The sequence below is a fragment of the Kogia breviceps genome, chromosome 4, assembly GCF_026419965.1.
Source record: "Kogia breviceps isolate mKogBre1 chromosome 4, mKogBre1 haplotype 1, whole genome shotgun sequence".
Lineage (NCBI taxonomy): Eukaryota > Metazoa > Chordata > Mammalia > Artiodactyla > Physeteridae > Kogia > Kogia breviceps.
The window spans coordinates 98203666-98347844 of NC_081313.1; the positions used below are offsets into that span (position 1 = coordinate 98203666).

Below are 144179 nucleotides of genomic sequence, written 5' to 3' on the forward strand. Positions count from 1 at the left end.
GAACCCCTCCTCTCCCCCAGCCGCCCCTCAGGAGCACCAGTCCCATCCTGCCTCCACTTTTGCTTCCCTCTTCCCAACCCCCCACATCCTACCTAGTTGTGCAGGGGTTCCTTCTGTCCCCTTAGGTGTCCAAGGTGCCCCACCAGTGCCTGGTAGGTGCCCTAGTTGTGAGGAGATGTGAACTCTGCATCCTCCTACTCTGCTGTCTTGACTTCACCCCCCCCCACCACATCCCCGGAATAAAGTTCCTTGACATGGGTCTTAGTAGTAATTTTTTGAATGTGATACTTAAAGCACAAGCAACAAAATAAAAAATAAACAAGTGAGACTGCATCAAGCTAAAATGCTTCTGCACAGCAAAAGAAACCATCAACAAAGTGAAAAGACAACCTATGGAACGGGAAAAATATATGAAACCCTATAACTGATTAGAGATTAATATCCAAAATATAAAAAGAACTTACACAAATCAGCAGCAAAATAACCAAACAATAAAAAAATGGACAAAGAACCTGCATAGACATTCCTTCAAAGATGACATAAGAAAGACCAACAGGCATATGGAAAAAATGCTCAACATTACTAGTAACTAAGGAAATGCATTAAAACTGCAATGAGACATCACCTTGCACTTGTTAGAATGGGCATTATAAAAAAGACAAGAGATAACATGCTGGTATGGATGAGGAGAAAGGGTTTGGTGGGATTGTAAGTTGGTACAGCCACTGCAAAACAATATGGAGGATCCTCAAAAAATTAAAAATAGATTACCATATTACCCAGCAATTCTAAAACTTCTGGGAATATATACAAAGAAAATGAAAACTCTAACTCAAAAGATATCTGTCTCCCATATTCATAGCAGCATTATTTACAATAGCCAAGAGATGGAAACAACATAAGTGTACATTGATAGATAAAATGAGTAAAGAAGTTGTGGTATCTATACATAAAAAGGAATATTATTCAGTCAGAAAAATGAAGAAATTCTACTATTTCTGGCAATGTATGGACCTTAAAGGCATTATGCTAAGTGAAATAAATCAGACAGAGAATGACAAATACTGTGTCATCTCACTTATATGTGGAGTCTAAAAAAAAGTCAAACTCATAGAAAAAGAGATCAGACTTGTAGTTACCAGAGGCTGAGGCTGGGGGGAAGGGCAATTGGAGGAAGGTGGTTAAAAGGTACAAACTTCTAGTTATTAGATAAATAAATATTAGGGATGTAATGTACAACATGATGACTATAACTAGCACTGCTGTGTGTTGTATAGGAAAGTTGTTAAGAGAGTAAACCCTGAGAGTTCTCGTAACAAGGAGAAACTATTTTTCCTTTTTGCTTATATTTTCTTTTTATTGTATCTATATGTGAGCTGAGCCTATTGTGGTAATTGCTTCACAGTATATGCAAATCAAAAAATCAAACCATCCTGCTGTAGACCATAAAGTTATACTATGATGTATGTCAATTATTTCTCAATAATTGGAAAAGTGGAAAAAATAAAGAAATAAAAAACCAAACATAAATTAAACTTTTGTTCATTTGAACATTTTCTTTCTGGCTACCTAGAAGATTTCATCTTTTCTTCAATATTCTGTAATTTTACCATTATGTAGTCAGGTTTAGTTTTGTTTGTATTTATCTTGCCTGAATATTCTAAAATATTTTTATAATATTTTAGAATGCTTTATATATTTTTCATCAGTTTTAGTTAATTGTTAGTCATTATTTGCTCAAATATTGCTTTTTATTCATGTTCTCTGTTCTGTACTTTGGAATTCTTACACCTCTTTGACCTTTAAGTTTTTTCCAGTATTTCATGTTTTTATTTTTTCCATGTGCTTATTTCACGTATTTTATCTGACCTATCTCAAGTCACTAATTCTATCATGTGTAATTTGATAGTAAATACATTTTTGAAATTCTTAATTTAGTCATTATATTTTTATTATTATTTTTAAAAATCCATTAGATCATTTAAAATTTTCCATTCATGGCTTAAATTTTCAATCATTTTTTATTACCTTGAATGCAATAAGAATAATTATTTTGAAATCTATGGTCAGTAACTCTATTATGGGGAAGCCCTTGGTGTCTGTTTTATAACCTTTGATTTCAGATGGATTTTGTTCACATTGTCTTGTTTCTTCAAATGCCTGGCCATTTAAAGCTATATGCTGGAATGTATATGTGTGTATATATATATATATATACACACACACACACACACATACACATGCACATATATGAATGTATATATATTCATATGTATATATGTAATATTTTATATATAATATATTCTAGAATATATTTAAATATGTATATTCCAGCATATGTTAAATATATATGGATATGTGAAAGATAATTTAAAGTTTTTAATATAGTATAATATGCATAATATTCATATTATCTAGCATTATATATAACATGCTAGACTTTATGTAACACCAGCTGACATTTTTAAACAATTTTTAAAAATTGAAGTATAGTTAATTTACAATGTTGTGTTAGTTCCAGATGTACAGCAAAATGATTCAGTTATACGTGTGTATATATATCTATTCTTTTTCAGACTCTTTTCCATTATAGGTTGTTACAAGATATTGAATATAGTTCCCTGTGCTATACAGTAGGTCCTCATTGTGTATCTATTTATATATAGTATTGTTCATATGTTAATCCTAACCTCCTAATTTATCTTCCCCCCACACCCCCTGCTATCCTGTTTGATAACCATAAGTTTGCTTTCTATGTCTGTGAGTCTATTTCTGTTTTGTAAATAAGTTCATTTGTATCATTTTTTTAGATTCCACATATAAGTCATATCATATGATAATTGTCTTTCTCTGACTGACTTACTTCACTTAATATGATATTCTCTAGGTCCATACATGTTGCTGCAAATGGCATTATTTCATTCCTTTTTTGGTTGAGTAATATTCCATTGTGTGTGTGTATATATATATATATATGTATATATATATACCATACCTTCTTTATCCAGTCATCCGTTGATGGACATTTGGGTTGTTTCCATGTCTTAGCTATTGTAAATAGTCCTGCTGTGAACATTGGGGTACATGTATATTTTTGAATTAGAGTTTTCTTCAGATATATGCCCAGGAGTAGGATTGCAGGATTACTGTTTTCCACAGTGGCTGCACCAGTTTACATTCCCACCAACAGTGTAGGAGGGTTCCTTTTTCTCCACACCCACTCCAGTATTTATTATTTGTAGACTTTTTAATGATGGCCATTCTGACCAGTGTAAGGTGATACCTCATTGTAGTTTTGATTTGCATTTCCCTAATGATTATCAATATTGAGCATCTTTTCATGTGCCTGTTGGCCATCTGTATGTCATCTTTGGAGAAATATCTATTTGTATCTTCTTCCCATTTTTTGTTTGGGTTGTTTGTTTTTTTGATATTGAGCTGTATGAGCTGCTTATATATTTTGGAAATGAATCCCATGTCAGTAGTATCCTTTGCAAATGTTTTCTCCCAGTCTGTAGGCTGTCTTTTCGTTTAGTTTATGGTTTCCTTTGTTGTGCAAAAACTTTTAAGTTTAATTTGTTTATTTCTGTTTTTGTTTCCATTACTCTAGGAGACAGATCCAAAAAAGTATTGCTGCGATTTATGTCAAAGAGTGTTTTGCCTATGTTTTCCTCCAGGAGTTTCATAGTATCCAGTCTTTCATTTAGGTCTTTGATCCATTTTGAGTTTATTTTTGTATATGGTGTCAGAGAATGTTCTAATTTCATTCTTTTACATGACCAGTTTTCCAAGTACCACTTACTGAAGAGACTGTCTTTTCTCCAATGTGTATTCTTGCCTCCTTTGTCATAGATTAATTGACCATAAATACATGGGTTTATTTCTGGGTTTCTATCCTGTTCCATTGATCTGTATGTCTGTTTTTGTGCCAGTACCTTGTTGTTTTGATTACTGTAGCTTTGTAGTGTGGTCTGAGGTCAGGGAGGATGATTCCTTCAAGCTCCATTCTTTCTCAGGATTGTTTTGGCTATTCGGGGTCTTTTGTGTCTTTTGTGTACAAATTGTGAAATCTTTTGTTCTAGTTCTGTGAAAAAATGCCATTGGTAATTTGATAGGGATTGCATTGAACCTATAGATTGTCTTGGGTAGTATGGTCATTTTAACAATATTGATTCTTCCAATCCAAGAACAGGGTATATCTTTCCATCTGTTTGTGGGGTCTTTAATTTCTTTCATCAGCATCTTATAGTTTTCAGAGTACAGGTCTTTTGTCTCCTTAGGTTTATTCCTCTGTATTTCTTTTTGATGTGATGGTAAATCGGATTGTTTCCTTAATTTCTCTTTCTGATATTTTGTTATCAGTGTATAGAAATGCAACAGATTTCAGTGTATTTGTTTTGTGTCCAGCAACTTTACCAAATTCATTGATGAGCTCTAGTAGTTTTCTGGCGGTGTCTTTAGGATGTTCTACGTATAGCATCATCCCATCTGCAAACAGTGACAGTTTTACTTCTTCTTTTCCAACTTGGATTCCTTTTATTTTTTTCTTCTCTGATTGCTGTGTCTAGGACTTCCAAAACTATGTTCAACAAAAGTGTTGAGAATGGTCATCCTTGTCTCATTCCTGATCTTAGAGGAAATGCTTTCAGCTTTTCACCATTGAGTATGATGTTAGCTGTGGGTTTGTCATATATGACTTTTATTATGTTGAGGTATGTTCCCTTTTTTCTCCCTTTCTGAAGTGTTTTTTATCATGAATGGATGTTGAATTTTATCAAAAGATTTTTCTGCTTTTCTGAGATGATCATATGGTTTTTATTCTCCAATTTGTTAATGTGTTGTATCACATTGATTGATTTGAGGATATTGAAAAATCCTTGCATCCCTGGAATAAATCCCACTTGATCGTAGTTTATGATTGACAGTTTTATATCCAACTGAATTATCATTTAATACTGAGGGTGAAATGAAGATATTTTCAAGTAAAATAGTAAGAGTTTATCAACAGTAATCCCTGTTGGTGCTGCATTGTGTTCCCTCAAAATTCTTCTGTTGAAACCCTGACCCCTAGGACCAGAAAATGTGAGTGTATTTAGAGATAGGGACTTTAAAATGAAGATTAAGTTAAAATGAGGCTGTTAGAGTGGGCCCTAATCCAATCTAACTGGTGTCATGTAAGAAGAGGAAATTTGGACCTACAAAGGGACACCAGGGTATCTGCTGCAAGAAAAGACCATGTGAAGACACAGTGAAAGGCAGCCATCTGCAGCCATTAGGAGAGGCCTCAAAAGAAACCAAACCGATCAACACCTTGATCTTAAACTTCTAACCTCTCCAACTGTGAGAACATAAATTTTGGTTTTTTAAGCAACTAGTCTGTGGTATTTGTTATGGCAGCCCTAGCAAGCTAATGAAGATTCTTATAAGAAGTCCTAATACTTTAACTTCTAAATATTTTCAAATCGCAGCACACATATAAAATATTCCTGCAGTATTCTGACAGAAGTACCTAGGGGTTGGGGCGCTGAACAACACAGGGGTTGAACAACCCCTTGAACAGCACAGGGGTTGGGGCGCTGACCCTCTGTGCAGTTGAAAGTCCTCATATAATTTATAGTTGGTCCTTCATATCCATGGTGCCACACCATGGATTCAACCAACCTCAGATCTCGTAGTACTGCAGCATTTACTATTGAAAAAAAATTCACCCTTAGGTGGTCCTGCACAGTTCAAACTCATGTTGTTCAAGGGTCAACTCTAGATTAGAATGGTCACAGGCCAGAGATCAGCCAGGGGGTACTAGCCATTCTGTTCTCCACAGCCACACTAAGGGTTGAGGATATCAATATTTCATGCACATCTGTAACCCATTCATGACACCTCATCTGGGAAGCTCTTTTCTAAAGGATAAACTCGAGGAAGAAGTAAAATGATCTCATAAGGAATGTCCAACATTCACAGAGGAAGTTTCTTTCTATATATATCAACTGAACCCCATGCAGAGTTTCAGGATGGCTATTAAAAATTTTTTTTTTAAAACAGGACACTAACTGATGACTTCTCAGCAAGCTGAGCCCCAATCTCCTTTATCACTTTTACCTTCCAGATATATTTTCCTGCTTCTGCACTTGGATTCCAGTAAGTTGTGAGGATACATCTGTGAGTATAGCCCCATTCTCTGCTTTGGGTTTCTCTCTGGAAATACAAAGATTTTTGTTTGATCCTAGCTTTATAATTCTCTTTTTGTATTTTATTTATCATCACTATGTCTTTTTACAATTTGTTATTATTTTAAAATTTATTTTATTTTTATTTATTTTTGACTGCGTTGGGTCTTTGTTGCTGCACGCAGGCTCTCTCCAGTTGCAGTGAGCAGGCTCTAGGCACGTGGGCTTCAGTAGTTATGGCTCACAGGCTCTAGAGTTCAGGCTCAGTAGTTGTGGCGCACGGGCTTAGTTGCTCCATGGCATGTGGGATCTTCCTGGACTGGGGCTCGAACTCATGTCCCCTGCATTGGCAGGCAGATTCTGAACCTCTGCACTACCAGGGAAGCCCTTTTAAATTATTTTTTAAAATTTATTTTATTTTTGGCTGCGTTGGGTCTTCGTTGCTGCACGTGGGCTTTCTCTAGTCGCGGCCAGTGGGGGCTACTCCTTGTTGCAATGCACGGGCTTCTCATTGTGGCGGCTTCTCTTGTTGTGGAACACGGGCTCTAGGTGCAGGGGCTTCAGTGGTTGCAGCACATGGGCTCAGTAGTTGTGGCTCATGGGCTCTAGAGTGCAGGCTCAGTAGTTGTGGCTCACAGGCTCTAGAGCGCAGGATCAGTATTTGTGGCACATGGGCCTAGTTGCTCCACATCCTGTGGGATCTTCCTGGACCAGGACTTGAACCCATGTCCCCTGCATTGGCATGCAGATTCTTAACCACTGTGCCACTAGGGAAGCCCATATCATCACTATGTCTTTTGGACAGAGATAGTATATTGAGAGTGTGAACAAATGGAGACTTAATCAGAAACCAAACATAGCCATTATTCAAAAAGTTTCAGATTCCTCTTTGCCTAAGATATTGACTTATGAGACACCACATGAGGATTCATATGTTCAATTCAGTTGTGTTAAAGTGCATGACAATACCCAAAATGAAATCTCACGCTTGAAAATTGGACACCACTGAAGCTATTTAGTAACTATTTAGAAAGCATTATTTTCATCTTGGAAAATAAACATTAAAGTTAATTTTTTCTAGTAAAATTATGTTTCCAGAAATGTTACTTCTGAGGCTTAGTTTATCTTAGTATAAACTAGTTGTTCTCATTCAGGGGTTATCCCCACCCCACCCCAACTGAGGACATTTGGCAATGTCTGGAGGCAATTTTGATTTTTGTGACTTGGGGGGGGGCAGTGCAACTGGCATCTAGTGGGTAGAGGTCAGGTATGTTTCTAGACATCTTACAATGCACTGAACAACCCCACATAACAAAAAAATTATTGACCCCAAATTTCAATAGTGTCAAAATTGAGAACACCTACATCATTTGACTGTACTCACCATCCAAAAGCAAAAATCATTTAGGAGCACCTGTTGACATTTTTTTGTCCCCTGAGATTCTGTTACCAAGGCTATTGCCCCAGAATCATACCCCTGCTCCTCCCTCGAATGGAAACCAATTATTCTTATCTAAGTTCAGGAGGAAGCTGCAAAGAGAAAAACAAGGACTGCTTAGAACAACTAGACCCAAGATGACGGAAGATTTGACTTCCAGTAGACCCTGATCCTCATTATACGCTCATTGTAATACGTTAGCATGCTAAAGGGCCCATCCACCAGCACCATGACAGGTGACGATGCCTTGACAACATCTGGAAAAGCCCATACAAGGACTGAAAAAGAGTGTTGCATCAGTTCTGTGTCCAAACCACAACGCTGTTCTCAGATAAGACGTGAGTATGCCTCCCACTCTTTCCAGTTCCCTCCCTTTTACCTCGGCCCTCCTAAACATATGGTGTCTGTCCCAATTGGCTTGTGAAGTTGATTCGCGAACTCAATTTGCGCTTCTCCATTCTTTGGCCATTAATTAAAGCTTGTGCTGTTCCTGTCTCAGCATAGGTTTCATTATTGGCTGTGTGAATCTGAGCGGAAAAAGAACATCCCTGGGTGTCCTAGCGCCTGGCTAGAACTTCAGTGAGGGTCCAGTTGACCAGTTGGGTAACAGTTCCATTTGGGAGGTCAGCCTGGGGTCCCAGGACTCTGCATTTTTCCAAATGGTTTCCATCCAAGAGGTCCAAGGATTACATTCTAAGAAATCTTTTTTACCCCTTGCTATTTCTGAAAGCTACTTAAGGATAGGGGCTGCATCCTCGCCTAAATCCAGAAAACGCTTGTTGAGTGAATGACAAAACCATGGATGAAAGTATGAATGAAGTTAGAGGAGTCAATCATTTTACTACACAGGTCCCAGCGCTCCCATTACTTCCGGCCGCAGAACTGGCCCTTTCAAGCCAAGTCTCTTGGGCAGGCTCCAGCCGCGACTGGAGGCATGCTGGACTACATTTCCCAGAGTTCCAAGGGATCGCTGCGCAGGCGCACTTGGAAAACTACGGCGTCTCTCTCCTCCGCAGAAACTGGCAGGTCATTGCTGTCCTGCCCCAGCCTTTCCTTCTGTCCTTCTTGTCCCTCAGTCTCAACTCCAGTAGTTCTGCTAGTGTATGTGTGTCGCTGCAGACTGGACTTATGGCCTCGCCGTTGAGGTTTGACGGGCGGGTGGTACTGGTCACCGGCGCGGGGGGAGGTGAGTACGCGAAGGCTAGAGGGCCGGTGTCCTCCAGCTCGCTCTCGTGCTAGGAGTCCCCCTTTTTGGTCTGGGATCCGCACGCAGCTGTAGCTGCGATCTCAGCATCTGGGCTGCGGGCAGCGGTGGCGGAGCGGCTTGGGGAGCGAGTGACTGGATTCGGTGGGGTAGAGGGTGGGAGGACGGACAACGATTGTTCTGGAGAGGAGGGGCTGGCCAGCCTTGAGTGGGGAGCCAGAAACTCGTGGTGCAGCCCACTTCTCCCCCACCCCAACCCTGTGGGAGCTTCTCAAGTCTTCAGGTCTTGAGAGGAGAGAGGCGGGCTCTGCTGCGGGTTGCAAAACTAGGTAAAATTCATCCCGACGCCCGTCTGTGCGTATCGATTGCGACTCTTCCTGTTAATAGACTCCCTAGGCCTCTGTCAAGTGTTTTAAACGTGGCGGAAAAGCCGTCTGGGAACTGGAATCACCCCCGCAGGAGTAGAGATGTCAGCCCCTTGCCTTTGAAAAGTCAGTCATCTTTCCCTCTGTCGGATGATTTTAAGTTCTTGAGAGGGCCTTCTTTAAAAAAAGGCATCTGACAAGAGTCCTCCGTTTTGGACTTTGCATGTTTATCAAGCGGATTGCAAACTCCAATGCCTGCAGGACTTAGGCAGGCGATAGAGGAATAAAATGAGAGTGGGGTGGGGGCAGTAGGAACTGGAGAGCAGAGGCCTTTCTGAAGTGGGCCAGATCTTCCTGTATTTCAGAAGCCAAGTGGAGATTGGTTATGTGAAATAACCCTATTTTTATTTCTATTTATTTATTTATTTATGGCTGCATCAGGTCTTTGTTGCGGTGCGCGGGCCTCATTGCGGTGGCTTCTCTTGTCGCAGAGCCGGGCTCTCGGCGCGCAGGCTTAGTTGCTCCACGGCGTGTGGGATCTTCCCGGACCAGGGCTCGAACCCGTGTCCCCTGCATTGGCAGGCGGATTCTTAACCACTGCATCACCAGGGAAGTCCCAAAATAACTCTATTTTTAAAGGACAAAATTTAAGACAAACCACTCATACCCACACGGATGCTTTGCAGTGAGGTTTTCCACTATTTCCCACGAGTCCATGATCTCTGTAATCTCCAGGTGCAGGGATCTTGACGTTATGGGCCTTTGATTACCCACTAGTAGTGCCTTATACCTAGAATGGATCTAATGCAGAATTAATTTGAATTATATATTAAAAGTCACAAACAGTGGAATTCTGACAGTTAATTCACACATATTTTCACGTCTCCATTTATAAAGTGGATTTGCATGCTTCTTTTCAGAAAATATCTTTAGTATTAATTGGTGGCCAAATGTTTTATATCCATAACTATATTCTAAAATGATTATGTTTATGGGAAAACATTTTGTTTATACTTTGCTTTTGATGAAAATAATTAAGTAATGCACTCATGTTTTAAACCTCTTTTGACAGTGAATGATTCACAGTATGAAATACATTTTATTCCAGGACCTGGTACACACACACACACACACACACAGAGACACACACACACACTATATTTGAAACAAGCTCATGACACGGTACATAGTAAATGCAGTACACTTTGAACTTTTCTATTCTGTTTCATTAAGTGAATGCAGATTATAGCCCACTAAATTGATTTTGTGAAGTATTAATGGGTTGTGACTAGACAGTTCTGAATTTAGCACCTCCTGTTCATGAACTGATTCATATTTTAAAGAGCCTGGTTTATGATACAATTACTAGCCATTAGATTTGAATACTGATCTGGGGCGGATATAATTTTGTGGTAAAGTTGAGACTGTCATTAGGTCTACACTGGGCCATCATTATGAAAGAGAGATTGAGATCTAATTCCAGTCCTGTCATGAAGACTGTTGTCCTTGAGGTCTTGGGGTTCTCATTTAAGGATACATATCTGTAGAATTGAGGCACTGCTAAACCTCCCAGGAGGGTGTCTGTGAATGTCTGTAAGGCCGGTGTCTGGGAATTAGTCTGACTCCAACACACGCATGTTCTAGAGATGAATAGAAATATCTTTGCGCTATTCAGGTGCTGTTGTTTAACTTGCAATATTGAATAGTTTAATGGGAGACCTGGAAGGACAGGTTTAGAATTGTCTAGGATTAAGGTAAACAATTTTGCCATGATGGGTGGTATAATGGGAATTCGTATTTATTAGCTGATTGTAGTAGTTGCTCAGGATGTAGTTGTGAGAGTGGTGGAGGTGGGCTGTGGAAGAAGGTAGTCTGGCCATTGTGAATTTGAGATGGTTATAAAATAGCAAGCTGTAGATCTGGAGATAGTGAGAAGTGTGTGAGTAGTTGGAGATTCTGGAGTCGAGAGAGGTTTCGAAGTCATTTGACTTCCTTTGATTGGTAAAGCTAGAAGGTGAAATAGTCCAGGAAGCTAATCTCAGAGTCTCTGTCAACTTGAAGCAGAGAGAAGTCTAACCCATTGAAGAGAGCACTGAACAAGCACTGTGAGAAAAGAATCAACTGATATTTGACAGTGCTAAAGAGGTTAAGGTCAGAAGAGAAATGGGGAAGAGAGGACTGTTGACAATGAACTTAGGTGTGGGGGAAAGTTAAGACAGGATTTAAAAGAGGATTAAAAGAAAATAGAGGCTCTTGGCTTTAACTTTTTGTGCATTTTGACTGTAAAGATGTGCTGGGCATTGTGGGAAATGTAAAAGAACGACATAATCTCAACCTACAAGGACCTACTTTAGTTGGGGAGACAGACTAAGACACATAAAGTATTTAATTAATGTTTATGTAAGCACAGATATAAAAACATGGGAGGACACTTAACGAACCTGTTAATGGGCGAGTGGTGTTACAGGGAAACAGGGAGGAGAATGTCACTTTTAACTTCATATACAGATTTGTGTACAGTTTGCATGGGCCTTTATGGTAAAAGTAGATTACTTACATGTCTTTTCAGAGAATTGTATAGCTTGGTTTTGAGATAATTCTTTGATTAATTTAGATCAATCTGTACTAGAGACATACTCCGTTCCTTTCATCTGATGATTTTCTACTTTGTTTCCTTTTTTTTTTTTTTTTTTTTTTTTGCGTTCTGGTTATGAGTATTTGATTTCTCTGAAAACCTCATGTTTAGAGCAAGTGCTTCAGCCTAGATCTGATAAAATATGAGGAGACTTGAGTTATTATATTAAGTGGGTTCTCTCTCATCCATTCAGAGTGGATTAAATTTTAAAATAAATTATTTGGTGATCTTTTAGTTTTGGAAAACTTTATAGTTTGGGTTCTTTTTAGAAGAGCCTGATAATTTAGCCATCTCAATATTTGTTTACTTGTTTATCAATTCAAATTAAGTTTAAACTACCAATTAAATGTATCAATTACATTTTAAAAAACATGTGCATGTTAAAATGATTTAAACAATACAGAAGTAAACTTTCCACCCCTTGTTGCTAGTTACACAATTCTGTTCCCCAGAGGTAACCACTGATTGCCAGTCTCTTATATAGTCTTCCTGAGATATTCTCTGCCTATAAAATTTATATGGGCACGTATCCATTTTTGGTTGTATAAATTTATACCTCATACCTTTTGAGTCTGAATTAAATATTTCCTGTGTTTGGTGGTTATGTAGTCAAGGTTCAGAGCAGGATATAGAAACCACTAGATATTTGAAACAGGAACGGACTTAATTTAGGCAGTTGGGTTATAGGCAGTTCCTCTTGGAATTCCTTATGGAACAGTATAAAACTGGTCCTTTAGTGGAGCCACTACCTCTGAGGCTACCAATGGAACTGCCACAGCCCAAATAGCCACTGGCCCCAGGGACCTAGAAAATGGAAGCTGCCATCCAGAAATTAGGGAGCTAGATCTAGAAGTTGCCACTATATCTGCTTAATACCTAGGAAGCCTCAAGAAATCAGCTTCTTAACCAACAGTAACATCCAAAAGTCACAGTAAGGTGGCTTCTGCCTCATTCCCTCCTTCCACATTTCATGCAAATGCATTTAATGGTGGAACCCAATTCACATCTAGCATCCATCCTAGAAGCTAGGTAGAATGATAGGAAGTGGTAGGTAGAATAGCTGGAAAATACAGTTTTAAGCTTTCCAACCCCTGAAAGTAGAAGTAGGTGAAGTAGAGGCTGAGAGTACCAATGAAGGCTCTACCCTTGTAATGTAATTAATTGTTCATCAGTTACTTTGCAATAAGGATTGAATTGAGTGTACCAGAAAAATTATGCTAACATTTGCTCAACCTTCTGATTTTTATCTTTTTTTTTCAATAGGATTGGGCCGAGCCTATGCCCTGGCATTTGCAGAAAGAGGTGCATCAGTTGTTGGTAAGTTGATATATTTTTCTTTTCATTCAGTAGCTAGGAACTAAAATACAGTCTTCACAAGCCAGAGGCCTTTGTATTCACATCAAATAATTTGTCTAGGTCAAATTTCATCACTTATTTTTTCTTTTGCCAGCAAAAATTTTTTCCCCATTGAGGCTAACTTTGTAACTTACTTTTTAAAGTAAACTAGTTTCATAGAGTTTGCAACTTAATAGAATTGAGAAAGATGAGCCGACATTCATTATATAAAAGGAAATTCTTGAATTTGGTATATTGTGGGCTGTAATTTTTCGATGTAGAAGACTGGTGCAAGATGAATCCTTGTAAGTGTGAATATATTGGTAAGGTAAGAAATAAGTGCATTTTCATAACTAAATGTTTGGAATCGAGGAATCCAAAGTATTTTTTTTTAATCTCTTTCATAAAAGTTTTTCAAATGGAAACTTTTATAACAGTTTAAATTTTTTTTAATTAAAGGGGCACTTGCATGAGTTTTATTATGGGGGGATCAGTTGGAAGATGGTGTATACCAAAAGTGGGGGGTTTTAATAATCTTAGTGGTTTGCCTGATGTACTTGGCAGTTGGTATGGACATAGAAGTGGATTTGTCTACAGCTAAGTCTTTGTGGGGAATATCTAAATGAGTGCTGGGTAGGTACGTAGGGCAGATGTATGGCCCAATATTTATTAATATCTTTCCTGTGCTAAAATTGTTGGCCCACATTGACCTCCCAATCCCAGTTTTCCTACATCTTATCAGGGAATACAGAGAGACAAATTTCTCTCAATTTGTTTACAGAGATGTGTAATAAAAGACTGAACAAGCAGCCAGGTTTTCTAAACAAAGAAGCCCTAAGCAGGATATTGAATATACTTTTCTTCCTCAACATATATCTTTTTTTTTTTCATTCATGAATGAGATATTTATTAAAATAACACATTTAGGGAAAAAACTCAATACAATTATATACATCATTACTGAAAACTGTATACCATCATACACAAAAGGATTTTATTCTGGGAAATCAGTTCCTAATTTATGGCAAGTTTTACTTTCAGAACTAAAACCACAAAACAACACAATCTAATTCAATCTTAAAGGCTGGCATGCTGAGCAAGGAGTGTTCTTATTCTTTGTAGGAGTTCCTTCTTTACACTGTCAGGTACCAGGGTTCTGCCTTTTGGTGTGATTTCAGCCACCAAGTCGTCAACAGTAATGTGTTCTAGTCCTTTTTCTTTAATTACCTTTACAGTGTGCCTTCAACTTATCCTTCCAGCCACATTCAATTAATTTAGCTCTCAGCAACTCTTTGAGGCGTTCTCTTTCTCCAGTTTATATCAATTTTTGGTTAATTGCTGCTCTCATCTGCGCATCTTTGTTCATCTTGCTAACCACACTCTTTGGCTGCCTGGACCTAGCATGTATCTTTTTGGAAGGGACACAGAGACTTTGGATGTTCCTTGTTTAAGGTCATAGCCACTGTCTGTTAATCCAGTCTACTTCTTGGGGCAAGGACAAATTTTGATATTGTGGTATTTGGTCAGGGGGTGTATAGTTCAGGCCTTTTTTGCCAGATTTCCCCCAAAATATTTCATGTCAGGGCCTAAAGGCACACGTTGTTACTTTTTTTTTTTTTCTTAAAAAAATTGCTATTTATTTATTAATACTTAACAACTTTTTATTTATTTACATCTTTTCCACTCAATTCCGTAAGTGCAAGTATCTCATTTTATCTTTTGTATCTCCTAAGGGACCTAGAATACTGCCTTTTGTAAAGAAGGGATTTGTTCATTCATTCCTTTATTGTTTGATGTAGCCCTTTTTGCGGGGTGGGTGGGCTGGGGAGTGGTTGGTGTGTCTTTGAGATTGGTTGAATAAATGTCTGCTTTTTTGTTGTGACTGTTATAATTTTAGTTTATAAACTTGTTTTGTAAAACCTTTTGCAGCAATATGTGTTTATGTGGATCAGTTTTCCTGTATTTATTTATTACCTTTGAATTTGTTGAACTCATATTGGAATTTTTCAGTTCTAAGGAAAAGGTAAACAGGGACAGAGTATCTGTTTATTTAGTCATTGCCTCAGGGATGGTATTGCAGCAAGTGCTTGTGAAAGTCCAAAAGGCAGAAACTTAGTGTTTTGGGAAAAATATTTGCCAAACTTGGCTGGAGAACCAGATTTAGTTTAGTTTAGTTTATGTGAAAATATAGAACTTTCCACTTATATTTTCTACCACTTTTTAGCCTGTGACCTAGCTGTGAACTTTCTAGGCTACCAATGGGTTTTGTTCTTCTGTAACCACCACTACCCTCTGCTTTAACTTTTTTAAAACACAGATGCCCTGAGTCCAGGTTTTATCATGTGCACTAACATTTCTCCTGTGTTAATTTTGTTCTGCCCAGCATATTTTTACCTGAGTAAGCAAAAAATAGTAAAGAGGAGTAAGCAAACCTAGGATTTATGACATCAGAGTATCTTGTTTGTGGAAAAATTACTAATAAGTTAATCCTATGACTAGCTCAGAGGCCAGTAAGAAGTAAGACCTTAAGAAATGGAGTACCTTGTTTCTTATATAAGTCAACTTTTGCTAGGTTATGTGAGTTAACAGACAAATCTCAATGGTTTATAATAATAAAGGATAATTTCAGGACTTCCCTGGTGGTGCAGAGGTTAAGAATCCACCTGCCAATGCAGGGGTCACAGGTTCGAGCCCTGGTCTGGGAAGATCCCACATGCTGTGGAGCAACTGAGCCCATGCACCACAACTACTGAGCCTATGCTCTAGAGCCCACGAACCACAACTCCTGAGCCCGTGTGCCACAACTACTGAAGCCCACGTGCCTAGAGCCCATGCTCCGCAACAAGCAAAGCCACTGCAATGAGAAGACCACGCAGCTCAACGAAGAGTAGCCCCGCTCGCCACAACTAGAGAAAGACCATGCACAGAAAGGAAGACCCAACACAGCCAAAAATAAAAATAAATAAATAAAATAAATAAATTTATTTTAAAAAAAGGGTAATTTCATACCTACGTGACCTTTCAGCTTCTGGTCAGCTGTGTCTCTGCTTTATGTGTCTTACTAATTTCAGGATCCCAGCTTATGGAGCAACTTTCATCATGGCTGTTCTTCCAACAGAGGGAAAATAAAAATGGATCCCCTTGGTGTCTCATAAAGCTTCTGTTTAGTAGTGACATGTCACTTCTACTCACCTTTCATTGGCCAAAGGAAATCACCTGGCCAAGCCCAAAGTTAAGGGTATCACTTAAGATATTCTCTTCATATAAATATGATTGCTATGTTTTATATTCTATAATATAAAGCATTATGGGAGATTTAAATCTGGGTATAAGAACTGCTAAGCCTTTGGCTGATAATTACAACAAGGGTCATCTAGTTTCGTACACATTACATCTTTCAAGAAATGTTCGCACATATCTGAAGGAAATGTTGGGAATGGAATAGGTTTGAGGTTTCCTCAGAAGGTGAGCTGTATCGAGTTCTCTGAATATTAAGTTTTCTCTTGAGGGTGTGAACACAAAGAAGATCGAAGTGTTCCAGCAAGGAGAACCTCTTTTTGGACAGTAAGAAAGGCAGAATGCTTTCTATTCTCGAACTGGAGGAGTAGCACTTTTGGGTAATTGAAACTGCAATCTTTTGAAGTAAGATCGACATGATTTCTTTTCTGTACTGCAGTTGTATAATAGCTGGTAAAGATGAGTTACAAGTTCTGTGGTCTGATGCCAGAGCCTGTGTTTTTAACCACTGTGTGATCCTGACAGCCAGAAGGTGAACTGCAGTGGGGAAAGTGAATTGTCTTTGATGTTAGGTCAGGCTATAAATCCTGTTTCTGCTGTCTAATTACATGACCTCTCTGAATATTAGTAGCCACCTTACCTAATAGCTTCCAGGATTATTATGGGGATTAAATGACATCAAGAATTAAAACCTTTTGTAAAGGGGGTAAAAAGCCAATAATAGTGACTGCCTACCGTGTGCTGGGCACTGTGCGCAAGATTATGTCAAAGTGAGCTTAGGGGGCATCCCAGGCTGGAGTGAAGTCATCTAGGGGAACAAAGTGAGAGATGAGAGATCACAGGAGGTCAGGTCATATAGGACGATTTAGTTCAGAGTAAGGACTGGCTTTTACCCTGATTGAGATGGGAAGCCATTGGAGAGTGTGGGGGAGCAACATGACCTCATTTAAGGTTTAAATGGATCATTCTGAGTGCTGTGTGAGGAATAGGTTCTAGGGGAGCAAGAGTGGAAGTGGAGAAGTATGTTGGGCATATTGGGGTTTATTATCCTATTAACTCTTCTTGTCCACACTTGTAATTTTTCATTAAAAAAAAGAAGTGGAAGCAGAGAGATCTGTCAAGTTACCACAATAATCTACATAAGAGATGGGGGTGATTCAGACAGGTGGTAGGGATGGAGGTGGTGCAAAGAAGTTAAATTCTGGAAATATTTTGAAGGTAGGTATGGCAGGATTTGCTTATTTGCTGATGATGGTTGAAAGGGAGAGAGAAGGATAAAGTGGTGGTTTACCGAGATAGGAAAGACTGGAGGAGGGCCGGATTCGCAGAGAGGGGACATTCCCAGTAGACTTTCAGATGGGGATAGTAGGTAGGCACTGGGACATAGGACTCTGTAGTTGGGGGGACAGGTTGAAGCTATATAAATCTATTTTGAGTTTCTAGGTGGTATTCAAAGCCAGGAGACTGGATTAGATTACCTGGGTGGTGAGTGCACATAAACAGGAGATGGGGTTCCAGGACTGAACTCTGGAGGGGGACTCAGTCTCTCATTTTCAGTTTCTTCTCCCTCTAAGGAGACCTTTGATGCCTTCTTGTTGTTGAGACAGATTAAGTCCCTTAAATTAAAGGGACCTAATTTAAGACTTTGCTTTCTAAACGATCACAACATTTTGGAGGCCTTCAAATATTTAGATACATTTATGGCCATTCTGGAAAAGACTCTGATGAACTAGGGTGATTGTGTCTTTCTGCCAAACAGTGAAATAGTACAGCAGCTCTGTGTTTTCCGCCTTTTCTTTGGCTGTCAAGAAGCTTAAGGGTAAACCTGACGCTGTCCCCAAATAGAGTAACTACCATTAGCATATGCTTTGAGTAGGCTTCTCTTTCTCTGATGTAACGTTTTCTTAATTTTTCCATTTTTTAATAGTCCTTGCACATTTAAGGCACCTTAAATGCTTTTTAGTAGCAGTCAGGACATGAACAGAATACAGGAAGAAATCCCCATTGGGCCCACAGCTCTAAAATCAATGAAATGATTCTTAATGCTATTGTTTGCTATCAGAAACTTTATCAAAATAGGAGGAAAGGCATCAAGCATAGAAAACAGGAATGCCTGGAAGAACATCCAAGAGATGGTTAATAGCAGTTACCTCTGGGATAAGACAAGCATTAAAAAGACTTTGAATCTGCAGGGTTTGAATTTCTTGAAAGCATTAAAAAAAAAAAAAAAGTAAATAACCTCTCCAAAAAATAAGTACACTTGTAGTACAATGTTGCCCGTGTCATCTTTTTATGTGCTTCTCAGATTACTCATTGTAAAGGATGTCACTCACAGAATCAATACATATGAAAGTTATTTTGATTTTGTAGATTTGGAAGCACCATTTACTTTGGAAATAAAAGTCATTTATAGATATGTCATTGGTAGTGGATATGACTCAGCTGGTGTCAAACCCTTGGATTGAATAAATATATGAACATGAATATGTGTAAGCACAGTTATAAAGCACTCTTCAAATACAAAGCATTATAACATTATTACTCTTGATAATTAGGTGGCAAGTTAGAAATTGCTATATAAGCAATTTCCCACACTGAGCTACAGCAAAAAGGACAAACTACTTATAGTAAAGTGAAGCAGTAGAGTGAGGGCAGACTTTAAGGAATCTTGAAAGTTAGGCAGTGAATAATAGGGTTCCACTGAAGATTATGAGCAAGGGGATGACAGTATAAAGGCTGCCTTTGGGCCATTACCCAGCAACAGTCTGCTGATTGCCTGGAAAGATTAAAATTGGAGGCAGAAGACCACTGGGAAGGCAACTGTAGTAATCTGGGCATGAAATTATAGAATAGGAAAGAAATGGCAGTATATGATTCCTCGAAAGAATTGGAAACTCCTCAGTGCACAAATTATCTACCTTGCGAGCTCAAAGCACCTAGCACAGTGCTGGATACAGAGTGGGAACAGAGCGAACATTTGAAGAATCATAATGAAATTGATGTCAAGCCTTGATGGCTAGTGATGTGCTGTTCAGAAATGGGAGAAAGGAAAGAGTACCTGGGAAATAACTCACTCAGCAAAGTGATGTTGAGAAGGTGGGACAGTTTGAGGAAGAGGATAATCAGTTTGATTTGCATTTTTTTTTCTGTCAAACTAAAAGTGACATATATTCCCTCAGCTGATTTAGCAGCCCTGATATCAGGAGACCCAAAGCATGTTTCTTGCTCAATCTGGTTTATGTAACAAAACGCTGAAAAACAATGTATGTAATGCTCATCAAATAATATTAATGCTCCAATGTTACCTCTGTTTCTCTTTAAACATTTCAATAAAGGAACTTATGATTTGCAACACATATGATAAAGAATTAAAATCTTTGGGCTTCCCTGGTGGCGCAGTGGTTGAGAGTCCGCCTGCCGATGCAGGGGACACGGGTTCGTTCCCCAGTCCGGGAAGATCCCACATGCCGCAGAGCGGCTGGGCCTGTGAGCCATGGCCGCCGAGCCTGCGCGTCCGGAGCCTGTGCTCCGCACCGGGAGAGGCCACAACAGTCAGAGGCCCGCGTACCGCAAAAAAAAAAAAAAAAAAAAAAAAAAATCTTTTATAAGTAAGGGACACGTACACATCTGTAAGAAAGAAAAGCACCCCAAATGAAATGTGATTTAAGCAAGCAAAACAATAAGAAGTATAAATGACCAATAAGCCCATGAAAATAATGTTACCTTACTAGTGCTCAAAGAAATGTAAATTAAAATAATGATCTACAACTTGTAATCATTTAATTGTTATACTGAAAAGAATGATGATGTCCAGTGTTGGGAGGATATGGGGAAACAGGCATTGTCACAAACCTGGTTCTGTTTTCAGGCTTCGATAGCTGATAACTTGGTACTTTGTATTTAGGTATCCATTTACCTATTAATAGAGTACTTTTACAGGCTCCAAGTGTGTTTTAGATTTCTCTGGGTTCTTATATCCCTGCTCTAGTGGTTAGCATATTGCAGGTATTTAGTAAAATCTTAGGGTGGATTTTTAGTAAAAAAACCTTATGTAGTCTTTAATAGACTATCCAAGTCATTGATTTATTTAAAATGACAGAAATAGGAAAAAGATTTTACATCTAAAAAAACCCCCAAACTCTTCAGCACTATAAACTGGATTTTATATGGAGGATTTACAAATATATCACTTTTGGGGGTATTTTGATGGTTTTAGCTGAAAAGACTCTGTCCTTAACTATCATAATCTTAACCATTTTTACTCCCTATCTTAAAGCTATTTGTTTGACTGGGGTGGCTGATTTAGTGTTCCTTCTATATTCTCTCCAAGCACATGTGATTATTATTATTATTATTATTTTTTTAGTGGAAATAATTAGGATAAAAGAAACTTGTTTACAGCATTAGTGGAGCAGAGTGGTATTGTGGTAGGTCCAGGTTCTAGTCTGAATTTTGCCATTTCATACTGCCTTGGAGCCTGGACAAGCTTTGGAGCCTGGAACAAGTTACATAGCCTTTCCTAAACTTTCCTCTTCTGTGAAAATAGGAACATCTGTTCCTGCCAAACTCCTAAAAAGCTGTATGGAGATCAAATGCAGCAATGTACATAGATGGGTCTTTGAAAATGCAAAGTATATACATACCAGTATAAGGCGGTAATGGTATTTTAAAATATTATTGTGATTAGAATTTTAGTCGTATATTTAAGCGGAACAGTGTCACATAGTGTGGATACATTTCTCTTTGTATACAATCTGTTAACATTGTTGCTATCCAAGCCCTTCAGTGTGTAACCAGTGCTTTTCTAGTTAAGCCTGTAATCCCTGTGATTTAGCTCTGGTGATAGCGGGATAACTGAGTGGGGTCAGTGTTAAGTTTGTACTCTCTAAGGTAGAGACTTGTCTTGAATAGATCTATTCTGAAACTGTTTCACTGCACATCATTGATCTCAATAATTATTTTTCCAGTCTTCAGTTCTAACCTTTGATTGCACTTGGTTGCACTTTGAACAGTTTCCACTTGTGGGTAGTGTTTCATTTCACAATTGAACAATTCTTTCTTTACTTAAGTATGGCCTTTGCCAGTTTGCTTTTGAACTTTCCCTTGCTTAGTTAAAAAGGGTCTTAAAAGACTGTTAGCAGCATGTTTTAAAATCTTGATTTTTAAAAACTGTTTCCTGTCATTTGAGTAATTGTACAGAAATGAATAATTAATAGGAATTTAGTCTTGAGAATCTTAACACTTTTTAAAAAAATCTCTGAGGGATAAGCCTTTTCCCCATTATTGTCTTTGCGGCATTTTTCATTTACAGTAAGGCTGTTAAGACTATATTGTTAGAAAAAATATATCCCAGTCCACATTTTGAAAAACTCATTTCCTTTAAGCGTAAAAGCACATTAGGCTAGCTTTGCTCGGTATCATCCCTGTATCTCCCTTTACCACCCAACCCCACTTGAAGCCCTCACCCCAGCCCCTCCAAAAGAGAACCACTCTTGAAAAGAAAAAAAAATCTTGTGTGTTTTCTTTTTTCCCCAGGTATGGTAATTATCAATTTGGTAATATTAAGAGAGTTTAAATTTTAGTATATCTCTATGCCATTTATTAATTAGTAATTTTTAAATTGTTATATTCCACAAGTATGTGCAATAACCCTATGAAAATGATCACTTTGCAATGCAAATTAATTCTTTGTCCCAGGTATTTGTTTTGAATTCTGTTTTTTCCAAGTTATTTGGCATTGATCTATATATCTTTTCATTCATTTTTGCATGTTATTTTGTAAATAATTAAATTATTGTATAAATTACCTTTGTTATCATATTATTTAGTTATGTTGGCTTTTATAAACTTCATGATGCAATTAGTGCATTAGTGTAGTTACCACATACTTAACTTTCAGTAGATTATAAACTCTGAGGATAGGCACCATTCTTATACATCTGTAGATTTCTGTAGATTTCCTTGCAAAGAGTAAATGTGCAATTAATGTTTGTATCTATATAATTGGATATAGGGAGATGTTATGTGGTAAGTGTGGTCAGTTGTTAAACATATAAATTACATATATGGTATAAATTAGTGACTGAACACATATTAGTTGTGTATGTAATTTTTGAACTCTTTCAATAAATAGTTTTCATTTCTTTTTTTGGTAGACCATGACACACTATGTTTTATAAAAATTCACGTGTGCTTCTCCAAGAGTTTAATACTGTGCTTGTTCTTTATCACCATTCCTGTAAACAAAGTCTTTCTTGACATGGAGAAGATATTTCACATTGTGTATTTAACCTTTCTTTGTTTCTTTTTTTTTTTTTTTAATTATGGTAAGAACATTTAACAAAGTTTTAAGTGTTCAATACAGTATTATGAACTACAGGCACTATGTTGTATGGCAGATAAGATCTCTAGAACTTATTCATCTTGCATTATTGAAACTTTATGCCCACCGATTAGCAACTCCCCATTTTCTCGTCGCCCTAATCTCTGCAACCACCATTCTACTCTGATTCTATGAGTTTGACTGTTTTAGGTACTTTGATGTAAGTGGAATCATGCAGCATTTGGCCTTCTGTGACTGGGTTACCATATTATCTGCAAGGCTCATCCATGTCGTTACATATTGCAAAATTTCCTTCTTTTTTTTTTTTTTTTTTTTTTTTGTGGTATTCGGGCCTCTCACTGTTGTGGCCTCTCCCATTGCGGAGCGCAGGCTCCGGACGCGCAGGCTCAGCGGCCATGGCTCACGGGCCCAGCCGCTCCGCGGCACGTGGGATCTTCCTGTACCGGGGCACGAACCCGTATCCCCTGCATCGGCAGGCGGACTCCCAACCACTGCGCCACCAGGGAAGCCCTCCTTCTTTTTTTAAAGGCTGAATAATAGTACATTGTATTTATGTACCACATTTTCTTTATCCATTTTTATCTGTCATTTGATATTTAGATTATTTCTACATCTTGGCTGTTGTGAATAGTGCTGCATTGAACATTTTGAGCGCTGTTATCTCTTTGGTTCCTGATTTCAGTTCTTTTGAATAAATACCTGGAAGTGGGATTGCTGAATCGTGTGGCAGTTCTATTTTTAATTTTTTGAAGAATGTCCATACTGTCTTCCTGTGTATTTAATCTTAAACGTGATCTTTAGGTTTTTTTCTTTTCTTTCTTTTTGCTAAAAGTGGGTTGAATCATGGTCTTTTTCTTTCCAAAAAAGGAGAAGCATCTCACAGTTTAAAATTTCATGACATGAACCTGTGTTTAAATATTTTTGCTGCTTCATATCTGTATTTAAAAACAAAGAGGCATGTTTTGAAAGTACATATCTCATGGTGTGTTCAGTAAGATGGGAATATGGTAATAGGGAATTAGGAAGATGACTGAAGAAATACACTAATAATATAATTTCATTTCCAACTCATATTTTTAAGGTCTAGAACTGAATTCTTATTTGTTTATTTTTGCATTTCAGTGAATGATCTAGGAGGGGACTTCATGGGAGTTGGTAAAGGCTCCTTAGCTGCTGATAAGGTTGTTGAAGAAATAAGAAGGAAAGGCGGAAAAGCAGTGGCCAACTATGGTACAATATTTGAGAGAACTGTACTGCTTCTTTTATATTTCCTCAACTAATGCTGTTTCTCATGTTAATAATTATTGAGCAAATATCTTGGCATTTCAGTATAATTATGAAATTAGATTTTGTCTAAGCCTGCCAAAGATGTTTAGTGACATATTTTTTAAACTTTTGATGTAGATTATTTCATGAGTGTAACTTTTATTCAGTTGTTTATTTAATATTTTTAATAATGAGCACATGATATAATCAGTACATTACTGTAGATGTGAATATGAATATGCTCTTTTCTTAAAAGACCTGTCTTAGCTAAAAGGTCTTATGTATTTCTACAGCGTTCTTCTTTTTAAAATTGCTTTTAAAAAAAATTTCTTAAAGTAATATAGTGTAAAAAGTGAAGTGCCCCCTTTCTGTACCCAGCCTTCATATTCCATTCTGCACAGGTAATCATTGCTGTATGTAACTTTCTTATCTTTATGAAAATGTAAGAGTCAAAGTTAGGCATTAAAAATAAAGAAAAAATAACGACAGCAAATACAACCTTTATGTTTGATGTATTGATTCTAATAGTATTTGTAAGGAATCTTCTTGAGTAGATTTACTTTAAAAAGCTAGTGCTTACTGACTTTTCTGCAAATTAGATTGTTTTTATGGACCAGGGAGAAAATTAGATTGCCAGTGACTTTATTCTGAAATTTTACAGGAAAGGAAATAAGATATGATTTGTTTTGAGAGTTCAAGGGAATAATGAGACAGACATTTTAGTATCTTATTTCCACATTGAGAGCCTAGAAAAATGTTTTCAACTTAAAAAAAATTTCTGGGATTTTAAAACCTATTTTGTAAAGATAAAGATTTCAGATTCTCTTCCCTGCCCCTCAGTTTTGATACTCAACCTGTATCAATCAGGATTCAGTCAAGAAAACAGAAGCCCCTCTTGGTTTTCCAAGTGTGAAGGGTTTTATACAACGAATTAGAGACTTACCATTGGAAGGTCTGGGCAGGTGCATGTCAGGGAAACTGTCGATGACCATCTCAGCCTGTGGCAGGTGGTTTTCAAGAGTTCACCTAGATGTGCTGTCAGTCTCACGTCTGCAGCCTGCTCACAAGATTGCCTGCATTTACAGTCTCCTCCTACTTTTCCTCCCTTTAAGCGAGTATCTCTTTTTAGCAGATCTAACTCAGGACCTTATGGGTCTCAGGGAAGGGACCTGGCTCCCCCTGTGATTTCAGAGGAAGTAGAAAGAGGCAATGGTGATGTTGAGTTGACAGCTGACCATTTGACACACAGCTCTGGGGATATGAGCCCTTCTCCTGGGCTGAATAGCAGAAAATAACAAATCCATGATGTTTCATTGAGCTTTACTTTTTGTAGTTAGTATTACAAAAACAGTAGGTTTGTTTTCCAAATTTTCCAATTCTGTAGTGATACAGAATTGAACATGCTTTTTCAAATTAAACACGCTCCTCCTTCCCTCCCTCTCAGTCTCATTTCCATCCTTAATGGGAAGTGCTTGTGTGGCTATTTAAAATTCAATAGAAATGAAGTAAAATAGAATATTCCATTTGTAGTACTAGCCCCATTTCAGGCCACATTTCAGTAGCCACATATGGTTGTGGTTACCGTGTTAGTGCAGAAATAGAGCATTTCCATCTTCACAGAAAGTTCTATTGGACTGTGGTATCTTGGATATTATTTGTCAAATACTTCTCATTTACCCCCTCTTCTTTTTTTTGTAGGTTACAGGATTGTCTTAGGGACTGAATTTCTTTTGTAACATGTATCATTTATAGTTTAGTTTGTTACATGCCTGCAATATGAATGTATTTTCCTTGGAAATAGGTTCTGTTGAATGAATAGTATCTGTCATGTGCTCTGAGCCACAGAATTTAGAAGTCATTTGTAAGGGATATTACTGAAGTTTTGTCCTAATTTTCCTTTCCCTCAGATTCAGTGGAAGCAGGAGAGAAGGTTGTGAAGACAGCACTGGATGCTTTTGGAAGAATAGGTAATGTTTCTTTGCATTTATGGTACTAACAGAGCAGCTTCTACCTTTCTAATGAAATATTTTTTATTTCACTTTTGTTTATTAAAAACTCTTTTTTGGTAATCAAATTTTTAGATTTGTTTTAAATTTTAATTTTTTTACATACCCTAATCTTATTCCACAAAGGGCTTAAGGTGACAGTTTTTATGCATTTATGTGTTGAGTTTGTTTTATATTTTTTTGTACTTTAAGAGCCTTTAATAAAACTTGAAAGTATTCTCTAAGTTTCCTTTTTATAATAATTTAATCATACTCCAAGTATATTTAGAAAATAAAAAATAAAACAGTATTTTGGCAATAGAGGACCCAGTGGAATATTTTAGATAATTATAATGATTCAGATTAAAATGATTCAGTATCTTGCAAATTAATTAAGATGAATTATATAAAATAAAAATCTTCATTTTTAAGAAGCATTTCAAGCATTTCAAATATATTGTTTAATTTTCCTGACTTAGTCCCATACATTGCTAGTAAAAGGTTATTGAATTGCTAGAGGGAAACTACTGCAGATAAGCCCAACATGTTTATAATCTGAAAAATGTTAATTTTTGTAGTTTGAATGTGTGCCCCCCCCCTTTTTGGTCTAGCGTATATATGTTTCTAGCTATATTTGGTTGAGCTTATGAGAGATGTGTTCACATAATGTCTGACACAGGGATAGAGACCACAAAGTCATAAGGTGAAAATAGCCACAAGATGGTGGTTGAACCTTAGGAAACAATCCCTTTTTTTTTTATAGTGAGAATGCAATTATGTATTAAGATAGGCCATCAGTTTCTATCTCTAATGGTTTCCTTTCTGGGCTTTTGACTTTTGAGTGGCAAGGAAAAATCTTTTAAACTTTTAACTTTCCCAGTGAATTTTGAAGGTAATTGAGGGATGCCTTACGACTACCACTGAGTTCTAAGAACCTAAGAGTTGTGTGACTGCTAATTCTGTAAATAAGCTCACAGAATTTTGGCAGAAGGTAGAGGTGGAAACATTTAGGTATGTAGACTTGAGAGGAAAGCACTGATATAATGGGGTACTTATTGTGCTTTTGTGAATCAGATTTTTTTTTGCTATAGGTATAAAATTTTGTTCTGCTAGCACTTGTTACCTATTATATCTACTTTTCCATGGGCGGCGGGGAGGCAGGGAACACTTGAAAGAAATGTGGGTTGTAAGCAAAGGCAAATTAATATGCTTGCTTTTATATTTGTGACTTGAATATTTTTATATTGTAGATGTTGTGATCAACAATGCTGGGTGAGTATTTTTAAATTTCCAATAAAGTAATGTACATGAAAACTTTTTTTTTTTAAGTGTTGACTTTCTCTTCTCAACATATATAATATCAATTTTTTAGAATTTTGAGGGACCGTTCCTTTGGTAGAATAAGTGATGAAGACTGGGGTAAGTTATTTAAAATATATGTTCTCTGGAACATACTTAATCCATTTAGCCTTCTAATATATGATACATTTATACACTTAAGGAAAAACTCGCTTCTACCTATTTTTGCCTCTGCTAATAATATAAGTGATGAATAAGCTTTACAACTGAAAATGAACAGTTGGAAGAAAAGGCTTTTGTGACTTTCGTTCATTTCCCTTTTTCTCTTTGAGAGGTTGTCAGCATTTTCTTGCAGTATTAGTTGTTTCTAACAGCCTTTTGCGTGCTTGTCTGGATGTATGATTCTTATTTCAAGAGCAAGAGCAGGCTATGGAAGAGAGTCTGAGGCCCTAAAAATGATGGAGATAGGAGAACTGGGTGGGAAAAACCTAGATATAATTTTGAAACTTCTAATAAGTAGGAACAATTTCCAGTAGGAATGTCATGTTGGAAAGATTGAGTTTAGATGATGAACAATCACAGTTATAAAATTTTTTTATCCGGTTTGCTCTTTTTTGCCCTTACTTTCATTGGCTATCAGAACTAAAACAAGCATTGGTGGCTGAGATGGTGGCAGGCATGGTAACTGAGATGAATTCCATCATTGTTTTAGAGTGTGTTTCTGGGAAATATTGCCAGAAGTTCTTTTGAAAGAAGCAAGATATCTTTCTGACTTAGAAGTAAGCAAAGATAGGCTTTTAGTTTCCAATTCCCTTGTAATAACTGGAGAAAAAAAGGAGCTGAGAAAGATAGAATTTGTTGGCAGAGGGGACTTAAGCCGGTGCTTTGCTTTGAGCTCTCATGGGGCTGGAGTGTATCCTGTTCTGGTTTCATCAGAGTAAGATTAAAGCTAGAGTTGTTTGTTTATCTGAATCATCCTCCAAGTTGTCTGTTCATTAGATTGACATTTCAGAAAGCAGGCTTCTCTGTCTCTCTTTTTCCCTCTTTCCCTCCCCCTCTTTCCTACACCTCCATACCCCGACCCCCAGCTCTCTCTAACTCATTTGCAAATCCTGTTAAAAATAGGGATTTAGGAATGTGCTGAACATTTTATAAACATTTCTTGATGAAGAACTGAGTGGTTTTTGATTATGCTTTAACTAATGTTTGTGTTGAGTCCGAATTATATATGTAAAATTCTTGGTTATTTATATTAATGAATTTTTATATAAAATAGGCAAAAATTAAAGATGGCATTGTACTTAGATGTGCATAGGCATCGTATTTAGGTGGCATTGTATTTCTGATAAAGTTAGATATATTAGATAATCTAATCATAAATTATAGGCAAAATGGGTATGAATTATTGATTGGTTATGTAACTGGAAGTAAAGCAAGAATGATTACTCGGAGTGCAATGTGACAATAGTTGATTTTGAATGCTAGGTATAAAATGAACATCTTTGTATAAGTAAGTCATTGCTTATGTTGATTCTGAGATAGGTCTGTCTAAATTTGACAATATTCATGATAAAAATTTCTTGTTTTAGATATCATTCAGAGAGTTCATTTGCGGGGCTCATTCCTGGTGACCCGGGCAGCATGGGATCACATGAAGAAACAGAAATTTGGAAGGTAGAGTTGTATGTGGCTGTTAAGGGGGATTGGAGATGCCGTGCATGGGTTCTTATGTACAGAGGAAAAGAATTGCTTTGATGTTGAAAAATACACCTTCAGATATGCACAGGCTTTTTAAATGTAGTTTTGGCAGATGCCTCCCCGTTACATTGGTGTCACTCATAGATTAGCGAGCTGGACAACTTAGTATTTCTTTTCACCTCCTACTTTTCATTATTAATGATTCTCCTGCTATTCTCTGATATTTTGGCAGTACAAACATTGAGGCTTCAGCAGTACTTTATTCTCTAACCAAAATATCATTTTCTGTGTCCAGTGACCAACTGGGGAGAGATGAGTGGCTGTTTTCTACTGTCTGGCACTGGTCAGACACGAGTTAGTCTTTGTAAACTAGGAACGGTAAGACTCTTATAGTTGCGTCTATGTGACTCAGACGTGGCAGACCTAGTAAGTGGCCCCATGTGCTCTAATGTAAAAGTTATTCCTGTTAACTTAAGGTTCACACACATCTACTAGAGGTAAATTGCGTGTGATATCTGTTCTTATTGGAGAGTTCTAGTATATCCTGATACTAGCAGTTTCTGAAAGTAAATGATAGGATTTAGTTGTTCTACTAAGTAGGGTAAGTGAGATTAGGTCAGATTATGCGATGGTATTGTTTTAACATGAGGCATTTAATATTATCCAGAAAGGGAAAGGAGCAAAGTAATGAGGACTAAAGAATTAGAACTTCATGATCTAATATTTCTTACTAAAATTTTAACTTGTAAATTGGCAGTTTATTTTATGTTTATAAATACTTATTGTTTTCAGTAGATAATGAATATACATTCTTATGCTTGAATTCATTTGATCCTGACCAGGGATTCTTTCTAAAACAATAAAATCTCGCAGTTGAATTTTGAAAGATTACTTTTATTATTTATATTAATTTAGATATATGAATCATGACTTTAAGAACCTAACGGGGGGGCTTCCCTAGTGGTGCAGTTGTTGAGAGTCTGCCTGCCGATGCAGGGGACATGGGTTCGTGCCCCTGTCCGGGAAGATCCCACATGCCGCAGAGCAGCTGGGCCCGTGAGCCATGGCCGCTGAACCTGCGCGTCCGGAGCCTGTGCTCCGCAACGGGAGAGAAAAATAACCTAATGGCATTATACAGAGTTGCTTTTGACAGGTATAATAGTAATGAAAAAGAAAAAAAAAATGCTTAGAGTTGCAACATTATCCAAATATAGAAAAGATGATGTTGAGAGATTGATTTTCCTTTTAGGATCATCATGACTTCATCGGCTTCAGGAATATATGGCAACTTTGGCCAGGCAAATTATTGTGCTGCAAAGCTGGGTCTTCTGGGCCTTTCAAATTGTCTTGCAGTTGAAGGCGAGAAAAGCAACATTCATTGTAACACTATTGCCCCTACTGCTGGATCACGGTTGACTCAGAACATTTTGCCTGATGGTAAGTAGTTTAGAATTTTTTAATGCTGTTCCTCACATACCTGTGTGGTATGAGCTTTGTAAAAGTATTTAATTTTTTGAGTAGCTAAAAAAATTTCCTTACAATTTAAAAAAGCATTATGTGTAGTTTATGTTCATTATAGAAAATTTAGGAAAGCACAAACAAAATATGACCCATAATTCTACCACAATGAGATAAACTTTCTCTTTGTGTAGGTAGACATACATACATTTTTTCTTTACAGAATGAGGTAATAGCATTCTTACTGTTTTATAATAGTAATTATTTAAAACAATTAATAGATTATGTTTTTTAGGGCAGTTTTAGGTTTATAGAAGAATTGAGCAGGTAGTAAAGAGAGTGCCCATATACTCCTCCTCCCACACAGTTTTACATCAGTGTGCTACATTTATTACAATTGATGAACCAGTATTGATCAATTTTTATTTATTTATTTATTTATCTGGCTGCATCGGGTCGTTGAGGCATGTGGGATCTTTCGTTGTGGTGCGTGGGCTTTTCTCAAGTTGTGGCATGTGGGTTTTCTCTCTCTAGTTGCAGCGCATGGGCTCCAGGGTGCGTGGGCTCTATATTTTGTGGCATGCTGTCTCTTGTTGTGGCATGTGAGCTAGGTAGTTGTGGCACCTGGGCTTAGTTGACTCTCGGCATGTGGGCTTGTAGTTCCCTGACCAGGGATTGAACCCGCATCCCTGCATTGGAAGACAGATTCTTTACCACTGGACCGCCAGAGAAGTCTCTGATTGATTATTATTAACTATAGTTAGTGGTTTACTTTAGGGCTCACTTTTTAAGTTGTATGATTATATGCATTTTCACAAATGCATGATGTTATGTACCCATGATTATAGATCATACGGCATGGTTTCACTCTAAAAATCCCCTGTGTTCTATCTCTTCATCCTCTCCTCTTTTTCCCAAATGTCTGGGAGGATTGAAGCTCATTTCTTTTTATCACTGCATAATATTACATGGTATGTAGGTGCCACAATTTGTTTTTTCATTCACCTATCGTGGAACATTTTGATTGTTTCCAGTTTTTGACAGTTGTGAGTGAAGCTGCTATAAACATTCATGTGCAGGTTTTTGTGTGGACGTAAGTTTTCACCTCATTTGGGTAAATATTAAAGAGGATAATTGCTGGATTGTATGGTAAGACTATCTTTAGCTTTGTAAAAATTTCCAAACTGTCTTCCAAAATGGCTGTATCGTTTTTTCATTCCCACTAGCAGTGAGTGAGAGTTCTTGTGGCTCCACATCTTTGCCAGCATTTATTATTGTTAGTCTTTTGCATTTTAGTTCTTTAATAGGTGTATAGGGTATTTCATTGTTTTAATTTGCAGTTCCCTAATGACTTATGATGTTGTGCATCTTTTTCCTGTGCTTATTTGCCATTTATTTGTCTTCCTTGGTGATGTTTCTGTTCTTATTTTTTGCTCATTTTTAAATTGGGTTCTTTGCTTTCTTCTTCTTTTTTGTGGGGTGGGGTTCTTTGTTTTCTTGTTGTTGAGTTTTAAGAGTTCCATGAATATTTTGGAAACAAATTCTTTATCACATATGTGTTTTACAAATATTTTCTTCCCAGTCTTTAGCTTGTTTTTTTATTCTCTTTAGTCTCTTTCACTTTTGAAGGATAATTTCACTGGGTACAGAATTCTGGGTTGGTAATTTTTTCTTTCAGCACCTGAAATCTTTCACTCCACTCTTCTTTTGCTTACATGGTTTCTGAAGGAGAGTCTGACATAATTCTTTCCTTGTTTCTTTATGTATAAGGTATTTTTTTCCCTCTGTGTTCCTCCAAGATTTTCTCCTTGTTTTTCCTGCAGTTTGAATATAGTATGCATAATAATAGGTATAGATTTTTGGCAATATTCTACTTGATGTCTTCTGAGCTTCCTGGATCTGTGGTTGGTATCTGTGATTAACTTTGGAAAATTCTCAGCAATCACTACTTAAAATATTTGTTCTGTTGTTTTCTTTTTTTCTTCTACTTCTGGTATTACCATTATGTGCATGTTCTTTTTATTTTATTTAATTAATTGATTAATTTATTTGGTTGGGCCGGGTCTTAGTGGCAGCAGGTGGGCTCCTTTAGTTGCAGCTCGTGGGCTCCTTAGTTGTGGCTTGCAGGCTCCTTAGTTGCAGCACATGGGCTCCTTAGTTGTGGCATGCAAACTCTTAGTTTCGAGATCTAGTTCCCTGGCCAGGGATTGAACCCGGGCCCCCTGCATTGAGAGCGTGGAGTCTTAACCACTGTGCCACCAGGGAAGTCCCAATATATCTTTTGTAATTATACCACAGTTCTTGGATATTCTATTCCCTTTTATTTTTTTGTCCTTTTTTCTCTTTGCATTTCCTTTCAGTTTGGGAAGTTTCTATTGACATATATTCAAATCAAGCTTACTGATTTTTCTTTTTTCATTTCAAAATGTTATATTGTTTTTGTTTTTTAGCATTTCCTTTTGATTTTTTTAGCACTTCCTTCTGTCTGCTTACAGTAGTCATCTATTCTTGTAAGTTGTCCACTTTTCTCCATTTGGTCTGTGAAATAGTACAAAACAATTGATGAGTGAAATTACTTTAGAATTAGCTGCTTCATGGCATACAAGTACTTTTTCACAGTACCATTTTATTTTACACATTTGAACTAACATTCATTTTAGAACTTGGGATTTGTAGTACCAAGTATGTACTTGCTAGCTTTTCCTAAGAGCTGTGCCTAACCAGTTTGCTTTAGTGTAGAATAGCTATTTGTACCTGAGATCTAATTTTTTTTTCCTTTTCTTTTGTCAACAGGGCCATTTAAAAAAGTCCCTTATTTTAAAAACTCTTTATACTCTCATATCTTATTGAAGGAATTCTTGTTAAAGAACTGGATTATTTAAGTATAATACTACATATATATGCACAACAGTGTAGGTTACTGGCAAGAAGTAAAGCATCAAAATGTAATGCATAGTCATGAACTCACTGTTAACACAAGAATTGGAACATTACTTGCATCTAACTTAATACCTTCTATTCTATTCCTCTGCTTCATGCCAAGAGACAACCACTGTTTAGAATTTTATGCTTATCATTTCTGTGCTAGACTCCTACGTTAGTCACTTTTTGCTATTGGCTATAGACTTTCTTGGGGAAGCAGCAAGTTTTCAAGAAAATATTGAAAACTTTAGCTTTTAAATTTGCTTTCCTTTGAGAATGTAGCTTCCATTAATTTTGACCTCTAGAGATGTTAGTTCACTGTTTAATGTAGTATCTTTTATGCCCACCAAAACCTAGTGAAAGATGTTTAGAGAATAAGATCTACTTTAGACAAATAATTTAATCTTTCTGGGCCTGTTTTCTCTTCTGTAAAAGAAGAGAGTTGTTACAGATCATTTTTAAAAGCCCCTCAGATTCTGAATTTCTGTTATTTTAAATTTTGGTATTTATTACTTTTTTATAGTTTAGAAAAAGCTGAAAATTTATTTTGCCTCAGCGTTTTTCCTCTTTTCCTCTGAAATATTAACTTACAGGCTGTCAAAAGAATTATTTGTTAAAGAACCAGTTGTTATGATTAATGTGTGGAGACATTTGCAATTTCATTTCCCCCTTTGAAATATATTTGAAAAATGGAAAGTTGTATATGTGACTTACATGCTTCTTTCACAAAATGAAACATAATCTTAGGATGAATACTCATGAACTAACTTACCAAGCTGTATTAGTTATTTACTGCTGTGTAATAAATTACTTCAAATTTTGTGGATTAAAACAACAAGTATATATTATCTCACAGTTTCTGGGGTCAGGTATACTGTAAAGTGAAAGGTTTTTAGAGCTGCTCTTTAATTTACAGGGACTGTAAATGTCATCTTTGTCACTTTAAAATATAAAACTATATTTTGTCCCTTCACAGTTAAAATTTACATTTATTTGATTCTTTAAAGATTATAAGATGTATTTACAAATCATGTCTCATTTGAGCCTTGCAACAACGTAGCAGAATAGGCAGGTAATGCATTTTAATTAATTAATTTAATTAAATTAATTAAATTAATTTAATCCATCTTACAGATGCAGACTACACATCCAAGAGAGTTGAGTGCTGTGCTCAATGCCTTAAATTTCCTACATGGCAGGGCCAGCAGTAAAATCTAGGTGTTCATGCTCCTTGTGTAGTACCTTTCTGCTCTGTTAAGTTGCTCACAGAAGGTATGCAACAGGAAAATATTTCTTACACTTTGTGACTCATCAGTAACGGTTGCAAGGTCCATTTTACATCATCTTACTGTCATTACAGTTGTCAAGGCTGTTTTGTAGTTTTCTAGCTTCTGGGAGAGCAAAATAGTTTTGGGAATGAATGGTACCTAAGTTCATTATGTTATGTATGCCTTTGCTCACCAGTCTTGGCCAAGGCAGCTTTAACTTGCTTCTAAACAGTACGTTACCCCTCTTGGAAAGGTATATCTGATGCCTTCTATGTTAGAAGCCTGAATGTCTCCATTGGGATGAAAAGATTATTCTAAAAGCCTTGGATGTTAATATTAATTAATTATGTATATCTAATTTTTTTCTTGTTTATTTAAAAAGTCTCTGAACCTATAATTTTATACGTGAGGAATTTTCAGAAAGTAAAATGATTGATTGAATATGTATATATATATATATATATACTTTTTTGCGGTACACGGGCCTCTCACCGCTGTGGCCTCTCCCGTTGCGGAGCACAGGCTCCGGACCGCGCAGGCCCAGCGGGCATGGCTCACGGGCCCAGCCGCTCTGCGGCATGTGGGATCTTCCCAGACCAGGGCACGAACCCATGTCCCCTGCATCGGCAGGCGGACTCTCAACGACTGCGCCACCAGGGAAGCCCATATGTATATATTCTTGTTGATAGATTTTTTTTTCTTTGGCTATTTATTTCAGATCTTCTGGAAGCTCTGAAGCCGGATTACGTGGCACCACTGGTCCTTTGGCTTTGCCATGAGAGTTGTGAGGAAAATGGTGGCTTGTTTGAGGTATTCTACACCTTTGCACTTTCTCCCAAAGCAATATTTGTGTAATTAAATATAAAAAATGATTCAAAAATTAGTATTTTCCAATTGTTCACATTTGTAAAAATCTGCATCAGTTGGTATCACTTGTATATTTTTAAATATTATATATATAATTAAGGAACAAGTATGACTAATGTCCTTTTTTGAGAAAGTAACAGCAGCTTTGTAAATTGTTCTTCCCTAGTTCTTCACTTCTGATATTCTTGTCAAATAAAAATGTGACTGACTGGTTTGATGTGTTTAGTCAGATACAGAAAGTCTCATTTGGTTAGAGATGCTGAGTAGTAAAGTGAAAGGACAGAGGTGATGGTTTAAAGTCAGCCAGGCCAGGTTTTGATTTCTTGCTCTGGTAATTGCTGGCTCTCTGGAATATTGTACAAATTAACCTCCCTGAGTTTTAGTTTTCTTGGGATTTTGTTGTAAGAACTGGAGATCATATTTTTAAACTCTTAGCATACAGAGCAGTCACCCCTCAATTTTAACTATTATATCAGTATAGCAGGAATTCAGTCTGGGTATGATAGATCAGTAAACACAACTTATTATCTGTATTAACTTTAAAAATAAACTTTGCTATGTTTCCCTGTTGCAAAGCTTTATATGTTTGCTATAAAAATAAAAACCACACATAATCCTACCATCCAGTGAGGTTCAGTTTTCACTCTATAATCAAAGTCCCTTTAGATTTCCTTATGCTGATTTATATATTTTTTAGTTCTCATTTGAGTTTGATCTTTTTTTTCTTTTCTAGCATGAACTGTTATATTTTAGACCACCCCCCTTTATTTGATTCTCTGTGGTAATATAATAATAAACCTGTTGCATGTGGAATACATGAAATCCACAGATATTTCTTGGTAGCAAAATTACCTGGCTCAGTTTGAAGTGAATGATATATATTAGCCTGATTTATTTGAATAAAAAGCTGTTTAGTAAATGAAAAACAGTCTACACATGTCTATGCAGAGATAGACACCTCTGCTTTCTTAATCACAGTCGTTGATAGTGAATTGTGGAAAATTAGAGGTGGAAAGAACTTTACAACTCTAGATTTACAGAAGAGAAATTTAATAATATCAAGCCATGTGGAGCTCAAAATTTGGTCTGCCTGTCTTTTTATCTCAGTAAGGATTTTTAAAAAAATTCTTTGCCTTTTACATTTATATTTGTTATTAATTCTGTGAACAAAAATAATATATGCTTTTTGTAGAAAACTTCAAATATATAGGGGAGTATATAGAGGAAAATAAAAATCACCCACATTACCACTATCAAGAGATAGCTCCTTTTAATATTTTTGTGGATATACTTTTCCAGTCTTTTATTAGATGTGCATTTTACACAAATAGTCTTTTTTTTTAGGTATATAGTTTACACACACACTCAAACATACACAGATAACTAGGATAATGTTGTAGATGAAGTTTTGTATGTTTTTCTTTTATTTTACTATATTGTGAACATTTTTAGTAAGGGACATTTGCTGTGTGAGATTGAGTACAAAATACAGTAAGAGAGGTGTGTAATATCCTGACTTAAACCTTGAATGTAAATTGACACTTTGTTTGCCAAGTTTTGATAGATATCTAGAGTGGCAGATAGAGATTTTTTGGATCGACTGGAGCTGTTGTTTCTAGCACCTGTAAGGAGTTTGCAGCTTGTTGCTTCACTCCTCAAATATGGTAAAAGATGATATTTTTCTTGCCTGTTATTAGTACCACTGCCACTTTAACTACTCTGACAGCATCAAGGCCGATTGTCCTGTTAATATACATAAAGGAATGAGTGATTAAAAAGCCATACCCTTGAGCGTAGAGCCACTGAGAAGTGTGCTGTCTGCTGGTACAGTTTCTTCTGTTATATGCACGTGGAACACTGTAGTTGTGGTGTTTGAAGATATGACAAACAGATTTTCTTACATCAGACATTTTCTTCTGAGGATTTGCTTGAATGGCTTCTAGAAAAAATATCTTTCTGTACGGTGATTAATGTATTTGGTCATTTGCCTTATTTCTATATAAGGGTGTTTCATTAAAATGAGTATGTGTAGTTCATTAAGTCAAATCCTGGCTTTACTTTTCTTGCTTTTTTTTTTTTTTTATTCATTAAGTCTTTCTAGAAGGACATGTATTTCAAGTGATGTGCTGGGCAAATTTGGTACTTATATTGTTTAACCTTCATGGTTACTTCATGAAGAGTGTATTATTATCCTGATTTTACATAAAGGGAATCTTGTTAGGGAAGTCAAATTATTTAACCAGGATCAGACAGCTAGTCTGTAGAAGAACTGGTATCACACCTTGGTTTCTGTGCAAAGTCATGCTTTTCTGCTACATGCATTTTTGCTATATTGTGTTGCTTTATTTTTCTACTCTGATAACATGAATAGTGCAAAGTTATGTGGGCCAACGGGCTTTTGTAGAGCTGCATTATTTTCATCCATTGTCATCTAGCATTCTGATACTTGTAAAAAGATAGCTGCCTGTTTTGTTAATTTCATAAAAATTCTATTATAATTTCACATTAGACGGTATAACTTCTTCTTCCTCTTTTTGGTAGGTTGGAGCAGGATGGATTGGAAAATGTAAGTCTCTTTTGGTTTTTCGTTTGCCATACATTATTTCCCTATCTTTAAACCTTCATATCCAGGTAGAGCTGGGTAAAGACCTTGTCAAATGCTGAACCATTGGATTTAGTGCACGCATAATCAAACTCAAACATTGTTATAGCAACAGGTCTTCTAAAACATGGAAGTTGCCCTGCAGGCCTGTGGTATTTTCAAGGATCTTTTCAGTTTTTCTCCTATTAGCAGTGCTTATTCAATATTTGTCCTGTCCTATTCAGAACTGGCTGTTTCTTCAGACAGCACAGTCTCTCTTTATATCGATGTTTGTCTTCCCATGTCTCCAACACCCTTCATGCTCAGCAGAGTAGTGAGTGGGAGGGAGCGTGTTTTTTGAAGATGGGAAGAGCTCTGTCCTAGGCAAGTTCTCCAGTTCTCTCAGTGATTCTTTTCTTCCTTGGAGCATGAGACATCAGGAGGAGACAGTGGGGAATCACACTGGACGGCTTTCTAGAAGAGAAATTGCAGCTGATCTATAGAAATTATTCTCCTTCAGCCCAATAGTAAATTCATCTGGCTTAAATCCTCTCTTCCCCCAGTTCCTAAACCTTGTGAGCTCCAGATTGGATAATTACTTTATGGTATTTAAAAAAAATTGTGAACATTCCAATATCGCAATTCAAGTTTTCATTTGTATGCTGGTATCAAAATTAATTGAATTATTTAAAAGGCTGCCATTACTGGATGACACTGTTACAACACATTGTAGAGTATTATTAATGACTGTTCTCTAAGTTAAGAAGTAACTTATTCAAACATTTTTAAGTGTCTTATGACATCTTTTAAGAAAGGAAGATCAGCTGTTGCAATAAAAGCTTTATATGGGGCCTTATCAGTAGGAAACCTCTAGAAGCTTCTGTCATTCCCCAGGACAAATCTTCAATTTAGTAATCATTAAAGTCTGACCATTCTGTTTAAATAAGGTTCTATTTATTCCTCAGGGTTTTTAAAAAAGAAACAGTGTTAAAATTATTTTCATGGAACTTATGCAGCAATGATGATTTTTCTGAATCTGGGCAATCTAGTTGACTTCCCATGGAAAAGGAGGAAGAGCAAAGGGAGAATTATGTGGGGTTGTCTGATATATTAATTTGATTATCTGGAGTCTTTGACCTGTTATCATCACTAGTTTTCAGTTTGCTATTCAACAGAGCTCTATTCTGTTCTGTTACCTTGAAGTGTATTATCTAAGTGATCTGTGGTGATGAAGACAGTCTTTTGGTGTGATTATATATAATTTAACTTTCTGATTCAGCATTTCATCCTACCTTTAGTAGTATCTGGCATAGTCAGAGGAGGGAGAGGTTTACCCTTCATCTTCAAATATTAGAAAAAGAAATTTGACATCCTAATGGGTTTGTTATTTTTTAAAAAACAATTTGTAGTAAAAATCTTTAGAAGTTAGAATCTTTTTTCCAAATTCCATTTTTCTTGAAGTAAAAAGAAAAAATTCAGGGGACTCCTGAATTCTACTTTCTGTCTCCCTCTTAAACTATGTGTTCAGTATCTTAGTTTTGTTTCTATAACCAGTACGATGGGAGCGGACCCTTGGAGCCATTGTAAGACAGAGGACTCAGCCAATGACTCCTGAGGCGGTGAAGGCTAACTGGACGAAGATCTGTGACTTTGATAATGCCACCAAGCCTCAGAGAATTCAAGGTAAAGAGTCCCAAGTCAGTTTAGTCCTGGTTGGGTAATCAGAGGCAACGAAGCATTCTCTTCTCTTATGGAATTGTCTTCTTAATTGTGATAACTTAGGTGCTCAAATCTTCTAGAGCACATTTTCTGCTCCAGTAGGTATTAGAACTCTCCAATTTAAGGTATGTATGTTACTCCCACTGTCAGTTTTTCAGTTTTCTTATGATCCTGATCTTTTGGTATATGTGTGATTGAGGGGATGGTAGGAGGTATTTACCCACTTGGCTCAATGCATCTATTCCCCATCTGGTGGTTGGTTTCAAAGTCTTGCCTTATCTAATCACATGCTCCTTATCTGACCTGATTTTTCTTTATTTCCCTCCAAATTTATTTAAGTCTTATATTATTTACGCTTAGGTCTTTTCTCTCTAGTGAATAGATTTTGCTTTGTTTTAGCACTTTGTCTTTGCTACTGTTTCTCTGCCTTTCTAAGATGCCTCTTATTCCTTTTATCATCCCTGCTAATCTCGGTGCTTCTTTAGAAAAACTCAAGCCCCAGATGTTCAACAAAACCTTGCCAGATATTCTGGCCTTCATATTCTGGACTTCAGCTCTTTCTTAGCTGAACTCTTACCACTTGAGCATCTAATCATGACTGCTTTCCACTGCTTTTGTTTCATTAAGTGTGTGGTTTCTTCACTGTATAATAAGTTCCTTTGGAGGCAGAGAATGTATCTTGTATGTCCTTTGTATTTGGTGCTAGCGTAATGCTGAACTCATAGAAAGGATTTAGTAAATGCTTGTTACCTTGAATTATTGAATCATCTATGATATTCCACAGGAAGAGATGGCCAATAAAAGTCACATTATTTTTTCTAGTATAACTCACATATGTATATAGTATATGAAATTTAAGGGACCTTTCTGGGAAGGATCATGAATTAGGATTATTTTACAGAAAAATCTTTTTTTCCCTTCCTAGTATTATATTTAATGTTTGATAGAAGAATATATCTGAAAAATGACTGTTCTTTTTTTTTTTTTTTATCCCTATGTTACTTTCCTGTCTGCTGGTACACTCACTGAAATTTTCATTATACTTTTCTCAATCAGAGGATAACATGATTGTTATGTCATTAGCAGTAGCATTTTCTGTATTTTTTTTTTTTTTAATATTTGAGGTAAATTTAGTCTACGAATAGCAGTCACCTATCAATGAAAATTAGGGAAAGGAAAAAGGAAGAATTATCTTAAAAACTCTTCTCTGAGGTCAGAATTCCATTTTATTGCCTTAAAAATATTAGACTAACATAAAGGAAAAGCTAAAAATGAATTATATAGTTATAAATGAAAAGATATCCCTAGTATTTGAGGTACAGTTAGAAGAAAAATCTTACACTTTCTGTAGAATCACGACTTTCCAAGCACTCATTTCATCATTCTCATTTTACAGATGATGGAATTAAATCCCAGAAAAGCTGAGTAAGTGGCCCAAGCTTTCTCAGTTTTTGAGCCAAAAGTTAATTCAGGTGGTCTGCCTTTGAGTGCAGTACCGCCAGCCTGTACTGAAGCTACTTTCAGTTAAATAGCCTCCCATCTAGGCAGCAGCCTAAATGGGGTGGTAAGAGGAGGCTTGGTAGGCAAGAAACCTACCTAGTGTTGCCAGGAATGGCAGAGAGCCCTGGTCATCTCACATTCTGTAGTTTAGTTATAGTTTTCGTCTGAGTTTAAAAGGAGGCCCATATATCCAAGGTTTGTTAGAAAGGTCTCAGAGCTTTTGGAACCTTATGGCATATGTGGATACTCTGTGAATCTCCTTTATTAACCTTTTAGACCCCAGAATAGCAGCTTCTGAATTCTGTCCGTAGTCACTGGTCATAACGGTGGTTTTCTCTGGAAGAATTTTCAGTAATATTTTCTGAGCAGGTACCTGTACAGAGACCTGGGGGGTAATCTTGACATTGTTGCATCCTGGAGGAGGGGTGATGGTGGGGAGAGAAGGAAAATTAGTTGTCCCTCCACCAGATGGAAATTGCACATCTGTGGACGAGGATCCGACTTTACAGAGTTGTAAAATCACTCAAAGACTTTGCAAAGCTCAGAGCCTCTTTGGAATCATAACGTGGGGAGAGTATGTTGGAAACACCCAGTTATCTTTGGTCTATTCAGAGCCTTTCACGATTTTTTCCTGCAATAGCCTGACATCATGCAGTCAGTTCATGAATGCCATTGAAGGTTCTGCAGCAGGCTTGCTGGATGGTATAGGAATGATTGTCTAAAGCATTGTAGCTTTTCTTAGTCACGTCTGTAACAAAAGCTTTTTTTTTTGGGAAATAGCTTACATGTTTTTGGATTTCACCAGGGGAATATTAGCTCTTTAGGATATTTGAAAGATGATGCTTTTATGATCTTTATGTAACAGGTTTACCAAAGCACTCTGTCTTATCTAAATTCCAGTGATCCTAAAGAGACTATTCCATTTGTTCATCCTTATTTATCCTGAAGTTGATTGACTTGAATCATTCATGATTAAAAATTTTTTTCAGTACAAATGAAATATAGTTCAACTATATAGGAAAAATCTGGAAGTTTGTCCTGTAGGTCACTATTTAAATAGCACTGTAAAATAACTGGGTAGATATTTCACATATGCAAATGCTCTTCCCACACCATAGTGGGACTGATTTTTTTAAAATTAATTTTTATTGGAGTATAGTTGATTTACAATGTTGTGTTAGTTCCTGCTGTATAGCAAAGTGAATCAGTTATAGGTATACATATATCCACAGTTTTTTAGATTCTTTTCCCATATAGGTCATTATAGAGTATTGAGTAGAGTTCCCTGTGCTATACAGTAGGTTCTTATTAGTTATCTATTTTATGGTATAGTAGTGTGTATAAGTCAATCCCAGTCTCCCAATTTATCCCTCCCTGTCTCCCTCCCCACTTGGTAACCATAAGTTTGTTTTCTACATCTATAACTCTGTTTCTGTTATGTAAATAAGTTCATTTGTACCATTTTTTTAGATTCCACATATAAGTGATATCATAGATATTTGTCTTTCTCCTTCTGACTTAACTTCACTAAGTATGACAATCTCTGGGTCCATCCATGTCACTGCAAATGGCATTATTTCATTCTTTTATTATGGCTGAGTAATATTCTGTTGTATATATGTACAACATCTTTATCCATTCATCTGTTGATGGAAAAAAGCATTATTATTGTTATTTATTCCTTTTTTTTAGAATCAATTGGCGGTATAATTGAAGCTCTAAATAAAATAGATTCAGATGGAGGAGTTTCGGTGAATCACACCAGTAATGCGACATCAACAGCTACATCAGGATTTGTAAGTGGAACAGAAAGCCTAACGCTTTGCCTTCTCTGGAGACTTTTTTCTTTTCTTTTATGCAAAAAATGCTTTTGCAAGCTATTAATTTATTGTTAACTAGGAATGGTGAGTGACCATAAAACTTTATAGAGCATGTACTGAATGTTTATAAAATTTGAATGAACATAAGGCTAAAATATTAAATGTAACTTTTATTTTCTCTTCTTCAGTATAATAAACAAGTGTCTTTTTTGTTTTTTGGAACATTTTTGATAATCGTCCTTCAGTCACTTTCTAACTCTTTAGAAAAGGATATTTAAATCAGTGCCTCTTTTGAGTCATTTCTTTTAAGGAAAAGCACTGATAGATTGTATTTTGGAAATATTTCAACATGGCTGCAAGTAAAAAGTCTCCCATTGTGTCAGAAATTCTAATAGAGCTGTGGTTATAGCTCTTGTGAAGTTTGCTGATTAACTACCTCCAGTACTTCTTTTTTAAAAAAAAAATTCTAGTGCATAAATAATAAGAAATAAGTCATTTGACACATTCCGTTGTGGTGTTTTGTGACTCAGGGGAGACATAGTGATGAAATAAATAATCTAATTGTAACCCTGAGAATATGATCAGTTTATAAATGTGATTTTACTTTAGAGTAGGGGTTGGGAAACTTTTTTGGTAAAGGGCCAGATGGTAAATATTTCAGGCTTTATGGACCACCTACTGTTTCTGACACGTAATCTTCTTTTTCTTTTTTTAGACCACTCTTAAAAAAACGTAAAAACCATTCTTAATTCTCAACTGTTGTTTGCTGACTCTTGCTTTAGAATGAAAGTGATCAAAAATTGGACATGATTCTTTTATAACCTAACATATGCTTCACAAATTAGCTAGGCATGTCATCACTAAATAGAAAAATACAATATCCAATTAGATAAAGGACAGTCCTAGGTAGGAGCTTATGGTAAATTCTAATTATAACCAAAACCATTATGAGGGAGTCTGATTTACAAGCATTAAGAAGTGTTTTGCTCATCTGTTTATACTGACTTTTATAAAATAGATCTTATAGAGCCATTCATTATCTCTGTTTATAATAAATTTTTTATTTTTTGTAATTTTGAGTAGCTAACAGTCACTGTATTAATAGGCTTTTCCATCATCAGAGACAGGAAAGTTGAAAATGAGATATACTATCTGTTAGCAAGAAGCGGGCAAGAAAAAAGTACTTATTTGTAAATGAAGTCTTTTTCCATAATTATAATTGATTTTATTTAAAAAAAATAGTGAAACAATTATGATACCCTATCATATTCACTAAAATGACATTCTATTCACAAAGCTAAGTATGTAGCAGTTAAAAGTTTTGAAAAGTCAGAAATTTACAGATTCGACGAGAATATCAGTGAAAAAATAATTTTCTACAATTGTTCTATAGGCTGGAGCTATTGGCCATAAACTTCCTCCATTTTCTTCTTCTTATACGGAACTGGACACTATTATGTATGCCCTTGGAGTGGGAGCATCAATCAAGGAACCGAAAGATTTGAAATTTATTTATGAAGGGAGTTCTGATTTCTCCTGTTTGCCTACCTTCGGAGTTATTCTAGCTCAGAAATCTATAATGGGTGGAGGATTAGCAGAGATTCCTGGGCTTTCAGTCAACTTGGCAAAGGTATGCATAATAAGAAACCTTTATTTTGCTCTTCTTCTCTTTCTTTAAATATGATTGGTAAATGTCACCTGCTGTTTGTGTGTGTGTGTGTATGTATGTGTGTGTGTGTGGTGTCTTAATACAGTAGTTTATAGTGGTTGATTCAAGAATAAAGATTTAGCATGTCTCTTAATTTTTCTTAAAAAGAAAAAAAGGGTAGAGAGTTAGTTGAAAAGGCAAGCAAAACGAAGACAACAATAATTGTGTACAGTCCATAACCCTGGCATAATGTTATTAATTCTCTCTCTGCCATTACATGCTATTTGACCAAGGGTAAATAACTTCTCTAAGCTTCAGTTTCCTTATCTATAAAATGGGTATGATAATCCTTACCTGACGATAGTGATGAAGGAGAAAGAGTGAAGAATATTTGAAGCAGAGAGAACAGGTGTAAAAGGCCCCGAGGCAGGTGCATACTTACCTTGCTTTGGGAACAGCAAGGGGGTTGATACAGCTATAGAATGAGCAAGGGGGCAGTGGTAGGAGAAGAGGGCCTTGTAGTCATCGTAAGAATTTCAGCTTATACTCTGATTAACATGGGAGGCCATTTGTAGTGCTTTGAACTGAGGAGTGGTCTGATCTGGCTGTGTTCACTCACAGGCTCATTTGTGCTCCTCTGTGGAGAATAGATTTATGGGAGCCAAGCATGGAAGCAGGGAGACCAGTTTGGAGTTTATTATGGTAATTCCAGCATTAGTCTGGATATGCATGGAAAGAAAGAGGAGTCAAGGATGAAGGTTTTTGGTCTGGTTAACTGGGATGATATATATGCATATATACCCGTATATTTATAATTAATTATGTACAATGTATTTAATATGTATAGTAGTTACATATGACATATTACTGTGTATAATAAAATAGATATATACAGTTACTTTAAGGTGGGGATGATCAGGAGTTGGTTTTGGACAGATTTGAGATGCCTATTATACATTCAAGTGGAGATATAAAGTGGGCAGTCAAATATGTGAGTTTAGAGTTTGCGGGGGAGGCCCTACTGGGATTCGTAGCATTTAAGTGAGATTTAAAGACATGAGACTGGGTGAAGTCACCAATGTGTGAATGTAAGTAGAGAAAAGCCTGAGTTTGGTGAGAGGTGAGAGGTTGAAGAGATGAGGAGGAGTTAGCAAGAGAGACCAGGAAGGAGTGGATGGTGAGGTATGAGGAATATCAGGAGAATGTGGTATTTGGGAAGCAAAGTGAATAAATTGTTTCAAGAAGGAAGGAGCAAACAACTGTGAGAAGGCTTTGGGGTTATTTTACTTCTTGAAGTAAGGGTCAGGCCATGAGTCCAGTTGATAACTATTGAATTGTAGACTTTTGAACTGATTTCTGTGATTTTGACTGATTGGAGAACCCATTTACTGGAGGATCGATTAGCTCATTGCTGCTCTGAATCTATGATAATCTACGGTTATTTTATTAAAGTATTCGATGAAGTAGGGAGGGCGGCAAGAAATAGATGCCAGGCAGTTTGTTGTTTTAGTCACTCTCCCATGGTATTTGTTGCATACAGTTCTTCTGTTTGGGTAATGTCAGTGCAAACAATTAAACTAAATGTTTCAGAATTCTTCCTCAGAGTTGGAAATCATCAAAATCTGTCACTGGGACTGGTAGCCCTCTTGGGATTTGAATCCCAGTCTTCCTAACCTTGAGCTTCCAGGTCATATGATAGTGAGGCAGTCCTTCATTTGTCCTCCCATCACTACCCTCACCCCTTTTCTTTTTCCCTCCTGGGTTCTGAGGACGTCTGGGAATTAAACTGTCCCATAGCAGTTGAGTGTGGTCATTCGGATATGTGGGTCAGGTTTTGTTTTTACTGTCCTATTGTATTCCTACATATATTTTTATATTCTTGCTTTGATACATTGAGGTTAAGTGGCTATGAAGTTGCACAGGGTCTTTAGTATTTACTCTTACACTAAGGAAATGTTGGCATTGCTTTTACTTGAATGTGGTTGTAAGATTTATATTAATGTTTTGGTTGTGTCATTTGTATTTGGCAGGTGTGACCTGAAATTACTTTACTAGTACTGGCCTATTTGTTCATTTTTATTCAATAGATATTTATTGGATACCTGCTATGTTCCAGGCACAGTGATGAGCACTAGAAATACGCCTAGTTTAGTGTCTCCATTGGCAAATAATCCACAGTTAACAGTCAACAAAAATTTATGAATGTCAAGAAAGAACACAAATGTATCTTTTCTTTTCTAGAGAGCTGACAGTCTTTAGATTGGGGGACTGATTATTTCTGAATCATATAATTAAGAAGTGGGAGCCAAATTGAGACAGATAATTTGGGGGAAGTAGTCACGTGAACATGTGGACAGTGAAATGCCACTTGTGATTAGTGGTATCCACAGAAGAAGCTGTGGAAAAAGAAAGTCTACTAATAAAATTTTGCTTACCCTAACGTAGGTTCTTCATGGGGAGCAGTACTTGGAGTTATATAAACCACTTCCCAGAGCAGGTGAGTTCTTGATCGTTTTATTGTCTGACTAACCTTCCAAACTGTGTCAATGTGTTAAACTGGCATAGAGCAACCTAAATAAACTATATTGTAAGTTATTTATGTGCATGTCAGCCGTTAGAGTAGATTGATGTTAACTAGTACCTATTTTGGTTCCCTTAAACTTTGTCCTATTTGAATAGTCTTATTTAATAAATTACTTCAAAATACTAAACATCTGGTCAGCAATTGAAAGGAGCATTTTCTGTGTGTGTCCTAAACTTAATGATTATGTATAATCAGTTATGATTGCCATGAATATGATTCTTCATTCTTTTCTCAGGTATTTGTGTTGGTACTGATTTTTCATAAAGCAAACAATATTAAAAGATACAGAATGTCTTGTAATTAACTTTTTTCTATTTTCTTTTAGAGTAAGTAAAACCAAGACTATCTTAATAATCAATTTATTTTTCTCAGTAATATCTTACTTGTTCAGTAAATCTCATTATTTTTTCACTTTACTTTGATATGTTTGTTTTGTGTTGCTACTCTGATGTCAGAATATTAATTATATACTGACCATGTTAGGCGGTAAAATTAAAAAAAAAGTCTTTCTCATTTCACATTATATAATGTAGAGGTCAGCAAGTAGCAAGAATTGTACTTTAATTTTTTTTGAGATTTTAATTAAAAAAAATTCCTATTGCTTAAAGCTGAATAGTTCTGTTTCAGTGTTAGTGTTACTTGTTTCTGGTTGTTTTTGTAGTTCTTCCCTGTTTTTTTTCTTCTTCTTTTAGTTTTTTCCTTTGTGGTTTCATGCTTTTTTTTTGCTTGTGTTCCTTTCTCTTTTGTTTTTGGGTATCTGTTGTAGATTTTTGATTTGTGGTTACCATGGGGCTCATAGATGTTGATCTATGACTCTATTTATTTGTTTTAAACCAGGTAGTCCCTTAAGTTCAAACACATTTTAAAAGCTCTACATTTGTTTACTTGCTTCCCCCATCTGTGTTTTTGATGTCATAGTTTACATCTTCGTGTTTATCCCTTTACTGATTATTGTAGTTATACTTGATTTTACAATTTTTTTATTTTTTAATCTTTGTACTAACTTATTTAAGTGGTTGAGCCTCAACATTCCCTATATATTTGCCTTTACTAATGGGATTTTTCCTTTTCTATAGATACTTAATTCTTGTTATAGCTTTTTCTTTTCCACTTAGAGAAGACCCTTTAACATTTCTTTTAGGGTTGGTTTAGTATTGATGCTTATCCAAGAAGTTCTTTATCTCCCCTTCAATTCTGAAGGATAATCTTGCTGGGTAGAGTATCCTAAGTTGTAGGTTTTTCCCTTTCAGCACTTTAAATATGCCATGCCACCCCCTTCTGGCCTGCAAAGTTTCTGCAGAACAATCAACTGATAGCCTTATGGGCATTCCCTTGTATATGCTCTTTGTTTTTCTTTTGCTGCCTCTAGAATTCTCTCTTTAAGTTTTGCCATTTTTATTATGATATGTCTTGGTGTGGGTCTGTTTGGATTCATCTTGTTTGGGACACTCTGTGTTTCCTGTACCTGGATATCTGTTTCCTTCTTCAGACTTGGGAAATTTTCAGCCATAATTTCATTAAATATATTTTTACCCCCTTCTCCCTTTCTTCTCCTTCTGGGACCCCTATAATGGTTTGTTGGTATGCATGATGTTACCCCAAAGATCCCTTAAAATGTTCTCATCTTTTTTCTTTTTGCTGCTCTGATTGGGTGATTTCTATTTTCTATATTCCAGATCACTTATGTGTTCTTCTGTATCACCTAGTGTGCTGTTAATTCCTTTTAGTGTGTTTTTCTTTTCAATTGTTGTATTCTTCAGTTCTGATTGGTTCTTTTTAGAATTTTCTAGTTCCTTGTTAAAACTCTCACTGTATTCAGCTATTCTTTTCCCTAATTCAGTTAGCTTTTTTTTTTTTTTTTTTTTTTTTTTGCGGTACATGGGCCTCTCACTGTTGTGGCCTCTCCCATTGCGGAGCACAGGCTCCGGATGCACAGGCTCAGCGGCCATGGCTCACGGGCCCAGCCGCTCCGCGGCATGTGGGATCTTCCCAGACTGGGGCACGAACCCGTGTCCCCTGCATCGGCAGGCGGATTCTCAACCACTGCGCCACCAGGGAAGCCCCACACAGCCCTTTTTTATCTGAGGCAGTGTGCAGTGTGTGGTCAGGTGAAGAAGTTTGGCTTTTATTTTAAAGACGATAGATAACCACCGAAGGACTGAAAGGAGAGAATTATATGATCAAATGTGGATTTTAGACAGCATCAACTCTGGCTCATGTTTGTAATGCTTGGATTCTAAGGGAATGAGATAGAGAGAAGGAGATTTTGTAAAAGAGACTGTTGTAATAATCTAGGTTAGAGACCGTGGTTGATTGAATAGGATTGTGGGCATGAGGATGGATATAAGTTGAGAAATTATAGAGATATGTAGGGAGTGGGCTTGGTGTTTGATTGGATGTGGAGTTGATCACCTGAAGAGATCATTAGCAATTTGACAATTATTTATTGATTACTTCCTAACTTCTAGGCTTTCTGCTAGGGTTGTGAACAAATGGAGAATGGAAGCAAATCTGGACTCTGTCCTCATGGAGCATATAACCTAGTTGGTGGGGAGGGCAGCCAATAATCAAAAAGCCACACAAATAAATGTACACTTGCAACTATATGTGATAAACATTACAGATGAAACATACATGATACCATTAGAACTTAAAATAGAAGGATTTGGCATAATCAGGTTGGTAATCAGGTTGACTTTGGGAAAAAAATAACTTCAGACATAATAGGAGAGCATGTTTTAAAGTTGGTCAGAGTGGACATGCAGGTACCTAGTTAGAAGTCTGTTGTGGTAGTTCAAATGAAATGATGGTAGCTTAGGCTAAGGTGGTGGTGGAGACAAGTGGGAGAAGCAGAGAGAGATTTAGGAGGTGAAAGTGACAGCAATATAGTTATCCTTAGCGTTTCTTTTACCATCTTTCACACCCAGGCAGGTACCAAGTTCTTTGATTCTCTCCCTTCAATAATTTAGAATCCTATTTCTGTCCACCTCACTTCAACCACCATCATCTCTCACTTTCTAAGTGTTCTCTCTGCCTCCATTCTTGCTCCCTTCAGGTCTGCTCATCTCACTGTAGCCAGAATATTATTTCCAAAATGCAAGTGTATTTGTCACTTCTCTATTAAAAACCCCAGATGGCTGTTCATAGACTTCAGGATGAAATCAGAAACTTTTCATATAATCTAGCTTCTCCTAGTCTCTTCATACTCAAGTCTTGCCACATACTTAGACACTATTTTATGAGGCAGGGGTCATGCTGAAGTTTCTGGCTTGAAGTTGGGTGGATAGTACTGTTCATCCGTATAGGGAACAAAAGAGAAAAACAGGTAGGAGAAATAGATTATGAGTTCACTCCCAAATAATTGTTAATCCATCAAGACATTACTGGTTAAATAATGGAACAGTCCCTAAAAGAACAGAGTAGTTAGAAAGAAACACTGTCTAATTGAAGCCGGTAGAGTAGAGATTTGAGAAGGAATGGGGTAGATGGTGTTGGCTGTATGCTTAACAAGTGTTCATTGAATGATTGAAAATTGTTACTTTTTACAACCTAATTTATCAGAATTATTGATGTTTCAAATTTGGTGACTCAGGTATTCTGATTGCTTTTAATGTTTATGATTCAACATTATATTGAAAATTATTCTAAATCACGATTTTTTAGTTTTGCTGAACTTACAGTGGAAGTTATGTTAATTTCTCTCATGTCTTCTTCATATAACTTATGGTCTTTAAAACAGTCTCCTTATTTATTTATTTATTATTTTACTTTCCATTTCAGGAAAATTAAAATGTGAAGCAATTGTTGCTGATGTCCTGGATAAAGGATCCGGTTTAATAATTCTTATGGATGGTAACTCATTTCTAGTTCTTATAATAATATTGTTAGATTCATAGGCTTTGTATGTAACACAATACTTTATCATAGAAGTTGATGAATAAGTTTCTATTTCTCTTCCAATTGTGAGAAAGCAAGATTAGTGTTCAAAAATTCACAAGCTTTTTTAGAAAATAAGCGAGGAGGGGGTGGAGTAGATTGGGGTAGAGGTCCAGAGAGTGGGACATTTCAGGGGATTTGTAACAACATAACCAAAGCACAGAGGTGAGAAATGTGGCTGGTATAGCAAACATAGAGGAGAATTATGCTTCCTAGATTATGTTTTTGGCAGGAATGAATACATAGACTACCCTCAATTGATAATTAGGCTATGTTGTAGATACTCTTTTCTATGTTAGCTCTTTGGAATTTGGAATGTATTTGACCACTGAATCATTCTTATAAATGGTAGTTAGGTTCTTAACCTTACACATTCAAACCTATTGAACTTATAATGTGGTTTAAACACCATAGCCACATTTTATTTGCGATGGAAAAAAAGATTATAGTAGTTTAATGAATGTTGAAATACTAGTAATTAAACATAAGCTAAAGATACATTGCTTAGAATTTATTTGTTTTAAAGTTTAAGAACAAGAGAAATAGGTAAACATTATAAAAAATTTTGGAAATAGTAGTGGAAAGTTTAATATTGTCTGGTATTTGGAATATAGGCTTTATCATTTTTGTTCTAAATACATAGGAGGTTATACTGAATATGTTGTTTGGAACTTGCCTTGTTTTTACTTAATAATATATTGAGAATATTTTTAATGCTTTTAAATATTTTTCTACTACATTGTTTTTGTTGACTCATAGTTTACAAAGTAAACTGTGTATTTCATCATAGACACATAGAACATGTGTCTGTTCTCTCTCTTTCCCTCTTCCTCCTTATCCCTCTTCTTTCTTTTTTTTTTTTGCGGTACGTGGGCCTCTCACTGTTGTGGCCTCTCCCGTTGAGGAGCACAGGCTCCAGATGCGCAGGCTCAGCGGCCATGACTCACAGGCCTAGCCGCTCCACGGCATGTGGGATCTTCCAGTATTGGGGCACGAACCCGTGTCCTCTGCATTGGCAGGTGGACTCTCAACCACTGCGCCACCAGGGAAACCCCCTCTTCTTTCTTTTTTAAGATTTTAATATTTTCTTACCATTCCAAATATTGGCTAACATTTGGCTGCAACTCTCCCAGTTTTCTTTTAGTCTTCTCACCATTCTACCACATGTCTACCACGAAAAAGTTTTGAAGTAACCTTAGCTTTAATTTTTACTCTTCTTTCTTGATCTACTCCATTTATTTAGCTATAGCTTGGTAATGGGTAATAATGTATTAGAATTTGTAGATAAAATATAGATGGAATTAGATATCCAATTTTCTGTGTAATAAGGATAAAAGTCTTATTTTAAATACAAATCACCATGACTTCCCTTATTTTTTGTTATAATTATATTTTTCCTTATTATACAATTCAAAATCATATTCCTAGTTTTATAGTGCTGGTGATTTAGGTGATGCTCAAACTGTCACCAGGAAAGTAGTCAGTAGAAAGAGGGACAGCTGTCTTTCATTCATTACTTGCTGACTTAATCACTAACTTGCTCAATCACATCGTTTGTTCATTGATTTACTAATTAATTTAATACACATTTATTAGGTGCCTTTTCTGTCCCAGTTACTATTATAATTGCTGGGAATATGATGGTGAGCAAAAAGCCATGATCCTGCCCTCCTGAAGTTTATACCTTCATTCTCACTTATTTCTTCTTTTACATTCTAGGCTCTATTGAGGACTTCAACAGAATGTTTGAAAATTTGGGAGTGTGGTTATCTGTATTTTATTTTAATTTTTAAATTTTATTGAATTATTGAATTTTAGTGGATTTACAATGTTGTATTAAATTCTGCTGTACAGCAAAGTGATTTAGTTATACATATATACATTCTTTTTCATGTTCTTTTCCATTATGGCTATCACAAGATATTGAATATAGTTCCCTGTGCAATACAGTAGGACCTTGTTGTTTATCCATCCTATATATAATAGTTTCCATCTGCTAATCCCAAACTCCCGATCCATCCCTCCACCACCCCCTTCCCCTAGGCAACCACAAGTCTGTTCTCTATATCTCTGAGTCTATTTCTGTTTTATAGATATGGTCATTTGTGTCATATTTTAGATTCCACATATAAGTGATATCATATGGTATATGTCTGTCTCTTTCTGACTTCTCTTGGTATGATAATCTCTAGGTGCATCCGTGTTGCTGCAAATGGCATTATTTCAGTCTTTTTTATGGCTGAGTAATATTCCTGTGTGTGTGTGTGTGTGTGTGTGTGTGTGTGTGTGTGTGTGTGTGTATCACATCTTCTTTATCCATTCATCTGTTGATGGACTTTTAGGTTGTTTCCATGTCTTAGCTACTGTAAATAGTGTTGCTATGAACATTGGGGTGTATGCATCTTTTTATTATAGTTTTGTCTGGATATATGCCTAGGAGTAGGATTGCTGGATCATATGGCAATTCTATTTTTAGTTTTTGGAGGAACCTCCATACTGTTTTCCATAGTAGCTGTACCAATTTACATTCCTACCAACAGTGTAGGAGGGTTCCCTTTTCTCCACACCCTCTCCAGCATTTGTTATTTGTAGACTTTTTAATGATGGTCATTCTGACAAGTATGAGGTGGTACCTTGTTGTAGTTTCGATTTGCATTTCTCTAATAATTAGTAATGATGAGCATCTTTTCATGTGTGTTAGTCTGCATTTTATAGTGGAATTGTTTGAAAGGTTTGAGAAGGAGAGAATTGAAATTCTAAAGGCAGTTGGGGAACTTTAAGAAGAGGTGAGATGAACTGCTGTTTCATAGTCAAGAAAGGATTAGTCAAGACTTCTCTCTGCCTTCCAGAGACCGGTAGTGAATGATTAAAATGAGTGCTCTGTATCCCAAACTTGGATGTCTTTAAATTGCAAAACCTTTTAGTAATTGGATTTTGTTTCTGAAACTTTTAAAAGGATTGTTGATCATATATTGGGTAACTAGTTATGTCTTTTGGTAATAACCTCTTTTCTTTTTTTCTTTCATTTACTTTTCAGTCTACTCTTATTCTGGGGAGGAACTTATATGTTATAATCAGTTCTCCATCTTTGTTGTTGGCTCTGGAGGCTTTGGTGGAAAACGGACGTCAGACAAAGCTAAGGTAGGCCATGACTTCAAAAGCGAGATACATGTGTCGTTAAGGATTCTTATCTGTATTTTGAACTTACCATATGTGTAATTTCATAGAGTAGGGCTTCAGTAATTCACACTTCTTTGAATCAGAATGTGTTCCTTGGATTTGAAATGCTGTTTATATTTGTATATTTTAATATATAACATATGTTATATATAGAAAAGTCTGGCTGACCTAAGTGTAATGTAGCTGAGGTAACTATGGGAATATCTTTGCTTTCTTATGCAAACTTTGCCTGCATCCAAAACTCTTTAGAAAAACCTAACACATACAAGTGATCCTTGTATAAATGCAAATCATCATTTATTAAATGACTTGAGCATTTCTCTTATATAAAACAATTCTAGTTACTCTTTAGTTCTCAAATTCTATCCCAAAACATATTTTTTTTCCTAAAAATATTTTGTAAATTGGATTTTACATCAATTTAACCTAGCTTTTACCTCTGCCCTCAGTTCCCAGAATAGGGCTGCACTGTCCTCCTAGGAGGAGCCGCCCCCTCATTTTTCCTATTACCCCCCCCACCCCATATCCCCAGCCCCAGCTTGTGTTGCAGAAGCTCAATTCCCAGGTAAAAATGGCTGAGAGTTACGGGGCTGTCTTCCTCTGCCCCGCCCCTAATTGTAGGATGGAGACTGTGTTCCACCGTGGCAGGCTGAGAACACTAGGGCCCTGATAACTCTTGCCCAGCCTGCTTATAGGGTGGTGGTCTCTTGCTGCTAGAGGCAAGCTGAGAAGACCAGAAGCTGCTACCTCTGCCTAGGACTCTTCTTGTAAAGTGAGGATGTCACTTGGAGAGAAGTGGGCCACTATCCTTGCCCTCATGTCCGTTGTAGTGGTACAGAGGCTTTGCCTGGGGGGCAAGGCAGGCCGTAATAATAGAGAGCTCTGAAGCTCTTCCCACGGAAACTGACTCATTTTGGTACCAAGTATTTGGAAGCTCAAAAGTGAGGATGGTTTCAAAAACAAGGTTACTTTAGTGATAATCAAGAGGAGGCTGGTAGCTCCATGAAAGCAGTAAACTAAACTAGTCCAACTAGAAGTTTGACAGAGAGAACCATGGAAAGAGACAGCTAAGAAGAGTCGTCATGGGATCATAACAAACCTCAAAGACTGGCCTCAAAGACTACACCTGCAAAAAGGCCTGACTTTAATTGGATCAGATTGTGGAACAATTTATGCCCCAGGGCACTGTTGAAAATAATAGAACAGTCATCTGGCAATTTGTGAAGTGGAGCAGCTGGACAGACAGTTTAACAGCGAGATCAGGGAGAGACAGTCACACAGAGCCCTGCTAAAACCACTGTCATCCCAGGCTGACTGTGCTTGCCCAAGGCTGTACCCTCTGAGGAGCATCATCAGAGTCTGCACACTGTTGGGGAATATACTTAACTAAAATAGTCTAGCCAAGTCACTAAACAAATAAACAAGTTAACAATAACAACAAGCCCTGGAAGGGGAAAGGGGTCTCAGTATCCAGAGTTGCTGCAATATATTATCTAAAGTATCTAGTTATCAACAAAAAATTACAAGATCTGAAAGAAATAAAAGAGTATGACCCATATATAGGAAAAAACAAAACAAAACAAAACAGGCAACAGAGATTGCTTTTGAGAAGACTTACTAGGAAAAGACTTCAAAGCATTTATTGTAAATATAGTCAAAGAACTAAAGGAAACCATGCTTAAAGAAGTAAAGTGTGTAAAGAAGTAAAGTATGATGACAATGTCTCATCAAATAGAGAAAAATTGGGGAATTCCCCGGTGGTCCAATGGTTAGCACTCCACACTTCCACTGCAGGGGCATGGGTTCAGTCCCTGGTTGGGGAACTAAGATCCTGCAAGCTGCGTGTTGTGGCTCAGAAAAAAAAAAAAAAGAGAGAGAACGAAATCAATAAATAGAAATTATATAAAAAAAGAACCAAATAGAAGTAGTTCTGGAACTGAAACTACAATAACTGAAATGAAGTATTTACTAGAGGGTCTCAACAGTAGATTTGAAGTGGCAGAATTAAAATAAAAAAGCTTGAAGATCGATCTATCTCTGTCTGAAGAACAGAAAGAACAAAGGTGAAGAGAAAGAATTAAGAGGCTCAGAGAAATGTAAAATACCATTAAGTACACCAGCTTTTATGTAATGGGCATACCAGAAAGAGAAGAGAGAGAAAGAAGCAGAAAAAATAATTGAAGGAACAATGGCATTGATGAAAAACATTGATCTACACATCCAAGAAGTTCAGCTGCTCCAATTAGGATGTAAATGCAAAGAGGAAGATCTAAATAGACATTTCTCCAAATAAGACATATAGATGGCCAAAAAGCACATGAAAACATGCTCAACATCACTAATTGTTAGAGAAATGCAAATCAAAACTATGAGTTATCACCTCACACTGGTTAGAATGGCCATCATCAAAAAATCTACAAACAATAAATGCTGGAGAGGATGTGGAGAAAAGGGAACCCTTTTGCACTGTTGGTGGGAATATAAATTGATACAGCCACTACGGAGAACAGTATGGAGGTTCCTTAAGAAACTAAAAATAGAGTTAGCATATGATCCACCAGTCTTACTACTGGGCATACATCTGGAGAAAACCACGTACCCCAATGTTCATAGCGGCACTGTTTACAATAGCCAGGACATGGAGGCAATCTAAATGTCCATCAGCAGAGGAATGGGGGCTTTCCTGGTGGTGTAGTGGTTAAGAATCCGCCTGCCAATTCAGGGGACACAGGTTCAAGTCCCGGTCTGGGAAGATCCAACATGCCATGGAGCAACTAAGCCCATGCGGCACAACTACTGAGTCTGCGCTCTAGCACCCACGATCCACAACTGCTGAGCCCACGTGCCACAACTACTGAAGCCTGCGCGCCTAGAGCCTGTGCTCCACAGCAAGAAAAGACACCGCAATGAGAAGCCTGCACAGTGCAATGAAGAGTAGCCCCTGCTCACTGCAACTAGAGAAAGCCCACACACAGCAACAAAGATTCAACACAGCCAATAAATAAATAAATAAATGTATTTTAAAAAGATTTATGCATTAAAAAAAAAGAGGAATGGGTAAAGGAGATGTGGTACATATATACAATGGAATATTACTCAGCCATAAAGAAGAATGAAATAATGCAATTTGCAGGAACATGGATGGACCTAGAGACTGCCATACTGAGTGAAGTAAGTCAGATAAAGACAAATATCATATAATATCACTTATATGCAGAATCCGGAAAAAAAAGTGATACAAATGAACTTCTTTATAAAACAGAAATAGAGTCACAGAAGTAGAAAACAAACTTATAGTTACCAGGGGGGAAATGGTAGGGGAGTGATAATGATAATTTGGGAGATTGGGATTGACATATACATACTACTATATATAAAACAGATAATTAATAAGGACTTAACTGTATAGCACAGCGAACTCTACTCAATACACTGTAAGGACCTATATGGGAAAAGAATCTAAAAAAAAGTGGAGATATATATGTGTGTGTGTGTGTGTGTGTGTGTGTGTGTGTGTGTGTGTGTGTGTGTATATAAAACTGATTCACTTTGCTGTACACCTGAAATTAACACAACATTGTAAATCAACTCTACTCCAATAAAAATTTAAAAAAAATAAATGCAAAGATATCCACACCCTTAGTAAAGTGCATTTAAAGATTAAATCAATATAGATATGAATTGTTTGTCTAATTCTTACAGTTACTGTCATCTTTTGCATTGGGAAAAGAGTCTTTACCTTTTTTTCCTTAATGGATCTGGTTATATAATTCCTTTCATTAAACAAGGTCATTTCAGGGAAATTTTAGTGTAGATGAAGCTAGCAGTTATGAAATTTTAAATGTCATTATGTGCTGAAACTAAAATATTAAAATAAACTTTTTATCCAGCTTGCAGATTTTGTTACAGTCAGCCCTCCATATCTGTGGGTTCTGTATCCACAGGTTTGTCATCTGCAGATTGAACCAACTGTGGATCAAAAATATTCAGGAAAAAAAAAATTCCAGAAAGTTCCCAAACTATTTACACAGCATTTACATTGTATTAGGTATTATAAGTAATCTATGCACATCCTCCCAAGTATATGGGAGGATGTGCATAGATTATATGCAAATAGTACACCGTTTTATATAAGGGGTTTGAGCATCTGCAGATCTTGGTATCCATGAAGGGGTCCTGGCACCAATCACCCTTGGAAACTGAGGGATGACTGTATATTGAAATATGGTTGTTTATCAAATATCAGTTTGGGTAAAGAGAATAACAATTATTTTATTATTTAACGTGTAATATTTTTTCATCTCAGGTAGCTGTAGCCATACCTAATAGACCTCCTGATGCTGTACTTACAGATACCACCTCACTTAATCAGGTAAGAATGTATTTTTGAGGGCTTCCCTGGTGGCGCAGTGGTTGAGAATCCGCCTGCCGATGCAGGGGACACGGGTTCGTGCCCCGGTCCGGGAAGATCCCACATGCCACGGAGCGGCTGGGCCTGTGAACCATGGCTGCTGAGCCTGCGCGTCCAGAGCAACGGGAGGGGTCTCAGCAGTGAGAGGCCCGCGTACCGTAAAAAAAAAAAAAAAAAAAAAAAAAAAAGAATGTATTTTTGAAAAGTGATAAAGCCACCTGACTCCTGACACTTTTTGATTTATAACTCTGATACCCTGTAATTTTGTGAGTCCATAAGTAGTGGCTGTGTTCTTCTGTGTAATAAAAATAACGGCATATTTCTGTAGTTGAAATTCGCTCTTTCTGAATTTTTACTTAGCAGTTTTTTTCTCTACTAGGTATCAAAAAAGAAATGTAAAATGGCTTTTCATTAGTCAATTGAAAAAGCATCATGCTTTGTTGGCAATGGATTGCTTGCTTTAAGGAGACTGCCTAGCTTAGTAGTGAAGAATTTCATTAAAGCCTTAGAGAGCAGGATAAAATAAAAGGCAAATTTCAGTTATCCTCTCTTCTATTGGAAAAGAAAACTGAGCTACATTACTTCGAGAGAGATTATTTTATGCTAACTTTAGTGGACAGGTACAATAAAGCATCTGAGGAGGAGTAGATGATTTAATCTCTTTTGTTTGGCATAAATAATATGTTTTCTGATGGAGGAGTTAAAATGCCCTGTCAGTTAACAAATTCTGTAAGCATGCAAAGATTTATATAAGAAACAAAAGGTGACCATAAAAATGAGAAAAGCAACTTTGTTTTTGAGAGACCTGAAGATTCTTCCCTAAGATGGCCAGAATACTAACCATGCAGATATAGAACAGAATATGTAAAGCTCTGAAGTTATGCTGTGAATAAGCAGGTAATGACAGCACATTATTTGTAAAATTCACTTATTTTTTGATGCTAATTTTGATATACTTGATATGAAAACTTTTCCAGGATTTATGTGTGCTGGCAAATAGGAATATAATTTCATGAGCCAGAAAGAATTAAGTTTGGAACATATTAATTGTATTTTTTTATACACTGTATAATTGGGTGATAGAACAATACTTTCTACCTCAGATTAGTTTTTGCCTTTAAACGTTCTTCCCATCCCTATTTCTTATCAGTTTCTTAAGAGAGCACTCATGTTTAATTAAAGCTTCATAGTGAAATTAATTTTATTAGCACACTAAAGAACAGAAGACTTCATGTTTTCATGGTTCAGGAAACCCAGAAATGTTCTATTATTATTCTTGTGTTACTGAAATAATAAAATGTATCTGCTGTAGATAAGAAAAGCTGAATAGTTTCCATGGCTTGAATTTCTTTATACAGTAAGCAGAAAGATTTTCTTTTTTTCTTTTTTCAGATGAATAGAACTTTTTGTTAGCTTTTAGCAGCACTTGAGTATTTTGCTGTGTGACAAAGGACAGTTTATAAGTTAACAAATATTTTATGTATAAATAATGGACACCCATCATTTGACAGAGGTTCCTGACTGTTTGTATCATATGGTCACTTGAGAATATGCTAAAAACTACCAACTGTTTCTTCAAAAACATTTTGCATAGAAGTTTGCATAAATTTCAGGGGATTTGTGGGATGTTTTAAATTGGATCTGTGCTATAGGAGATACAAATCAAGTAGAAGAAGTGTGATCTATTGACAAGGAACTGAAAGGACACTTAGATATAAGGTGTAGTTGTGTTAAGTTCTAGGGCACCTATTCTAAGCAATGAATGATTAAATACAAGGCTTTGAATTGTAGAGTAAGTGCTGTAGACATTCTGAGATGGGCTACTCATTAGAGAATGACATGCAGAAGAGTTTGGTAGGAAAGATGGGACTTCTGAAATAAAATGGTGTGTAGATATTCTCTCTTACCAGGGATATAAGGCTTGCGGTATGGCCTGGAAGGGGATAAGAACTTGGTAATGATAGCAGAAAAGAGCATGATGTATGTACAAGGAGTAAGAATTAGAGCATTCACACTGGAGAGTGGTGGGAGATGATTGTGGACGAACAGACCTTTAAGGAGAAGTGGAAATGGAACAGATTATGTAGCATAAACTTTGTGCCAGGTATTTAAATTAAGTAAGTAACTTTTCAATCAGTAGGGAAGCTGGCAACCATCGCTCTACCAATATCGCTTCAGGAATATTTTGTTTTTCATGTCTTTAGGAGAATTTCTTCATCTTCAAACTGGTATGATATTACAAGCATACTTCATGGTTTTTCATAATAAATAAAGAGAAAATTCGTCCCCAATAATCTAGAAAGACCAAAGAATAAATAGGTAACAGGTGTCAGGCTTTGTATTTGAGGAGAATGAAAACAAGTATCTTTAGTTTCCCCAGATACATATCTCATACTACTTATTCTAACAATTAGAATTTTAGCTACCATCATTGTTAAATAAAGTTAATCTTTGGAATATTGGTTATACTATCCACTAAAATATAATTCTTTATTATATTACCATGTGTATTATAAGTACTTTTAAAATTTTGTTTTGAAACAATGATTTATTATTTTGCATGACTCTGGGTTGCCTGGGCGGTCCTTGTGCTACAAATGGTGTTGGCTGTCACTCATGTAGCTGTTCTCAGATGGTGGCTGAGTGGGGCAGGAAAGTCCAGGATGACTCTTTCACAAGTGCAGGGTCTTAGTGCTCCCTGTTGGCTGGAGTGCCTCTAATCTTCACCTGGCTTCTTCTTCATGTGGTGTCTCATCTTCCAGGGCCTTTCTCTGTGACCCTCAAGGGGACTTCTATTTAAATTTCTGGAACTGTTTGCTGTGTAGCTTCCTCCTTTTCAGTACACCTACATTCCAGCTGCCCATTCTCCCAGCACTCGGATCTTTATCGCTTTAACTCTTTGAGACTGTTTTGCTATGTTTCGGTTTCCCTTTTTGCACTGCAGTCTAGAAAGTGCTGTCAGGCAGAGCGCTGTGGCCATTGTAGAGTCCATCATGTTTGTTTCTTTTCTATCAAGAATCATAATCCTGTTCTGCCTACTGTCCGATGTCTAAGAACAGTATCTTCCTCGCCCACTTAAAGAATTTTTTTTTTTCCTAATTGTTTCCACTTATTCCATCTAGGCCAGAAGTGGAAGTCCTATACCTTTTTATATGCCCATAGTGCCCAATTTTCTCATTTATTACTATTTGTTTTTTCAGTTTTTATTGCTGTGCTTTGTTTCCTACTTGTTTCTAACAATTAAAGAGCCTATTTTATTTTCTTGTTTCTCTTTCCCTTACAGTTCCCATTTTGGGGAATGCATTTTTACTTTTTCAGAACATTTTAACATTTATATATTATTCTTTCCTCTTCCCCACCTTTGTTTTAGTCTTAGGTTTGCAATTGAATATATATCAATCCTTTTGCCAAAGGTTCTCCCATATCTCCTGGTTGGATAAAGCTCCTCCTGTGGTAGGTTCCCCAAGAAGTCCTCGTGTATAGTATTCCTTTGCTTCCTATGTATTTATTTATTTATTTTATTATTATTTTTAAAATAAATGTATTTATTTATTTTTGGCTGCATTGGGTCTTCATCACTGTGCACGAGCTTTCTCTAGTTGCAGAGAGCGGGGGCTACTCTTCGTTGTGGTGCGCGGGCTTCTCATTGTGGTGGTTTCTCTTTGTTTCAGAGCACAGGCTCTAGGCATGCGGACTTCAGTAGTTGTGGCACATGGGCTCAGTAGTTGTGGCTCGCAGGCTCTAGAGCGCGAGCTCAGTAGTTGTGGCGCACGAGCTTAGTTGCTCCGTGGCATGTGGGATCTTCCTGGGCCAGGGATTGAACCCTTGTCCCCTGCATTGGCAGGTGGATTCTTAAACACTGCGCCACCAGGGAAGTCCGGTTCCTGTGTATTTAAAACTATTTTTCTATACCCTGGATACTTGAAGGACAGCTTGGCAGGATATGAAATCTTGAGTTTCTTAAAATGGTGTTCCATTGTTGCCTGGCTTTCTATATTGCTGTTTAGAAGTCTGATGCCAGTCATTATCTTTCTCTAATTTACTTGATCTTTATCCTCTAGGGCTTTAGGATTTTTTTTTTCCTTTATCTTTAAAAATCTAATAGTTTTACTAGGATAAGTCTCAGTGTTGCTCATTCCAGGTCCGTTTTCCCATGTACCTGGTGGGCCTTTTTAATATGTGTGTTCAGATCTTTTATTTTCAAAAAGTTTTCTAGGGTTATAATTTAAAATATTAGATCTTATTCATTGTTTTATTTTTATTTCTTCAGGTACTCTTTATGTACATTGGATCTTTTTCTATCTTCCAACGATTTTCTCTGTCCTTTTTTAGTTCTTTATTAATATCATTTCTGTTCTCTTGGTTTTTTTCTTCTTTTCCTTCTATGCCCCTTATTAAAATTTTGTTTGAATATGTTCTCCTTTGGGAACATTATAATTTAGCCTTCAATTTCTGATATGATTTTGATTTTTCTTTTATTTCTTTCCCAAGTTTAATAATCTCTTCCTTCATTTCTTCATGTTTGTTGTCCATTTATATTCTTGGTTTTTGAATTTCAGATTCAAGATATTTATTTCCTATCCCCAAATGCTTGAGTATTGTGTTATCGTTTTCTTCTGTTTGCTAGTTGTTTTTTTGGGAAAAATTTATTTATTATAATGTTTTGGTTCTTATTTTCATTTTTAGTCTTATTGTAGCTTTGTACAGATGGAGAGTACTTACCTATATGCATTTTGTAGGTAAAGTTAGTAGTTTGGGACAGTTTACAAGATTCTTTCTTAAAGAAATTCAAGATTTTCATCTTCTGTCAGTATAGCAAAGTGCCTTTTCTTTAATGGATGGCTTTTTGGAGTAGGGCATAGTGGGGAATTGTTTTATTAAATTTTTTTAAGTTCTCTTTATCCTGCAGGATCATAAATTTCCCCTCTTGCTTCTTTTCTTCACCATTCAGTCTTCGAAGGGGACATCTTTGTTTTATCCTCTTCTTCCTCAGAAGTATTGCCTTCCTAGGACTGCCATTTGGAGGCCCATGCACTTTTAATTCTTTTCTCAGTAGTCAGTATTCTAATCTTCCAGGATTCTTCTCAGTATTTTTGTCCTCGAGGTAGACTGTCTGTATCTTGAAGTGATTTTTCTTTGTTTCCTTTTTTCTCTTCCATGAGCTTCTGTTATACCCCCCTCCTGACCCCTACTCTCTAGTAGTTTTGAGAGGGTGCTCAGAAGACAGTGCTGCTGGATATAGGTGTTTATTTTTCTACTTATAGGAATTTGAAGTTTGTGGGTTTTCTCTTCTAGTTACACTGTAGGCCTGGGATCTGTGTAGTTTTACTTGTTTTTCTCGTTGATCTGTTTGCTTTTTTAAGATATGTGAGGATTTGGGAAGAATTAATTCCTGACCCTTTTAATTTAGCATTTAGTTTAGCTTAATGGTATACTTTTAAAACAATTTACTTATTTATTTGGCTGCATTGGGTCTTAGTTGTGGCATGCTGGGTCTTCGTTGCGGCATGCGGAATCTTTCACTGCGGCATGTGGGCTCTCTAGTTGTGGCGCGTGGGCTCAGTAGTTGTGGCGCGCAGGCTCCAGAGTGTGTGGGTTCAGTAGTTGTGGCATGTGGGCTTTCTTTTTTTTTTTTTTGGCATGTGGGCTTTCTAGTTGTGGTGAGCAGGCTCTAGAGGGCGTGCTCTCAGTAGTTGTGGCACAAGGGCCTAGGTGCCCCTTGGCATGTGGGGGTATTAGTTCCCTGACCAAGGATCAAACCCATGTCCCCTGCACTGGAAGGTGGATTCTTAACCACTGGACGACTAGGGAAGTCCCTACTGGTACACTTTAAATAAATAAAACTAAGAACTAATTTACTCATATATGGAAGATCCTCCCACTTCCATTTAATACTCAAGTAAGACAATATAGAGCTATTTTTCTTAGTTTGTATGTGTGAATTTTAGTGATTTTTACATCTAGGCAGAAATGAAACAGAATAAAACATGAAGCTTTTTGCTTTTCTTCTGAAATATGAAAGTCCTTCAAGATATTCGGAAAATAAACCTTAATAGTGTTCTTTATTGTTTGGAGAATGGTTATTTTGCATTATGATTGAATTAGTCAAACATCCAATCAGTTGACTTTAGTCATTTCTCATGATAGATCTTTTATGTCTTTGCTAATTCTACCTTCTGTTGGAAGCAATGCTGTCATTGAAATAATATGAAAATTTTCATATTCCTTTAATATGATTTCTTTAGAAGAGTTGTTTCTTTTCATTTATAGGAATGATATCTGTGAGGTAAGAACACTGGCACTAATCTTAAAAACTTGATTGTCTTATACCGTTGCTGAAATCTTTTAAAATAATGCTAATAGTTCACATTTATTGAGGTATTAATATTTATCAAGGATAATGCTCTGTAAGAGTTTGATTAGCCTCTCAGATTTTTAAATGAGAAGACTGAGGCTTAGGGTGATAAAGAAAATTGCCCACTAATGGCAGAGCTGGATTTGAACCTAGATCTGTCTGGTGCCAAAGCCCAAGATCTATTATGTGTTTGACACCTTCCCCTTTGGGCCCTGAAATTCGTCACTTTTTTTCCATTTGTATGCAACATGATGATGTATATTTGCCTAGTGTTTTATTTTTTTTTAAGTGCTTTCTAAAATTTATCATTTAATCCTCTACCATCTTATACAGAACCTTAAGTCACATCTATTTAATAATTGTTGATTTGATTTAATTATTTTTAGAAGGGAAAAAATACTGAGTCATTAAAAAAGTGAATAATTTAGAAAACTATCATATAGAGTGATGGGAAAGAGAAAGAGCTTATTAAAATTGTACAAAACATATTAAAAAGTAAACAACATTTTCCTGTGAATTATAGGAGATATTATTTTCTGTAAATAAAATTTGTTAAAAAAGAATAATCAATTAAAAAAAACAACAAAACTCATTAAGAAAGTCAGGTATGCTGACATGGCGGGTCTCTACACAACATTTTAATAGTCTTGGAAAGCTTGACCTAGCAATTGATAAGAAAGAGAAGTCTAGAGGCAGCCCCAAAGTTAATACACAGATACATTAAATACTTACTGTTAGCTCTTTTGTGAATTTCTTCCCCTCAGTACTGAAAAGTACTCTCTTATTTGACAAATGCACAATTTAAATGCTGGGAAGTATGGTGACTTTTTTCCTATTGTTATCTATATCTTTCTGCTACTTCTGCCTTATCTAAGTACAGAAGTGGTGTGAAGATCTGGAGTAAGCAGGAATATAATTTTTTTTTTTTTACTTTTAATTTTTTTTTGTGGTACGCGGGCCTCTCATTGTTGTGGCCTCTCCCGTTGCGGAGCACAGGCTCCGGACGCGCAGGCTCAGCGGCCATGGCTCACGGGTCCAGCCACTCCGCGGCATGTGGGATCTTCCCGGACCGGGGCACGAACCCGTGTCCCCTGCATCGGCAGGCGGATTTTCAACCACTGCGCCACCAGAGAAGCCCAGGAATATAATTTTAATGACAAGTTATTAGTCTGTTTTTTTGCAGGATGAGCTGATCTCAGGATTTAGTGTACCCAGTAGAATGAAAGTTTGTGAGAAGTGTGTGATGTTTATATGTCTAGTATTGGGTTACAGGCTTCAATTTAAAACACCCCATTAAGAAAGTTGGCATAAATTTTGCTTGGTTAGAAGAGGCTATAAACATTTACACCTTACATTCATTGTGTTTTTTAAAAAATATTTATTTCTTTTCTTTTAAAAAAAATTAATTAATTAATTAATTAATTTTTGGCTGCATTGGGTCTTCGTTGCTGTGCGCGGGCTTTCTCTAGTTGTGGCGAGCGGGGGCTACTCTTTGTTGTGGTGCACGGGCTTCTCATTGTGGTGGCTTCCCTTTGTTGCGGAGTGCGGGCTCTAGGGCATGCGGGCTTCAGTAGTTGGGGTGCTTGGGCTTCAGTAGTTGTGGCTCGCGGGCTCTAGAGCACAGGCTCAGTAGTTGTGGCGCATGGGCTTAGTTGCTCTGTGGCATGTGGGATCTTCCCAGACCAGGGATCAAACCCGTGTCCCCTGCATTGGCAAGTGGATTCTTAACCAGTGTGCCACTAGGGAAGCCCTTCATTGTGTTTTAATGAGAGTAGATTGATGGATTCCTTTTTGTGAATTTCTCCTTAGGCAGTGGTAACCAGTGTTGTTCCCAGGTGTAGTTCTTGGTTCCCCTTCCTATTATTTGACAGTCCTCACCCCTTCTGATTTCAGTGGCAGGTGTTACAAAAAGCATTTGACTTACACTTAATCTTTTTTTGTTAGAAATAGTTATTTTTTAATCAAAGCTACTGTTAGGTACATTATAATGCATTTCTTATGCAGTAACCAGCCATATTTCCTGATTTTATTTTAATGTATTCTAAGAAGGCACTGGGTGCTAGTTTCTTTTATAATTCTTTCTCCGCAGGCTGCTTTGTATCGCCTCAGTGGAGACTGGAATCCCTTACACATTGATCCTGACTTTGCTAACTTAGCAGGTGAGTTGCTAATAATGTGAGCCAATGAAAATATTAGCTCAGTTATCTAAATAATACTTAAAGATGTTGCTACTTATGACTGGAATTTTGAGTAATATTTAAAATATAGCCCTCTCCTAATATGTTTATGCAAAGGACATGGAAGAGTGGGAAGTAGTGTTCAGAAAATGGTGTATGTGAAATTCAGATTATGGTGGAAGGTAGCTCCTGCTAATGCAAGGTCTAAGATAGGACCATGGGGATGGGTATCTGAGTTATCATGAAGGTCAAGGCCGTTGGACTGAAAGGTTGAAGAAGGATCATCTACATACATGGATATTGAAATCACTGTGGATGACTTCATGGTTAAAACCAAAGCTAAACAAAATAATTATTTGTATCCCTAGATCTCTGACATTCCTTCCTTTTTTTTTCTTTTTTTGTTTATTTTATAATTTTTTTCCCAGGAAGTATTATTTATAAAATATTTTCCATGTTTCTTAACACATTATTGACCTGAGATGTATTAACACCATAGGCGTTAGTTTCTGCAAAAATTCCCCCGGTCAATAATGTGTTAAAATCGATGGTATGATTCAGGCTAATGCAGTTTAAAAATGTATTTTTGAAATCCTGAATGAACTGTTCTTGGTCTTTAAACATGAAATGTGCCTTTATCTAACTAAATTCTCTCTCTCATTTTTAGGTTTTGACAAGCCCATATTACATGGATTATGTACATTTGGATTTTCTGCCAGGCATGTTTTACAGCAGTTTGCAGATAATGACGTGTCGAGATTCAAAGCAATTAAGGTGTGTTTAAATTATTAATAATTTAACTACTTGTTCCTTTTTAGTTTTAGAGGAGTCTTAGTGACTTCATTTAAAAATAGGTACTATACTGAAGTTATTACTTTTATTATTTCATTGACTTGGCAATCAGCAAATTTTCTTTTTGTAGCTATAAATGCCTCTATTAAACATGCATCATGAAGGATATTATATACAGTTATACTTTTAACAGATTAATTTGATTGTTTTATAAATTAGTTAGGAACATACATATATCAGCATATATGCCTTAACAAAAACTCAAGATTTACCTTTAAAAATTTATTCATTTTTTTACTGTTTTATAATTTGCCTTAATTTAATTGAAAATGTTAAGTGGCTGCATTTGAACTCTAATAAACATGCACCTGTATCAGTATGTTGGCTGCATATTGATTTTAGTTTTGCACTTTTTTCGTGTGTGTGGTCACTTTAAATTTATTTATTTTTGGCTGCATTGGGTCTTCCTTGCTGTGTGTGGGCTTTCTCTAGTTGCGGTGAGCGGGGGCTACTCTTTGTTGCAGTGCATGGGCTTCTTATTGTGGTGGCTTCTCTTGCTGCGGAGCACAGGCTCTAGGTGTGCGGGCTTCAATAGTAATAGCACGTGGGCTCGGTAGTTGTGGCTCACGGGCTCTAGAGCAAAGGCTCAGTAGTTGTGGTGCACGGGCTTAGTTGCTCCCCGGCATGTGGGATCTTCCTGGGCCAGGGCTCAAACCCATGTCCCTTGCATTGGCAGGCGGATTCTTAACCACTGCACCACCAGGGAAGCCCTAGTTTTGCACTTTTAAGTTGGCTTCAAGTTTTCATCCATTATAAATTACAAAGAAAACTGACTCTGCACAGTTTTGCATAAATCGAAAGACATACTTAAAAAAAAATGAAACAAAACTTTAAGGCAGTGTCAAATAGCTCCAAAAGCTTTTATCAGTTTGTGCTCCATGCAGCAGTGGAAATTTATTTTCTGATGTCTTGCCTTTGATAACACTGATTATTCTCATTATTATAACTACTTTATAGTATTATTATAATTATTTAAAAAATCAGCCAATAATATGTACACAGAGCAAATAAAATAGTATAGAACATTAGGAAATAAAAAGTGTAATTATTCTGTCCTATACAACAACCCCAGGTCTTATTCCTCAGACTTAATTAGTGCCACTTTTAACTGCTTATGTTAAGTTGTTCTGGTGGTTACCTATATAACTCTACTTATTATGATTATTCTTTTGTGTTTTGATTTGTCAAGAGTAAACTATTTATTGATTCTATACTTTGAAAGACAAAGAATTAACTTTTACTAACTACCCTTTCTCTACTAATTGTATCATATTACTATTTTTATGAATTTAAGTATAGTCCAGTCTCTGTTTCTTCCTTTTATGCTCTCCAACCTCCCCGCCAAATTCCAACCCCCTGCAAAGTGGAAAAGTTTCATATTAAAACATTTTTAACCCTAAAACACATTTTATTTAAAGGTTCGCTTTGCAAAACCAGTATATCCAGGACAAACTCTACAAACTGAGATGTGGAAGGAAGGAAATAGAATCCATTTCCAAACCAAGGTATGAATGATGTAGTTAGAGGTACATTGTTTTGTTACCCTCTTCACTGTATCGTATAATTATGTTCCATCCTAGCATTCTTTTGGTTATTACTATGGATATGATATAAAACTTAGAAAGTTTTCTTAAAAAAAATCAGTGGTAACTTTTAATTGAAAATAAGATGCCTCTGTACCTTGTTTTTTATTATTTATTTATTTATTTATTTATTTATTTTACAGTCCAGGTCTTTTATTTTCTTTACTCCCATCATGCCATGAATTCATAGGGAATGGGCTCCAGCAGTTCAGGCTCTTTTCCATTCATTCTCACAAAGTGTGCTTCCCTGGGTGGAGCAGGCTGGCGCTTCAGCTGAACCCGTGTACCTTTCTCTTTGGCTTCCTTCTTTTTCTGATCATTTTCCTTCACTCATTTCAGGAAGCTATCTCAGCTCTTAGAGTACTTAACATGCTTGATACACACATTAATTCTCTTGGCAAGAATCTTGCCCTTAACTTGTTTGTTTACAATGATGCCAACAGCATGCTGGGTAACATTGTAGACTCTCCCAGTTTTGCCATGGTAACATTCGTGGGGCATTCCTTTTTGAACAGTGCCCGTTCCCTTGATATCTACAATATCACCTTTCTTGTAGATTCGCATGTATGTGGCCAAAGGAGCAGCTCCATGTTTTCTAAAAGGCCTAGAAAACATGTAGCGGGTGCCCCTCCTCTTTCCCTTTGTGTTGGTCATTTTGGCGAATTACTGGAAGATGGCGGTTCTGGCCGAAAAGAAGCTATTTTCTGTTTTTTATTCTCAGCTAAATTGGTGCCTGTCTACATAGGATTTCTGAAAACCCAACCAACCATATCTTTTTGGCTCAACCCATCATTCAAGTTGTTGTCAGAATATAATCTTCAGAAAATTAAAGGCATGACTCTCAGACAGATATAAAATGAAAATGTGATGAAAATTTATTTAATTCCTTAATGAGGGAGCTAGCAAGATGATAAAACTGGTTCAAAGGAGAACTACAGCAACAGGGTTTATGTGGCTTAACAGGGAAAGCATTCTAAAATAATTTTGCTGAGTTAGAGACAAAACTAGTTAATTGTCTTATAAAACAGTAAAACCATATCTGTTATGGTTATATGTCCTACTGGAAAGAAATTGTGTGCATCTTTAACATCTTATGTCACAGAGTCTGGGCTTAATTAATAGTGAGTAACAAGACAGAGTATATCTCCCTATAGAGTTAAGTAATTTTGGGGTGAGGCTGTTAGCAGTGCTCCAGTAAAATACTAAAAGGACATGCAATCAGCCTTTTGTAAGTTTTTTACAGATTATTTTTGTTAATACAATTGACCAGGGTGATACTTTTTGGCCTGATCATTTGTACTACGTTGATGGTTTGTGTCGAGCAGTTTAAATACCACCACCAACAATAATAACAGCTTAAAGTTGTCGAGTACCTATAAGCAGGCTATCCCATTATTTCTACTATGCATAACAACTCTACATTTAATTTAGGAAAATCTAGGTTCAGGTCTCCTAAATAACTTGCTCATGGACACATAGAAAGTGGTGGAGCTGGGATAGACACCCAGGTCTGCCTGGCTCAAGGCTTAGTTCCTAGGCCCTAACTTTTTCTTTTCTTTCTTTCTTTCTTTTTTTTTTTTTTTTTTTTTTACTGTATCATGATTTCTTTCATAAATATAAATACTTCGCAGAACTCTTCTTTGTATGGCTGCCTTCTCCTTATTATTTCCTGCTGCTTGCAGTATCATTTTCCTGTTTCATGGATGTACACTGTTTATTTCACTTTTCAAATTTCTTTTGTCTTTTCGGCTTCAGTGGAAGCTCTACCTTATCCTCAGAGGTAGCCCCTTACTACTCCCCTTTCCCTTATCCATATAAAAACACATACTAGCTTTCTCTGAAATCCTCCTACAATTAATGTTGGTGCCACATATTCTGGAACCCTCTTATTTTCTAATTGTTTCATCTACGTTTATTTTATTTATTTATTTATTTTTAACATCTTTATTGGAGTATAATTGCTTTACAATAGTGTGTTAGTTTCTGCTGTATAACAAAATGAATCAGCTATACATAAACATGTATACCCATATCCCCTCCCTCTTGCATCTACCTCCCGCTCACCCTATCCCACCCCTCTAGGTGGACACAAAGCACCGAGCTGATCTCCCTGTGCTATGTGGCTGCTTCCCACTAGCTATCTATTTTACATTTGGTAGCGTATGTATGTCCATGCCACTCTCTCACTTCGTCCCAGCTTACCCATCCCCATCTCTGTGTCCTCAAGTCCATTCTCTACATCTGCATCTTTATCCCTGTCCTGCCCCTAGGTTCTTCAGAACCATTTTTTTTTTTATTCCATATGTATGTGTCAGCATACGGTATTTGTTTTTCTCTGACATACTTCACTCTGTATGACAGTCTCTAGGTCCATCCACCTCACTACAAATGACTCAATTTCATTTCTTTTTATGGCTGAGTAATATTCCATTGTATATATGTGGCACATCTTCTTTATCCATTCATCTGTCGATGGACACTTAGGTTGCTTCCATGTCCTGGTTATTGTAAATAGTGCTGCAGTGAACATTGTGGTACATGACTCTTTTCGAATTATGGTTTTCTCAGGGTATATGCCCAGTAGTGGGATTGCTGGGTCATATGGTAGTTCTATTTTTAGTTTGTTGAGGAACCTCCATGCTGTTCTCCATTGTGGCTATATCAATTTACATTCCCACCAACAGTGCAAGAGGGTTCCCTTTTCTCAACACCCTCTGCAGCATTTATTGTTGTTAGATTTTTTGATGATAGCCATTCTGACCAGTGTGAGGGGATACCTCATTGTAGTTTTGATTTGCATTTCTCTAATAATTAGTGATGTTGAGCATCCTTTCACGTGTTTGTTGGAAATCTGTATATCTTCTTTGGAGAAATGTCTATTTAGGTCTTCTGCCCATTTTTGGATTGGGTTGTTTGTTTTTTTGTTATTGAGCTGCATGAGTTGCTTATAAATTTTGGATATTAATCCTTTGTCAGTTGCTTCATTTGCAAATGTTTTCTCCCATTCTGAGGGTTGTCTTTTGGTCTTGTTTATGGTATCCTTTGCTGTGCAAAAGCTTTTAAGTTTCATTAGATCCCATTTGTTTATTTTTGTTTTTATTTCCATTTCTCTAGGAGATGGGTCAAAAAGGATCTTGCTGTGATTTATGTCATAGAGTGTTCTGCCTATGTTTTCCTCTAAGAGTTTTATAGTGTCTGGCCTTACCTTTAGGTCTTTAATCCATTTTGAGTTTATTTTTGTGTATGGTGTTAGTGAGTGTTCTAATTTCATTCTTTTACATGTAGCTGTCCAGTTTTCCCAGCACCATTTACTGAAGAGGCTGTGTTTTCTCCATTGTATACTCTTGCCTCCTTTATCAAAGATAAGGTGACCATATGTGTGTGGGTTTACCTCTGGGCTTTCTATCCTGTTCCATTGATCTATATTTCTGTTTTTGTGCCAGTACCATACTGTCTTGATTACTGTAGCTTTGTAGTATAATCTGAAGTCAGGGAGCCTGATTCCTCCAGCTCTGTTTTTCTTTCTCAAGATTGCTTTGGCTATTTGGGGTCTTTTGTGTTTCCATATAAATTGTGAAATTTTTTGTTCTAGTTATGTGAAAAATGCCATTGGCAGTTTGATAGGGATTGCATTGAATCTGTAGATTGCTTTCGGTAGTATTGTCATGTCCACAATATTGCTTCTTCCAATCCAAGAACATGTTATATCTCTCCATCTGTTTGTATTATCTTTAATTTCTTTCATCAGTGTCCTGTAGTTTTCTGCATACAGTTCTTGTGTCTCCTTAGGTAGATTTATTCCTAGGTATTTTATTCTTTTTGTTGCAATGGTAGATGAGAATGTGTCCTTAATTTCTCTTTCAGATTTTTCATCGTTAGTGTATCAGAATGCAAGAGATTTTTGTGAATTAATTTTATATCCTGCAACTTTATGAAATCCATTGATTAGCTCTAGTAGTTTTCTGTTAGCATCTTTGGGATTCTCTATGTAGAGTATCATGTCATCTGCAAACAGTGACAGCTTTATTCTTCTTTTCCAATTTGGGTTCCTTTTATTTCTTTTTCTTCTCTGATTGCTGTGGTTAAAACTTCCAAAACGATGTTGAATAATAGTGGTGAGAGTGGGCAGCCTTTTCTTGTTCCTGATCTTAGTGGAAATGGTTTCACTTTTTCACCATTGAGAATGTTGTTGGCTATGGGTTTGTCATATATGGCCTTTATTATGTTGAGGTAAGTTCCCTCTATGCCTAGTTTCTGGAGGGTTTTTATCATAAATGGGTGTTGAATTTTGTCAAAAGCTTTTTCTGCATCTATTTAGATGATCATATGGTTTTTCTCCTTTAATTTGTTAATATGGTTTATTACATTGATTGATTTGCGTATATTGAAGAATCCTTGCATTACTGGGATAAACCCCACTTGATCATGGTGTATTATCCTTTTAATGTGCTGTTGGGTTCTGTTTGCTAGTATTTTTTGAGGATTTTTACATCTGTGTTCATCAGTGATATTGGTCTGTTGTTTTCTTTCTTTGTGACATCTTTGTCTGGTTTGGGTATCAGGGTGATGGTGGCCTCATAGAATGAGTTTGGGAGTGTTTCTACCTCTGCTATATTTTGGAAGAGTTTGAGAAGGATAGGTGTTAGCTCTTCTCTAAATGTTTGATAGAATTCGCCTGTGAATCCATCTGGTCCTGGACTTTTGTTTGTTGGAAGATTTTTAATCACAGTTTCAGTTTCAGTGCTTGTGAATGGTCTGTTTATATGTTCTATTCCTTCCTGGTTCAGTCTCAGGAGGTTGTGCTTTTCTAAGAATCTGTCCATTTCTTCCATCTTCCAAGTTGTCCATTTTATTGGCATATAGTTGCTTGTAGTAATCTCTCATGAGCCTTTGTATTTCTGCAGTGTCAGTTGTTACTTCTCCTTTTTCATTTCTAATTCTATTGATTTGAGTCTTCTCCTGTTTTTTCTTGATGAGTCTGGCTAGTTGTTTATCAATTTTGTTTCTGTTCTCAAAGAACCAGCTTTTAGTTTTATTGATCTTCGCTATTGTTTCCTTCATTTCTTTTTCATTTATTTCTGATGTGATCTTTCGGATGTCTTTCCTTCTGCTAAGTTTGGGGTTTTTTTGTTCTTCTTTTTCTAAGTGCTTTAGGTGTAATGTTAGGCTGTTTATTTGAGATTTTTCTTGTTTCTTGAGGTAGAATTGTTTGAAAGATCTTTTTTTCTGAAGTATAATGGGAAGTAGTCAAGGGAGAATGATATTCCTGATTGTTAAAAGTCAGTTTTAATAAATGCTTCCTTAAGTTTTAGACATTGTCCTATACATTTGTAGCAATACCATACTTCTATGGAAGAATACAACTGGAATAATTTTAGCTGACGTGTTAAGAATTAGAATTAGAGTTCCTTTAATATTTTATAAAAAGGCTATTTAAGTATTACTTTATACTGTGTACACTTCCTTTTTGAAATAAGAGCTAGAATTATTTCTTTAAAAAGACTGTGGTCTGTTCCTACACAATTTTATTCTATGTTAACCGAACAAATACACTTTACGTACCCCTACGTCATGTGGATTTTGTGCCTTGTCTTTTACTATTTATAAGAATTAAGCAATTCTCACCCTGGCTCCCCATTAGACATAGTTATATTGGAAAAAAAAATCCCCCAAATACCAATGCTCAGGGTCCACCCCAGACCATTTAAATTGGAATATTTGGAGATGGGACCTGGTCATAAATATTTTTAAAAAGAGCTCCAGTTGATTCTACAGTTAGGGTTAATTAACACTTGTATTAAAATCAGTGAGCCTTCATGTTTATTTCTCTTGATATTTAATTTATGAACTGTTTATTTAATTTGGATTATTTTCTTTTTCATATGAAGAAAAATATAAATTTCTTTTAAAAGACTTTATACTGTTTCACAATGAAATTGTATTTTCATTGGAATCATCAGAGTGAACTGGTTGTTTTTTTTTCCTCTTGTACCTTTATAAGATCCAAGGAACTGGAGACATCGTCATTTCAAATGCATATGTGGATCTTGTGCCAACAGCTGATGTTTTAGCTAAGACACCATCTGAGGTGGGTTATAACTACTGACATCCAAGTTATACCCTGACTTATGAATTTGAATTAAGATCACTTTAAGAATATTCAGTCTACTTTAGAAAATTAAGAGCTATGAAAGATTCTTAATTCTTGAACTGGAGAACATTAATTTAAAACTGTTTGGAGAAAAAGGAATAATTTGACAGCTTATAAATTTTTTAAAAAACTTTTTTTTGGGGATACTAGGGTATCTTTCAAGAGAATATAAGTAATTTTCTAGTTTTAGAGTAACTCAATCAGTTGTTTAATGAGAGAAATCTTAAACAGTATTTGGGAGAAAAATATATTAAAAATTTAAATATCCTGTACCTTTTTCTTGATTTAAAGATTTGTGTAATGCTTTGAATGCAGATATAAAAACAGTAGCATGTATTATTATTAAAACATTTGTGTTATTCTGTATTAACATGCTGAGACTTTTAATAAAAATATTTATATTTTCTGTCTCCAAAATATTAACTTTGTAATGTCGAGGTTTTCAAACCCATGATCTTTGTCTTTCATTCGCCATATTATCATATAACTGAATGAAAATTAAAATCATTAAAGAGAATCTAAGATCAAGAACTTAAGAAATTTTAGAGCTAGACAGAAATTCAGGCTTCATGTAATTTAGTCCTATTTTACAAACAGAGAAATGAGACCACAGTAGTTGATTGATTTGCCCAGTATCTTATTGCTGAAGTTAGTTAGGATATAAGTTATCCAGTTAGTTCCTAGTCTACTTGTAAAATATTTTTCTGAATTTTGATAAAAGTAAAATTCTTTTATTAAGAGGAGTGAGGTTCTGGATAACATAAATTAATATAAAGAAAGGTGTGAAAGAAACCTAGTGAGAAAAAACTAGTTTCCCTTATTTATGTGCAGGTTTAAAAAAAAATTACGTTGTTGCACTTTTATTTTGTAATAGTTTTATCCCCTTGAGTCATTTTTACAGAACTTCTAAAATTAAATTAACTTTTCTCTTTTTGCTAGGGTAGGGAGCTTCAGAGTACCCTTGTGTTTGAGGAAATAGGTCGCCGCCTGCAGCATATGGGGGGAGAGGTGGTGAAGAAAGTAAATGCTGTGTTTGAGTGGCATATCACTAAAGGTGAAAATACTGCAGCTAAGTGGAGTAAGTCATGTCCCTGGCTCTATAATATTCTAAGATAACTCTTAGTCAATAGAGATAAAGTGTCCTTGTTATAACTAAAGCCCGTCTCTTTGAAGGTCGGTAAATCTTAACCTTCTTCGGTAAGTTGTTTTATGGGAAATAACAGGTTTCATGGCACCCAAAGCCATGCATGTTTTTTAGAGATGAAGGGAATCAATTAAAATGAAAATACCTGTTGTAAAGATTTCAGTGTAACACCTGAAATTAGTACTTTAAACAGTCACCTTAGCCATATGCTTCTTTAACTAATCTTCAAATTCCTCCTAAATGTGAAGAAAGTACATCAGGTTAAATGAAATATTTTAAAGTTTTGAGTAATTCTCATTATATTTTAGCAGCTTAAAAAATATTTTCTTCATTCCCCCCAAATTAACTTTTTGGATTATCACCTTAACTATCAGTATATAATCATAATGATTTTCTTCGTCTATACAGATGGCAATCAAAGGTACTAATTTTATCTAATCTAGGGAAGTTATCTACTAGAGTGCCACGTTAGCAACCTGGCAAGGCATCCAATATAAGCCAAGTTGCTGCAGAGAGAAAGCAGTCACATTTCCATTCACTTCTGTGGAGCTCCAAAAGGACTCTAGTACCATTTTAAGAAGAAAGAGAAGATAAAAAGGGAAAGGGGTAAAAAAAATTCTACCATGTCTTTTGTATCTGTTGTGTAACTACATTCTTAATCATGGCACAAACTTTTCTGTGCTGTGGTCTCTTAAAAGATTGCAGTATCCAATTTTAATTTAATTCTTAAAGTGAAATTGGGGAAGGTAAGATGAAATTACTAAAGATAAGTAAAAAAAATTTTCTAGATCAGAGAATTTTCTTCTTTTTCTATCTGCATAATAAAAGCACTAGCACTTTTGTGGGCTCACTTTGCTAATCAGCCAGATCTGTTAGCAAGTTTTTAAGTATCCAGTGTCTATATGTCATGACAGAAAAATATGTGGCTTTATCAGATTTCATTGTGCTGTTTCTCTATAGGTTACAGGACAAGGAAGTGAGTATATATCCGTTCTCTTTCTTCAGCATCAGTCAATTATAGATCGAGAGGCCACTGCTTCTAACAATGAGAGTGTCTTAGTTCAGTTTGCTATAACAGATATACTATAGACTGGGTAGGTTCAACAACAGAAATTTATTTTCTCATAGTGTGGAGGCTGGAAGGTCCAGTGGGAGGGTGTCAGCATGTTTGGGCTCTAGTGAGAACCCTCTTTCTGGTTTGCAGATGGCCGCCTCCTTACTGTTTCCCCACAAGGCAGAGAGAAAGATCATCTCTCTCATGTCTCTTCTTCTAAGGACACTAACCCCATTATGGAGGCTCTACTCTCATGATCTCACCTAAAGCTAATTACCTCCCAAAGGCCCCATTTCCAAATACCATCATTATTTGGAGATTAGGGCTTCAATGTATGGATTTTGGAGGGACACAAACATTTATTCCATAGCTGACTGCTATTCATATTTTGAATCATAAAGCATGCTATTAATGAACGCTGACCATCATTTCTTTACCTTTAAATTATAAAATGTTCTAGCCTTACTTTGATTAGTAGAATATTCTTTCTTTATCGAGTATTCTAACCTTAGGTTTATGTTATAGAGTATTCCGATCTCTAGAGTTGTTGGAGAAAAATGGTGTATCAGTGAATGTTCACTGAAACTTCTTGATTACTCATGTTTTTTGTCTTGAGGTCCCAAGGGACAGGATCCTTTCATTTGTAGTCAAGCAGCTGTGGTCCCTTGAATCTGTCTACTAATGTGGTACAGGGAGCATCCAGAATAGTTTTTAGCTCAAGGATTTTCCCCATCCTTCATAACTGTGAAGTACAATGGGATCCTGTGTAGTTAAGGTTGGCCAAGAACCCCTGGAATGCTGAGGGACTCCTGGAAGTGACCTGTGATTGGTTTACACTCCAGGACCATCTCAAACCTGGTTGTAATCCTTCTCTGGGGACTGTAGGCTAGTGTATGAGATGTAGAATACTATGGTGGTACCTGAAAGCAAGGTTTGTAGGCTGTGCTTCTGCAAGTCCCACAACTGATGGTATGAACCATCTTCACTCATTATTTGTATACCACACATCATTCAGATAATCTGTTTATACAGACTTTTTTTTTAAAGGAAAACATCTTTAGGTTTGGGATTTTACTTGCACAGTGGAAACTACTGTTTTGTAGATTTTCATTATTTTTATTCTGAGATTACTATTTTAGAGTGCCTAAATACCTTGTAAATCAGACCGTTTTATTTCTCACTACAATTAACGATCACTGTAAATGCTCACTGAGACCAAAAAAATTAAAATGTATCTCTAAATCAACTAAAGCTTTTTGAGACCATCTTCTATTACATATTCCTAGGAAACATTTTGAAGTTTTGTTCAGTTGATTTTGGTTTAATGTAAGTTTCTTTTTAACATAACAATTGCTATTCCTTTTAGGGAGTATATTTTCATTATATAAAATTTGGTATATAAAAGTATAGAGCAGAAAATAATGATGTATAATCCCACTACCTACAGTTAACATTTTGATGTTTGTCCTTAGGAGGTTAATTCAGAAGGGGATAAAGGAAGCCAAAACATGTAATATGTATTTAGTTACCCAAAGTTCAAAGTGTCTATATTTTTTTCTAAAAAACTTCATAGATTAACAGTGATATGTGGGTATCATCACTTTCTTTCTACTTTCTGTCCTTCCTTCTTTCTATCTATTCATGATGGAATTCAACCTTTTCCCCTATAGATGAAACTATATTAGAAGTTGAGTTATAAATATAAAACACAGGATTTTTGAAGATACTGGTGAAGGAAAGGAATGTGATCTATAAGAGAGAAAACGTGCTGGAATTATGTGTCTCACAGTTGGCAGAAAAGAACTCCGTAGAGATTTGTAAAGTATACAAGTGATTCACTCTGGCAAATAGCATAATTTCCTTCAATATAATGTCAATAACCAACTAAGATTTTCTCCTTATCTTAGTATCACTTTCCTTGTAGAAAGTATTAGAAAATGTGCTTACATTTAATAATTACCTTTAATTAACCTAGGCAAAAGGTTTTTTCTTATATTTTCACTGGAAAAATGGGAATATTAGAAACCTGTTAATAACTACTTGTAATTGATGCTTGTTATCGTCTCTTCTTCAGGTCCAAATTTATCAAAGCTAACACACAAATTGGATCTTGAAGCTTTCTCTGAAAGGGTTCATCATTATCTTTGGTTATCTGCCTGTCTTTTATTTGATCTGATTTTCAGCTGTGTAACTTTTTTCAATTCTGGTTGTTTTCTCACCATCTTCGTGTCACTGAGCTAAATCAGGGTAGCTGGCAGCAGTAGAAGGTGTCTAGGTGTTTTGGCTTATGATATTTTAGAAGACAATTCCATGTTGGTATCTCTCTTTTGCATCTTGGTGCTTAATGACATAAAATAGATGACTGAATGCTCTGACTTAGGGAATACCTAATTTTTTTTTTTAACAAGCAGTTTTAAAAATGTTTTGCTAAACAGTTTATCACTAAATTCTTGGTATTTTAAATGGCTGTTAGTTGTCCCAGTCATTTTTGCATTATGGCAGATCCAAACCTGTTTACAGAGAACAGGCTCAGCTCCTTAGTTCACCTGTGGAACTGGAGTTACACAAGTGACAGGCCTTGAGCAAGTCTAGGAACCAAGGGGTTTGGGCTCAGTGGCCTGGAAGATGCATGTCAAACCCAAAGATCCTGGACCGTGCCCATCTTCCCTGCTCCTTCCCCTATCTTGCCATCCAAACAACACCAACAATGAATCTCAGGGCAGAATGTGTGTCTATGTCAGGATTTTTAAAAACCAAATTAGTGTGAGTCTAGAGAGAATGGGGAGAGTTCTGGTGTCATTGTTGGTTTTGGCTGTGGAGGAGGAGGAGTCTTAGCTGTGTCTTTTGAGGTTAGGCCTCTCTGAGGCCTGTCGTGCTTGATCATCTAGGAGCAGGAAGGCTGCCTGGGTGAGGACCCTTCCTCTTCTCTGGGGAACAAGAGTGTGTAATAGAGAGATGTAGCCCCTTGACATGCATAAGAAACCAGAGGGTGGGCCTCAGTGAGGTGCTTTTGGGAAGGAAGCCCAGATCTTGGAATGCTTACTTGCTTACTTCTTATCCATACTGATGTGCAAAATATTAATGAAATAAAAAAGAATCAGAAAGAGAGACATTGTAGACTTCTTCAGCTGTTTTGGGAGCTGAAATCTGAATATTGTAGCAAGGTCATCCTGTTGAGTAAAATCTATAACAGTATTATTTATTATAAAATAAAAATTTTTTATTGAGGTATAGTTGATGTACAATATTGTATAAATTTCAGGTGTACCACATAGTGATTCACAATTTTTACAGGTTGTATTTCATTTAGTTATTATAAAATATATTTCCTGTGTTGTACAATGTATACAATAGATATATAGCTTATCTATTTATTTATTTATTTAATACATGACATCCCTAGGTTAGTTTGTTTACTGGATCTATACTTTTTTAAAAATTGACATACAGTTATTTTACAATGTTGTGTTAGTTTATGGTATACAGCAAAGTGATTCAGTCATATATATACACACATATACGTATGTATATACACATATATATATTCTTTTATATTCTTTTCATATTCTCTTTCATTACAGCTTATTACAAGATACAGTATACAGTTCCCTGTGCGAAACAGCAGGACTTGTTGTTTACCTATTTTATATATATTAGTTTGTATCTGGTAATCCCAAGCTCCTAATTTATCCTCTCCCCTCTTCCCCTTTTGGTAACTATAAGTTTGTTTTCTGTCTGTGAGTCTGTTTCTGTTTTGTAAATAAGTTCATATTTTGGATTCCACATATAAATGATATCATGATATTTGTCTTTCTCTGTTTGACTTACTTCAATTAGTGTGATATTCTCTAGGTCCATCTATGTTGCTGCAAATGGCATTATTTCATTCTTATGGCTGAGTAGTAGTCTATTTGTGTGTGTGTGTGTGTGTGTGTGTGTGTGTGTATGTGTGTGTGTATGTGTATGTGTGTATATACACACACCACATCTTTATCCATTCATCCCTCGATGGACATTTAGGTTGTTTCCATGTCTTGACTATTGTAAATAGTGCTGCTATGAATATTGGGGTGCATGTATCTTTTCCAGTTAGAATTTTCTCCAGAATTATGCCCAGGAGTGGGATTGCTTGATCATATGGTAACTCTATTTTTGGTTTTTTAAGGAGCCTGCATACTGTTCTCCATAGTGGCTGCACCATTTTACATTCCCACCAACAATGTAGAAGGGTTCCTTTTTCTCCACACCCTCTCCAGCATTTATTATTTGTAGACTTTTTGATGATTGCCATTCTGACTGGTGTGAGGTGATACCTCACTGTAGTTTTGATTTGCATTTCTCTAATAATTAGCAGTGTTGAGCAACGTTTCATGTGCTTATTGGCCATCTGTATGTCTTCTTAGGAGAAATGTCTATTTAGGTCTTATGCCCATTTTTTTAATTTTTATTTATTTGATATTGAATTGTATTAGCTGTTTGTATATTTTGGAAATTAAGCCGTGTCTGTTGCATTGTTTGCAAATATTTTCTCCCAGTTTGGAGGTTATCTTTTCATTTTGTTTACTGTTTTCTGTGCTGTGCAAAAGCTTATAAGTTTGATTAGGTTCCATTTATTTATTTTTCCTTTTATTTCTTTTGCCTTGGGAAACTGACCTAAGAAAACATTGGTTAAATTTATGTCAGAGAATGTTTTGCCAGGTAACCGTCATAGTCATGTTATTATTTTTTAGTTTAGTTGGCAAGATTCTCTTCTGTGGACAGTGGGAGTGACTTAATTTTCTCTTTGGAGTAGGGCTTGGCTAAGCAGAATACATGGTTTTGCTTACGTGTGTGTAGCTTTTCCTTGATCCTAAATTGGGAATTTCCTGACACTCTTAGGGGGAGTGATGCAATCATAGCTCCTTCACAGTAGCAGAGAAAGCACATTCAAGAGGCTGAAGCTGGATGAGTGAAATTACCTTCCTGGATGACTGGTCTCAGTCATATATGAGACAATTAAAACTTTCTAAAATGTAACTTTAACATAAAGCTCTGTAAGTGTTGTATAGAGAGCAATGAAGGCAAATTTTTTGTTTTTTTTTGTTTTTTGTGGGTTTTTTTTTTGTGGTACGCGGGCCTCTCACTGTTGTGGCATCTCCCATTGCGGAGCACAGGCTCCGGACGCGCAGGCTCAGCGGCCATGGCTCACGGGCCCAGCCGCTCCGCGGCACGTGGGATCTTCCCGGACCGGGGCACGAACCCGTGTCCCCTGCATCGGCAGGCGGATTCTCAACCACTGAGCCACCAGGGAAGCCCGAAGGCAAATTTTTAATAGTTTTTGCAGTTACCCAGACTGTTTCTGGGAGACTTAATCCTTCTGTCAAAAACATTTAAGGGAAAAGATTTTAATTTTAACGTTTCTTCACAATAATTAGGGCAATAAACATTTTATAAATAAATTATAGCAAACTAATTAGAATACTTTTTACAATTTAATTTGACTGTCATTTAATTCATATGACAGAACCTTTGATGAATTCAGATTTTTGAAAGGTAATTAACATGTGAGTTCCCTTCCCCCACCCCAACCAATATGCAGTTGTTTTAAAATTCAGTTTTCTTCCTTTGTTGACTACAGTCTTTATTTGAATCTAAAGGCCTTAACCATATAACTTCCAACCACTTAACTTCCTTATATTATTGTACATTGATTCACATTTCAAATATCTCTGTTGTGTAAACTTCTTCAATGAAGAAAAACTACTATTGATTTGACTATTTTGAAGATCATATTCTTTATAAAGAGGACATCTCAAAAAATCAAGGATTTAAAATTTTTTTCTAAGTGATAAGTAATATATAATGTATTGGATTGGCCAAAAAGTTAGTTCGGGTCTTCCATATCTTACAGAAAAACCTCAACTAGTTTTTGGCCAACCCAATAGAATAGTACCACAGTAACTTGGAAACTATAAAAATGTCTGCATTTATTTGGTTTATTTTATTCTCATATTGTGAAGAAAAAAATGACAGACATTTGATTTTTCCTATTTTTCCCAGCTATTGACCTAAAAAATGGTTCTGGAAAAGTGTATCAAGGCCCTGCAAAAGATTCTGCTGATGTAACCATCACACTTTCAGATGACGATTTCATGGAAGTAGTCTTGGGCAAGCTTGATCCTCAGAAGGTAAAGTTCTTAAAATGTTCATTAATTTGTCATTATTGCTTCCTGTTTGACAATTGCAGTTTTTTGGCTGACTCCAAAATTCAGATTTATAAGACAGATACCTTGCAACTCTGAGGAAAGACAGAGTTGATAGCAGTATTCGAATTGACAGATCATATATTTTTCTAATGGAGTTTTTCAATTGATACTTTTTAAAACTAAATTTTTGGGTGGAATTCTTTAGCAGATAAACAATGTAAAACCCACATCTAGACCTTTTAATATATTGTTAGTTCAGAGTTGAAAAACCATATGATATTTCATAAAATTAGACATTCTTTCCTGATATATAAAATTAAGAACTTGTCTTGATCATCATTGAAAACTGGAAATAGAAGGATGGGACATAATAGCCAGTGTCTTACTGAAGGTAAAACATTTAGAGACATTTCAGTGGAAAATCATGATTGAAACAAGAGTGCCTTTGCTGGCCATTATGAAGTAATATTGTTCTGAAACCTATGGCTAGTCCACAAACACACAAAATTAGATGTAGCAATTAGAATGGAGTAGAAAATTTGAATGATTATGTAGCTAGAAATCCCACGAGAATCAACTGATTGATTCTTAGACCAGAAGAGTTCAAACAAGTGGTTGAATGCACAATAATAATAATAATTATTATTATTATTTTTTTTTTTTTGCGGTATGCGGGCCTCTCACTGTTGTGGCTTCTCCCATTGCGGAGCACAGGCTCCGGACACGCAGGCCTAGCGGCCATGGTTCACGGGCTTAGTTGCTCCGCGGCATGTGGGATCTTCCCGGACCAGGGCACGAACCCGTGTCTCCTGCATCGGCAGGCGGATTCTCAACCACTGCGCCACCAGGGAAGCCCGCACAATGATTACTTAAAAATAGCTTTCACATAGCAGCAGAACCAACTAGAGGATACAATTTAAAAAATTTGTTTGTAATCACTACCCAAACTACAAAGTACCAGTGACTACCCTAACAAGAAAAAGCACAGGGCTTATTTGCAGAAAACTATACAACTTTACAAGGAACGGAGCAATTTGAATAAGGGAGAAAATGTTCAATTTTCCTGGATAAAAAGACTAATTTTAAAAGAATTGTAAAGTAGTATAGTGGTTAAAAATATATTCTTTGGCATCAGATAAATCTAAGTTTGAATCTTAGCTCTGCCACCTACTCTCTAAGCTTTAATTTTCTCATTGTAAAATGAATTGTGATAATCCCAAAGGGTTGTTATGATAACTATATCCAATAATATACATGAAGAGCTTAGAATAATGCGTGGTACTGAGTGAGCCCTCAGTTAATTCCTTCCCAGGAATTTATTTAGTACCTCCTTTTATTCAGGTGCTAGGTGTGGCTGAACAAGACAGTGCCGCTTCTGGGTAGAGCTTAGTTCTAGAGGGAAATGGAAAAGAAGTATAATTTCAAGTATGAAGAAAAATAAGTCAGAGTAATGGGTTAAAGCAGTGGTTGGCAAACTTTTTCTGTACAGGCTTCCCTAATAAATATATTCTAAGCTTTGCAGGTCAGATGGTCTCTTGCACCTACTCAGTTCTGCCATTGTAGAGTTAAAGTAGCCATGGATAATATGTAAACAAATGGATGTGGCTGAGTTCCAGTAAAACTTTGTTTACAAAAACAGGCAGCAGACTGGTTTTGGCCCGTAGGCTGTAGTTTGCCAACCCCTGGATTAGAGTGTGACAGGATAGAGGAACTATTTTAGATCGGATTGTCCAAAAAGGCTTGATAGAGACCTGAACAAAGTGAGGGAAGGAGCCATAAGGCTAAAGAAACAACTACCACAAAGGCTGGAGGCACCGGTAGCTCAGCTTATTGGATACTATAACTGTGAGGAGGCCAGTGGGGAGAGAGGCAGGATGCAAACAGGGAGAGGTAAGCATGGCTTAGATCCCACAGGACCTTGTAGATGTTGGCAAGACAGTTTAGGTCTTGTGTGATAGGAAGCTATTGAGCTGTGGAGTGACATCTGATTTTTAAAGGTCATTGTGGCTGCTGAGTGGCTAATTAAGAGTTCTTTGTAAAGATATATTTGAGGTGCTTATACATAAAGATTAAATGTAGGATTTACAGAAACATTTATATAATTTCTAGGAATATCAGACCTTTGGGGGGGAATGGTTTATTCAGTGAATGGTACTGGGCAGTTGCATAGGAAATGGTAGTGCTTTATGTCATTCCATATACCTTAGTCAGTACCATACAGGATGGAATTAAATGTAAAAAAAATTAAAGCAGAAGAAAAACTTGTTGAAAACCTAGGTGTTTATTATTCTTAGTGACAGTCCTTAGAGAAGTTCTAATTTAATATTAGGGGTTTCCTAAACTCATTTGGCTCAATTACCTTCTGCTTCACCTCAGTGCTATCTATCATCACTATTCTTCAGTTATCAAAGACCTTATATCCCAGTGTACAGTCTCTCTCTCTCTCTCTGTCTCTGTCTCTGTCTCTCTGTGTCTCTCTCTCTGCATCAACTCTTGTCAACCTTGATGACTTCCTTCAGGATTTGTAGAAGTGACTTCTCTAACAGATGACTCTTAATTTATTGATATTATTTCTAATTATCTTTTACTCCATTTTACATCAGCTTTTGTCTTTATTGGGAGCATAAAATGTACAACTTCCAGTATCTGTTACAAAACATCACCATTTTCCAACACCATCACCTACAGTTTCATTAACTTGTTTTGTTATTCCTGCTACTGCTGTTGAGCTTCACAGAGACCTCTGCTTTGTTGACAACACCACTTTCTATCCATCAGCTCCCTTCTGTCTTCTCTTCTTGTTCAGCTTAGATTCCATGGTCCATCAAGGTATCTCCCTTGAAAATACCCTCATCTCCCTTGTACCTCTCTCATCTTATTTGCCTGGAAAACTCCACCCTATTTTAACCCGACATCTGTACCTGAATAGATGAAGGCTCCAGGAGAAAAGCCATACAACTAGACAAATTGGCTTCCCTTTAAAATTTTGATTACAAGTCTCAAATAGTCTCTACACACTGTCTAGCAATCTTACTGTGATTTTCCACTAAGCCTCCATTCCTGTTGTCTGAGATGAATATTTCATACCTGTCTTCTCAAAACTCCCCCATGCCTACCTCTCTTTCATTTTCAGCTGATGATCTTTCTCATGTTCTTTGGGAGAAAAAAAAGACTTTCAGATGAAAATATTCACTTTCCCATCACCAGATCTATTTTGTCGGCATCTGCACCTGTCCTTTTCTTCCTATACATTACATTGAAGGAAATCTCCCTCTTCCTGTCCCAGACTTCTTCACTTCTCGTCCAGGTATCTACTCAAAGTCATTGCTTCTTCTGCTTTCCACTTTTTTCTGCACCATTCTCTCACATTCTACTACATAATTGTCCCACAGCATAGAGGCAAGCTAACATCTTGATTTTAAAGCAAACACTCTCTTGATATCAGATCCCCATCCAGCATGCCATATCATTTCTCTGTTCCTTTTCACAAAAGAATTGTCTAAACCAGCACTGTTGAATAGACATATAATGTGAGCCACATAAGTAATTAAAAATTTTCTAGTAGCCACATTAAAAAAAGGTTAAGAATAAACTCAAAATGGCTTAAAGACTTGAACATAAGACATGACACCATAAAACTCCTAGAAGAGATCATGGGCAAAACATTCTCAGACATAAATTGTTCCAATGTTTTCTTAGGTCAGTTTCCCAAGACAATAGAAATAAAAACAAAAATAAACAAATGGGACCTAATCAAACTTACAAGCTTTTGCACAGCAAAGGAAACCATAAACAAAACGAAAAGACACCCTACAGAATGGAAGAAAATATTTGCAAATGATGCAGACGACAAGGACTTAATTTCCAAAATATGCAAACAGCTCATACAACTCAACAACAAAAAAACAAACAACCCAATGGAAAAGTGGGCAGAAGACCTAAATAGACAGTTCTTCAAAGAAGAAATACATATGTCCAACAGGCACAGGAAAAAGTGCTCCACATTGCTAACTATTAGAGAAATGTAAATAAAAACTATAGTGAGGTATCACCTCACCGTGGTCAGAATGGCCATCATTAAAAAGTCTATAAATAAATGCTGGAGAGGTTGTGGAGAAAAGGGAACCCTCCTACACTGTTGGTGGGAAGGTAAGTTGGTGCAGCCACTGTGGAAAACAGTATGGAAGTTCCTTATAAAACTAAAAATAGAATTACCATATGATCCAGCAATTGTGCTCCTGGGCATATATCCCGACAAAACTATAATTCAAATAGATTCATGCACCCTTATGTTCATAGCAGCACTATTTACAATAGCCAAGACATGGAAACAACCTAAATGTCCATTGACAAATGAATGGATAAAGAAGATGTGGTGTATACAATGGAATACTACTCAGCCATAAAAAAGAATGAAATAATGCATTTGCAGCAACATGGATGCAACTAGAGATTGTCATACTAAGTGAAGTAAGTCAGAAAGAGAAAGAAAAATACCATATGATGTCACTTATATGTGGAATCTAAAATATGGCACAAATGAACCTACTTATGAAATAGAAACAGAATCACAGACATAGAGAACAGACTGGTGGTTGCCAAGGGGGAGCAGGTTGGGGGAGGGATGGAGTGGCAGGTTGGGGTGAGCAGATATAAGCTATTATATATAGAATATATAAACAACAAGGTCCTACTATATAGCACAGAGAACTGTATTCAATATCCTATGATAAACCATAATGGAAAAGAATATATTAAAAAAGAATGTGTATATATTTATAACTGAATAACTTTGCTGTACAGCAGAAATTAATACAACATTGTAAACTAAATCAACTATACTTTAATAAAAAAATAAAAATAAAAAAGCTTAAAAAGAAACAGGTAAAATTAATTTTAATATATTTTATTTAACCCAATACATTCAAATATTTTAACATGTAATCAATATTAAATATTAATGGGATATTTTATATCCTTCTTTAAAAAAAATCTTTAAAATCCAGTGTGTATTTTATACTTATAATACATCTCAGCCAGGGCTAATCATATTTCAAGTCCTTAATAGCCGCATGGGCAAGTGGCTACTTTAGTGGGCAGCAAAGGTTTAAACATTCTGTCTTGACTGCTCTTCTGCCTTCTCTTATCTGACTTCCACATCTGTTACTCCACAGGTAATGTTTTTGTGAACTTCTTGTGATGACCTATATTGCTAAATCCAGTAAATATTTCTCTATCTACATCTTTCTCAGCCTTTCCGTAGCATTCAACTCAGTTAACCACTAACTTCTTTTTTTTTTTCCTCAGCATTGTATTTTACTTTTTTGGAGGGAGAAGATAGAAGGAGGGAGTGGGGGAAAGCGGGGTTCCACTGGAGTCTCCAAAGTGTATGACTGGTAGTATAAGGATGGGATGAGATGGCCAGGCAGATTAGGTGGGAGGCCCCCAAGATTTGTAGACGTTAATGAAAATGACACGACATATGTGGAATTGCCTCGCACATGGTATTCAATAAATGTCAGTTGCCTTCTCTAGCAGGGTTCTCCACAGGCTAAGCGATAACCTAGACATCATCATCCTTCTCCTTCCAGGGAATGAAGCCCACCTAGAAAACGAGGGAACTCAAAGTGCAGTACAGGTGGGATAATGCAGTTGGCCAGCTGGCTCAGGGCAGGGCCTTGCTGTCTCCCCATCCTCCCTACTCCACTCTGCCAGGGTGGGGCTGAGAGTAGAGTTTCCCAAGTGGCTTCCCTGAGGCCTAGGTAGCTCATTCTAGAAGATTCCATGTGGAGGGCTGTGGGTTGCAACTCTCTAGTGCACAGTCCTCTTTTTCTGGCAGTGATAATTATAGGGAAAGGAGTGGACATACATGCTGATTTCTCAAGCTGTCTTCAGGATCTCAACAGCCTTGCTGTGCTCAATATCTTGGAAATCCACATCATTCACAGCTAGGACTTGGTCCCCTTCCTGAAGTCCTGCTCTATGCGCATCAGAGTCCGGAATCACCTTGGAGATGAAGATGTCTAGCTGGGAGGCCTTTCCTCCTCTGATGTTAAATCCCAACTGAGCTCCAGGGGGCTTCTTCAGTGTGATGATACGGGGCAGAAACTGGGTCCACTCATTGTTGTAGTCTGGGTGGGATATCCTCTCACGAGGAGGAATCCATGCTGGGGGATTCTCATAGGCAGGCAGGAACACCACCTGGTAGCCATCATAAGGAATCCGGCTGTCCATCTCCAGCAAGGCCCTGTGTCCTGCGCCCACGGTGCTATAAAAATCGTTGTATCACCTCTCCTGCCGGCAGGCCCCAGGCACCCTGTACTCCTCTCACCATCAATTCAGCCTCCAACTTCTTGAAATAATCTTATCCCTTGGCTTTCATGATACCTTATTCTCCTGTTTTGCTTTCTCCACCTTTGGCTCTTCCTAATCTCCTTTGGTGTCTTCCTCTTTTACCCCCAACTGTTGAGTTTTGGCGTTTCTCAGGGCTCATTTCAGGGCTCTTCTCTAATTAACACTCTTCTTAAATGAGTCCATCCATCCTGTGGTATTTAGAGCCATCTACATGTTGACAACTTGCAGATTTAAATGTCTCACTCAGCATCTTCTCTGAGTTCCATAGTGGTATAACCAGCTCTTCACTTGTGTCTCTGATGGCACATCTTACTATGTCCAACTTAGAACTTGTGGTTTAGTTTTTTTCCCCCATTCTTTTTGTTTTCAGGAAATGGCACCATGATCTATCTACCCAAATTAGTATGCTCAGTAATGTAAGAATTGTCTTTGCTTCCTTCTTCACCTCTGTATCCTTTTCTATCCTTAATCCTGCTTGTTCTTTCTCCAGAACATATCTTGAGTTCATTTTCTTTTCTTCATCACTAGGGTTATCATCATGATGCAAGCCTCCATCATCTCTCACCTGGCTTCCTGACTGGTCTTAGTGCTTTTAGTCTTGCTTTTCCACCAGTCTGTTCTCCATACAGGAGCTGGAGTAATCTTTTAAAAATGTGAATCAGATTATAGGTCATTCCACCTGATAAAAACCTCCAAGATTTACTTTTGCACTTGGATAAAATCCAAACTACATATTATTATATTGTATGTGAAGTTTCCCTTGCTTATCTTCCCAGCTTCATCCTGCACTGCTTGCCTCATCACTTACAATGCTAATTCAATTTACGTTGCCTCTCCTCTTAGTTCCTTCCCATCAATTTTTACCCCTTCAATGTCTATTTATTTGCCTTTTCTGGAATTTCTATTTCCATCTTTTTGCATGGTTGTCTTTGTTTCATCCAAAGTAGTTCCCTCCTATTATATTCTCTAAGTAGCCTCCTTCATAGCATTTATAACAGGCTTTAATTACTTGTTTACATTTTACTTTTTTGACTCCCCTACTGTAATGTTAACTCCATGAGAACAGGAAGAGATGTCTCTTTCCTAGCATAGAATATTGCCTAGTGTACTGTAGATGCTCAATTAATACTTGAGTAGATTGAAGCAAGGATAGAAATAAGGAACATAAGCTCAATAGCAGTAGTTTAGGCTATGTAGAAATTAAAAACTTCTGCATGTCAGACTCCATAAGATATTCCCTAAACCTGGGGAAGAATAAAATGATGATACACAGTATATTGGTGTTAATAACCTATAAAAATTCTGTACAACACAAAAGACCTCAATATAAAAAAATGGGCAAACGACATGAACCAGTAATTAATGAAAGAAAGAGGTATGACTAACATACATGAGAAAAACTATTAATTTTTCCCAATATCTAAAACATGCAAATTAAAGCATGTCATTTTTGCCTCAGATTTTCAAAGATAAAGAAAACAGTATTATTAAGGTTGGGATAAGAGGATTCACACGTGGCTAGAAGGAATGTTAATTTAACAGTCTTTCTGGAAAGCACTATGGCAGAGTTTCACTGACTTTCTTCCTTTATGGCCACTTACTGTCTCAGCACTTTTTGCGTGGCACTCCTAGGCCAAAAGAAATACCTAATGGTTCAGTTTATTAAGTAGTTAGATCCAAACAAGAGTAGTTTTCATGTTGTGTTTGACCAATGTCACTGTGTTTCCTTCAAAAATTTTAAATATTCTGTAGTGTCTGTTGGAGTTTGGTGTGGTGCCCCAGTGCACTGAGGTGCACAGTTTGAGAACTGTGGTGATATGGAAGCATGATCAAGAAACTTATTTAAGAAATGCCATGATTTAGTAATTCTTCTTCTAGGAATCTATCCTAAGAAAACAGATAGGAACAAAGATTTATGTACAAAATTCTTCCACTCAAATAACAACCATCAAATATTGGTATATTTACTTCAAGGAAGTTGGTGTTTTTATTTTAGGTTGTAAGTCCCTCTCAGACTGTAGCACCTGGCAAGCCCGTCTAAAAACTGACTCTGCAGGAGTTGCAGACTGTCATTTCTGTAACTGCACAGTGAAAGCTGTCTTAGTTTTAAAATTCCAGTCTTTAGTATGAATGCTCAGCAGTTGAACCTGATTGAATGAAATTCTCCTGCATTATTTTTGGGATAAAAAGTTTAATCAGTTTTTGCTTTTCCTCCAGTTGGTAAGGATTCGCTTCTGAAATTAAGTTGCTGCTAGTTAATAAGCAGGAGACATTATTAAGCAGAGAACACCCGTGTTTAGTCCTGGCCCACTTTTTGTTGGCTCTGTGGCCTTGAGTAGGTTTTTAAGCTTTTGAATTTCTTTTTTGCTGATATGCCCACTTCAGGTTGATGGCTGTGCTTCTCAAGTGATATTTTATTTGTGAGGCTGCTTTGTAATGTTACATATACATGGATATTACTATTTTTTCAATCTAGCTAAAAATCTAGAGACTTCTTTTTCACTTCATATTCCATATGTTATTTTCTCAGTAAGCTATATTGTGTTTTATCATTTTTATTTTACTGATAGGGAACTTGACACCGGGGGAGAACTTGCACGAGTTTCTATTGTCAGGTCAGAAAAAAAGTGGTACAGGAGCTCTTAGTGTTTTGACATTATAGTCTTTTGGTTGGTAATAATGAGCTTAATAGCTCCTTCCACATGTCAAATGCTAAGCTAAGCACTTTTCACACTGTTTCATTTAACTCATACAACAAAGCTGCTATTTAGGTGCTGTTGTCATGCCCTTTATAGATAAGGAGGCCAGAGCTCAGAGAGGTTAAGTAATTTGTCCAAGCTCACCTTGCATTTAGTGGCAGAGCCTGGATTTTAACCCAGGCATTCTGATGCTACAGCCCAGGTTCTATTCACTTCTTTGTTACACTATCTTATTTTGCCATTATATGGCCTTCTGTTTCATGAAGATATAATAAATATTTTTTAAATCTACTTTTGAAAGTTCTGAACTCAATGTTTTTATTGTTAGTAATACAGTAAAGCCTTTTATTCATATGGTCTCAAATTCACATTTAAGAAGATAGACTAAAGCCAGAAGCATAGGTTGAAGCAGAATTCCCAGATCTGTCAATTCAGATGAATTATTCTATGGTTTTCTAAAATATATAAGGAGTCTTTATTTTTTCTTAGATATCTAAAAATATGGGTGTTATCTATAATCATTAAACTATCATTGCTAGATAAAGTTTGCCTTTGTTGTCCAGAGTTATTAACTCAATTGTATGTAGTCTAAGCAATGATCTTTTTAAAAAAGAAATACAATGTGACATGGTAAAGGTTGGTTCTCTCTTTCCCTCTCTCCTTTCCAGGCATTCTTTAGTGGCAGACTGAAGGCCAGAGGGAACATCATGTTGAGCCAGAAGCTTCAGATGATTCTTAAAGAATATGCCAAGCTCTGAAGGACATACTACGTTATTAATTACAATAGAAAAATTAAATACTCTCTTCAGCTAAATATGCAAGTGATTCAGCAAAAATGGTCAAAATTAAGATACAGGGGAAATTGCTTAACATTTTCAGATTACAGATAACTTTTCAGATGTTCATTTTCTACTAATTTTTCATGTTATTACTTTTACAAGGAACTGTAAGCTGGCACATGATTATCCTTCTGTTCTTAGACCTATGCCTTCATAATAAAAAAGTTTCACTCAAGTCCAGTCTCTTTAGAATTGTGATGGCATTTATAAGTTGTAAGGAAAATGAAATGAGTAGAGGCCACTGGTGCCTTTTACAGTTTGTTTTCTTATTTTCTCTTCTCTTTATTGATATCCCAATTTTAACTTGAATTTTCATATATTTATTCATTTTCATACTTTGCTATGATGGATAGTGTTCTGCTTTAAGGCAAGATAAAGGTCTTTGTGTTTTCAAATAGTTTTCTTTCTTCTCCCTTCCCTTTTGCTGGAAATTCTTTACTTTCATATAATGCTTGGAAATCTACCAAATATATAACTTTCTTTTTTTCTTTTTAAAAAAATTTAACCGTATTTGATTTACAATATTATGTTAGTTTCAGGCATACAGCTTCAGATTCTTTTCCCTTACAGGTTATTACAAGAAATTGAATATAATAGTTCCCTGTGCTATACAGTAAATCCTTGTTGTTTATCTGTTTTATATATAGTGGTATATATATGTTAATCCTGTGCTCCTAATTTATCCCAGTCTCTCCCCTTTCGCCTTTGGTAACCATAAGTTTATTTTCTATGTCTGTGAGTCTGTTTCTGTTTTATAAATAAGTTGATTTGTATTATTTTTTTAGATTCTACATATAAGTGATATTATATAATATTGTCTTTCTCTGTCTGACTTCTCTTGGTATGATAATAGCTAGGTCCATCCATGTTGCTGCAAATGGCAATATTTCATTCCTTTTTATGGCTGAGTAGTATTCCATTGTATATATATTCACATCTTCTTTGTCCATTGATCTGTCGACGGGCATTTAGGTTGTTTCCATGTCTTGGCTATTGTGAATAGTGTTGCTATGAACATTGGGGTGCATGTGTCTTTTCCAGTTAGAGTTTTTGTCTTTTCTGGATATATGCCCAGGAATGGGATTGCTGGATCATATGATAACTCTATTTTTAGTTTTATAAGGAACCTCCATACTGTTTTCCATAGTGGCTGCACCAATCTACATTCCAACCAACAGTTTACAAGGGTTCTCTTTTCTCCACCTCTCCAGCATTTATTATTTGTAGACTTTTTGATGATGGCCATTCTGACTGGTGTGAAGTGATACCTCATTGTAGTTTTGATTTGCATTTCTCTAATAAATAGTGATGTTGAGCATCTTTTCATGTGCTTATTGGCCATCTGTATTTCTTCTTTGGAGAGCTGTCTCTTTGGGTCTTCTGCCCCTTTTTCGATTGGGTTGTTTGTTTTTTTGTTGTTGAGTTGTATGAGTTGTTTGTATATTTTGGAAATTAAGCCCTTGTCGGTCACATCATTTGCAAGTATTTTCTCACAGTCTGTAGGTTGTCTTTTCATTTTGTTTATGGTTTCCTTTGCTGTGCAAAAGCTTGTAAGTTTGATTAGCTCCCATTTGTTTATTTTTGCTTTTATCATAATGGAGTTTTTATCATAAATGGATGTTGAATTTTGTCAAATGCTTTTGTGCATCTATTGAGATGATCATGTGATTTTTATCCATACATTTTGTTAATGTTTGGTGTGTCACATTGACTGATTTGCAGATGTTGAACCATCCTTGAATCCCTGGGATAAATGCCACTCAATCATGGTTATAATCTTTTTATGTATTGTTGAATTTGGTTTGCTAATATTTTGTGGATTTTTGCATCTATGTTCATCAGTGATATTGGCCTGTAATTTTCCTGTGCCACTCTTGCCTGATTTTGGTATCAGGGTAATATTGGCCCTGTAAAATTAGTTTGGAAAAGTTTCCTCCTCTTCTAATTTTGGAAGAGTTTGAGAAGGATTGGTATTAATTCTTCTTTGAATGTTTGGTAGAATTCATCTGTGAAGCTGTCTGGTCCTGGACTTTTGTTGGTTGGGATATTACTAATTCAGCCTCCTTACCAGTAATTGGTCTGTTCAGGTTTTCTATTTCTTCATTATTCAGTCTTGGGACATTGTGCATTTCTAGGAGTTTATTCATTTCTTCTATGTTATCCTATTTATTGGTGGTATTCATAGTAGTCTCTTGTGATCCTTTTAATTTCTGTGATATCAATTGTAACATTTCCTCTTTCATTTCAGATTTTATTTGTTTGTGTTTTCTCGCTTCTTTTTTTTTGTCTATCTAGGTAAAGGTTTCTCAATTTAGTTTGTCTTTTTAAAGAACCAGCTCTTAGTTTCATTGATCTTTTCTGTAGATTTTTTAGTTTCTGTTTCCTTTATCTCTGCTCTAACATTTGCTATTTTCCCTCTTCTACTAACTTTGGGCTTCATTTGTTCTTCTTTTTCTAGTTCTTCAAGGTGTGAAATTTTTCTTGTTTTTTAAGGTAGGCATTTATTTCTATGAATGTCCCTTTAAGAACTGCTTTTACTGCATCACATAAATTTAATTTAGGGTGATTCATTGTTATGCCAGTTGAATTAAAAAAAATAACAAATGGCAGTCTTTTAATGTTTGTCTTTTATAATTGTGCTTGGAACAGTTTAGTGTCCTTCCAAATAGAAATAGCATAGTAAAGTTAATCATATGCCACTACATATTAATGAATGAAATTTTTGAATATATACCCTAGATGCTTAAAACATATTAAGAAAGTGACCTTTTAATTACCTTACTAACCCATCTCTGTCAATCTTAATGGTCAGAGAGCTACTGGTATCCAGATTTAGTAGCTTCTTAGTAGTCCTCATGCTCCTTAACCTTTTTGTAATATTTAATATTACACCATGTTATGTACCATCATGTTGAGTGCACCATCCTTTTTAATTCTTTATTTCCCTTTTATTCTCCAGTGAGAAATATTTTACCTTCTTAAATGAACCTACGAGTTAATCTCCCTGACTTCTGCTTGTCTCTTCGGTAATTTCCTCTGTCTACCTGTCTTTACAGAATTTTTGATTGAGGTTTCAGCCCTCTCCACTTTTTGGTAGGTGTTTTCTTCCTGGGTGATTTCATTTACTGCCTTATCTTCAACAATCACCTGAGTATTCATAACTCTGAGTCTATTATCTTCAACTCTGATCTTGCCATAATTCCATAGTTCCACTCACAGTGCCAGATGATTACTAGACTGTAGTCATATATAGTTGACCCTTGAACAATGTGGGTTTGAACTGCATGGCTCTACCTATACTCGGGGTTTTTTTCATAAATGCATACTACAGTACTATACCATTTGTATAGTTGGTTGAATCCACAGATATGGAACCACAGATATGGAGGGCTGAGGGCCCACTGTAAAGTTATATACGAATTTTTGAATGCATGGAGGGTTGGTGCCCTTAACCCCCTTATTCCCATTGTTCAAGGGTCAAGTGTAGTTACTGCAGATACATGTTCAAAATAAACATGTGATCTTCCTCTCCACTCCTAAATGTGCATCTTTTCTTATTTTGTCTTAGTTAAGAACATCACCTTTTGCTGAGTTAAACTAAGAAACCAGAGTTATCCTTGACTTTTCTCTTCCTCACACCCCATGTCGAGTCCTTCACCAACTCTTATCACTTCTATTTCCTGAATATTTAAGGGTTTTACTCTATGCCACTCCTACCCAAGTACTTGTACCCTAGTACCTCATACTTGATAGCTCATTTTAATAGCTTTCCAACTGCTTTCCAGTCTTTCATTACCACCCTCTTGCCGCCCACTTCCCTGCAGCCTCCAGAGGTTAATACATCTGAACATGTGACTTCCCAGCTTAGAAACCTGCGATGATTCCTACTTGATCATCTTACTGTCAAACTGTTTAGCATGGTTCAAGTTTGCATCATTTGGAATTCTTTCAGTGGCAAGTAACAAAACCATTTCAAATTGGCATAAAACTTTTTCATATAATGGAAAAAAAAACTAGATGGGTAGGACTGGTTTTGAAGGGGAATCATTGAATGAGTCAGTGTTATCCAGGCCATCTCTCTGCCCACTTTATCCACAGGCTTCATGTGGTAACAACCCTGGCAGCTCCAAGTTATTCTCATCATGTTCACAAGATGGCAGCCAAGAGGTACAGCCTCATAGTTGCATCTCAAATCACCCAGCAGGAGAGAGACCACTGGGTTCTCCCAAAAGCCCCAGTGAAGACCTTATCTGGTGTCACTAGCTGTTACTGATTATAAGCCAATCCCTGAACTCATCACTGTAGATAGAGGTTGTGGGTATGCTGAATGGCCTGCATCTATCAGGGTCCGTACATGTAGCAAAGGATGGTGTGTTGGGGAGCCCCAAGACTTTCCCCAGATTTGGTGATTTGTTAGGAGGACCACAGAACTCACCATATAGTCATACTTAAGACTTTGATTTATTATATCAAAATATACAAAGCAAAATCAGATAAGGGAAAAGTGTGCATGAATAAGTCCAGAGGAAATCAGGTAAAAGCTTCCAAGAGTTCTTTCCCTGTGGAGTCATCCTGGACATGCTTAATTTTCCTAGCATCAAATGATGGCATGTGAAATGTCTACCAAGACTCAGTGTCTGAGGTTTTCATCAGGAGGCTGGTCACATAGGCGTCTTCTGCCAGAGTGCATACCAAAATTCCAGACTTCTAAAAGGAAAGCGGGTATTTAGCATCAACCACATTGTTTGTGCAGTTTGTGCACAGGGAACCACTCTTCTCAGTGAGGGAACGTTGGGAAACTTCTCAAAATTTTAAGTTCCCACGTGTCAGCGAAGGGCCAACCTTGCAGGCGAACCTTTCTAAGGACAGCAGTCTCAGGCCTGACATGGTAATTCTTCTGCACTGATAGGATCAGCCCCAGCCAGACCACGAGGCCTGAGGGGGAATCAGGTATGATAGCAGAGGAAATTTAGAGTATGGGGAAGCCAAATCTCAAAAGTCTACCCTAAGGTTTCTTTGCCTTTTCACCCCATCAACTGGCAAACTCCTCCGTATCCTTAAGCCTCCCTAAGCGTGTTCCCTGTGCGAAGCTCTTCGTAACCCACACTGGTAGAACAGCTTCTGTTTGCTCCTCACAGGACTCTGTGTGTGTATTTTAAAGCAAACCATCTGAGAAAGCTGAATTCTATGTTGGAGAGAAATAGATTTGAGTAATAATCTATTTAATAAGAATACTACCCCAACATTAACTTTATCCTTTAAGTCAACAACTATTGCAGCAAAACTAAATGATAATCCAATGCCATGGAGAAATTCTGAAGTTGAGAAACCTCAAAAGCTGAAAGATAAGGAAAGTGATTTTTCTGAAGAGCAGGAGGTTTTAGGTCAGTGTGGACTAAGCTATTTAAGAGGGGAGAGGAAAGACAATAACCCATTAAAAAACTCATAAATAGGCAAAATAGAAAAACTGCAAGTGTCGACTAAAAATCTAGATTTATATTACATGTGTCTGCAGTATATTGGCTAAAGTTGCCTAGTAAGTGACATCTAGCTATCAGGGTTATAGTAGCTTAAAAAATAAAAAGATATCTGAGGAGGTAAAATGTTGAGGCACTAAAATTCAAAATTTGCTCATGGGAGAGCTGTTGATGGCCTCATCCAGAATCCATCTTTTAGACAGTTTGGTTGCATAACTTTTGAGTCCACAGCTGATAAGAGTCAGAAAACAGAGAAGTAGAAAGCACCACGAGTTGGGGCAGTGTTGGCCAGGGGAAGTTTTTGAAGGCAGCGTGGAAGAAGACATAAAATGATGTCTAAAAAGTATCACTTCAAGTGAGTTTTATGTGAAGGGAGATTGAACAGCTCTGTCTTCCTTAATCTATTTTGAAGTTACAGGCATGTCAGTAAAGAACAATGATGCGTTAAATCAGCTGTCAGCAAACATTTTCTGTAAAGGGCTAGAGAGTAGTATTCTAGGCTTTGTAGGCCACATATGGTCTCTGTAGCATCTTCTTTTTCTTAAAACAGCTTTGTAAAAACATGTAAAAACCTGTCCACAGACAGTCCAGGGTTGCAGGGGGCGGGGGCGGTGGATATGGCCTTCAGGCATAGGTGCTGAGCGTGCCAGTTTAGAAAACAAAATATTGAACTGTCACCTTTATTTGCTTTGAGCAGTTATGAAAATATGAATTCATATGAATTATGAAAGTATGAAAGTCCCTCTCCCACTCCCACACCCAGGCAGGTAAAACCACATGGCGCACGCACTGGCTGTGCCCCTACCAGCCACGTGATGCATTCCCTGTGTCAGCGAGTGGCACCAACGTCTACTCAGTTTTCCAAACCAGCAACTCCCGTATCATCCCCTTGATCTTCCCTTTTCATCTCCATCAACATTCACGAACCACTACCCTCTATTTAAACATTACTGTTTTAGATATTTCAATTCTTCTGAACTGTTTTCTTAGACAGAGCTTTTAGGGGTAGGATTATTGGGTCAAAGGGTAAGAGCAGCTTGTGACAGTCCTATACAGCCAAGAGGTTTCATTTGTGCTTATCCCACTTTGGGAGGGGAGGAAGGGAGAGCAAACCTGTCAGCACGTTTATGAATGGTGTAAAAGTCTTATACAAAAAGCCTTATACAAGGCAATGCCTGTGGACTGCAACAGTCCCTTAGTTCCTAATGTGACTAAATCTTGTATCACCAAGCAAAAGAAAGCAATAATTTTATCGTTACTTCTTAAGGATTATTATCATAGAAAGGAATTCTTATTCTTTAGCAGATGTTAAGTGGTTTCTCTGGTTTGATTTAAATTGCATTTTAAAATTAATTAGAGAATGAACATTTTCCCATCAGTTGTTTAAGGAGTGTGTATTTCTCCACGTGTGAATTGTCAGTTTCTATTATTTAGAGTTGACAATCGAAAAAAAAAACCATGTGACAGATGGCAGTGAAATTCCAAGAAGTTGATGAGTTGTCCCATGTCATACTGGGAGAGGTGTAAGAGTCAGACCAAGAAACAAACTCACCATCTCCTAGTTTGTGTTTGTTCTAATATGCATTCCAGGTAGTATCTATAAACATATCTTTCCATCCCTATCTTTTAAGGTAATACGATTTGTCTTAAAATAGACTCCTTAATTAAGGAGATTGGGGCTCTGAGAAGTGCTGTGTCTATAAAGCTAGCAGTACTTTTGCTCTGTAACTTTGGAATTATAGAAAATTCTCTAACTAAGGTGAAACAAGAGAAGGCTGGGTATTGTAGAATTAATTGGACCAGAGAGGCCAATCTTTGGCTTTTTTTATTTCTAATTCTTGCAGAGTTGAAGAATTATACCTTATACCTCCTTATACCTTATACGTGCTTTCTTTATGTATTAAAGTTTCATTCCCTAAGTGCCTTTTTAGAAAACCTTAGGTACTCATCTCTTCTGGACCTCCACCCCTCCTCCAATATCCAAACCAATATTCTTTGTATTTTTCTGATAAAATCTTGTAGTTGACAAAATCAAGTTCTTTCTTGAATTAATTAGGCTTATAACTATAACTATTATAAAAGAATAATACTTAGAGGCCTAAGACATGGTCTGTTAGCTCCAATTTCCATACAGTAGCTCATCTTTATCTTCTTTGTATATCCTAAAAAGTAAAATTATTACCATTGTAAACATATTGAATTGCTGTAAAACTATGACTTTATCACACAGGCATTAAAAAAAAATCCCAAGTTACAAATCTTCAAAATTAAGTTAATTAAAGTGTTTAGTTGATTTTCATTTCATAAATTCAGTGAAAATTAGCTTAACTGCTTATTCAATAATTAGACTACAACAGAAAATATTGAAATTTCATATTCTTTGTAAAGGCATTGAATTTTGTAAATTGTGTTCACTTTAACTCACCTGAAAATCAGTTTGAGACATAGGAAAGCAAATGAAAACTTCAGAAGTTTTTTAAAATTTACTTTATTGAAGTATAGTTGATTTACAATGTTGTGTTAATTTCTGCTGTATAGCAAAGTGATTCAGTTATTCATATATATATGTTCTTTTTCATATTCTTTCCCATTATGGTTTATCACAGGGTACTGAATATCGTTCCCTGTGCTATACAGTAGGACCTTGTTGTTTATCCATCCCATATATACTAGCTTGCATCTACTAATCCCAAACTCCCAATCCATCCCTCCCCACCCCACCTTCCCCTTGGCTACCACAAGTCTGTTCTCTATGAACAACTTCAGAAATTATGATAAACAAATGCGTCTGCTTTCATACTCAATTTCACTTTTATTTGTCAAAGATTGAGTTTCATCATGATATTTTGTTCTAAGGAGAACGTTAGAAAGTTATCTGATATAATAATGCATTGATTGGTGTAGTTGAAATAAAGAGATTATCAGTTGCTAAAATGGATTAACTAACATCACAACTCAGGAATATATGCAGGTAACTAGTAATAGCTCCCTAGTTTAATGAGCCCCCTTACATACCTAGGCTTAATTTTATTCCCTTTCTGACTTGAAACAGCCAATGATAAGGAAGGGAATAGTTGCCCTTGGCTGAAAACTCAAGTCCATTTGCTGCTGGTAACTTGCATGAAAACCAAGCAAGCTTTCTCTAGGCTGGTTTTCTAGTTGTTAAGAGCTTGAACTAGGTCATTACCAGAAGGTCTTCTGGTTTCAAGATTTTTGGGGTCTATAAACATTAAAGTTCCAATCTTCCTTTGAAACCAGTTATTTCACTTTATCAAGTAGGAATAATACTGTATATAGATGTCCAATGAAAACCAGTGATGAAAAAAGAGAATTGGCATAGTCAAGATGTCAGCAGTCTTGGTGAAAAGAAGGTGGTGGGGGCCCTGGTTTTTCAGCCTCTTTGGTCACCTTTCATTTAATATTTAATTCAAAGAGTCTCCGTCCTGCTTACAGTGCGAACTCCCATGTCCCTACCAACATGTCCAAGTATTCTTGGGGAGGGGAGCAGTGGTTAATAGTTTTTCTAGTCATCTTTTGATATAATTTTCTGGCTGCATTGAATTAGCAGTCTCTCATCTCTCCTTATTCAGTTATTCCCTTCTTTTATCATTGCACTGAATCTAAATGCGGAACAGCATTCATTTTTGCTCATATTTTATCCCAAACCATTTACACAAGGTAGTTATGTGTACTAGACCAGGACTGATGCATTAGGATTAACACAGAGGGTTTACCTCACAGCTTAGCCCAGTAGGCTACTTGTGGAATATACTAGATGCTCTGGTTCTTAGTCGTGCCTTTGCCACTCCCACCGTTGAAAAGCCCCAAATAGGCTGACTCCTGTCACATCTGCCTTCCTTATCTCCCACGTCTCCATGCTTAATAAAGCAAATATACCTAACAGTTTAGCTCTGTTTCTCAACCAGGCCATTGGAGCTCTTTTCATAGCTAGGGAGGATTTCCGTGTATATGCCTAAACAAAGATAATTCTTTCTCTAAAAAGAATTCTGCCTCTTCCTTACAAGTATTTTTTCCTTTGGGGCAAAGTAGGATGGCAAGTTAGGGAGAAGTGAGTAGGGAAACTTGGAGGCAGCTTGGGGAGAGCATGCTGGGACAGGGAACTATCATCCTTGAGTTGCCCACCAGCTGCAGGACCCAGTGCCAAGGGTTTTACAAGTATTATCCCAGCTAATCATCACGACAAGCCTACGAAGTAGATAATATCATCATCCCTATTATAAAGACAAGGAGACAGGTTTGGGGAGGTTCAATAACTTGCTCAACAGCATATAGCTAAGTGGCAGATCTGGGATTTGGATACAGGCAATCTTTGTAAATCACTGTGAAACGCTGCTGCCTTATCCATTATGCTGGTTCCCCACATACATGATTGCATTCTATTCCTGTGAGTTATGTGCAATTTTAATCATATTATCCAAAGAGAAGACTTTCCCAAAGTCACAGAGTTAGGATGTAGGGGCACCAGGAATCAAAGCCAGCTCACGTCACTAATTTCCTAAGTCTGTGTGGCATGTTGCCTTGATGGGCTTTCCATTTAAAATATTGATATACCTATACTTTTCCTTGGGTTTAACAAGCAGAATTTATAATGATCCCATTAAAAATTTGCCAGGTTTTATAGTAGACATCACAGAGTTGATGCCTAAGGACATTTATTTTCAAAGTTTACAGTGCGAGCAATAGAAAGAACAGAAGAAAGTGCATCAAAGAAGATTAAAGAAAACACTTTCAGATAGTAAAAATCCCATGGGGCGAGGAATACACACACTTAGGATTGTGAGGTATGGGTATTGTTCTAATTGTGGAATTCCAAACCCATGGATTCTGGTAAGAAACATTTTACCGGGTACTTCAACTTGTCAAAAATAAATGGACTGGCGGGCTTCCCTGGTGGCGCAGTGGTTGAGAATCCGCCTGCCGATGCAGGAGACACGGGTTCGTGCCCTGGTCCGGGAAGATCCCACATGCCGTGGAGCAACTAAGCCCGTGAGCCATGGCCGTTAGGCCTGCGCGTCCGGAGCCTGTGCTCCGCAACGGGAGAGGCCACAACAGTGAGAGGCCCGCATACCGCAAAAAAAAAAAAAAAAAAAAAAAAAAAAAATGGACTGGCAAGTATGAAAATATGCATTGTCATTTATGTTAAACATTGCAGTGAAAATACTGAATTTTCATTGTCTTTTAAAATTACTGTGCCCACAGAAACATTTTACACATAAAAATTATGGAAATGGTAATAGGGATGTTGAGTCTGTTTTTAAAAATGAGCTTAATAGAGAAATTAAGAGAATTTAAAATCAATAAGATGAAACATCAGTCAATATCCATCCCACTGGATGCTTGAATTCCTTTTCTGATGTACCTGGAGGGTGTTTGTGCTGCTTTTTCTTGGTTATCTCTAGTGATAGAGAACTCTATTTTTCCTAAGGCAGGGAGGGACTTCCTTAGGAAAACAGGCTGTGCTAAGTGTTACATAATTGAGTGTAATGATGAAATATGTTTTCTGATACAATATGTTGAGTTTTGTTTTTGTTTAAGGAAGGAGGAGAGATTAAATTTCTCCTGTAGAGTTGGTTCAGATTGTTTTCAACAAACTTATGGTTACTGAATGGGAAAAGGGGGTGGGGGAGAGGGATAAATTAGAGGTTGGGATGAACAGATACACACCACTATATATAAAATAGATAACCAACAAGGACCTACTGTATAGCACAGGGAACTATAACTCAATATTTTGTAATAACCTATAAGGGAAACAGAATCTGAAAAAAAAATATATATATATATATGTATGTATAATGGAATCATTGTGCTTTACACCTGAAACCAATACAACATTGTAAATTAACTATATTTCAATTGAAAAAAAAAAAAAGATACATTGTACAACACAGAGAATATAGCCAGTATTTTTTTTTTTTTTTTTGCGGTACACGGGCCTCTCACCGCTGTGGCCTCTCCCGTTGCGGAGCACAGGCTCCGGACATGCAGGCTCAGCGGCCATGGCTCACGGGCCCAGCCGCTCCATGGCATGTGGGATCCTACCGGACCGGGGCACGAACCCGTGTCCCCTGCATTGGCGGGCGGACTCTCAACCACTGCGCCACCAGGGAAGCCCTAGCCAGTATTTTGTAGTAACTGTAAATAGAAAGTAACCTTTAAAATTTGTATAAAAATAAAAAAATTAAAAATTTCAAGAGAACTAATAAAAATAAATACATACATAAATACATAAAATCAAGCCACCCCCCCCCAAAAAAAAACACCCCACAAACAGATCCTTTTCAAAAGGGAGGGAATATGAACTAAGGGGAACAATGTTAGCCTTGGAGTCAGGAGGCCAATCCCAACTTCACACAATGGTGGGTCTGAGAGCCAGTCCTGTGATTCCTGAGCATCCCTCCTCTTGGCTGTTTTCTTGGTGCATCTCTTGGGGTGGTTTTAAGAGTTAGATGAAAATGAATATGAAATACGTTTTTTTAAATAGATCTTTATTGGAGTATAATTGCTTCACAATACTGTGTTAGTTTCGCACAACAAAGAGAATCAGCCATATGCATACACGTCCCCATATCTCCTCCCTCTTGAGCCTCCCTCCCACCCTCCCTATCCCACCCCTCTAGGTCATCCCAAAGCACTGAGCTGATCTCCCTGTGCTATGCTGCTGCTTCCCACTAGCTAACTGTGAAATATGTCTTAATAAGACCACTTTATAGTTCTGTGCTTTATGAGTCATTAAATTGGGAGAGACAGTGCTCTAAATGTAGTCAGATGAGTGTAGAGTTCAGTGATGCAGGCTCTTTGCTTACTTATACAGAGGTTGTCAGGGCCTGAAGCACTTGTAGGCAAGAGTTTGTCTGTGTGGGGGTGTGGGGTGGGTCCTGGTTGTCAAAGATCTGATGCCAGGAGAGGGAGCATGTGTTCCAATTTACCTGCAGACGGGTCAGATCTTTCTTTCGGGTAGGAGATGCTCCCAGCTTCCCTTCCCTGAAGCTCTGTGTCCCAGATTCATTCCATCAGCTCCTGGGGACCTCCTACAATGTATTGGCTGGTTCCCTTGAGGGCTGAGGTCCTGATCTGATTTCAGCAGGTTGATCATGGCTATGGGACCCCACCCAGCTCTGTTCACTTTTCCTAGGATGAGACTTTATTCCTCATCTGATGGTGAAGGGCCTGCCCTTATGGGGCAGATTTCTGGGACTCACCCATTACGCATCTGCTTTCTCTCATTGCTGGCTTAGTTGTCTCAACCGTATCTTCTGTATTTCAGATTGGATTCACCTAATACCAAACCATTTCCCAAACATGCCTCTGTTTTCTAAACTTCTGAGACAGTATGTCTTAGACCTGTGGTTTTCAAAATATGGTCTCTGCAGGCTCTCCAATAAGTGGTGCTGGGAAAACTGGACAGCTACATGTAGAAGAATGAAATTAGAACACTCCCTAACACTGTACACAAAAATAAGCTCAAAATGGATTAAAGACCTAAATGTAAAACAGGATACTATAAAACTCTTAGAGGAAGAACACTCTTTGACATAAATCACAGCAAGATGTTTTTGACCCACCTCCTAGAGTAATGGAAATAAAAACAAAAATAAACAAATACGACTTAATGAAACTTAAAAGCTTTTGCACAGCAAAGGAAACCATAAACAAGACAAAAAGACAGCCCTCAGAATGGGAGAAAATATTTGCTAACTAAGCTTCCAACAAGGGATTAATCTCCAAAATATACAAACAGCTCATGCAGCTCAATATCAAAAAAACAAACAACCCAATCAAAGAATGGGCAGAAAACCTAAATAGACATTTCTCCAAAGAAGACATACAGATGGCCAACAAATGCATGAAAAGATGCTCAACATCACTAATCATTAGAGAAATGCAAATCAAAACTACAATGAGGTATCACCTCACACCGGTTAGAATGAGCATCATCAGAAAATCTACAAACAATAAATGCTGGAGAGGGTGTGGAGAAAAGGGAACCCTCTTGCACTGTTGGTGGGAATGTAAATTGATACAGCCACTATGGAGAACAGTATGGAGATTCCTTAAAAAACTAAAAATAGAATTACCATATGACCCAGCAGTCCCACTACTGGGCATATACCCTGAGAAAACCATAATTCAAAAAGAGTCATGTACCACAATGTTCATTGCAGCACTATTTACAATAGCCAGGTCATGGAAGCAACCTAAATGCCCATCGACAGACGAATGGATAAAGATGTGGGACATATATACAATGGAATATTAGCCATAAAAAGGAACAAAATGGTCATTTGTAGAGATGTTGATGGACCTAGAGACTGTCATACGAGTGAAGTAAGTCACAAAGAGAAAAACAAATTGTATATTAATGCATATATGTGGAATCTAGAAAAATGGCACAGATGAACTGGTTTGCAAGGCAGAAATAAAGACACAGATTTAGAGAACAAATGTATGGACACCAAGGGGGGAAAGGGGGTGGTGGGATGAATTGGGAGATTGGGATTGACATATATACACAAATATGTATAAAATAGGTAACTAATGAGAACCTGCTGTATAGCACAGGGAACTCCATTTCACTGTACAGTAGAAACTAACACAACATTGTAAAACAACTATACCCCAATTAAAAACAAACAAAACACAAACAAAAAAACAAAGAAAAAAATCAAAACAAAATATGGTCTCTGGACCAGCAGTATTAGTGTCTCCTGGGAATTTGTTAGAGAGGCAAGTTTTGGGGCCCAATTTCAGACCTACTGTATCAGAAACTCTTAGGATAGGGTCTCGCAATCTCCCTCCAGGGGATTCTGATGCACATTACTGTTTGTGCACCCTGTCCTGGACTGTCTGGTTGCCCTCCGTGAAGGCAGATTAGGTCACTTCATCTCCCCCTACTCCCTGTACTAGTCCGAGAGTAGAATTTCTGCCTGGGGTCAGGTTTCACTCTATCTCTACCACCCCCTGTTGCTCAAATCCATCAAAAGGATCATGATTATTTCTACATATAAATAGTCCAGGTTAAGTAAGATTACCGTGGGAGCATAATGAGCCACATATTCTGGTGCTGTGATTTACAGACATCCATCCTGACCTGAACTAACTGGGTACTAATTCTTCAATGGCAGACAACATACAATTTTTTAAAAAACAAAAGAAATGCCACACGAGGGAGTGGTGGGGATGGTGGAAGAGCTCAAGGGTTTGAAGTCGGCCAGGATATTACCCTATATCACACTCAGGATAACTTCCCTGTACTTCCTTTTTCTCTCCTCTTATTTTTTCCTTCTGTTCTAGTTCTGATTTTCTTTCTTAAAGGAACAGATGAGTAGTTTGACAATGCTACTAGCTAATGAAAAGCAGAGAGCATTACCTTATTTATAGACTTCGGGCATTACTACCTGGTGGCTTAAATGTGAAAGCTGAGATATGTCTTCATGATTGCTACTTAATTTTCTCAGGAATAACTAAGTGGGAGCTACAACATCTTTGTTTAGCAGCTATGGTTTTCATTAAATTTAATTAAGTCTCCCAGAAGCTTTAAATTTAGGGTAACTTCAAAATTCTGGTGGCTTCTGCTAAGTATAATTATATTCCCTTTACAGCTGCCATGGTTTGGGAAAGCTGGCCTGTCAGACTTAAAAATCTTTAACAAGTTCACCAGTACTTTGGTTTCAGAGAGACCATTTCCAAGCTCAGCCCTCCCTTCCCTCTCTCCTTTCCTCCCTCACTCAGTCCCTCTTCTTCCCCTTTTGCAGAAGGCTGTGGCTAATGTGAACTTAACAAAAGCTGCCCAATTATGCTTACAACCTCACTAATGAATTGAGGTCAACATTTCCGAGGTTACTTTTGCCAGGATTCTAAGACAGTCTTGGTTGACCGCTGGGGTAAGTTGGGGTCCCTGAGTTCACTAGATTCTGTGTCCAAAGAACCAAGTGGACACAAGGCCTGAAGAGGATGAGAACAAGGGTCTGAGGCTGCCTTAATGGCAAACACTCACTGCCAGAGTGGAAGGAGGCTTAAGTGCCTGGAGCTCCCCCTCACCTTCTGTTTAATTCTTTTTCCTTTGAAATAAGTACATCCTTTAAAAATCTAGATTTAGAAAGGACTGTGCAAATTTGCTGTGAAGGTAGTGCAGTAACATTGCAGAAAGCCTTTTGATGTAACCATCAGTGTTTTCCAAATGACAAACTGTGTCATGAGAAGGAATTTGCTCCAGTCGGTTTTCTGAACCCTCACCTGTGCAGTCCTGCAAACTGAGGTGGGCATAGGGAGGAGGAGGAGAAAGAAGAGGAGTTATTAAACAGCTACCGTGTGCAAAACTGGTCCTCCAGGCTCCAAGAGTTTCATATGAAGAGTTCTTCCTCAGAGGTCCCAGAACAATTGCATTTTTGTACTTGTGCTGTAGTTTCATATCAGCATTTTTCTCGCCTAGCTAAGAGTATAATGTGTCATTGCAAAGGTAATGAGAGAAGGTTGTCAGGAGTCTGATGAAGTTCAAAATTCTTTTTATACTCTTGATATCAACTACACTTCCCTGGGTCTGAACGCAGATTATCCAGGTCAATTCTATTTCTTTCGAAGTAAACAATTTTCAAGTTGCAACCAGACTCCTGTACTACTTGTGTACATTCTGTTTGATTCCAGCTGTAATCCTGGGCACATTTAATGACATGCATAATTGTTATGATGATCTGTTGTCACTGGGGATAAATATCAAGCAGTTGAATAAATTGCCTTAGTTAGTATTGTTTTAATACAGCTAAACAAACCAAATGTTTTAAAGTTTTGTTTCCCTTTGATAGTTGTTCATTATCTATAATCATATTACTATAATCATTTTTTCTATATTATTAGTTTTCCTGCTATCCATACAAAATAAAAATATTTCTCTCCAGTTCAGGATTGAATATGGACTGGATGTTAGATGATATCAAGGAATTTTAAGGGTGGCAGTGGTGTTGTGCTTATGTAAGAAAATGTTCTTACGTTATAGAAATGCACACTGAATCATGTAGGAATGAAGTGATATGCTAGTTGATTATACTATTCTTTTGTGCATATTTGAACATTTTCATGATAAAAAGCTCATGGATTGGAAGAATTAATATTGTTAAAGTGACCATACCCTCCAAGGTAATCTACAGATTTGATGAAATCCCTTTAAAAACACCACTGGCATTTTTCACATGACTGGAATAAATAATTCTAAATTTTGTATAGAAACACAAAAGACCCTGAATAGCCAAAACAATCTTAAGAAAAAAAGAACAAAACAAGAGGTATCATACTCCCTGAGTTCAAGCTAAACTACAAAGCTTTAGTCATCAAAACAGTATTGCGCTGACACAAACACAGGCACATAGGTGAATGGAACAGAATAGCGAGCCCAGAAATGAACTCACACTTATATGGGCAATTAATCTATGACAAAGGAGGCAAGACGATAGAATGGGGAAAAAGACAGCCTCTTCAATAAATGGTGTTGGGAAAACTGGACTACTTTCTCACACCTTATACAAAAATAAACTCAAAATGGATTAAAAACTTAAATGTAAGACCTAAAACCATAAAACTCCTAGAATAAAACATAGGTAGTATGTTCTTTGACATTGGTCTTAGTAATATTTCTTTGGATATGTCTCCTCAGGCCAGGGAAACAAAAGCAGAAATAAACAAATGGGACTACATCAAACTAAAAAGCTTTTGTACAGTGAAGGAAACTATCAACAAAATGAAAAGACTGCCTATTGAATGGGAGAAGATATTTGCAAACAATATATCCAATAAGGGGTTAATATCCAAAATATACAAAGAATTCATACAATTCAATATCAGAAAAACAAACCCCCCAATTTAAAAAGGGGCAGAAGAACTGAATAGAAATTTTTCCAAAGAAGACAAATAGATGGCCAACAGACACATGAAAAGATGCTCAACATCACTAATCACCAAGGAAATGTAAATCAAAGCCACAATGAGATACCACCACCTCACACCTGCCAGAATGGCTATCAAAAAAACAACAACAAAAAACTGTTGGCGAGGATGTGGAGAAAAGTGAATCCTTGTGCACTGTTGGTGGGGATGGAAATTGGTGCAGCCACTATGGAAAAGAGTATGGAGTTTCCTCAGAAAAATAAAAATAAAAATACTGTATGATCCAGCAATTCCACTTCTGGGTAGTTATTCAAAGAAAATGAAAAATTAGTTCAAAAAGATGTATGTACTTCACTGTTCACTGTAGCATTATATATAATAGCCAAGTTATGGAAGCAACCTAAGTGCCCATGAATAGATGAATGGATAAAGAATATGTGGTATATATACGTATATATATGTATATATGTATATATATGTGTATATATATATATATATACATACATACAATGGAATATTACTCAGCCATAAAAAAGAGTGAAATCTTGCTATTTGTGACAACATGGATGGACCTAGAAGGTATTATGCTAAGTGAAAAAAGTCAGACAGAGAAAGACAAATACTGTATGAATTCCCTTTATGTGAAACCTAAAAAACAAAACAAATGAACAAACATAGCAAAACAGGAACAGAATCATAGATACAGGGAACAAATGGGTGGTTGCCAGAGGGGAGGGAAGAAGGGGGATGAGAGAAATAGGTGAAGGAGATTAAGAAGTATGAACTTCCAGTTACAAAATAAATGAGTCACAAGTATGAAATGTTCAATGTGGGGAATATAGTCAATAATAATGTAATATCTTTATATGGTGACAGATGGCTACTAGACTTATTGTGGTGATCATTTTGAATGTATAGAAATATTGAATCACTATGTTGTGTAATGGGAACTAACATAGTGTTGTAGGTCAGTAATACTTCAAACCCAAACAAACTAATAGAACAAGAGACCAGATTTGTGGTTACCAGAGGTGGGGGTGGGGAGAGGGGGCATCTGAAGGTGGTAACAAGGTACAAACTTCCAGTTATAAGATAAATAAGTACTAGGGATGTAATGTTCAACATGATACATATGATTAACACTGCTGTATGTTATATATGAAAGTTGTTAAAGTAAACCCTAAGAGTTCTCATCACAAGGAAAATTTTTTTCTTTTATTTTGTATCTATATGAGGTGATGGTTGTCACTAAACTTATTGTGGTAATAATTTCATGATGTAGAAGAGGCAGATCTTTATGCTGTACACCTTAAACTTAGATAGTGCTGTATGTCAATTATATCTCAGTAACATTGGAAGGAAAAAAAAATTAGCCCCCTCATACACGTGCACGCCATAATGCAAAGCTACCGAATTTGATCTGCACACATAGTGATCCCGACCCCCTCTGTCCAGTTTGAAAAGATGAGCAAGGAAGTCTAGAAAATGCTAGGGTTACTCCGCAGTCCTTGTGACAACCAGAAACACCCCCATGTGTCCAAATGAGCCTAGGAGGCTGGCATCTGAGTACTTGGTGCAGGGCTGGGTGGGGTCAAAGGGTGGGAAAGGAAAGGAAACCCTCTGCATTCAGGCTGAGACTGCACGAGGTGCTGGGGAAAGAAGGACTCCAGTCCCTGAGGCTGTGTTTCTGGGGCACTGCTGTCCTGTGACTCTTGCCTCCTACCCATCACATTCCCCTCCATTTCCAGAAAGTGGTTCTTACGTGCTCCCTACAGATTCCATCTACTTGCTGATGGCTAAAATCCCCATAAGGGGAGAAAGCATGTCAATCTCTAATCCATGATAAGATATGTAAAAGTAAACACCTGGTTGAGATGAAGCATTGGCATTCATTTACCCTGAGGTCTCATCAGTCAACGAGTGTTAAGTGTTGAAATGAGAGCTTTTCCTAACGAGAGGGAAAGGTGGTGAGGACGGTGCCTGGAAAGCGGAAGAGGCCGCTCCTGACTCATTCTGGTCTGTGTGTGGACCGACAAAGGCCTTTCTTGCTTCTGTGGCTTCTGGTGCCTGAGGTAGGGAAGACCCTGAGGGAAACCCCGAGGTGTGCTTTTGAAGCAAGAAGCCGTCCTGTTATATTTGGCCAATGGAAATCAATTTCATTGCTCTACAGTATGAGGTTTTCCTTTTTCCAAATGTGACAGGGGAAGAGGCCTTAGAGGTTCAGAGATGGCAAGTGTAAATTAGGGAGCTAAAACCAGACAATGGCAAGCATAGCTGACACGTGTTCTCCATCTACTTAGGTGCTAGGATGGCCACATCATTTTGGATATTGTAACAATTGAGTTTTCCTCTCTGAGTCTGTTACCTGGAGACTGGGCTGCACAAGTGAAACGGGTGATGTCTGATACCTAATACAGTGTGTTTTTACCTTGTATTAAGGTGGTACGCCTCTCACCGTTGTGGCCCCTCCCACCGCGGAGCACAGGCTCCGGACGCGCAGGCTCAGCGGCCATGGCTCACGGGCCAAGTCGCTCCGCGGCATGTGGGATCCTCCCGGACCAGGGCACGAACCCGTGTTCCCTGCATCGGCAGGCGGACTCTCAACCACTGCGCCACCAGGGAAGCCCAACAAGGTGCTTTTAAATCCTTGCTTTTTACCATAAATTAATTGTAGTTGTTAATATGCTTTGGCATTGTCTTAAATCATTGTGTTAGCTGTGAGAAGATCATTCAGAAAGGGTTTTTTTGTTGTTGTTTTTTGTTTTGATAAAGATTACTCATGACTGCTCCCTGAACTATCTCACATACAGTATTAGACATAAGGTAATCAGTACATGATTTTGCTTCGTGACCAAAAAAACAGTGCTTTGTGCAAACCTGCTTTGTGCCAGGGACTCTAATAGAGCCTAAGCTATGTTTTAAGTGTATTGTAAATGGCTTGGAGTGCAGAGGAATAAATTAAGACGACTGTAAGGGGATGTGAGTCCAGCCACATTCCCACCTTTCCTGCCCTTATGCTGTTTTCTATTGCAGTCGTTAGTCGACTGAGGACGTGTTTTTACCTCTCAGAATTGTTCACAAGCTATTAAAGTGTTTGCAATAAGAGAGGCTAACACCAGATTGCCTCCTCCCTCTGAGTATGGAGAGGTTTTAAAATGAAGAGGGACTTACTGACTTGCTAATAAATGTTGAACTCTTAAAAATGCTTTAGAGAAATCATGACCTGGTGAGCAGTTTGCATCTGCCTTCAGAAAAGGAGCTAAGTTTTTCCTTCATTGGGCTTTTATCCGAATCAGAAGATCAGTAACAGTAATGTGATACTGAGACAAGGGCAACAGTGGTCTAGTGATGAAGCAGAGGGAATGTGGAAAATTCTGAAGATCTTGGCAAGGGAAAAGGATCCAGAATCCAGAAGGCCACAGAATCAGCAGCAGTGACTTTAGCAAGTGATTATGGAATCCAGGATGTCTAGAGTAGGTGAGGGCTGCAAACGAATTCTTGAGGGTTTTAGCTGTTTTTCTAATCTTTTTAACCTTAAAGTTGGTGTGTGTTGAGAAAAGTCAGTATCTTTCCAGATTGGAGGTTAATGTACAGGGATTTATGCAGCAGTTTTCAGATCATAGTCATGGAATCAGCAGGAAATTGCTAGAAATGCAAATTCTTGGGCCCAGATCAGACCTACTGGATCAGCAGTTTGTTTTAACAAGTTTCCAGGTGATTCTGATGCCTGCTTAAGTAGGAGAGCCACCTGTCTACATCCTTTCAGTGGATCCCACTCATAGGTATGTGGGATTTCCAGAACTCTTTGTGAATTGGTGAGATTAGAGCTTGGTTTGTAAGCTCTCCTGTAGTGAATGAGTAAATAAGAGGTTGAGTTTTGGCAGCTAAAGTTGGCCACAGATTTAAGAACAAAATTTCTTTTTCTAAAAATCTTGGAGATATTTTGCCTCTTCAGTATAAAATATTCCTGAAGCTAAGAAGGAAAGTACTGACTTAAAAAGGAAAAGGAAAAAAGGGTGATTCTGGGAAACACCAAGACACACACCTGACTGGTTATTAGTTGACAATATGAAAATCACTGTGCCCCAAAGAAAACTTATTTGATGATATTAAATGAAATTTTATCCAAATGAAAGCATATAAAAAGGAAATATGGATGGATAATTACCATGAAATTGTTGAATTTCAGTAAAGGCAATTTTTCATATGTAGAAATTACATTTTTAACTCTGTACCAGCTCAGAGAAAGCATTAGCAGGAAGAGTCATGGGAGTTTTAGTCATTTTTAGCCTTGGATCAGTTATATAAGCATGTTTGTGATGAGAACCAAATGGTATAAAGATTAAATATGAAGGCCCTCTTGCAAATCATTATATGCGTAACATGTTCTTCACGTTAAGGTCAATTCATTTGGTAATATAAGGAATTCCAATTGGAATATGAAATTTTATGTATATTTTCTTTCATCAATGTAACCAGAATTTAGGTGGCTACCATGTGGACAGAATAGTAATAGTGTTCTCACCCCTCCTCCAAACAATGTTAGGAAGAGTTAGCCACATTCAGGGCGTGGTGGTGGTGGGATGAATTGGGAGATGGGGATTGATATATATACACTAATATGTATAAAATAGATAACTAATAAGAAAAAGCTGTATAAAAAAAATTCAAAAATTCAAAAAAAAAGAAAGAAAGAAAGAAAAAAAGAGTCAGCCACATTCATATGAAGGGTGAATAAGATTTTTTGACCACAGAGTTACACCGCTATGGAAAAGATACAAAATTAAAAGTAACCGAATTTTACCTCAAGCCAAACCAAGGCTTTTGAAAATGAGAACCCTTATATGCATAAAGGAGAAACCATATACAAAACTAAAAATATCACCTTAGGAATGCCTTACCTTTGAGATACGGGGCTCTTAATTTTCTAAAATCACCCCTTCCCTTGTGTGGATATTGTATGCTGAGCTAATGATTCCTTATTGAGCATGCTTTTTGGATGAATAGCTTCCCTATCAAACTATCCCAGAATGGTCAAGACTGAAATTGATATTTAGAAGATTGGGTATATCAGACACTGACTAAAAAAGGATTCCCCAGTTCCTCATATGTCCACTCTATGACTTATTCTTCCCATTGTGTTTTAGAAATCAATTGTGAATCAGGTTTCTGTGAGTCTTTTTTGTAAACAATAGTCTTTTGAATCTTTTTAATAAAATATGTGCTTTCTGCTACTAGATGTCTAGAAAAAAATGGAGTAATATATCTTCCTCAGAGCTCTAGTGAGGATTCTTTTATGTTAATATTCTTTTAAACAAATGAAGCTTCAGGATAAAAGTTCATTCAGCAATGTCTATGGGAAATAAATGATAAGCCACAGGCCATATTCAGAAATGCAATCAGAAAAGAAGGCTAGCTTTTAACTTAGGGCTGGTTTTTAACTTTGTGGGACATAAAGTCATGCTAGAAGGCTGGTGATAGATAACTACATACATACATAATATTTATATATCTAACATACATATCTAACTAGGCAAAAGTACTTCTTCCCATGGCAGGCCAAAGTCAGTATGGGAAGAAAACCTTCATTATATTTAAACAGTGAGAATATGTGAGATTAAGACTTTGGAAAGCAGAATGTGGGAATAAACATTAAAATGAGAGGAGGAGGATCTATTATTTCAACTATAAGCCGAGTGTTTGTATACATTATATCATATAGTCCTCAAAAGAAGCTTCAAGGATAATATCTCCATTTTACAGATGAAGTACGGATGGATCAGGAATATCCTCAAGATCATGGACTAAAAATAGGGGTTTATTGCAGAAATCTTATCAAAGACCCAAATCTTCGGTGCTGGGATGGTAAAGTCCAGGCAATGACAGAGCCCTGATGGGGTAAACAGTTGATAAAAACATACGTAAGCTGACTGGCACTCTTCCTCATTTACTTCCTCCTCTCAATACTGCTATTCCCTGAGTTTACTCATAAAATCTTGGCCGAAGAAATTGTTCAACGGAGGTGGATAAAAGTCCAGTATCCAGAATATATAAATAACTCTTACAAATCAACAATAAAGAGACAAATAACTCAAATAAAAACGGGCAAAGAATTTGAATAGATCATTATCCAAAGAAGATATACAAATGCCAATAAGCATGTGAAAAGATGCTCAACATCATTTGTCATTAGGGAAATTCAAATCAAAACCATAATGAGATACCTCTTCATAGCCACTAGGATGTGGAGAAATTGAAACCCTTATTCATTTTGCTGATGGAGATGTAAAATGGTGTTGCCACTGTGGAAAAGTTAGGCAGTTCCTCAAACAGTTAAACATAAATTTATCAAATGACCCAACCATTTTACTCCTAGTTATATACTCAGAAGAACAGAGAACATATGTCCACACAAAATCTTGTACATGAATGTTTGTAGCAGTATAATTCATAATAGCCCAAAAGTAGAGACTCAAATGTCCATCACCTAATGAATGGATGAACAAAATACGCTGTATGCGTGCAATGGGATAATATTCCACCATAAAAAGGAAGAGGCACTGCTGTCTGCTACAACGTGGGTGAACCTTTAAAACATTACGCTGAGTGAAAGAAGCCAGCCATAAAAGGCTACATGTTGCATGATTCCATTTATGTAATTGATCCAGGATAGGAAATTTATGGAGGCATAAGGCAGATCAGTGAGCAAAAGAAGGAAATGGAAAATGATGACTAATGTGTATGGGTGCTCTCTTGGGGTAACAAAAATGTTCTGAAATTAAATAGTGATAATAGTTGCACATTCTTTTTTTTTTTTTTTTTTTTTTTTTTTTTTTGTGGTACGTGGGCCTCTCACTGCTGTGGCCTCCCCCGCCGCAGAGCGCAGGCTCGGGACGCACAGGCCCAGCGGCCACGGCCCACGGGCCCAGCCGCTCCGCGGCATGCGGGATCCCCCCGGACCGGGGCACGAACCCGCATCCCCCGCATCGGCAGGCGGACTCCCAACCACTGCGCCACCAGGGAAGCCCAGTTGCACATTCTTGTAAATGTACTAAAAGACCAGTGAATTGTACACTTTAAAAAAGGATGAGTTTGATGGTACATGAATTATATACTAATAAAAAAACCCTTTATAGCTCAATAAAGCAATAGAAAAGTAAACAAAATCAAAGGATGTTTCTTTGACTAGATAAATGAGATTGACAAACTAACAAAAGTGTCGAGGAAAAAGAAGGTCGATAAAATTAAATATGATACAGAAAGAATGGTCAAATAAATACAGATACAACAGGAATATTAAAAAAAATAATAAAAGATTACAGAAACATCTCACAATAGTATGAGCTTGATATATCAGGATTGATGATGTATCCTGCCCGTGCTCTCAAATGGCTGTGGGCTTAAGGTTTTATCATTTCTGGGAGGGCCATGTTGGGGGTGTGAGGGTAGGGCTGGGGGGCAACAGCAATCTTTGAAGGGGCCTCAAAGGGAGCAGGAGTCCCTTTAGGCCAAATCTGCAGCAATGGGCAACCAGCGAACTGGGAAATTCCTAGCATTTCTGCCAGTGACCTGGAAGTTTTGGCTAGTCTGAGTCCTAGCATTGTTACCATCTATAATGAAGCCCGAGTGGACAATTACCACTAGATGGCATCACAATGCAGCTAGCCAGGATGAATTTGAACTGTGCAACTCTGCAACTCTCGGTCCACGGTTATAGAAGCTCGTCCTGAACATTTCATTTAGTCTCACAATTAAACACCTCTTCATTTACATGGATAATTTCTAATGTTTGCATTCTACTTATCCAATTATGGCTTTTTCTCTACTGTGAATGACTATGTGAGTGAACTCAAAATGTAGATGAAGTGGATACATTCCTTGAAAAATATAAAATGTCACAACTAGCACCAATATAGAAAACTGAAATAGAATCATACACATGAAATACATTGAAATGGCACTTAACAACTTCCCCTCCCTGGAACCCCAAGCTTAGATTGTTTTACAGGTAAATTCTAAGAAACTTTCAAGAAACAGTTGTTTTCTAACCTACACTGGATATTCCAGACAATGGAGGAGAATAAAAACTGCCTGACTCATTTTATGGATCCAGAGTAAGGACTAAGCTTCACAGTGTGTCTATGAGCGCACCCTCTGCCAGGAGGGCTGGCTCCCTCAGCACCGGGCAGACATTGGAGCCTGGCCTTTGCCCACTGAGTCCAAAGATGTGCCACCAAGGTGCCAGGTTCTTCCCGCTCCCTTCTTCCTCAGTCTCCCCAGCAGACGAGAGCTCTGTGTACTCAGGATTGGAGACCTCGGCTGGTGTGTGGAGACTCAATGTCACACCAGGACCTCCTGATTGGAGGAAACTGAGGCAGAGAGAAGGAACGGCACCGCTCCCTCCGAGGGCAGCTGGGTGAGAAAGCCCTTCCTTGGTCTGAGTTGAAATCTGCTTCCCTGGGGCGCTCCCTGAGAACAAGACCTGCTTGAACCGCTCAGCTGGGAAGGTAAACAACTGGCTGGGAAGAAGAAGGGTTTTCTGATCTATCTGTAGTGCTAGAGTTAAAGACTGAGGTCTAGGGAGGTACTGGCTACCACACACTGGGGACTTGAAGCAGATGAAGGACAGACCAAGATAATGAAGGGTCTTGATTGGAGGAGCGAAAGGCAGCTGGGTTAGCTGTTTAGCATACAGCTGCTGTGGCTGGATAGCACAGGATATGAACGGTGTTGGGAAAATCCCATATCAGCCAGAGGCTTCTCTGTTATGCTGATATCATTTGTCTATCAGTCCATATGTAGGAATTTCTGCAAGACAGACTGTATCTAGGAGTTAATTTATCCAAGACTATGCACATGCTCTATGGGGAAGAAATTAAAATGTAAAGAAAAGGCATAGAAGATGATCTGAATAAATGGAGAAACATTTCATGCTTTTGGATGAAATGTAGTCATTTGTATAATGAAGTCTTCTATAATGAAGGTGGCAGTTTTCCCTAAATTATCTATAATTTCAATTCAATCCTGATAAAAATTCTATTGGGATTTTTTGATGAATTTGATAGCCTTTACTTGAACATTTATACAGAATAATGAAAGTCCACAAATAGTAAATCAATATCTTTTTAAAAATTGTAAACACATGAGATCTATGCTCCTAACAAATGTACGGTACAGTATTGCTAACTATAAGCAGAATGTTGTACAGCCGATCTCCCGAACTTTTTCATAGTAAGCCAGTCTTGCAAAAGAAAAGTAAACGGAATAACATTCCCTGGAAGATATTAAGACATTCTACAAAGCCATAGTAATGAAAACAGTGTGATATTGGTACAAGGACAGACAAATCGATCAATGGAACAGAATAGAGAGCTCAATGTGATTTGTATATTGATTGGAAATGAATATATCGTAAAAGTGGCACTACAAGTCAATGGGGAAAGGAAGGATTGTGTAGTATACTACTGGATGAACAGACACATTATACAGAGCGGAAGAAGATTGACCTTGTTATAACACCATATACAAAGGCAGATTCCAGATGAATGAAAGACCTAAATGTGAAAGATTAAACTGTACAGTTATTAGAAGAAAATGTACAATTTCTATGTGATCTTAAGGTGGGGAAGGATTTATTAACTAAATCCTCAAATGTGAAATCTTTAAAAAAAAAAGTTGATTTCGATTACACCTGGGCAATGTTATTGTTGATACAAAGATTAGAATGTTAACAGACATTATAAATAAAGTGCTAATGCCAACAAGGGACTGATATCTGAAAACAATTGCAAATTAACAAGAAAGAGGTACAAACTCTAGTGGAAAATGGTGAAGTATGCGAAAAGAAAATTTACAGAATACATACAAAATTTTACAAGAACATATGCAAATAAAAGAATGTACATTGTTTACGAAGAGGCAGAGAAATGCTGGTGGGCCATGGGGATTTACAAATATACATGTGAAGAGACAAAGGAGTTAATGAATAAATAATAGAGGAGTCTGTGTGGACCAATAAACTGAGTCCCACCAACTGAGGCGTGTAATCATCTCAGTCTTCCAAGGAGACCCAAAAAGAAAAGGAAAGCAAAACAATTGAAGATATCTGTCTTTTTAAAAGCTCCAAACCCACCCCTTCTTTCTAGTTTTATCCCTTGAGGCTCTGTAAATATCTTCTCATTAATTAGGTAACTTCAGAGGCTGTCTTTTTTTTAAAAACATCTTTATTGGAGTTTAATTGCTTTACAATGTTGTTAGTTTCTGCTGTATAACAAAGTGAATCAGTTATATGTATCAGAGGCTGTCTTGATGATTATCTGAAGTGATGTATGTAGGGCAGCTGGCACAGAGTATATACTCAAATGCTAGTTTCCTCTTCCTCACTTTAATGCTTTTTCATTGGCCTTCCCCCTACCAGTTCTTTATTTGAACCTTCAAAAATCTTTCACTGTTGGCTTCATTTCTCTCTGTTTTTCTCTATCGCTTTTGAAGCGTGGTCACCTATTCTCTCCTACGGGTGTGTCTCCTGATTAACCCTCTTCTGGAGATCTCATGTCTATGGAAGCAGCCTGGGAGAGCACGAGGGGTTTTGGCAGCCACATCACCCTGATGACTCAGGTGGAGTTATTGCCACCCAGCCCTCCATCCCTACCCCAGAAATCTATCACATGACTCCTGCTGCTAACGCCCTTTTTCTCCCATCCTCTCCTGGTGCTATACTTTCTTAGCCCCTAGGAAAAAAGGTTGTGGATACCTGTTGGATTTCATTTTGTTCAATTTGCCCTCAGCCTGTCAACTGTGCTATCAAAGAAGCTCTCCAGGTTTGTATCATTCCAGAATTTGATATATGTATTGGGTAGATGTCCATGGTGCTTCTCGGCAGAACAAGGACAAACTGAGGGATGGTACAAAACGCAGGTTTAACTTCAACATAGGGAAAACTTTGAAAAATCAGAACGGTCTCAACATGGAATGGGTTTCCATGGAGGGTTGTGAATTCCTTGTCAGTGGAGATGTTCCAAGAGCGGCTGCTTGATCAAGGCGGGGATGGTGGAGTCCCGTGGATCTCGACCCTCCTGTCACATTAGAATCATCTGGGGCGTTGTTTAAAGCTCTGTGTGCTTGTTCCTTTCCCTCATTTAGTCTTCTTTAATTGGTTCGACATGGGAGCAGACATCAGATTTAAAGCTTAAAACTCCCCAGGTGATTCCAATGTGCACCCAGAGCTGAGAGAATCTACTGTAGAAAAAAAATTAAAGTTAAGAAAGTTGGGTCTGACAACGTAAAACTCTTCCTTTCATGTTGGAAGTGATATTATTTTAACTTCCTATTTAGTATCGAGTCGGTGCTTAGGTGCTTTTTGATGCTGAACTCCTTTTCTTGCCTGTGTTTTCTTTCAACTAAGCTCTCCCCTGTGTCCACCCAGAACATCTTTGTGGAAGGCAGGTGGCTGCCTCTCCTGTGGCCGCTCTTCCTCTTGGGTGCTGGTGTGTTTTGCTCCCTTTGAGATCAATTGCCTTAAAGTGCTCTGTTGCCCTCTCACACTGGAAATCACAGCACTTCCTCCAGAGGGACAGTTTTCTGTAGAACTGGCTATTTTAAATAGTAGCACAAGATTGAAGAAAACACATTTAAGTGTGGAAAGGCCATTGACAGGATCCCTAAGTGTAAATTTTCTTTTTGGGGCCCATATGTTGAACTGGTTTAGAAAGCCCCAGATTCTTGTTAACTTAGTTGGAAAACACATTAAGGAATGATTACAGGGGCCTCCATTTAGGGGTGCTTGTTAATTATCTGCTTCCTGCAGAGAAAAGATGAGGTTGGGTGGCAGAAGGGCATAAGGGCAGAGAGGGGGGTGGCAGAGAGAGGGAGAGGGGAATCAACTGCAGGACCCCAGCCTGTAATAGAGGTAATGAAGTCCCCTCATCACAGAGTCTACATCCTGTTTTTCTGTCAAGTGAACTTATCTTGAAATCTGAGATGCCCTTTCCCCTCTGTCCTTTTCAGACTTGCTGTCTGCTCTTTCCTTCTTTTTCGATGCCCTGAGAGCACTGTGACACAGTGCCATTCTATAGAGTTAATTCTTATGTCTCTTGCCTCCTTTCAAGAAAAAGATCAGGGCTTGACGTTATGACAGGTCTCCTCAAAGACCTGTGAGAGGGTAAAGTTCTTTAAAATATAATCATTTGCGTCTAGGCGAATAGCAGCAATTCTTGTTCCCAAACTTTAACCTTCCAACCATTAAATGTTAAATGTAAACAAGATAAACCTTTATATTGCCTTAAATACCTTCCTTTAAAAAATTTCCTTCTCAGATAAATTTTCCCACCTAGTTTCATGGATTTCTTTCCTTAACCTGACAGTTAGCCATATTTACTCCTTCCTAAATTCTTTTTTTTTAAAAATTGAAGTAAAGTTGATTTACAATGTTGTGTTAGTTTCAGGCTGAGTGATTCACCTCTCTATTTTTTCAGATTCTTTTCCCTTATAGGTTATTACAAAATATTGAGTATAGCTCCCTGTGCTGTACAGTAGGTCCTTGTTGGTTATCTATTTTTTAAATTTTCGTTTATTTTTAAAACAATTTATTTTTGGGTGCATTGGGTCTTCGTTGCTGCGCCCAGCCTTTCTCTAGTTGTGGGGAGTGGGGGCTACTCTTTGTTGTGGTGCATGGGCTTCTTATTGCAGTGGCTTCTCTTGTTGCAGAGCATGGGCTCTAGGCACGTGGGCTTCAGTATTTGTGGCATGCGGGGTCAGTAGTTGTGGCTCGCAGGCTCTAGAGTGCAGGCTCAGTAGTTGTGGCGCACAGGTTTTGTTGCTCCACAGCATGTGGGATCTTCCCATACCAGGGCTCGAACCCGTGTCCCCTGCATTGGCAGGCAGATTCCTAACCACTGAGCCACCAGGGAATCCGCTATCTATTTTATATATAGTAATGTGTACATGTTAATCCCAGACTCCTAATTTATCCCCCCCATCCCGTTTGGTAACCATAAGTTTGCTTTCTATGTCTGTGGGTCTATTTCTATTTTATCAATAAGTTGATTTGTATCTTTCTTTTTAGATGGCACATATAAGTGATATCATATGATATTTGTCTTTCCCTCTCTGGCTTGCTTCACTTAGTATGATAATCTCTAGGTCCATCCATGTGGCTGCAAATGGCATTATTTCATTCTTCTTTATGGCTGAGTAATATTCTATTGTACATTGTATATATGTACCACATTTCTTTATCCATTCATCTGTCTATGGACACTTAGGTTGCTTCACTCTTTCCTAAATTCTTAAAATGGGGTGCATGGGAGTATAGGTTTTTTTTTTTTTTCACATCTTTATTGGAGTATAATTGTTTTACAATAGTGTGTTAGTTTTTCCTTTACAACAAACTGAATCCGTTATACATATACGTATGTTCCCATATCTCTTCCCTCTTGCATCACCCTCTCTCCCACCCTCCCTATCCCACCCCTCTAGGTGGTCACAAAGCACAGAGGTGATCTCCCTGTGCTATGCAGCAGCTTCCCACTAGCTATCTAATTTACATTTGATAGTGTATATATGTCCCTGCCACTCTCTCACTTCGTCACAGCCCACCCTTCCCCCTCCCCATATCCTCAAGTCCATGCTCGAGTAAGTCTGTGTTTTATTCCTGTCCTACCACTAATCTATTCATGACATTTTTTTCCCTTAGAGTCCATATATATGTGTTAGCATACGGTATTTGTTTTTCTCCTTCTGACTTACTTCACTCTGTATGACAGACTCCAGGTCCATCCACCTCATTATAAATAACTCAGTTTCATTTCTTTTTATGGCTGAGTAATATTCCATTGTATATATGTGCCACATCTTCTTTATCCATTCATCTGTTGATGGACACTTAGGTTGCTTCCATGTCCTGGCTATTATAAATAGAGCTGCAATGAACATTTTGGTACATGAGTCTTTCTGAATTATGGTTTTCTCAGGGTATATGCCCAGTAGTGGGATTGCTGGGTCATATGGTAGTTCTATTTGTAGTTTTTTAAGGAACCTCCATACTGTTCTCCATAGCGGCTGTATCAATTTACATTCCCACCAGCAGTGCAAGAGGGTTCCCTTTTCTTCACACCCTCTCCAGCATTTATTGTTTCTAGAGTTTTTGATGATGGCCAATCTGACCGGTGTGAGATGATATCTCATTGTAGTTTTGATTTGCATTTCTCTAATGATTAATGAGGTTGAGCATTCTTTCATGTGTTTGTTAGCAATCTGTATATCGTCTTTGGAGAAATGTCTATTTAGTTCTTCTGCCCATTTTTGGATTGGGTTGTTTGTTTTTTTGTTATTGAGCTGCATGAGTTGCTTATAAATTTTGGAAATTAATCCTTTGTCAGTTGCTTCATTTGCAAATATTTTCTCCCATTCTGAGGGTTGTCTTTTGGTCTTGTTTATGGTATCCTTTGCTGTGCAAAAGCTTTTAAGTTTCATTAGGTCCCATTTGTTTATTTGTGTTTTTATTTCCAATTCTCTAGGAGATGGGTCAAAAAGGATCTTGCTGTGATTTATGTCGTATAGTGTTCTGCCTATGTTTTCCTCTAAGAGTTTGATAGTGTCTGGCCTTACATTTAGGTCTTTAACCCATTTTGAGTTTATTTTTGTGTGTGGTATTAGGGATTGTTCTAATTTCATACTTTTACAGGTAGCTGTCCAGTTTTCCCAGCACCACTTATTGAAGAGGCTGTCTTTTCTCCACTGTATATCCTTCCCTCCTTTATCAAAGATAAGGTGACCATATGTGTGTGGGTTTATCTCTGGGCTCTCTATCCTGTTCCATTGATCTATATTTCTGTTTTTGTGCCAGTACCATATTGTCTTGATTACTGTAGCCTTGTAGTAGAGTCTGAAGTCAGGGAGCCTAATTCCTCCAGCTCCATTTCTCGTTCTCAAGATTGCTTTGGCTATTCGGGGTCTTTTGTGTTTCCATACAAATTGTGAAATTTTTTGTTCTAGTTCTGTAAAAAATGCCAGTGGTAATTTGATAGGGATTGCATTGAATCAGTAGATTGCTTTGGGTAGTATAGTCATTTTCACAATGTTGATTCTTCCAATCCAAGAACATGGTATATTTCTCCACCTATTTGTATCATCTTTAATTTCTTTCATCAGTGTCTTATAGTTTTCTGCATACAAGTCTTTTCTCTCCTTAGGTAGGTTTATTCCTAGATATTTTATTCTTTTTGTTGCAATGGTAAATGGGAGTGTTTTCTTAATTTCACTCTCGGATTTTTCATCATTAGTGTATAAGAATGCCAGAGATTTCTGTGCATTAATTTTGTATCCTGCAACTTTACCAAATTCATTGATTAGCACTAGTAGTTTTCTGGTAGCATCCTTAGGATTCTCTATGTATAGTATCATGTCATCTGCAAACAGTGACAGCTTTACTTCTTCTTTTCCTATTTGGATTCCTTTTATTTCTTTTTCTTCTCTGATTGCTGTGGCTAGAACTTCCAAAACTATGTTGAATAAGAGTGGTGAGAGTGGGCAACCTTGTCTTGTTCCTGATCTTAGTGGAAATGGTTTCAGTTTTTCACCATTGAGAACGATGCTAGCTGTGGGTTTGTCATATATGGCCTTTATTATGTTGAGGAAAGTTCCCTGTATGCCTACTTTCTGCAAGGTTTTTATCATAAATGAGTGTTGAATCTTGTCAAAAGCTTTCTCTGCATCTATTGAGATGATCATATGGTTTTTCTCCTTCAGTTTGTTGATATGGTGTATCACGTTGATTGATTTGCGTATATTGAAGAATCCTTGCATTCCTGGGATAAACCCCACTTGATCATGGTGTATGATCCTTTTAATGTGTTGTTGGATTCTGTTTGCTAATATTTTGTTGAGGATTTTTGCATCTATGTTCATCAGTGATATTGGCCTGTAGTTTTCTTTCTTTGTGACGTCTTTGTCTGGTTTTGGTATCAGGGTGATGTTGGCCTCATAGAATGAGTTTGGGAGTGTTCCTCCCTCTGCTATCTGTTGGAAGAGTTTGAGAAGGATAGGTGTTAGCTCTTCTCTAAATGTTTGATAGAATTCGCCTGTGAAGCCATCTGGTCCTGGGCTTTTGTTTGCTGGAAGATTTTAAATCACAGTTTCAATTTCAGTGCTTGTGATTGGTCTGTTCATATTTTCTATTTCTTCCTGGTTCAGTCTCGGCAGGTTGTGCATTTCTAAGAATTTGTCCATTTCTTCCAGGTTGTCCATTTTATTGGCATACAGTTGCTTGTAGTAATCTCTAATAATCTTTTGTATTTCTGCAGTGTCAGTTGTTACATCTCCTTTTTCATTTCTAATTCTATTGATTTGAGTCTTCTCCCTTTTATTCTTGATGAGTCTGGCTAATGGTTTATCAATTTTATTTATCTTCTCAAAGAACCAGCTTTTAGTTTTATTGATCTTTGCTATTGTTTCCTTCACTTCTTTTTCATTTATTTCTGATCTGATCTTTATGATTTTTTTCCTTCTGCTAAATTTGGGGGTTTTTTTGTTCTTCTTTCTCTAATTGCTTTAAGTGCAAAGTTAGGTTGTTTATTCGAGATGTTTCCTGTTTCTTAAGGTATGATTGTATTGCTATAAACTTGCCTCTTAGAACTGCTTTTGCTGTATCCCATAGGTTTTGGGTCGTTGTGTCTCCATTGTCATTTGTTTCTAAGTATTTTTTGATTTCCTCTTTGATTTCTTCAAAGATCACTTCGTTATTAAGTAGTGTATTGTTTAGCCTCCATGTGTTTGTATTTTTTACAGATCTTTTCCTATAATTGATATCTAGTCTCATAGCGTTGTGGTCGGAAAAGATACTTGATACAATTTCAATTTTCTTAAATTTGCCAAGGCTAGATTTGTGACCCAATATATGATCAATCCTGGAGAATGTTCCATGAGCACTTGAGAAAAATGTGTATTCTGTTGTTTTTGGATGGAATGTCCTATAAATATCAATTAAGTCCATATTGTGTAATGTATCATTTAAAGCTTGTGTTTCCTTATTTATTTTCATTTTGGATGATTTGTCCATTGGTGAAAGTGGGGTGTTAAAGTCCCCCATTATAATTGTGTTACTGTCGATTTCCCCTTTTAAGGCTGTTAGTATTTGCCTTATGTATTGAGGTGTTCCTATGTTGGGTGCATAAATATTTACAATTGTTATATCTTCTTCATGGATCGATCCCTTGATCATTATGTAGTGTCCTTCTTTGTCTCTTGTAATAGTCTTTATTTTAAAGTCTATTTTGTCTGATATGAGAATTGCTACTCCAGCTTTCTTCTGATTTCCATTTGCATGGAATATCTTTTTCCATCCCCTTACTTTCAGTCTGTATGTGTCCCTAGGTCTGAAGTGGGTCTCTTGTAGACAGCATATGTATGGGTCTTGTTTTTGTATCCATTCAGCCAGTCTGTGTCTTTTGGTGGGAGCATTTAATCCATTTACATTTAAGGTAATTATCGATATGTATGTTCCTATTACCATTTACTTAATTGTTTCGGGTTGTTCTTGTAGGTCTTTTCCTTCTCTTGTGTTTCTTGCCTAGAAAAGTTCCTTTAGGATTTGTTGTAGAGCTGGTTTGGTGGTGCTGAACTCTCTCAGCTTTTGCTTGTCTGTAAAGGTTTTAATTTCTCCATCAAATCTGAATGAGATCCTTGCTGGGTAGAGTAATCTTGGTTGTAGGTTTTTTTCCTTCATCACTTTAAATATGTCCTGCCACTCCCTTCTGGCTTGTAGAGTTTCTGCTGAAAGATCAGATGTTAACCTTATGGGGATTCCCTTGTGTGTTATTTGTTGTTTTTCCCTTGATGCTTTTAATATGTTTTCTTTGTATTTAATTTTTGACAGTTTGATTATTATGTGTCTTGGCGTGTTTCTCTTTGGGTTTATCCTGTATGGAACTCTCTGTGCTTCCTGGACTTGATTGACTATTTCCTTTCCTATATTAGGGAAGTTTTCAAGTATAATCTCTTCAAATATTTTCTCAGTCTCTTTCTTTTTCTCTTCTTCTTCTGGGACCCCTATAATTCGAATGTTGGTGCGTTTAATGTTGTCCCAGAGGTCTCTGAGACTGTCCTCAGTTCCTTTCATTCTTTTTTCTTTCTTCTGCTCTGCAGTAGTTATTTCCACTAATTTATCTTCCAGGTCACTTATCCGTCCTTCTGCCTCAGTTATTCTGCTATTGATCCCATCTAGAGTATTTTTCATTTCATTTATTATGTTGCTCATCGTTTCTTGCTTCCTCTTTATTTCTTCTAGGTCCCTGTTAACTGTTTCTTGCAAATTGTCTATTCTATTTCCAAGATTTTGCATCATATTCACCATCATTATTCTAAATTCTCTTTCAGGTAGATTGGCTATTACCTCTTCATCTGTTAGGTCTGGTGTGTTTTTATCTTGCTCCTTCATCTGTTGTGTGTTTTTCTGTCTCCTCATTTCGCTTATCTTACTGTGTTTGGGGTCTCCTTTTTGCACGCTGCAGGTTCGTAGTTCCTGTTGTTTTTGGTGGCTGTCCCCAGTGGCTAAGGTTGGTTCAGTGGGTTGAGTAGATTCCCTGGTTGGGGGGACTAGTGCCTCTGTTCTGGTGGATGAGGCTGGATCTTGTCTTTCTGGTGGGCAGGTCCTCGTCTGGTGGTGTGTTTGGGGATGTTGGTAACCTTATTATGATTTTAGGCAGCCTCTCTGCTAATGGATGGGGCTGTAGACCTGTCTTGCTCTTTGTTGGGGATAGGGTGTCCAGCACTGTTCTTTGCTGGTCCTTGAGTGAAGCTGGGTCTTGGTGTTGAGATGGAGATCTCTGGGAGATTTTCGCCGTCTGATATTACGTGGAGCTGGGAGGTCTCTTGTGGACTAGTGTCTTGAGGTTGGTTCTCCCACCTCAGGGACACCGCCCTGGTGCCTGGCTGGGGCGTCAAGAACCTTTAATCCACACGGCTCAAAATAAAAGGTAGAATAAATAGAAAGGAAAGAAAAGGAAGGAAGGAGGGAGGGAGGGAAGGAAGGAAGAAAGGAAGGAAGAAATGAAGGAAGGAAGCAAGAAAGGAAGGAAGGAAGGTGCAGAGGAAGAAAGGGAGAAAGGAAGAGAGGAAGGGAGGAAAGAAGGGGGAAGGAAGGAAGAAAGGAGGGGAGGAGGGAAGAAAGGAAGGAAGAAAGGGAGAAAGAAAGGGAGAAGACAGAGTAGTATAAAGTATAGTTATTAAAATAAAAAATAATTATTAAGAAGAAAAATTTCCATTAAAAAAAAAAAAAACAGAAAAATGGGTCGGTCTAACCCTAGGACAAATGGTGAAAGCAAAGCTATACAGACAAAATCTCACACAGCAGCACACACATACACACTCACAAAAAGAAAAAAAAAGGGGAAAATAATAGTATATCTTGTTCCCAAAGTCCACCTCCTCAACTTGGGATGATTCGTTGTCTATTCAGGTTTTCAACGGATGCAGGGCACTTAAAGTTGATTGTGGAGCTTTAATCCGCCGCTTCTGAGGCTGCTGGGAGAGACCTCCCCCTCTCCTCTCTGTTCGCACAGCTCCTGGGGTTCAGCTTTGGACTTGGTCCCTCCTCTGCGTGTAGGTTGTCCGAGGGCGACTGCCCTTCGCTCAGACAGGACGATGTTAAAGGAGCAGTTGATTCGGGGGCTCCAGCTCACTCAGACTGGGGGGAGGGAGTGGCACGGGGGCGGGGCGTGTCCGCGGCGGCAGAGGCCGACGTGACGCTGCACAGGCCCAAGGCGCGCCGTGCGTTCTCCCAGGGAAGCTGTCCCTGGATCCCGGGATCCCAGCAGTGGCGGACTGCACGGGCTCCCGGGAGGGCCGGTGTGGAGAGTGACCTGTGCTCACACACAGGCCTCTTGGTGGTGGCAGCAGCAACCTTAGCGTCCGACACCCGTCTCTACTGTCCGTGCCGACAGCCGCGGCTCGCGCCCGTTTCTGGAGTTCCTCTACGCGGTGCTCTTAATCCCCTCACCTCACACCCGAGGAAGCAAAGAGGCAAGAAAAAGTCTCTTGTCTCTTCGGCAGCTCCGCGCCCGCTTCTGGGGCTCCTTTAAGCGGCGCACTTAATCCCCTCTCCTCGCGCCCAGGCAGCAAAGAGGGAGGAAAATGTCTCTTGCCTCTTCGGCAGCTCCAGGCTTCTCCCGAACTCCCTCCCGGCCAGCCGTGGCGCACTAGCCCCCTTCAAGCTGTCTTCACTCTGCCAACTCCAGACCTTTCCCTGGGATCCGACTGAAGCCCGAGCCTCAGCTCCCGGCCCCGCCCGCCCCGGCGGGCGAGCAGACAAGCCTCTCGGGCTGGTGAGTGCCGGTCGGCACCGATCCTCTGCGGGAATCTCTCCGCTTTGCCCTCCGCACCCCTGTGGCTGAGCTGTCCTCCGCGGCTCCGGAGCTTCCGCCTCCGGCGCCCGCAGTCTCCGCCCGCGAAGGGGCCTCTAGTGTGTGGGAGTCTTTCCTCCTTCACGGCTCCCGCCCACTGGCGTAGGTCCCGTCCCTATTCTTTTGTCCCTGTTTATTCTTTTTTCTTTTGCCCGACCCAGATATGTGGGGAGTTTCTTGCCTTTTTGGAGGTCTGAGGTCTTCTGCCAGCGTTCGGTGGGTGTTCTATAGGAGAAGTTCCACGTGTAGATGTATTTCTGATGTCTCTGTGAGGAGGAAGGAGATCTCCGCGTCTTACTCTTCCGCCATCTTTAAGCCGTCTCCGGGAGTATAGTTTTTAAGCCACAAAGAAAATTTTGTTTGTCTGTTACCTCACTGTTAAGCACTTCTGTTTTTGCTGGGTTGGCTTTATTGAGCTAAGGCTGAAACGTGATGCTCTCTACTCAGCCATCGCATTGCCCTCCTGGAACCGAAGTTACTGTCACCCTTGGCTGGAACTCTGGATTCAGAGGAGGAGGATCTGAAGGATGGTAACAGGGGCTTTGTAGTTATGGAATTATACCCTTTCCTTAAGCGAATAGAGAAAAACACAAGCTCGTGATTATGTTGGTCATTTTTAACTCATAACCTTTTTGGGGGGACGTTAAAATGCTGCTCATGAAACACAGAAGTGCTAGGCTTCAACTGTGTGCCTTCAGCATAGTTGGCTGACATGCAGTGCCCAGCAGGCTTTTAGAGCAGCGGTCCCAACCATTTTGGCACCAGGGACCAGTTTGGTGGAAGACAATTTTTCTACAGACCGGTGGCAGGGGGGTGGGCAGGAATGGTTCAGGCAGTAACGCGAGCGATGGGGAGTGGCAGATGAAGCTTTGCTTGCTCGCTGCTCACCTCCTGCTGTACGGCTCAGTTCCTGACAGGCCGCGGACCAGTTGGGGACCCCTACTCTAGAGAACAAACCAGGATGATGGGGTTGAAGAGTTTCACTTTTGGCTTAGCTTTATTTGACATCCAAAGATTTCATTTTAGAAGTTTGGTGCCCCAAAGATCTAGAGATGGGTAAGTGTTTATGGCTCCAGGAAGTTCTCAGCAGTTCTGAGCTCCCTTATGAATCATTTGTGTGACTATAAGAACTAGGCTTAAAGAACTTCCTAGGCAAGAGTCAGTACCCCTTGGCCTGGTGGAGGCTGACAGTGTTGGCATGACCATGTGACAGATGCACCACCTCCTTAAAGCTTTTGGGAGCCTTTCCTCAGTGGAAGGTGCTCTTACCCTGGAGAAATAGGGACTATTAAATTAGGAGGAATTGTGGTGTCTTGGCCCAGCATCCAGTAAGAGGTCCTCAGAGCAGCACAGCTACCCCCTGCTCTGGGTGCTGGCTGCCTGGAGCTTCTGGTTACCTTAAAAAACATGACCAAACAAAATCACACACACAAATTAGCTCATGCTGAATGGGTGGCAGCTAACAGGAATCCTGTTAGCAGATATGATGGAAATGAGTTTTATTACTTATATAATTTTGAACTATTCAGCTAGTTACACCAGACCCATTTGATGAATCAAGAGATCATGAGTATGAATAATGCCTTGGTATACATTTGCCTTATTTCTGAGTAAAGTTCCATGTTTATATGATAATCATTGATCTTCTCTACCTACCACTATCAACAGTTCAAACAGTCTTCCCAATTATGTTATTTTCTTGTGACCTACTTCTGAAAAAATGTAGATGCCTTTGATCTAGACTATGATGGTCTTGGACCTGCTCTGCCTGAGTTCCTTTTTTTTTTTTTTTGTTCTGCTGCTTCTGTGTTCTCTATCACGGAGGGGCTGACCCATGAAGGCTGTGGTTTACCAAAGTCTTGTGTTTGCTAGCTTCTCACTGACTTTAGCCAGTGGAGGCACTGGTGAGAGCCCCAAGGGAGGTTGGGAGAAGCCAGGGTATTTTCCGTCCTCCCTCTGCCTTGGGCTGATGCTCTGGCAGCAGGTGAATTTATCACGTGGCTCCAGCTCCCACTGTACAGGCTCTCTGTGCTTCAGGCTTTGTTGGCTGATGGACTGTCCTGAGTTCCAGCAGTACCACCTCTTCTCTTTGTTCTCCACCCTTAAGGTGGTATTGGCTTCCTGTTGTTGCTAATATCTGGGTTATAACATCATCACCTGTTCGACTCTCAGCTTCTCCATCACCTGTGTTACCCATTCTGTGCCTTCCATCCCCTTTGTTTTAAACACTTGCAGTGGTACATAATCAACCTCCTCATTTTGTAAAGAGGAATTTGAAGGCCAGAGAGATAAAAGTGTGCTTCCTAAGGCTATCTGGAAGTCAAACTTCTAGCACTTCAAGCACTGACAATGCAGTTAAGAATCCAGAAGTAAGAAAACAGTAATTTCTTTGATGTGAGTAGTATCTGAAAATTCTTACACTAATGCCCAAACATCAGCCCCCAAAACAGACACTCGTTAAGCCTATTATTGTTTTAAAATTGTTTTTTGCAAACAATTTTTCAAGTTGTTGTCACTAAAATTCTCCTGGGAAACTGGTGCTCATATTTGCCTGGTGACAGCATTGCGCCCAGGCTGTTGTTTCATTGACTAGAGCTCTCATAGCCTGAAACGGTGGTGAATGTATCTCCCCAGGCACCTAATTTACTGTTAACTAGAGACTCGCCCAGTGGAATCTGAGTTGATAATTTATAGAAACACAGAGAACTGAAACCCCCAAACACAGGACTAAATAAATTAGCGGTTTCATTTTCCTGACACAATGAGAAGCCAGAAATGGGGAGTTGCCGGCAGTAATCCCAGCTTAACGATGTCAGGGCTGAGACCTTCACTGTGGTGGTGGCCATGCAGGTCTACTGCTTAGAGCTTCCTTCAAGGAAGAATTTGCCATCTTGAGAGACTCCAAATGCAGCGCTTTCAGGATCTGCCTCAGCTTTTGATGCAGGGCCACACTTTTCCCAGGCAGCTCCCAAGTAATGACTGAGCATAGCAGAAGACACTTGGGCATGGCCATTCTCTCTGATATAGGATTCATCAAATGGACAGTCTCTGCTCTGGAGGTTCCTGTTGGCTTTGCTGAAATTTTGTAAGATTTCCACCTTAATTCAAGGCTCCTCTTATTCAATACTGCCTTCTTCCCCCTTTCCTCTCATAAGTGTGGTCAGATTTTCAAGTCAGAAAATCTGAAGGCCTTTGTGGCCCAATCCCGTACCCCTCTCCAACACCACTTTTGATCTTTACCCTCCCAATAATGCCAGAGTTGCACTCCTAACTCTGATTCAGTGTCTGCTTCCTGGAGGTCCTGACAGAGCTTCTCTTGGCCCTTCCCTACTATTTTTTAAAATTTAAATATAGATGATGTATAATATTATATAAGTTACAGCTGTACAATATAGTGATTCACAATTTTTAAGGGTTATACTCCATTTATATATTCCCTATGTTGTATCCTTGTAGCTTATTTTATTTTTTCATTAAAAAATTTTTTAAATAAATTTATTTAATTTTTGGCTGCATTGGGTCTTTGTTGCTGCTCATGGGCTTTCTCTAGTTGTGGTGAGCAGGGGCTACTCCTTGCTGTGGTGCATGGACTTCTCATTGCGGTGGCTTCTCTTGTTGCAGAGCACGGGCTCTAGGCACGCAGGCTTCAGTAGTTGTGGCATGGGGGCTCAGTAGTTGTGGCTCGCAGGTCCTAGAGTGCAGACTCAGTAGTTGTGGCGCACGGGCTTAGTTGCTCCGCGGCATGTGGGATCTTCCCGGACCAGGGCTTGAACCCGTGTCCCCTGCATTGGCAGGCGGATTCTTAACCACTGCACCACCAGGTAAGTCCCAAAATTTAAAAAAAAATGTATATTGGAGTACAGTTGATTTACAATTTTGTGTTAGTTTCAGGTGTACAGCAAAGTGATTCAGTTATACGTCTACATGTATCTATTCTTTTTCAGATTCTTTTCCCATTTAGGTTATTGCAGAATATTGAGTAGAGTTCCAGATACAGTAGGTCCTTGTTGATTATTTTATATACAGTAGTGTGTATATGTTAACCTCAACCTCCTAATTTATCCCTCCCCTTCCTTTCCCCTTTGGTGACCATAAGTTTGTTTTCAAAGTCTATGAGTCTGTTTCTGTTTTGTAAATAAGTTCATTTGTATCATTTTTTTTAGATTCCACACATAAATGATATCATATGATATTTGTCTTCCTCTGTTTGACTTACTTCACTTAGTATGATTATCTATAAGTCCTTGTAGCTTATTTTATACATAACAGTTTGTACCTCTTTGTCCCGTACCCCTATATTGCCCCTCCCCCTTCCCTTTGTAACTACTAGTTTGTTCTCTATATCTGTGAATCTGTTGCTTTTTTGTTATATTCACTAGTTCGTTGTATTTTTTAGGTTCCACATGTAAGTGATATCATACAGTATTGTCTTTCTCTGTCTGACTTATTTCACTTAGCATAACATGGATCCAAATCCATCCATGTTGTTGCAAATGGCCCTTCCCTTCTATTTACTTGAGGTTGTAGAATGGAGCCCCCACCTCCAGCATCTCAGCACTGTGCCCATGCTTCAGCAGAATGCAGCACTACTAACTGATTCTGTTTTTCCTTTAGGAAATTTTACTGCTTTCATTTCTTAGGCCAGAACTGTGTCGTATTACTGTAGCAACCACAAGGGAGGTGGGGAAATGTTTTTTGTTTTAGCTGAACATATAACAGTCCCAACAAAATTGAATTCTGCTACTGAGAAAGAAGAAAAGAATAGGTATTTTGTAGGCAACAAGTAGTTTTTGCCCCACTTTATTTTCATTTCTGGAAAACTTTTTTTTAAAAATTGAAACATAGTTGATGTATGCTATTATGTTAGTTTCAGGTTACTACATAATAGTTTGACATTTGCATACATTATTAAAATGATCACCATAACTCTAGTAACCACCTGTCCATGTACAAACTTTTTACAATATTACTAACCATATTCCTTATACTGTATATTATATTCCTGTGGCTTATATTATGTAACTGGAGGTTTGTACCTCTTATCTTCTACACCTACTTCACCTCCCCACCCCTCCTTCTGGCAACCACCTGTTTGTTCTCTGTGTGTATGATTCTGTTTTCATTTTGTTTTGTTTGTTTTTGTTTTTTAGATTCCACATATAAGTCAGATCAGGTAGTATTTGTCTTTCTCTTTCTAACTTATTTCACTTAATATAATACCTTCTAGGTCCATCCATGCTGTTGCAAATGACAAGATTTAATTTTTTTATGGCTGAGGAATAATCCATTATAATTTTGTAATATTACAATCTTTATACATTTGTCTATGTCTATCTTAGGTTGCTTCCATACCTTGGCTATTTTAAATAATGCTGCAATAAACATTGGAGTGCATATATCTTTTCAAATCAGTGTTTTTGTTTTCTTTGGATAAATACCCAGAAGTGGAATTGCTGGATTGTATGGTAGTTCTATTTTTAATTTCTTTAGGAACCTCCATACTGTTTTCCATAGTGGCTGCACCAATTTATAGTCCCACCAATGAGGTGTGAGGATTCCCTTTCCATATCCTTGCCATTACATGTTACTTGTTATCTTTTTGATGATAGCCATTCTGACAGGTATGAGGTGGTATTGCATTGTGGTTTTGATTTGCATTTCCCTGATGATAAATAGTGTTGAACATCTTTTCATGTGTCTGTTGGCCATCTGTTTCTCTCCTTTGGGACAATGTCTATTCAGGTGCTCTGCCCATTTTTTTAATTGGGTTATTTGCTTTTTTATGTTGAGTTGCATGAGTTCTCTTTATATTTTGGATATTAACCCCTTGTCAGATATATTGTTTGCAAATATATTTTCCTATTCAGTAGGCTGCCTTTTTGTTTTGTTGATAGTTTTCTTTGCTTTGCAAAAGCTTTTTAGTTTGATGTAGTCCCATTTGTTTTTTATTTATTTTTGTCTTTGTTTCCCTTGCTTTTGGAGACATAACCAAAAAATTATTGATAAGATCAGTGTCAAATAGCATATTGTCTATGTTTTCTTCTGGGAGTTTTAAGGTTTCAGATCTTACATTTAAGGCATTAATCCATTTTGAGGTTATTTTTGTATATGGTGTGGGAAAGTAGTCCAGTTTAATTCTTGTTGCATGCAGTTGTCCAGCTTTCCCAACACCATTTATTTAAGAGGCTATCTTTTCCCATCATATTTTCTTGTGTCCTTTATTGTAGAATAATTGTTCATATACATGTAGGTTCATTTCTGGACTCTCCATTCAGTTCCACTGATGTATGTGTCTGTTTTTGTGGCAGTACTATACTGTTTTGATTACTATAGTTTTGTAGTATGGCTTGGAATAAGGGAGCATGATACCTCTGGTTTTGTTCTTCTTTCTCAAGATTGTTTTGGCTATTTAGGGTCTTTTGTGCTTTCATACAAATTTTAGAATTATTTGTACTAGTTCTGTGAAGTGCCACTGGTATTTTGATAGATATTGCATTGAATCTGTAGATTGCCTTGGGGAGTGTGGTCAATTTAACAATATTCATTCTTCCAATCTATAAGCATGGTATATTTTTCCATTTGTTTGTGTTGTCTTCAGTTTCTTTCATCAATGTCTTACAGTTTTCCAAGTACAAGTCTTTTACCTCTTTGGTTAGATTTATTCCTAGGTATTTATTCTTTTGATGCAATTGTAAATGGGATTGTTTTCTTAATTTCTCTTTTTGATAGTTCATTGTTAGTGTATAGAAGCACAACAGATTTCTGTATATTAATTTTGTATCCTGCAACTTTACTGAATTTATTTATTAGTTCTGATTTTTTTGGTGGCATCTTTACAGTCTTCTATATATAGTATTATGTCATCTGCAAACAGTGATAGTTTTACTTCTTTCTTTCCAATTTGGATTCCTTTTATTTCTTTTTCTTGTCTGATTTCTGTAGCTAGTGCTTCCAATACTATGTTGAATAAAAGTGGTGAGAGTGGGCATCCTTGTCTTGTTCCTGATCTTAGAGGAAATGGTTTTAGCTTTTCACTGTTGAGTATGATGTTGGCTGTAGGTTTGTGATATTTGGCCTTTATTATATTGAGGATATTCCCTCTCTACCTACTTTCTGGAGAGTTTTTGCCCTAAGTGGATGTTGAATTTTATCAAAAGCCTTTTCTACATCTGTTGAGATAATTATATAGTTTTTGTTCTTCAGTTTGTTAATGTGGTGTTCACCTTATTGATTTGTGGATATGGATCCATCCTTGAATCCCTGGAATACATCCCACTTGATCATGGTGGATGATCCTTTTAATGTATTGTTGAATTTGGTTTGCTAATATTTTGTTGAGGAGTTTTGCTTCTATGTTCATCATAGAATTGCAATTTTGTTTTTTTGTGGTGTCTTTGGTACCTGGTTTTGGTATCAGGGTAATGCTGGCCTCACAATGAGTACCTTCCTCTGCAGTTTTGGGGAATAGTTTGAGAAGGATAAGCGTTAACTCTTCTCTAAATGCTTGGTAGAATTCTCCTGTGAAACTGTCTGTTCCTGGACTGTTCTTTGGAGTTTTGTTTGTTTATTACTGATTCAATTTTATTCCTGGTAATTGGTCTGTTCATATTTTTTATTTCTTCCTGATTCAGTCTTGAGGGATTGTGTGTTTCTAGGAATTTATCCATTTCTTCTAGGTTGTCCATATTTTTAGCATATAATTGTTTGTAGTAATCTCTTATGATCCTTTGTATTTTGGTGATGTTTGTTGTAACTTCTTTCCTTTCTGATTTTAGTCACTTGGGCCCTATCTTTTTTTCTTGGTTAATCTAGCTAAAGGTTTATCAATTTTGTTCATCTTGTCAAAGACCAGCTCTTAGTTTCATTGATCTTTTGGTTTTTTAGTCTCTATATTTCATTTATTTCTGCTCTAAGCTTTATGATTTTTTTCCTTCTATTAATTTTGGGTTTTGTTTTTTCTTTTTTTAGTGCCTTTAGGTAAAGTTAGGTTGTTTATTTGAGATTTTTCTTGTTTACTGAGGTAAGCTTGTATTGCTGTAAACTTCCCTCTTTGAACTCCTTTTGCTGTGTCCCATAGATTTTGGATCATTGTTTTCATTTTCATTTGCCTCCAGGTATTTTCGATTGCCTCATTGATTTCTTCAGTGACCCATTGGTTGTTTAGTAGCCTATTGCTTAGCCTCCACATTTTTGTGTTTTTTTGTAGTTTTTTTCTTGTAGTTGATTTCTAGTCTCATAGCACCGTGGTCAGAAAAAATGCTTGATATGATTTCAGTATTCTTAAACTTGTTGAGACTTGTTTTATGCCTAGCATGTGATCTATCCTGGAGAATGTTCCACGTGAACTTGAAAAGATTGTGTATTCTCCTGCTTTTGCATGAAGTGTTCTATAGAGATCTGTTAAGTCCATGAGGTCTAATGTGTCATTTAAGGTGAGTGTTTCTTTTTTGATTTTTCTGTCTGGATAATCTGTCCATTGATGTATGTGGGGTGTTAAAGTCCCCTACTATTATTGTGTTATTGTTGATTTCTCCCTTTATGTCTGTTAATATTTGCCTTATATATTGAGGCGCTCCTATTTTGGGTGCATATATATTTACAATTGTTATATCTTCTTGGATTGATCGATGATCATTTTGTAGTGTCCTTCTTTGTCTCTTGTAACAGTCTTTATTTTATTTTATTTTTTTACTTTTTATTTTATATTGGAGTATATGTAGTTGATTAAAAATGTTGTGTTAGTTTCAGGTGTACAGCAAAGTGATTCAGTTATACATATACATGTATCTATTCTTTTTCAAATTCTTTTACCCAATTAGATTGTTATAGAATATTAAGCAGAGTTCCCTATGCTATACAGTAGGTCCTTGTTGGTTATCCATTTTAAATATAGCAGTGTGTACATGTCAATCCCAAACTCCTTAACTATTCCTCCTGCCACCCTTCCCCCCTGGTAACCATAAGTTCATTCTCTAAGTATGTGAATCTGTTTCTGTTTTGTAAATAAGTTCGTTTGTATCATTTTTTAAGATTTCGCATATAAGCAACATCATATGATATTTCTCTTTCTCTGTCTGACTTACTTCACTCAGTATGACAATCTCTAGGTCTGTCCATGTTGCTGCAAGTGGCATTATTTTATTCTTTTTAATGGCTGAGTAATATTCCATTGTATATATGTACCGCATCTTTTTTATCCATTCTTCTGTCGATGGACATTTAGGTTGCTTCCATGTCTTGACTATTGTCAACAGCACTGCAATGAACATTGTATCCTTTTGACCCATGTTTTTCTCCAGGTATATGCCCAAGAGTGGGACTGCAGGATCACATGGTAGCTCTCTTTTTAGTTTCTTAAAGAACCTCTAAACTGTTGTCCATAGTGGCTGCACCAATTTATATTCCCACCAACAGGTTCCCTTCTCTCCACACCCTGTTCAGCATTTATTGTTTGTGGATTTTTAACAGTCTTTATTTTAAAGTCTATTTTGTCAGATTTAAGTATTGAATTTTGGCTTTCTTTTAATTTCCATTTGTGTGTAATACCTTTTTCCATCCCCACACATTTATTCTGTGTGTCATTAGATCTGAAGTGAGTCCCTTGTAGGCAGCATATATATGGGTCTTGTTTTGTTTATTCCATTCATGTACCTTATGTCTTTTGACTAGAACATCTAGTCCATTTATATTTTAAGTAAGTATTGATAGGTATGTACTTTTTGCCATTTTCTTAATTGTTTTGGGGTTGTTTTTGTAGTTCTTTTTTTTCCTTTCTTCTTTTTCTGCCTTCCCTTGTGATTTGATAGCTACCTTTATATTGTGTTTGGACTCCTTTTTCTCTATTTTTGTATCTGTTACGGGTTTTTGTTTGTGGTGACCATATATATATATATATGTTTATTTTAAGTTGTTGATCTCTTAAGGTTGAATGCATTCTTACAACCCTGCATTTTTACTCACCCGCTGTTGCCCTGTGCATGCTTAATGTTTTTGACATCATATTTTACATCTTTTTATGTATCCCTTAATTACTTATTGTGGATAAAGATAATTATTACTACTTTTGTCTTCAACCTTCCTACTAGCTTTATAAGTAATTGATCTCCTACCTTTACTGTATGTTTGCCTTTACCAATGGAATTTTTCCTTTTATAATTTTTATAGTTCTAATTCTGGTCTTTTCTGCTTAGAGAAATCCTTTTGACATTTCTTGTAAGGTGGGTTTAGTGGTGCTGAGCTCTTTTAGCTTCTGCTTGTCTGTAAAACTCTTTATCTTTCCTTTATATCCGAATGACAGTTTTGACAGGTAGAGTATTCTTGGTTGTGTTTTTTCCTTCATCACTTTTTTAAAATAATTTTTTTGGGGGGGTGGCTGTGACGTGTGGCTTGTGGCATCTTAGTTCCCCGACCAGGGATTGAACCCAGGCTCTCAGCAGCGAGAGCATGGAGTCCTAGCCACTGGACTGCCAAGGAACTCCCTCCTCTCATCACTTTGAATATATCATATACCACTCCCTTCTGGCCTGCAAAGTTTCTGCTGAAAAGTCAGCTGATAGTCTTATGGGAGTTCCCTTGTGTGTAACTAGCTGCTTTCCTCTTCCTGCTTTTAAGACTCTCTCTTTATCTTAATTTTTGCCATTTAAATTACAGTGTATCTTGGTGTGGACCTCTTTGGGTTAATCCTGTTTGGGACTCCCTGTGCCTCCTGGAACTGGATGTCTGTTTCCTTCCCTCAGGTTAGGAAAGTTTTCAGCTATTATTTCTTCAGATAAAGTCTCTGTTCCTTTCTCTCTCCTACTTCTAGGACCCTTATAATGTGAATGTTCATACTCTTGATGTTGTCCCAGAGGTGTCTTAAACTATCCTCATTTAAAAAAAATTGTTTTTTCTGTTCACCTTCAGTGATTTCCACTACTCTGTCCTCCAATTCACTGAGCTGTTCTTCTGTATCATCTGATCTACTGTTGATTCCTTCTAGTGTATGTTTATTTCAGTTGTTGTATTCTTTAGCTCTGTTTGGTTCTTCTTCATATTTTCTAACTTTTTGTTAAATCTATCACTATGTTTCTCTATTCTTCACCTGAGTTCATTAAGCATCTTTATGATCATTACCTTGAACTTTTTATTAGGTAGACTGCTTATCTCCACTTCATTTAGTTCTTTTCCTGATGTTTGTCTTGTTTATTCATTTAGAATATATTTCTCTGTCTCCTCATTTTGCCTAATTCTCTGTTTATTTCTATGTATTCAGTAGATTGGTTATGCTTCCCAATCTTGGAGAAGTGGCCATATTAGAGACATACTATGGGGCCTAGCAGCACATTCCCCTCTGGTCTTCAGAGGTATATGCTTTAGGGGTACCCTTATGTGGGCTGTGTGGGCCCTTCTTTATGGTGGGGCTGACTATTGTGGGTGTGCTAGTAGACAGGGTTTGACCACCACACACCCACAGCCAGGTTGGCTTCCAGGCTTACCTTGTGCAGCAGATGCTGACTTGCCGGTGGGTGGGGATAAGTCTCAGCATGGCTGGCTGTGTGGCCTTGTGGGCCAGTGTTGGCTCTCTGATAGTCAGGGCTGGGTCCCTACTAGGCTGGCTGTGGGGCTGGGGAGGCTCGGACCCGGCACTGGCTGGGCTGGTAAGCCCCTGGCACTAATAAGCTAGCAGATGGACTCCAAAGTGGTGTTTACCGGTTCCAGTGTCCTCATGGTAGAATGAGCTCCCCAAAATGGCTGCCACCAGTGTTTATGTCCCCAGGGGGAGTCCCACTAGCCTCTTGCCTCTTTGGGAGGCTTTCCAAGATCAGCAAGTGGGTCTGACCCAAATTCCTTTCAAATTACTGCTTCTTCACAGGGATTTGGAGTATGTGAAATTTTGCATGTGCCCTTTAAGCTATTTCCCAGAGCCCTCTGGCTCTCCCATATACAAGTTCTGCTGACGTGCAAAGCCAGTTATTCTGGGGGCTCATTTTCCCAGTGCAGGACCCCCTGGCTGGGAGCCCAATGTGGGGTTTGGAACTCTTGCTCCTTGGAGAGAACCTCTATAGTTGTGGTTATCCTTCCTGTTGTGGGTCACCTAACCGAGGGGTATGGCTCCTGAGTTTACTACATCTCTACTCTTTCTACTCATCTCATTGTGATTCTATTTTTAA

At 37.5% G+C, this 144179-nt stretch overlaps 1 protein-coding gene and 3 pseudogenes across 1 annotated transcript; 1 reads left to right on the top strand and 3 right to left on the bottom strand.

The window, feature by feature from the left end:
* Positions 1-8566: 8566 nt before the first annotated feature.
* Positions 8567-94434, top strand: HSD17B4 (hydroxysteroid 17-beta dehydrogenase 4). Its single transcript, XM_059063253.2, has 24 exons — positions 8567-8791; positions 13073-13126; positions 23847-23954; positions 25898-25957; positions 27226-27247; positions 27348-27394; positions 28864-28948; positions 30222-30409; positions 35339-35430; positions 38029-38053; positions 39623-39751; positions 42980-43083; positions 44501-44737; positions 47201-47252; positions 51120-51191; positions 54313-54416; positions 58762-58827; positions 67311-67380; positions 68066-68172; positions 69669-69755; positions 75835-75921; positions 76924-77062; positions 84222-84349; positions 94089-94434. Exons 1-24 carry the CDS (start codon positions 8734-8736, stop codon positions 94176-94178), a joined length of 2211 nt encoding a protein of 736 aa, XP_058919236.1. The 5' UTR covers positions 8567-8733; the 3' UTR covers positions 94179-94434.
* Positions 14151-14516, bottom strand: LOC131756277 (transcription and mRNA export factor ENY2 pseudogene; annotated as a pseudogene).
* Positions 70005-70513, bottom strand: LOC131756275 (large ribosomal subunit protein eL21-like; annotated as a pseudogene).
* LOC131756276 (PDZ domain-containing protein 11 pseudogene) lies at positions 90211-90601 on the bottom strand (annotated as a pseudogene).
* Positions 94435-144179: the final 49745 nt, after the last annotated feature.

What these genes read in the sequence shown, in the direction of transcription:
- HSD17B4 (XM_059063253.2), top strand. Translation starts at nt 8,734, where the DNA reads ATGGCCTCGCCGTTGAGGTTTGACGGGCGGGTGGTACTGGTCACCGGC. An exon ending in AAGAAACAGAAATTTGGAAG is followed by an intron (nt 28,949 to 30,221) that starts GTAGAGTTGTAT and finishes TTTTCCTTTTAG; the next exon opens with GATCATCATGACTTCATCGG. An exon ending in CGAGATTCAAAGCAATTAAG is followed by an intron (nt 68,173 to 69,668) that starts GTGTGTTTAAAT and finishes TTTTATTTAAAG; the next exon opens with GTTCGCTTTGCAAAACCAGT.